This window comes from Heloderma suspectum, chromosome 5, assembly GCF_057233095.1.
Source record: "Heloderma suspectum isolate Gila_16-S chromosome 5, 16-S_ref, whole genome shotgun sequence".
In the NCBI taxonomy this organism is placed as follows: domain Eukaryota; kingdom Metazoa; phylum Chordata; class Lepidosauria; order Squamata; family Helodermatidae; genus Heloderma; species Heloderma suspectum.
In genome coordinates, this window is record NC_139462.1 from 78,821,427 (window position 1) to 78,965,068 (window position 143,642).

The window sequence follows — 143,642 nt, forward strand, 5'->3', positions numbered from 1 at the left end:
AAGGTATGAAGCTGCAAAAATGTGCAAAAGTGTGATTAAATAAATGAAAACACCCCTCTGTGCCTCTGTACCTGCGCAGCTGCAAAGAGATGGGGGCAGTAAACGGGCGTCACAGAGTGATGCAAGGACTACCCATGCCTACAAGACGTCCACTGCAAAATGCGAAGTTGGCTTGGGGAAGGGACAGGCTGCTCACAACCGCAGGGAAATCCGAAGCAAACAAAAAATGTCGCAGCAAAACGCCTCCTTGGGAATCCGCATTTTCCAGGAGAAAACCATGGATGGCTGCAAAGAGGAGGCTGCATCATCTGTCCCGAGGGACCTCGACTCACAGCCACCCTGAAGTAAAAGGCTCGTGTAGATTGGGCCCAAGTTGAGTGTTCTAGATCTTACTGACAATTTAAAAACAAACAAATCACTGGGTCCAGATGGTATCCACCTGAGAGTTCTTAAACTACTCAAATGTGGCATTGCTGATCTTATAACAGAAATATACAACACATCTCTAAGGTTGGCCTCTGTATTGGAAGACGGGCAAGTGCCCAATGTAACACCAATTTTTAAAATGAGATCCAGGTAATTACAGCTTAATGTCTGTTTGGGGTAAAGTGGTTGAAAGCAGATAAAATTATCAACATACCAAAAAGCAAGTCCTGCTGAAAAAGAATCAACATGGCTTCTGCAAATGAAAGTCCTGTCTCACTAACCTTTTAGAAGTCATTGAGAATGTCAATAAACAGGTTAAAAAGCATGATCCTGTAGACATTGTTCACTTTGACTTCCAAAAGGCTTTTGACAAAGTCCTTCATCAAAAACTCCTAAGCAAACATGGGATAAGTGGAAAGGTCCCGTTATGGTTACTGGTTAAAGGATAGAAAACCGAGAATAGGGATAAATGGTCAGTTCTCACAATGGAGGGATGTAAATAGTGGGATCCCCAAGGATCTGTATTAGAACCAGTGCTTTTAAACTTGTTCATAAATTATCTGGATTTAGGGCTGAGCAGTGAGGTAGCCAATATAAGGTGGCTAGAACAGAAAGGGACAGCAAAGATCTTCCAAAAGATCTGTCTAAACTGGGGGAATAGGCATTAAAATAGGCAAATGTGGTTCAATGTGACCAAGCGTAAAGTTATGCATATTGGGCCAAAAAATCCTATGCTGATGGGGTCTGAGCTGGCAGTGACTGGCCAAAGAAGAAATGTCAGTTCAGTGTGCACCAGGCAATTCCATGTTAGGGGTTATTAGGAATCAAACATAAAAGTGCCAATATCATAATTTCTGTATACAAATCTGTGGTGCAACCACATTGGAATCATGTGCTGTTCTGGTCACTGTACCTCAAAAAGCATATTGTGGAGCTAGGAAAGGTGCAGCAAAGGGCAACCAAAATTATTAATAAGCTGAAGCAACTTTTCTATTAGGAAAGGTTACAACTTTTGTAGCTTTTTAGCATAGAAAAAAGACAAGTAAAGGGGACATGATAGAGGTGTAAAAACTTATGTATGGTGTAGATAAAGTGGATAAGGAGAAGTTTTTTTCCTTTATCTCTTATAATACTAGAACCTGGGGTCATCCAATGAAGGTGAATGATGAAAGAGTCAGGACAGACAAAAGGAGGTGTTTCTTCACACAGCACATAATTAAACTATGGAATTTGGTACCATTAGATGTAGTGATAGCCACCCTATGGGATGGCTTTAAAAAGGAACTTCAATTCGTGGAGAATAATGCTATCAATGGCGACTAGTGATGATAGCTATATAATACCTTCTCATCAAAACCAGGTGAGGCCGTGGCTGTTCTGAACCAGTGCCTGGGCACGGTATTGGACTGGATGAGGGCTAATAAACTGAAACTCAATCCAGACAAGACGGAGGTACTGTTAGTGGGTGGTTCGTCTGCCCGGCTAGGTGATATTCAACCTGTTCTGGAGGGGGTTGCACTCCCCCTAAAGGATCAGGTTCGTAGTTTGGGGGTGCTCTTGGATCCAGAACTGTCACTTGAGGCACAGGTGAACTCAGTGGCACAGAGCACTTTTTATCAGCTTAGGCTGGTATACCAACTATATCTGGACAGAGATAGCCTAGCTACAGTTATCCATGCTCTGATAACTTCCCGTCTGGATTACTGCAATGCGTTATACGTGGGGCTGCCTTTGAAAACGGTCCGGAAACTTCAGCTGGTCCAAAATAGGGCAGCAAGATTGTTAACAGGGACTGGCCTGCGAGCTCATATTACGCCAATACTTTTCCAGCTGCACTGGCTGCCAGTCCATTTCCGGGCCCGATTCAAAGTGCTGGTGTTAACATTCAAAGCCCTTAACGGCTTGGGGCCAGGTTACCTGAAGGATCGCCTCCTCCCATATGTGCCTGCCCGGACCTTAAGATCATCATCAGCGGCCCTTCTCCGTGAGCCCCTGCCAAAGGAAGTGAGGCGGGTGGCTATTAGGAGGAGGGCTTTTTCTGTTGTGGCACCCCGGCTCTGAAATGAGCTCCCTGGTGAGGTTCGCCTGGCGCCTACGTTGTACTCCTTTCGGCGCCAGGTGAAGACCTTTTTATTTTCCCAGGCATTTTAGCTTTCTAAATTTTTATCTTTGCTGTTTTAAATCTGTATTTTAAACTCCTGTACTGCTGCTAGGTTTTATTGTGGTTGTATTGTTATATTGTGGTTTTAATGTTCTATATATTTTAAATTGTTTTATTGTGTGTTGTTTGGTTTTAGTTTTTGTGAACCGCCCAGAGAGCTTCGGCTATTGGGCGGTATAGAAATAAATAAATAAATAAATAAATACCTCCAGTATCAGAAGCAGTATACCTCCACATGCCAGTTGTTGGAGAACACAAGCAGGAGGGTGCAATTGCATTCATGTCCTTTCCAGAGGCATTTGGTTGGCCACTGAGTTAATAGAATGCTTAACTAGGTAGGCCTTTGGTCTGATCCAGCCCAGCTCTTCTTAAGTTCTTATGAACTGGAGCACCAAGACCAGGTGAGACTTCCACCTGCAAATGCAATCAATGGGATGCCTTATTTGTTCTGAACCTACCTATGGGTCTAATCCCCTGAGCTGAAAGGCAGGCTGTACAGGGGAGTCCTCGAATCTCTGGTGGGTTCCAAGCCACCTGTGATAGCCTAGCCCAGGCTACGGTGAGTAACAATTACTTCTGGATACTTGCATTTTGCTAGATTCTCCATTACCATTAATTAATTAATTACCATTAGCCAGTGAGGCAGCCCCGTAAGGAGGCAGATGGGGCGGGGTGGGGCACTAGCTAGATGCTGAGGGATGGATCTGTTTGGGTCATGCATGGCTTAAGCTAGCCTGTGTCAAACTAAGATTCAACATTCAGTCTGGTCACCTTCTGTACATAAAAGGGAAGGGGGCACCATCTTGTGCTCTGCCTCAAGCAGCAAAATACCTTGGGCCAGCCCTACCAGCATGGATATTGTTCTGCGACATGGAGGTAACCTTTAGCAGGCTTGTAAAAGTTACTGTGAGTTAATTTTAAGTAAGGCATAACTTCTTCCTTTGTTTGAGGCAGCGGCATTTCCCCCTGCGCCACTCCCCCCCCCCCTTAATAACTCCTTGATCTCCTATGACAGCTTATTCCCAGCCTAGGTATGTTTAGGCATTGCTACTATAGTTCCACGATGCAGTTCCTGATCACGCCTTTGTAATATGGGGATTTTCTCCCGTGCTGCCCAAGCCAAGACAAAGACGAGCAACCGAGAGAGCAAGGCAAAGCCGCGGATCTTCCTTCTTCTCACCTTGCCAGAGCTAGGAGCAGGAGTAGCAGCCTGGTATTTGCATAGCTCCTGAGAGGTTTACTCTTACAAATCCACCTCCGTAAAAGGACGTGTAGAAAAAAAAAAGGGCGGGGGAGAAAAGAAAACAGGCAGCCTGTCGCCTAGTTAATCTGAAACAACCCTTCGGGCTGTAAATCAGCCACGTGGAGCCTTTGGAGGCGATTTCCTGCTTCGTTTTAGCAAACTGGGCTGAAAGATTAGCAAGGGAGGGAAGACCAAAAACGCAAAAACGCAGACACAGAGAGACCAAGAAAAACCAGAATCCCCCCCCCCCGGGCGGGGGGGATATTAAAAAAAAAAGTTTGTGGGTTTGCAGGGAGGGAACAGAGCGAGCAGCAGGCGCCGCGAAAGGAGACGGCAGCGGCAGCTAGCAAAGACTGAGGAAGGAGAAGAAGTGAAGCTACAGGGGAGGGGACTGAGAGCAAGAGCGGGGCTCGGCGCCAGGCGCCTGCTTGAGCGAGCGAGCGAGCGAGAGGGAGGAGAGGCAGCGGCAGCAAAAGGAGGAGGGGAAGGGGGAACCACGCAGAGCTCGGCTCGGCGCAAGTGAGGAGCAACAGCAGCAGTCGCCGGGAGGGGGGCAGTAGCGGGAGCCCGGCGGCGGCGGCGGCGGAGGGGAGCTGGCCGGGCCGGGGCTGAGGATGCGGCTGAAGCTGGGCTTCCTCTTGCGCGCCGTGCTGCTGCTCGGCTCCTTCCTGGGGCTGCTGCTGCTCTGGTCGTCGCTGTCGCCCCGAGCGGAGGAGCCCAGCCCAGGGGAACGGGTTCGGGTGAGTCGCTACCGCGGGGCCGCCGACTGAGGAAGGGGGGGGGGTGCGGGCGCCTCTTCGCGCGTCGGGGAGCGGCGGCGAGGCGTCGCCGCACGGACCACCTGCCCGCCGGCCCTCGCTCCCGCCTGCCTCTCCGGCGCCGGGCCGGAGCCGTGTCCCTCTTCCTCTTCAACCGGGGTCGGGCCGGGAGCGAGCGGCTTCGGCGGCTGTTACAGCCACTGTCCAGGCTGCGGCCTGTGGCGTTGGCAAGGCCTGAGAAAGGGGACGTTGGCGGCTTCGGACGGGGTCCGTCGCGAGCCGGGGGCGCCCCCTTGCCGTCTGGGGTGGGGAAGGAGTTGCTTGGCGGTGAAGGACCCGTAAGGCAGCCTTGGTTCCTTTAGGTGCACTGCCTGCCTCCATGCGACCCCTGACTTGTTCTGGAGGCAGGACGTTGCCCTTAATAACCCCCTAATGGTGGGTCGGGAGGAGGAGCAGCCGCCTCCACCCTCGCTGCAGTTCCTGGTCTCCCCTTCTACTCCACTCCCCTGTAGTAAGAGGAGGTTGCCGGAGGGGTGGGGGTGCATCCAGTGTTTCTGGGTTGCATTCTCTTACAGCGATTCAGGCCCACTTATCACACTGATGTCATCCGCAAACGCACAGTTCTGTATCCATTAATTCAGAATATTTTACTATCCAGAGATATGTACTCCCAATAACGAACATATGTTGGAACCCCACGTCATCCATCTCAGTGCATCGGAAGAAGTGGGAAACTTCTCTCTTTAACTCCTGTGATGTGAGGTCCCATTTAAATGTGACACCAGGCAGAGAAGAAGAACTTAACCACAGGGCTTCGCAGTGGCATCTCAGTTAAACCATGTCATCACCTGCAGGTGTACTCCTAGCACACCAGGAATTGGTAGCACAGCAGGTGCTGCATTGGCATGCTGACGCTATACGCTTTCAGTCCAGTGCTTAGAGTCCAACTGAGTTCAGTGGGATATGTTTTCCCCAAAGTGTGTAGTGCTGTTGGAGGAGCTTTGAGAGTCTGTTTTAAAGGAGAGAGCGGGCTTGTGTAAAGCCTCAGGGGTAAATTCTTGCCTGGTGTCGTGTTTAATTTGGGCTTGAGTAAAACAGGTTGATGGTGTTAAGTAACTTTGAGTATGAATTCTCTGATGCCAACAAGCCTTTGTTAGGGTTGTCTACCTAATATAGACACTATCTTGTGCCTCCCGACACAGAAATTCAGCAGGTGATGCTTTTTACAACACATCTCCAATCCAGGAAAAGCTTCAGTGTTACATTTCTGTGTGTTGGGTTGCTGTTAAAGGCATAGGAGGCGGGCCACTAAAATAGTAGCAACCATACCTCAAGTTGGGGAAGGTTGTAGATGGCTCCTTATATCATAAGTGTGCATGATACAGTTGGAGAAAATGTGGATTGTTTCTTCTTGAACAAAGTAGAATCAGCTGTGCATGCACGCACTTTCTGGACACCCTTAGCTGTGCTTGGCTTTTTGCACATTAGCTGGATTTAGCTTCCTTCACATTAGTTACTAGGTGGCACTGTGTTTTTATTTTTAAACTTAATGGCAAAGCTCTGACTCAAAGCACATGAAGTCAACATAATTAACACAACATTTAACTGCTAATGGTATACACTTTGTTTTGCATCCCATCAGCCTCAGGGTTTCTTTTGGTACAGATCCAGCACCTCTGGAATTCTCTCCCTCTGGAAATACAAATAAGGGCCCAAGTGTAGAGAGTGCTGTAAACAGTTTCTCTTGTCTGAGTGTTTTTTTACTTACTAACTAAATAGATGCTTAAGAAATTGAAAAAGGTTTAAATATTGCCTTGTTTTGAATTAGTCTAGTGTCTCAGTGAAGACTTGTACGTTACTGTATGTTAAAACCAAAGCAGGAACGGGCAAGTTGTTCATTACTGAGAATCACCAAAAACAGCACCATAAGCCAAAATACTATAGCAAATTTTAATAACTTATATGGACATAATAAATACAACATTTATGAGAAAGTAGGAGCCACCAGATTGCAGCTCTCTGATGCTATGTGAGCCTGAATGTGAGGCATTTCATTTTCATAAACAGGTCATCTTGAAATGCCAGGAGTGGCAGGTTCCTTTCCACTAACTGAATATTCCAACTGCTTGGAGCAATAAAGAGGCTTAGTATTGCTGAGTACAAATGTTAATTACCATGAGGCAGATCTGCATAGCAATGAGCTTGGTAATTATGAGATTTGAACACAAAATATCTTAGATCATTTTATTTGTCCTTTGGTTGATAGGCATTTTAAACATTGGGTGCATTTTCATGCTTTGGATTACAGTAATGAGGCCTACAAACGTAACTTTTAAAAAATATGAAAGCTCTGGGTCTTAGATTCTGAGAACTCTGGGTTTCACAGGCTCTGTTCATGTGAGCAGTGGCTTCAGTCATACGACCTCAACGTACTTGTACCCCTGTACTCGCGTATCGTTGACAGATAAGTTAAAGCAAGGAGGTAGCCAAGTATGGATTTCTTACTTGTTCACAAGAATGTTGCTAGAGTATGGGTTGGTTCATACCTTCCTAGAGAGCGTCTGTCCACTATAAGAAACTGCTTCCCCTATGGGAAACAGTAGGGATGAGCTTGAAGACATCTTCACATGACATCCAAGATAGTATTTTTCTTAGGAGGAAAAGGCTGTCCTCCTGTATATAAAGAACAGAGAAACAAAGAACTCTAGGAAGCTGCCTTATACAGAGTCAGACCATTGGTCCATCTAGCAGGATTTTGCACTCCAGGGTTCTGGCAGATGTCATTCCAGTCACCTGGTACCTGATTGTTCTAACTGAAGATACCAGAGGTTGAACTTGAGACCTTCAGGATGCCAAGCATGTGCTCTTCGGTTGAGTGAAGGCCTTTTTCCCAAATCATCCCTAAAGAAGTATTTAGTGTTGTTGGCTTTTCTTAGTATGAGCCCAGTCAGAGACTCTTGTAAGTGACACTCCCTGCAGTACAGCAAAGCACATGTTTTGTAAGCTGTCAGGCCAAAGCACCTATGGAAATCTATTTCTGGAGAAAATTGCATATAAAATGGGCAGTGCCATTGTGTCATCTTCCTTAATGTAGCAATTTAGGCATTAAAAGTAGCTGAATCAGTTGCTGTTTGAAAAGTGCTGTGCCAGAATTTTCAACACAATAAATCAGTGGCATTTAAAAATGGGTATGGGTCATAAAGTAAAACCGCTGTGTATTCTCACTTTTATGAAACTCAATAATAGAATTATAGAAGGGTCTTTGTAGCTATTGCAGAAATGTTTGATGTCTACTGTGCTGTCTTCACTATTGTGGAGAGAAAGTGCTGAATGACCTATCTGGTGGAAAGCAAGACTTGAGTTGCCAGGATGTGGCCTTAGGCTTGTATCTCGCCTACTCCATGCTGAACTGAGCAGGGTGGATTAATCACGATTAAAAAGCCTGATTAATAATTAATGTTCTAAAGTATATAAGATGAAACTTTGGATTTCTCTGGAGAAAACCTTGATTATCCTAGCTGATCATATCTACAATCCCATACAGTAGGATCCAGTTTTGAACACTGGACTGGCCTATCCTGGGTTGTGCTATGTGTCTATAAGCATTCAGTACAACAAGACTATTTTTCTGAAGGGTAATTGTATAACAGAGAACAATCTGCTTTTGGGGCAGTGTGCCATGAAATTAGTTTACAAGTAGTTTGCTGAAGAAATAACATCCTCACCAATGTGTTCTACATATGGGCAGAGCACTGATCATGATAGGCGATAGGTGCAATTCCAGCTTTGTATGGGAAAAATCTCTCTGCTGCCAATATAAGACATGGGAAGGAAAAGCAAACCTCAAACAGAGACATAAATCACAGCTTTGTGACACCTGTATGGCTTGTGAAATCCTGGACAGCTGAGTATTTTGGTTGCAGAATTTCCTCTTAAATTTGTATCGCCAGCAGCTTGTAAAAATGGTACTCTGTGAGACCAGGCCAAGGAAACAAATTTGCAGGTTCAACAACTGTGTGAACTTTTATAGAGAATAGCTGTAGTTTAGAATCTATATCAAACCAAGGCATTGTTTTTTCCAAATGGGAGATGAATTATTTCTCCATTGTGACTGGCCTTCATTCTATAGGCTAGGCTTCAGAGTGAGAAAGGTGGCAGTGACTTCTTCTTCTTCTTTTGCAGGGTTGTTGTGAGAACAAGCAAGAAAAAAAATCATAAAGCAGCTCTCCATTAAGGAGTTGATACAGTATGCTGTTAAAAAGGATTAGGGCTGGGGGGGGGGGGGTAGTGGAAAGCAACTCCAGCATGTTTTGTGCATGTATATCTCCCTTCCCCTCAGTGTGAAGACTTATCCATGTAAACTCATGACATTTCCATTTAAAATAGTTGAAATCTGTTTTTAAAATGGGATATATTAGAAGTGTTAGGGTTGTATAGCCCTGTGTAGAAGAGAGAACTTATGGTCTGTGCCAATGATATTAAATGGGTGTAATGTCTTCTGAGAAGAGAGCATATCTGAAAGCTAGTTTGATGAAGGGTCTAAAGGCAGGGTTGTGACTAATTTTCAGGGCAAAACTAGGTGTTATGTGGGAGTTCTATTTCCAGCATCTTTTTCCTCCTTAAAAACCAGCTGTGGGATGTGTGTGTGTGTGTGTAGTTTTCATTAGGGGGTTAACACACTGATTTCTTCACTGATTTCTTCTCCCTCCCCTTCCTCCAAAGCTGCTATTAACTGTAGATTGATGTGGGGCAGAAGATTAACACCCTTGCTCCCACAGCTGCTACTACTTTCTTTCTTTTTTTTTAGTAAAAGGATTTGAGGAGTTCCAAGCACAGAACCCCCCTACAGAACATCTAGTTTAGCCCTCAACTGCTTGGCTCTGGCTAGCAGCAATTGCTTCCTGGGAACTAGTAAATACGTTTTTTGCAAACTCAAGGGATGGGTTATTGCTTTTTAAGGCAGTTGATATGTCACAAATATGTTAGATATGTGGGTACAGACAGGCTGCTAACCATTTTTGTCTAATTATTGACAAGGATGGAATAAGGTATACTGGAGGTGTGAGAGCTTATGCTAACATCATGCTCATATACTATTTATTATCAAGATGAAAATATAGGATTGATGTATTTGCATAAGCATCATATTCACTGTAATTACATGTAGTATTCATTACAATCTCTCTATAAAAGTGATCTGTCAGCTTTAAAAAATGGAGTGGTGAGGGGTGTTAAACTTTGGGGGATAATAACACTGATGATGAAACATTGAAAACGATTGCAAAGTAAGTCTTAACTTCAGCATCAAGGCTGTAATAAATTTAAATGTCAGGCAAAAGCAACAGGAATACTGATGTGTTTCCTTGAATGCACACTTTTAGCTTCATTTAAGCAGTGAAAGCCATCTTGGGTCATTTGTAAGAAGTCTCACGTCACTGCTCCCAACTGAGATTATTAAAAAAAACACCCAACCACACTCACCCTATAAGAACAGGTCTGAAATGGGAAGCAGTCCTTACACATTCTTTCCCTGATTACTTTCAGGGTGTATACAAAATTACCTGCTTGTCACTTCAGTGGTTATCTATTTAGCCATAGGGTGGGTAACGGCATTCTCTTGCTAGAAAACGTTTAGTGAAGGGTTGTCCACCCCAAATTCTCAAATTTTGTTTGGTTGATATATTTCCAGATAGGCACAAGAGCCAGGGTTGGCAACTAGTTTTGCTGGATATCTATTGGGCTTGGTGAGTCCACTCACCCCCACAACCCATTCGGCCTCTCAGGAAATCAAACTGCCCCTTTGACACATTCTTCTCCCTTTGCCAGCTTTCCTATAGTACTGCCTAAAGTGGATTTGGGGATGAGAGGGAACAAGAAACAATACAGTGCAAGGAAGGGTGATATGTCATGGAATAAATGTGTATAAACTGGGTTTTAGTTAAATGAAATGGAAATAATGGTCAGTCTTGGAATTGGGAGAGCAGACCTTGACTCAAATCTCCATTCCACCATGAAGCTCACTGGCAGACCTTGACCCAGTAGCTGTCTTGCCACATAAGCTACCCCATAGGGTTGTTGTGATGATAGCATTGTAGGAGTAAAGAACCCTGGTTATCCTCCCACCAAAGTACCTTGGAGGAAGGTGGGATACAAGAATAAGAGAACTCAAACTTTATGCTTTCCCCCATCTTTCTGCAATGTCACTACAGTTTGGTAGGTCTCCAATATAACACCTTTGCTGTCTCATGTCCAGGATTCAAAGTTCCAGGCATGGTGTTTTGTTTGTGCATTTGGACTTTTCTGGCTGTCTTTCCCACTGCAGTCCTGGTATCCCATGCCACCCCAACAGCTACTCCTGAAGATTGGACAGCCCTCAAGAGTGATTCAGCATGGCAAAAGGGGATGCAGCTAGACGATAAAATTGGCTGCTTCCATGTGTACATGTGCCAAAGACCTTTCTGCTCAAAGTTCACACAAGATTGTTTGGGATTATGGCTAATTATTATTTCTGTTTGCATTTCATTGGTGCTAACAAAATTATTTATTAGCTATGAAAAATGTTGCAAAATGACATGTTCTTAACAAAGTTGGAGATATCCCAGTCATATCTGGACTCCTGAAAATATGCTAGCACCTGGAAATGTAAAATTGCAATTCAGTGCACACTCTCTTGGGAATCAGCCCCCACTGATCACAGTGGGATTTGCTTCTGAGTGAACATGAAAAGGAATGAGCTGCATGGTTTTTTCCAGGTCAGTATAGGTCTGTTATTTATTTATTAATTTTAAATTATTTTTAGGCCACCTTTAAGGGTAGAACCTTCTCAATACAGCCTACAAGATAAAACAAAGCAAAAGTATACAAAAACAAATGGACAATAAATAAATATAAAATACTATAAAAACGGATAACAGTAAAACTACAGCCCAAAGATTATAAAAAGGCCAGTGAAAACAAGTGGGTCTTCAGAGACTTCCTGAAGACCTGCAAAGAAGGGGAGGGACAGAAGCTGTTTCCAGAAGTACAGGGCTGGGAATTTAAATATTTTTACAGCTAATTAAAAATATATTTAACAGTAATTTGGGAAGGTAGCTTCTTGTTGAGGTGCGCTTTAATTGTTTTAGAAGCAGCTACATATGACTTAATTAAATCAGAGGTGGCCCAAAGAAGTCAGTCATAATTTTACAAATCTTTTAGGAAGCGGCCTTTGAGGTACTTTAATAGTGAATCCAATTCTTACAGCTATTGTTTGTTTATGACTGTATAGTAAAATTTGAATTGTGATCTTCAATGCTGATATACCACTCAAGACTATAAAAGAAATGTCATGCAGCTCTGGAACAGCAATAGGGTTTTCTTTACATATCTAATATATTAGGAACAGACTTACTAAATATGTCCCAATATATTAGCTTTGTAAAGAAAACCGCTAGTTGTTCCAGAGCTATACTATTTATGTAGACTATCAGTCTCTCTAATACTGAACTCTGCTAGTGAGTGCCAACAGGACTGTACGCAAAACAGGACCACTGAGAAACCAGAGGGAGCTATCAGCATGCTCAAGAAGATCCCAGGTTTGCAGAAGGTTTTTTTTTTAACTATTTTTAAAACCTCATCTGAAAAGCTGTCCAATGAGGACAAAACGTGCTCAGCGCTCTCAAGAAACTGGGGAATGTTGAGTGTCAGTTGGAAAAGAAAAGCTGTGGGAATATGGGACTTATTCGACTTCCTTGAATCCTTAATAGCTTAAGCTATCCCTGAACAGGTGAACTCTTGTTAGGGGGTTAAGATATATTGCCACATTTTGTTTCAGGATATACTTGTTTTCTTAGATTACACTGTAGTTCCTTAGATCTGTTGTTGTTCAGTCGTTCAGTCGTGTCCGACTCTTCGTGACCCCATGGACCATAGCACGCCAGGCCTTCCTGTCCTGCGCTCTCTCCTGGAGTGTGCTCAAGTTCATATTCATTGCATCGGTGATGCTATCTAGCCATCTCATCCTCTGCCGTCCCCTTCTCCTTTTGCCTTCAGTCTTTCCCAGCATCAGGGTCTTTTCCAGAGAGTTTTCTCTTCGCATTCGGTGGCCAAAATATTTGAGCTTCAGCTTCAGTATCTGTCCTTCCAATGAGCACTCAGGGTTGATTTCCTTGAGGATGGACTGATTTGACCTCCTTGCAGTCCAGGGGACTCGTAAGAGTCTTCTCCAGCACCACAGTTCGAAAGCATCAATTCTTCGGCGCTCAGCCTTCCTTATAGTCCAGCTGTCACAGCCATACATTACTACTGGGAAAACCATAGCTTTGATTAGATGGACCTTTGTCGGCAAGGTGATGTCTTTGCTTCTGACTATGCTGTCTAGGTTTGCCATAGCTTTCCTCCCAAGGAGCAAGCGTCTTTTAATTTCATGGCTACAGTCACCGTCTGCGGTGATCTTGGAGCCCAAGAAAGTAAAATCTGTCACTGCTTCCATTTCTTCCCCTTCTATATGCCAGGAAGTAATGGGGCCAGATGCCATGATCTTCGTTTTTTTAATGTTGAGTTTCAAACCAGCTTTTGCACTCTCCTCTTTCACCTTCAACAAGAGGTTCTTGAGATCCTCTTCACTTTCTGCCATTAGGGTGGTATCGTCTGCATATCGGAGGTTGTTGATAATTCTCCTAGCAATCTTAATTCCGACCTGTGATTCATCCAACCCGGCATTTCTCATGATGTACTCTGCATATAAGTTAAATAAGCAGGGTGACAATATGCAGCCTTGTCGCACTCCTTTCCCAATTTTGAACCACTCGGTTGTTCCATGTCTGGTTCTTACTGTTGCTTCTTGACCCTCGTACAGGTTTCTCAGGAGACAGGTCAGGTGGTCTGGTACTCCCATCTGTTTCAGAATTTGCCACAGTTTGTTGTGATCCACACAATCAAAGGCTTTAGCGTAGTCAATGAAGCAGAAATAGACGTTTTTCTGGAATTCTCTTGCTTTCTCCATGATGCAGCGAATGTTGGCGATTTGATCTCTAGTTCCTCTGCCTCTTCGAAACCCAGCTTGTACTTCCGGTAGTTCTCGGTTCGCATACTGCTGAAGCCTAGCTTGTAGGATTTTGAGCATCACCTTGCTGGCATGTGAAATGAGCACAATTGTGCGGTAGTTTGAACACTCTTTGGCGTTGCTCTTCTTTGGAATTGGAATGTAAACTGACCTTTTCCAGTCTTGCGGCCATTGCTGAGTGTTCCAAATTTGTTGGCATATTGAATGCAGCACTTTAACAGCATCATCTTTTAGGATTTTAAATAGCTCAGCTGGAATACTGTCATCTCCACTAGCTTTGTTGTTACTAATGCTTCCTAAGGCCCACTTGACTTCACTGTCTAGGATGTCCGGCTCAAGTTCAGTGACCGCACTATCATGGCTATCAGGGACATTCAGATCTTTCCTGTCTAGTTCTTCTGTGTATTCTTTCCACCTCTTCTTAATCTCATCTGCTTCTGTTAGGTCCCTGCCTTCTTTGTCCTTTATCATGCTAGTCTTTGCACAAAACGTTCCCTTGAGATCTCCGATTTTCTTGAAGAGATCTCTAGTCTTTCCCATTCTGTTGTTTTCCTCAATTTCTTTGCACTGTTCATTTAAGAAGGCCTTCTTGTCTCTCCTTGCTATTCAGTTGGGTATATCTTCCCCTTTCTCCCTTGCTTTTCGCTTCCCTTCTTTCCTCAGCTACTTGTAAAGCCTCATCAGACAGCCACTTGGCTTTCTTGCATTTCTTTTTCTTTGGGATGGATTTCGTTGCTGCTTCCTGAACAGTGTTACGGACCTCCGTCCATAGTTCCTCAGGCACTCTGTCTATCAGGTCTAATCCCTGAAATCTATTCCTCACCTCCACTGTATATTCATAAGGGATATGATTTAGGTCATACCTGAACGGTTTAGTGGTTTTCCCGACGTTCTTCAATTTAAGCCGAAATTTTGCAACAAGAAGCTCATGATCTGAGCTACAGTCAGCTCCAGGTCTTGTTTTTACTGACTGTATAGAGCTTCTCCATCTTTGGCTGCAAAGGACATAATCAATCTGATTTCGATATTGACCATCTGGTGATGTCCATGTTCCTTAGATGTCCCCCCCCAAAAAAGGTTATAGTACCTGTTCAGTGAACTGAAGTTTTATGTGACTGGTTTATGTGGCTGCTTTATTTTTAAAAGTAAGAACTTGGAACAGTGCTCACATAATACTTGATCCATTGATACTTGACCCATGTGTAGATGTAAATGTTGTTGTAATAACTTGAGTATGCATAGATAAAGCTTGACCAAGAAGACAGGTAAAATTAACAAAGACGATGTGTTGTGCTTGTTCTGAAGGGGGTAACAAAATCTGGAAAGAAAAGGGGGGTTAATTACTTCACATTGATATAGCACTTTTCCTGAATACTGTGGTATTTTATATTTCCCAATTAATCCTTATGATAATATTGTAAGGTAGGACAGGATGACTATCACCATATTATAGATGGGGTTCTGAAGCTGAGAGAGAGTGCTAGCCTAAGGCCATCCACAAGTTCATGTTTGAGGTCAGGTTTGAACTTTGTCAGACTTGAACATATTGTTAAAATGGTGTCTCTCAGCTCATTTCCAGAAGTTTTCCTTTATCCTATCCGGTTATTTTATGAAAGGTGCTGTTTGCACTTTTATAGACTGACCTTATTAATGTAGCAGAACAGGCTAAACTGGTTCTACTTTAGCGGGCTCCTCAAAACCTTATTTTGAACTTTGTAAAATAGGACACAGATCCTGGCACTTTGCATTCAGAAGTGCTAGCTCAATTCAGTAAATTTGTGAGTCATCAACGTGCAGCAAGAGTTCTCTAATGTTTTCCCCTTTACTATTGTTTTACCATTGAGGTGTGCTGGGCTATCAAGCAAGACATGAGTTTCATGCAACATACCTTCATGCCTGAGAGTAATACAACCCATATGTCAACTGATTGGAAAGAGTGTGATAGGCATACTACAGTATACATTCTTGTGAAGTCTCATTGCATTTAAACAAAGTTAAAGGTAACACTTTCAAAGGACATTGGTAGCATCGGGCATGGGGGAATCCTTTCAGTTGATGCTGAGAAAGGTTAGGGAACTACAGGCATCTGGCTGTTCTTTTGAAGTTGCTACCAAGTGTCCATTTATAAGATCTTTCACGGAATATTTTTAAATGTCAGAGCATAGAATGATGAAATTCTCCTCAGAAAGTTTCTTCTTTGTTTTTGTGAGGTTTGTTTATAAGCCCTATTTCTCATTCAATGAACATTTTGGATTGAACTTAAAAAATGGTTTTAGATATAAAAGGAAAATTGCCTTTAAAGAACAGTTGAATGTCAGATAAGACGGGAAGTTGCTTTTTTACAGTGAGATTGAGTAATACTGTGTGGAATGAAATTTTTGTTTGTAATGTTAGTCTTTTAATACAGACACTGAACATCCTTCCTTTCCATGTTTTATCTGTCTCACTCTGTAGGTAGTGCAGTTAGCTATTGTGTATGACCTCAGGCCCTTAATATCAGACATAAGAGGATTCCATTCTGTTCCTGAAATCCTTGCCTTTTGGGTAGATTGATGAGAGGTGCTTAACAATATTTTTGTGTGAGATAAACAAGGTGGTTCAGTGTATAATGGAGGCAAAACCATGAGGATTTGAGGCTGCAAGCTTAAACACACTTAATGAGGAGCAAGCCTTGTTGAACACAGTGGGACTTAATTCTGACTAAACATGCTGTTAGCGTTCTTTAATATTCAAATAGAATAGTGCAAGGCTATAGGGAGTATCTTCAGAAGCTTCAAAGGATGACCGACAGTGGTATTAAACTGATAATCGAAAAGTGACCATTGTGGAAGACCCTTGTCTTGATTCATTCTTATTCTGTCCTTTAGATGAAATGCAATATTAGTGACATATATTCTTTACATGAAATATATACTAATTCTGGTACAAATAGTTAATCTTTCTTCCATATGCTGCCTATGTAGGTGTGATAGATGTGTAACAAGTTGTACTTGGTATGTGCCTTTTCCACAGGACCTTTCCAAATATGTGAGATGCTTCTCTACTCCTTTTCCACACCCTCCAAATCATGCCTTGGCAGAATATTTATCTCTTGACACGTGTGTGTGTGTGTGTGTGTGTGTACACACACACACACACGCACACACACTTTTTTATTTGTCTGAAGCCCAAGAAAGTTGGGAGCAAGCCTCAAGCTGTGACTAGGTTTAGGCTGAGTTCAGACACACACTCAAGGGTTGAGTATGGGTTGAGTGCAGGTTGTTGTTGAAATGTGGGTTAACACATTGGCTGAACTCAGCTGTGCTAACAAACCATGAAGAGAACCCATGGTTTGTTGTTGGGTTGTGAACTGCGGGTTGTTAGTGTTAACAAACCATGGTTTGTGGCTGGGTTCAGACAATATGATAACTCACATTTCAGTGATAACCCACGGTTCAATGACAACCCACACTCAACCCATACTCGATCTCGGAGCGTGGGTTATCGTGTTTTCTGAACCCAGCCTTAGAGTCAATCTTGTTAAGTGTTTGGGATCTCCACTCATAAGAGAGGGTTGATTTGTGGCTTCATAAAAGAGTATGCTTTGATCGAGAGCTGGATCAATTGCTATATTACTAGGGAGATGAATGTCATTATGATGGGCAGGCCTGTATATTATAGGTCACCTATTGTTCCCTCTGACCAGTTACAGCCCACTTATTAGTCTGAATAGCCTTGTTGTAGATTCTGTTTCTTGCTCTAGAATAGCCTTATTTTAGTCTGAATAGCCTTGTTTTTAGCTTCTTTTAAATGGGTTTTTCTCTGGATGTGTGAATGCTGGCAGAGGACAAAATGAGATTAACAGTGCAGGCCTATACATGTCTACTAAAAGTAAGCCCTACTGAATTAAGTGGGACTTATTCCCAGATAAGTCTGTATAGGATTGTACGTAAGTGTCAGAATTGTAGACCTCTCGACAGTATGGGCCCTCTGCATTTTCGAAGATTGATCACATCCAATTTTAGATGTGTTGCTGTTATAAAAAAGATCATATCCCTGAACCCTCATAAATCTGGCTAGCAAGGACTTCTCTCCATGAAATAACCGTCATACAACAATTTTCAATGTCCATATAGATGCACTGTCTGAAGCATACATATGCACAGCAGTAGGTTGCAAAAAAGCAGCTATTGTCTAGGCTGTCTTATCTTTTCTTGTCCTCAGACTCTCTGTAGGGTCAGTAGAAATGCTCCTTTTCATTGACTCTACCTTGATGGGACAACATAGGGAGTTTAACACTACGGAAGATGCTGTTTGGGGTCAGTATGAAGTGGCCCAGTATTGAAAAAAGTGTTCCTTTTTTGCTCTGGCCATGGCTATAGAGTGATTGAAAATGTCTGTAGCAAAATACTAATATTGAGAGGAAGGACATTTTATATGAGCGTTGTATGTACTTGTAGGTTCCTTGAGCGATTCATTTGGAAAAGTGGGATAAACCATTTAAATGTTGCTGACTATAATGCTTTGGAATGAATACCTGTATGGACATGTTCTAAAGCACATTTGAGGAATAAAAGTCCCTAAACTAGGGATACGGAACAAATTTGTGTGGTTTACATTTTAATGCTAACCTTCCTAATTTACACTTTCTGACCCAATATGTGAACTGAAACAATTATCCTTTGTTATTTGTGCTTCTCCAAATTTTGTGATGCAGTTCTCCAATATGCACATATTACTTAAAATATGCATACAGAAATGCATATATTGAATTAGAAGACATGTGCATGAAAGTGTGCACAAATTAAAAGATTGTAAACTAATGTGGATGTGGGATGGGACAAATTTAAAATTGGAAAAATGAGAAACAGAAAAACTGAAATTGACAGATTTGTCAATTCCTACTCAAAACAGACTGGCTTCTGAAATCGCTGAAGCAACTTTCTTTCTATCCACTTTTACACCATACATAATGTTATATATTTCAGTCATTACGACTGCTGGGTCCCCAAGTCTGAGCATTCTGATTTGCATTATATGAATGATGTGCTTATTGTGCAAGTCCAATACATTAATTGTGCATTTTCTACCAATTATTTTCTTGAAAAGTGCCACAAAAAGTTGGCAAAAGGAGCAGTGGAATGATCTTCTGACCTGACCCCTTACGCATGCCAGGAAAGAGCAACATCTTTCATCTCTCCAGCCTGCATGTTGCAAGGAGATGTGGCAGGCTACTGTATCCTCCTGTCCTTGCTCCTGCTGCTTTACATTTGCCCTTTAGTTTGTGTGTGAAATTCCAAGGATAATGGGAAGCTCCTTGTATTAATTGTAAATCTTCCATGGCAGCTGAGGGCAATCTAATAGAAAATGCTTTGAGTAGAGTTTACTCTTGTTTAGAAGGAAAATAGCATGTCCTCATAATCAGCGAAGGTAAGATTTAGATGAAACCTATGGACGCCTACTTTGAAATAGGTCCCATTGAAAGGACTTAATCTCAAGTAGGTGTTTATAGTATTGTAGTCAACTAACCTGTTTTACTCAAAAGTAAGTCCCAGTAATTTCAGTGGGATTTGCTTCAAAGTAAATATGGTTAGCATTCCACCCTCGGGAATACAGAATCTAGTTTCCAACGTTGTAGAATACTGTGACTGAGATGTTCTATCTGTTAACAGAAATTCAATGCAGATGGACTAACATGTTGCTCAGTAGCACAAGCAGAACTATTATCGCTGCTAAATCTGTCAGCAGATTTAAGCACATTCTGCAATATATGCCTCCAAGTTGCTAAATATACTATTTATTGATGGGGATATTCAGTCAAACCATATGCTGAAGATCAGTAAATGGCAGCTCATCAAAAGAATCATATTGGTACGTCTAAGCCCAGTGCATTATTAAAATGCTACCTCTAACCCCAGCACCCACAGCAGTTTGGGGCAAATAATTATTACAGACTCTGCTCCATACATGTAAAATGGGAATAATTGCACAAGGTTGTGATTATTGCACAAGGCTCTGGTAATGCTGAAACTATTAAAGATGGTGACACCTCATAAAATGTTCATTAAAATCTACATCTTATGATTTCAAATTGAACAGCATACCGTTGTACAGACCGGAATCTGTAGATATTATAATTATACAGAAGGTAGAGCCATGGCATAGAACGGAAACAAACAAAAAAATAGCATGCACTGTAAACAGCCCAGGTCATTAACATATCCAGGGTATGGGATTTGACATTATCTGTGTCCAATAATAGATGGTAAAATAAAATCTATGAACTGCCCTGCTACTGAGATAAATGAGTGTGTCTGTAACCTCAGTGGACACTGTATAATTTCCTGTTCTGATTTGTTAAATATTTTGCACCACCTCCTCTCAGGAACACTTCAACTGAGAATGCTTCTTGCGGTGCATTTGCAGAGGTGCTGGGCCCAATCCCTACCTTTGGTGTCATCAATACAATTTCAGAGATGGGCAACTTATGGTCCTCCAGATGGTTTGGCCTACAACTCCCATGATCCCTCACCATTGGCTATGCTGACTAGGGCTAATGGGAGTTGTAGGCCAAAAGTTGCCCACCCATGAGTAGACTCTACATTGTAGAAGCTTCCTGCCAGTAATGGGACAAAGAAGTATTATACTTTCCTTCATATAAAAACTGGGAAAACTGTTTTTGCCTGCAAGTTAATAAACACCTTTGTGTAAAGGTGTTCAGAATTCACACTATTTTACTACTTTGTATAGAAAGCCTTCATATATAACAGATCTTTTGAAATGTATTTTAAAGAACATTGAACAGTTACTATTTTGAGGCTTGCAGACTCTTATGCACTTACCCAGAGTAATAATCCTTTTTCAGTGCACTACTTTCTTTTAATGAGCATTGTTTAATATAAAACAATATAACTTGCTGTGTATATAAAGCTTTTGGAGAAATGTGAGTATTCACATGCATTAGCTTAGTAAAACTTACGACTCTGCAAAGTAGACCATTCTTATCCCATATTGCTAATGAAAGTGAAGCAGGGGAAGGCTGAGATAGAGTGGCTTGCCAGCTGTGAATTTACCACCTTGCAACTTGGTCTTGGCACTGCATCATGTCAACTCCTGCACTTGTGCTGGTTCTGTCACATGTATAAGAATGGCAGACTTTGAGCCATGTATGCATAAATCTAGGTCAGAGTGCAGATAAAGTGCATTTCAGTAGGAAGTTTGTTCCTTCTGCAAACCTACAAGTCTTAGCCATGACTACAAGCAGCATTCTCAGATGAAGTGTTCTAGTCCCCCTGCTCAAGCTTTCTATGGGGTTAAATAAACTGGATTAATTGAAATCTACTTTCTGTTTCTTAGTTTTCCATTATTGCTCTTATCAGTATTGCTTTAAATAACTGACTCTTTTCCACATAGACACAGCCTCTAAGCCTAGAAGTGCAGAGCTGTCAAAATATATTTTCACATAAGTGGAAGATTATAGTAGGGTGATGTGGAGATTTCAGTTTCCTCCTGAAAATATGAGTAATTCTACCACAAATAGAAGTCTTAAGAACTGAAAACAAGCAGAAAACACATCATTTAAGGTAGTTAATGGTCAGTCAATCTCTCCTTTTCTCATTGTCTTACAACAAAATGCTTACAAACTCCATTAATGACTAACTAAAGAGTGAAATTAAAATTATTATTATTTATTACATTTCTATACTGCCCCATAGCCAAAGCTCTCTGAGCAGTTTACAGAAGTCAAAACCTTAAAATACAATATCAAAAGTTTAAAAGCCATTTACATAAAAGCACACAGACATATTCACAGACAACATATAACTAAAAACAACTTTGGTCAGTCATAACTAAAGACATATCCGGGATCAATTAAAATTCATTATGCGCTGCCAAATGCCTGGGGAAAGAGATAGATCTTAATCTGGTGCTGAAAAGATAACAATGTTGGCGCCAGACGGACCTCATCAGGGCGCTCATTCCACAGATGTATGGGGCACCGCTGAGAAGGCCCTCTCCCTTGTTGCCACCTTCCGAGTTTCCCTTGGAGGAGGCACTTGGAGGAGGACCTTAGATGCTAAACATAGAGTATGGGTAGGTTCATTTTGGGAGAAGTTACCATCAGGTGTTGCGGTCCCAAACCATGTAGGGCTCTATAGGTTAAAACCAGCACCTTGAATTGAGCTTGGAAGCATATAGGCAGCCAGTGCAAGTGGGCCACAGTCAGTCTTATATGCGCGGACCTTTTAGTCCCAGTTGTCAATCTGGCTGCTGCATTTTGCATGAGCTGTAGCTTCCAAACCGTCTTCAAGAGCAGCTCCACGTAGAGCGCATTGCAGTAATCTAACTGGAGGTTTCAGAGCATAGACAACTGAAGCCAGGTTATCCCTGTCCAGATAGGGGCGTAGCTGGGCCACCAACCAAAGTTGATAGAAGGCGCTCCATGCCACTGAGGCCACCTGAGCTTCAAGTGACAAAGATGGTTCTAGGACAACCCCCAAGCTACAGACCTGCTCCTTCAGGGGGAGTGCAACCCCATCCAGAACAGGTTGAACATCCTCCATCCGGTCAGCAAAACCATCTACCAACAGCATCTCAGTCTTGTCTGGATTGAGCTTCAGTTTATTAGCCCTCATCCAGCCTATTGTCACAGCCAGGTACTGATTCAGCACATCCACAGCCTCACCTGAAGAAGATGAAAAGGAGAAATAGAGCTATGTGTCATTGGCATACTGATAACGGCACACTCCAAAACTCCGGATGACCACACTCAACACTTTCATGTTGATGTTGAACAGCATGGGTGACAAAACTGACCCCTGTAGAACCCCATATTGGAGAATCCATGAGGCCAAGCATAAGAACATAGGAAGAGCCATGCTGGATCAGACCAAGGGTCCATCTTGTCCAGCATTCTGTTCACACAGTGGCCACCCAGCAGTCAACCAGAGCATGAGCACAACAGCACCCTCCCACCTATGTTTCCCAAGCACCACCTTCTGGAGCCGACCTTCCAAGTAAGAGCGAAACCACTGCAATGCAGTACCTTCCACTCCCAACTCAAGAGAGCCATCCCAGAAGGATACTACGGTCGATGGTATCGAAAGCTGCCAAGAGATCAAGGAGAATCAACAGGGTCATACTCGCCCGTGTTTCTCCGGACGTAGGTTATTATACAGGTGACTAAGGCTGTTTCTGTGCCAAAACCCAGCTTGAACCCTGACTGAAATGGATCCAGATAATTGGTCTCATCCAAGAGTATCTGGAGCTGGTTGGCAACCACCCGCTCAAGGACTTTGCCCAGGAATGGAACATTTGCAACCGGCCTATCATTATTAAAGTTTTCCAGGTGTAGGGAAAAAAAATCTGGAGTGGTCTCACCACTTCCTCCCTCTTGCAAGGAGGCATTAATCACCTCCCTGGCCCAGCCAGCTGTTCCCTCCCTGCTGGTTTTTATAAGCCAAGGGGGGCAAGGATCCAATATGGAAGTGGTTGCATGAACCTGTCCAAGCACCTTGTCCACGTCCTTGAGCTGTACCAACTGAAACGTATCCAAGAAAATCGGACCACGCTGTGGACACCTCACCTGATTCACCAGCAGTAAAACTGTAGTCTAAGTCCTGGCAGACGCAAGAGATTTTATCTTGGAAGTGCCTAGCCAGTGCATTACGGCAGGCCTTAGATGGTTCCGTAGCGTCCTTAGGGCCAGAAAGTAAAAGTCCCCGAACAAATCTAAAAAGCTCTGATAGGCAGCATATGGACAATTGATTAGAGGCAGTGAATTATTTTTTCCTTTCCGCTCTCACTGCCTTTGAATTTACCTGGCCATAGGCACACACCAGAGTTCAAGTTGATATTTGATAAATATTTACGTAGGCTAAAATGGCGAATCAAAAAGGGACACAAATAGCGCCTGCTACGCTATTTGCGTTCCCCTTTATTTTCGCCATCATAGTCTACGTAAATATTTACGTAGATTCAGACGGCCAAAAATAAGGAACGCAAATGGCGGCGGCCGTAGCAGCCGCCATTTGTGTATGCGGTTGTTTTTTTTAAAAAAACCCAGCCATGATAGGCTACGTAAATCTTTACGTAGCCTATCACGTCGTTTCTTTTTTTTTTTTTAACCCAGCCATGATAGGCTACGTAAATCTTTACGTAGCCTATCACGTCGTTTCTTTTTTTTTTTTTAACCCAGCCATGATAGGCTATGTAAATCTTTACGTAGCCTATCACGTTGTTGTTGTTTTTTTACAAGACAAATGGCAATGGCGGCAGCCGGTCGGAAGACCAGCAGCCGCCCCTGCCGAAGCCGCCGCCGCAGCTGCCGCCGCCCGGAAGATCAGCCCCAGGTAAGTCTCGTCCCGGGGGGGATCCGCGGGGGGGCAGGGGGGTGGCAGGCCGTTCCGCCACAGTTTTCGGGGGGCTGAATGCACTGGCATTTGGCCTCACCGAGATCCGTGGCGGAATTCTCTGACATCCCTACCCAGAGCCCTCTGGAAACCATCTGGATCCATTAGCCTCTGGGGGCAGACAATCTTAATAGGTCCCCTACCTTTGCAGAGGGGAAAAAAACACTAAGTCTAAACCTCAGCAGACAATGATCTGACCATGACAAAGGGACTAATGCAAAGTCCCCCACGTTCAGATCACCATCTCCATGTCCAGTTGAGAAAACCAGGTCTAGCGTATGCCCCACTACAGGTGTTGGGCCGATGACATGTTGGGACAGCCCCATGGCTGTCATGGAGACCATGAAATCTTGAGCCCCACCAGACAAGGTGCTTTCAGCATGAATGTTGACATCCCCCGGAACCAACAGTCTGGGGGATTTCAGCAGCACACTCGACACCACCTCCGTCAGCTCACCTAGGGAGTCTGTTGAGCAGCGGGGTGGGTGGTAGCCCAAAAGAATCTCTAATGGGTGTCCCACTCAAGCAATATAAGGTGCAAACACTCTAGACCAGTAATCACATGGACAGGGAGCTTGCAGAGGGAGATGGAATTCCTATAGACCACAGCAACCCCCTTCCCCAGCCTGAGTGCTTAGGATACAGAAGCACTTGCTGGCTTAAAGTGGAAATGCAGCTTTTACATGAGTAAAATATATTTATATTGGGTATGTCCCTCAGTGGGCTTTTAATTCTGTAGCAAAGAAAACTGCCACTGGTGGTTCATGTAAGATAAGAGTGGCTCTTGTGCATTGCCTGCAGCTGGAACATTGCAAGGTTTTTAGCATTAGCTTTATTTTTTTAAGTGTTTGGATAAAGGTCCCAGGACCCTGGTGTGAACATGGTGCAGCAACCTTGCTAAGCATCTCACAGTCTGCCTCTGGTGAGTTCCTAGATGGGAGACTGCCTGAGAACTGTATGTATGTTGCCTTGAGTTCTGTGTAAGAAAGGCAAGATATAAAATATATGCATAATTATGAATGTTTAAAATAAAGTCATTAGCTGCTGTCAAAAAATATTAATAGAATCATAGAGTTGGAGGGGGTGTTGTAGGCGATTTTATTCAGTGCAGGATACCCAGAGCAAGAACATCCCAATCATTTGCTGTCTAGCCTCTGCTTGAAGACCTTCACCACCACCCAGCCAAGTTAGTCATTAAGATTTGTATGTGGTATGTTTTTAAAATAACAGTGTTAGGATAGGAGAATTTGATACTTATCCAAAGCACCATGCATGTATTTCTGGAAGATAATTTGGGGACTTAGCCTGATTCTCATGTAGCTGCTTTCTACGTAATCTGTTTGTGCCGAGCTGCTCTTTTTCACCCCCTTTTCTGTTCAAGGTTATCTGTAGAAATCAATATGGTGCCTGTGGCTGGTACTGTAAACAGTGCATAGGGTGAGTAGACAGCCTTTATATCACATCGCACTTGAGGTGCTGTGCTACTATTGCTAACTTCGGTTCTTCTTTTATGGTACTAAAATCTAGAAAACAACATTAGATTTGGCAGATGTGCAGAACTAGTGGCTTGCAAATTTATGCCTAAGGTGTATGCTGCTCTGCTCTAAAATCTGCACGAATTAATTCTTTGAAAGATAAGCCTTTTGAACGCATGCAACTTTGAATTTGGCGCAGCTTGCTTCAGTCTTACCATGACAAATGGATTGTTATGGATGGCATTCATTAAAGATGTGTTGTATTGAAACATCACACGGAACATAGTACTGCTGACAGGAAAGCTTAAGGTGCAGATTCTAGCAGCTGTCTTAGGAGTGGGGCTGAAAACGTAACAAAGATACTGTCAGGGCAGCCTTTCAGAGAGAGGAGACCATAGGCTTTGGGAGGTGGACAGGCAGGCACTGAAGAGTTGAGTAATAAATCTTTTCCTTGCAGGCAAATAGATAGTAATAGCAGCAGCAATTATATTTTTGACGTACTGGAGCCAACCAAATCTCCCAAGGGTCTAAAATATGATTCTAGAAAATCAGATAAAGAAAGACTGGGAAAAGAACAATGCTTTAGGCTGCAATCCTAAACACACTTACAAGGGAATATCTGTCAGGGTGGAAACTGAGCCAATAGAGCCCCAGAACAGTTCTGATTCTGAGGAGGAACAGCAATCCGTGGGAGAGGATCTTGCTCATCTCTCACAAGCACAGCAACTGGCAGAGATGCCTCCTGCCAGCGTTCCTGGGAGAGAGAGTGACCCTGGCAGTGAGAGAGCGCTGGAGGGGGGCTTGCTGGACGCTCAGCGCAGACGCAGGGAGCGGCAACAAATGGAGGGCGCAGAAAGGAGGCGTAGCGCTCGTTTGGTGCACAAACACCGGTCGCGTCCCGAGGACCCAAGGGAAAGAGGGAAGATCTCTCCCTAGCCCATAAGTTCAGGGTCTTCCCGTGATTCTCCTTCAAATGGGGACCAACTGCCTTACCTGGAGCTTAGGCTACTCAGCTATCTTTCCCCAGTGCTGTTCCTTGTTTTGGCGCTAGCAACTAGTATCCTGAAAGAGTCATAAAATAATAAAGTAATAAAGTCTTGGAAAGAATTCCTTGTCGTCTGTGTCCTGAGTTGGCTATTGGGGACTGCAAGACGCAGCTAGGGCGCTCCTGACATAAACCTCATTGAATGTAGCAGGGGTTAATTCAAGGAAACATCCATAGGAATGCATTTTTATTGTGGGGGGGACCTTCCCCCCCCAATATGTTTATTAGAAAACTCATTACTTGGAAGTAGTGTGAGTTTATGGTTGGCTTTCTAGCAAAGATGTCTCCCAAGGATTGGGTGAAAAAAACAACCACATAGCCTGTAAACAACAGAGGAAACACATTAAAGGCAACTTTCAACATTTGAAATCGCATATATATGCATACACACACACACACACACACAAATAGAAGTGTGTGGAATTTGTAAATAGGAACTAGAATATGATGGCGAGGGAGGGGCTTGAGAGAAAAGTGAATGAAAGCCTATTAATATGAAAAGAAAAAGGTTTAAACAGATTTTCTTTTTCTTTTCTTTCTTAAAAAGAAAAAAAATAATAGTAATCTTGTCAACTTAGCATGTTGAAAGTGGCTTATACAATTTTGTGGATGAGTATGGCTCATTTTTTAAAAATTCCTGCCAAGTGTCTTGAGGACGCTTAAAGAACGCATCTAACAAAAAGTAAGTACAATTCCATGCAGAATAAGGAGAAATCATAAAAATAGCTGCAGGTGAAAATATACCAAATGGTGCCTTAGCCCCTCCCATATTCTGTGTTCGTGATACAAGTAGCACATGCCTAAAACGTGCTTTACATTACCAGGCCCACTCCATCCAGATCTACTTCTGTATGCCTCGCCCAGTCCATGATCAAGTAGAGCAAAGCTGTGTCTGATGATGCATGACTGACCAGTCTAGGAACTTATCCCTGCCTCTGAGGCAGTATATGAATGAAATGAGACATGCAACACTGGAATGATGGCAGCTAGTTCAGCAGAGTAGCCTGGACTAAGGTTTTTTTTACTCAGAATGCTGGCTGGTTGTTGTGGGGAGAGAGAAACTGCAGGGGGCGGGGGGGGGGTAGAATAGCTAGAAGCTTAAACAGAACATTTTGTTGCAGGGATCCACTTGTAAATAAATCATACCAGAGGCAATTTGCTTAAAATTGCTTTGCCTATATAGCCATAGTAGTTGCTTCCATCCAGTGATATTGTCTGGCAAGTTATGCCTCCCTTGACTGCCTTTACTTTAGAACGCTCTGCGATGGGTGTGCTGTTATGTTTTGTTACATTTTTCTGTGTTAGATTGTAGAAATTCCTTTGCTTATTTTAATTGCTGTATGCTCTGGTATGTTGCTCCCTCTATATCAAACAGCAACCACTCTTACGAAGAAACTTAATACTCAACCATTAAGATTTATGACTATTATTCTTTAGTTTTTCTTTCAAATTGGCACTTCAAAATTCACAGAAAAGCTTCTGAAAAGCACTTTCCTCAGCCAAGATAAGAGTGAAATGTGTTACATGAAGAGAGATTTTATTTCACAAATATGTAGGAGCTCAGTACTTTTATATTAGGAGGTTCTTACTTTGGTAGTCATGAGAATTATCATATGGTAGGGAATCAAAGCAGTCAAGCAATGATTCAGTGATTCAAGTGATTTATGATTCATTGTTCTTTCTGATGAGTGTGCAAATGTTAATGTAAAACTGTCCAAGCCCTGGTAAGTAAATACAATAATTCAGTATCATGTTGAATAAAAATAAAATATTATTTTTATAAATTAAAAATCTAACATGCACATTGAAGGTATGAAAGCTTTCCCTGTGTTCACGGGGAGTGCATAGATTGTCTTCTCTATTTTTTATTCATAGGATCCATTCATCTGTGACCATGATTTCCACAAACATTTTTACTGATATAGCTGTGGGGGGAGGGGGTAGAAAGAATATTGCTCATGTCATCTTTAGTTTGATCTTGTCTACACTGCTGCTTATACCAATTTTATTTTGTCATTTTGCATTCATACATCATTTTACTATTCATAATTAAACCAGTGATCGCCAACTTAAATTATTTATTTATGTAAAATATATTGTGCTTTTCTTTATAAAATCAACTTCAGGTGACTTACAAAAATAATAATAAACTTAAATAGTATTGTTGTTCAGTCATTCAGTCGTGTCCGACTCTTCATGACCCCATGTACCGTGTACCATAGCACGCCAGGCCTTCCTGTCCTGCGCTCTCTCCCGGAGCATGCTCAAGTCCATATTCATTGCATCAGTGAAGCTATCTAGCCATCTCATCCTCTGCCGTCCCCTTCTCCTTTTGCCTTCAGTCTTTCCCAGCATCAGGGTCTTTTCCAGAGAGTTTTCTCTTCGCATTAGGTGGCCAAAATATTTGAGCTTCAGCTTCAATATCTGTCCTTCCAATGAGCACTCAGGGTTGATTTCCTTGAGGATGGACTGATTGGACCTCCTTGCAGTCCAGGGCACTCGTAAGAGTCTTCTCCAGCATAGTATAAGTAGTATAAGCAACAATAAAAAAATCATTTTTAAGCTAAACTAGACAAGGAAATATTGATTGATGGCTATTTTAATGGAGTCATCTCAGCTAAGCAGGTTGCTTTCCAAAATGTTTTATTTAAAATGTGCATCAAAGATTTTTGATAGATGCTTGGTGGGATTATACTTTTTTTTTCAGTACCAAACAACTCTTATTCTAACTTCACCTTATTTGACACAACTCATAAGACAAATAGAACCAGATTCACAAACATATGCAGACCATGGTCCAGTTTATACATTTGGGGCAAATCATTTAATAAAAAAGCAGTGGAGAATGGAGAACACGTTGTTAGAAAATCAAGAGGCAGTACAGGATTTAACATCCAAAACTAAAGAACATTTTCAATTTAATGACTCTCCAGAAATTAGTAATCCTATAATTTTGGAAGCCTCCAAAGCAGTAGGTAGAAGTATTCTGATTTTTTTAAAAAAAACTCAACTATAAAGGCAGAAGAAAAGAAATATAACTGTACTTGAATCATTTCTATTTTGGAGCAGAAACATAAGGAACATGCTCACAGAACTTCTGTAAGTAACCAGAAGTATTAGGGCACTTATGTGTGTTTAGACAGAAAAAAAGCCTGGCTGGGGAATTATGGCAGCTGTAGGGCTTTTTTTCTGTCTAAACATGCATAGAATCGCCCCTTAAGGAGGCAGTTAGACTTACAGTTAGGCTGTGTTCAGATGGAGAAGAATTTACTTTTTTAAAAACAATGACAATCTGAAAGGGGGAATAAACCAAATAATTATTTGGTCTCATTATTAAAAATGAAACAATTTAACAAAAATAGCGTAAACTATAAGCTATCAAAGACTTGCTGAGAAGACTTGCTAGAGAGGGTTCAGAGGAGGGCAACAAAGATGATCAGGGGACTGGAAACAAAGCCCTGTGAGGAGAGACTGAAAGAACTGGGCATGTTTAGCCTTGAGAAGAGAGGACCGGGGGGAGGGGGGGGGAGATAGGATAGTGCTCTTCAAGTACTTGAAAGGCTGTCAGAGAGAGGAAGGCCAGGATCTCTTCTCAATCATCCCAGAGTTCAGGACACGGAATAATGGGCTCAAGTTACAGGAAGCCAGATTCCGGCTGAACATGAGGAAAAACGTCCTGACTGTTAGAGCAATCCGACAATGGAACCCATTACCTAGGGCGATGGTGGGCTCTCCCACACTGAAGGCATTCAAGATGAGGCTGGACAGCCATCTGTCAGGGATGCTTTGACTTAGAATCCTGCATTGAACAGGGGGTTGGACTCAACGGTCTTATAGGCCCCTTCCAACCCTACTATTTTATGATTCTATGCCCACTATCTCAGTTGAACCTGGGCAGGCTCTCTTCTGTGTCTGTTGATTCTAATCAAGTTGTTGTCTGCATTCTTGTCATAGTTTTCTGTCTCTTCTTGTCCCATTTTTGGTTAATATTAAACATGTACCAATGGATCAGTTGAGTGTTATTGCAACCTCTGGAGGTGTCATTCAGTTAGCTACTATGTTATGAATAGTAACATTTTCATATCTTTTTTTTTTCAACCAGTGAAAATTCAGTTCATTAAATAGATAAATATTTTCATATGCAGTCTAGATACCTATGTTACCAGACTGGTTATACCACAGTTAATGCAATTTATAGCAGAAGTAGGTCTACATAGAATCACTAACTGCTGGCCATCAACGATTGAAATGCAGACAGAAAATGTGCTATCTGGATGATTTAAAAAGAGTAAGAACTTGTATAATTTCTTTCAGCATTTGGGTAACTAAACAGGAAGACCAAAATTCCTGAGTAGCAATACATTGTGGTCTGTATTTTACTGTTGTTGGAAATAACTTGTTCAGTAGCTAAGGTCATGCTAACATGTATTGCAAGTTAAAATGTAGTATCTTTTTTGTATATTTTAATCAAAAGCTGGGAAACAAATCCCATGTACCTAAAATGTTGATCCTGGCAACTCCTACCATAGCTGCTGTCTGAGCCAAACTGGAGCCGAGAGTGCATCAAAAGACTGGAGGTGACTTCCATTCTGTGCTTGGAAGGGATATGGTGAGGAACAGTGAGGGGCCTCCCTGTGGCTTTTGAGCTATATGGGAACAGTTACTAATGGTCAGCCACAAGACCAGTTCCCCAAACTTCTGCACAAAGTGAACATACAAAGGTTATAAAGCCTTTTCTCCTGCTCAGATGTAAGGCCTCCCATACCACTCAAGTCCATTTTATTCACAGGCATGCTGTAATGTTTGGGATTCTGCCACAGGGGTGACGTAATAAGCTGCAGAGTGGCACAACAGTTTGTACAGCAATCTCAAGCCTTTTCTGCAATTGCCATATGTGCCTTTGGGCATGTACACAAATTACATTTTAAAATATGTGGTGGACACCCAACTTTGAGATAGAAGTCATTAAATTTTAAAAACCAATGCAAGGGTTTGTTTCTTCACAGCCTTACATTTGTTGTATTGAGCCATCTGCTTATGTAAAGAAAGAAGAGCTTTCAAGGATTGTAATAAGGAGCCCCAGACCACTTCTGGCTTCATGAGCCTTGTTGTCCAGGTGTTTTTCTGTTGTTGTTAGACTCTGTATAGACTGCCTTGTTCAGTGACACATTGTTAAACTTGTGTATGTGTGTGTGCTCATGATTTTAACAGACTTTGGTTATCACAAAACATTGCAGGCAATACTCCTCTAATAGTTAATTTCTGGAATTTGGTGCCGAGTCCTTAAGTGATGCACGCAACCTTTTGTAGTGATCCCTTATTTTTATATGTGACTCAGGAACATCCCCATATGTACCTATACTTTTAATGGAATTTATTGTTTTTCAAACAATGTGTTTTCATATTTTATGAAAACACATTTGTTTTTTCCATAACAAAGGGAATGTTTTTCCTTTGTTTTTGCCATAACAAAAACAAGGTAATGAAAGAGGGGTGGGGAGAAGGGGGTCAGTTCCAGTCCTCGACTATGGTAAGGTCTCTGTGGTTAAGGATGATTTGCTGTTGTCTTTGAAGTCACATACAACACTGTGAAGACTGACAAGATGTCCATATATGGGTGAGGAATGCAACCCTTTCATGTTCACAGCCTTTGAAAGATATGGGTAGTAGGTTGCAAAACGTGGGTGTGATGGTATTTTTAGGTGCTGCACAGGTGGGTTTCAAACCTATTGATATTTTTATCTTACCTTAAATTTATTTATAAATGCACACGCTTGCCTGCAGAGTACATTGATCTGAACAGGCTGCATGTGCATTTGAATTTGTGAACCACCCAGAGAGCTTCGGCTATTGGGCTGTATAGAAATGAAATAAATAATAAATTACTAAATTGGCTTTGAGAAAGACATGGAAAACTGAAGCTGAGTCTGCAATTCTGCTAATTATTTTGCTTTATGATGTTTTGTGCCCCTATTTTGTTTTGTGTAGGATGACAAGGAAGCTGTCAATTTAATGCCAAAAAATGGATACCATGGTTTGGTTCCTGGAAATGACAAATTCAAGCCTGTGTTACCCTGGCCTCACGTTGAAGGTGTGGAAGTAGACTTGGAATCAATTCGGCGAAGGAATAAGGCCAAAAATGAAGGGAATCCTCTTGTTGGTGGCAACAATGATCAGCAAAACATTATGCAGCGACAGTATCTCACATTTAAACCACAGACACTTATCTACCATGATCCTGTATTGCGATCTGGAATTCTTGGTAATTTTGAACCCAAAGAACCTGAACCCCATGGAGTTGTAGGTGGCCCTGGTGAGGAAGCCAAGCCATATGTTTTAGGACCAGAGTATAAAGAATCTGTTCAAGCCAGCATTAAAGAATTTGGGTTTAACATGGTAGCAAGTGATATGATCTCACTAGATCGAAGCATTAATGACTTACGTCAAGAAGAGTAAGTACCTGTTCTGCCTCTTTTTTAAATTTGTTATGGATGGGTTACTTTCATTTTTATGCTTAATTTAACTTCAGTAAGTGTCATTGTGATCGGAATACTCCATTTTCATTCTGTGTTGGTTACAACTAAAATTTTATCTGATCTTTCACTTAATTTACTTCATTTGCCATGATGCATTCCATGTCTAATAACAAATACAACTTTGGTCATATCTTTTGCATCATACCTCTTGTTTCTACTTTCTCCAGATTTTGCTGGAATAATTATTTTTCTTGTGCATTATCAAATTAAGGTAGCTTTCCATTATTATGTACCCCTCTATTTTTTCTCTAAATTGATTTTCTTTTAATTGAAAGAAGAAACTCATTAATATAATTTGTATTTCTCAATGTGCACATACAGCTCCAGCAAAAATGCTTCTATTCCCAGGAGTATGTGGTTGATAGTGGTTTTAAAATTCATGTGATTCATAGTATTGTATAAATAGTGATGGTTAGTGTTTATTGCTTTAGAAGGAAAACAAAGGTACAATCTATCCACAACTCGGTACTTCTAAAAATCCCTTTCATTTTATTATGAGAGATGTAAGCACATGCTTAACTCTTCCATTAAAATCAGTGGCACTTGAAATGCTTAACAATGGCTTGATTATGCCCCAATACTCAAAACTTAATTCCTTTATTTAATATGATATGTATTCTAGCAGGCATTCAGATAATGAGTAATAAGTTATTGAGGCTTAAGCATGAATCACATTTGATATGAAATTATTTTTCTGTGGTGGGATAAGACTTGGCCTGCCATGGAAAAGCCTTATGTAAGTTTTCCTGCCCTTTTGTTCTGTTTGCTCTTTGAGATATGGCTCATGTACCTTCTATAAGGCATGGTGCCAAACTCTAATGACTATACAATCATTGAAACCATTGTCTTAGCTACTGCAGCTCAACTGTGTGTCTAAAAAATGTTTTCCAAGATGTGATATGTGAACAGAATCAACTAGCTACTACCCCAACCTGTATTTGGTTTTCTTTGAATTTACTGTCTACTGCAGGATATGTTCTATATTGAATTCACTGAACAAGAACAGTATAATGGCTTCTTTTAACAGTTATGCAAAACATTCTTTCACATTTCTGTGAGAGCTACTAACATGTAATTGTACTGTGTGGAGATTTTGTTTGTGTGTTTGTGTTTTTCCATATAAAGCATCAGGTTTTCCCTTCTCTTGCATTTATTACATTAAGAACCTTAGAATGTGAGTTATGTGCTTCTCTTCCATCCAACTGCATGAAGCCAAAGACGCATAAAGCTTGAATCCAGAATCCCCCTGGAATTTGATCCAGTAGAGCTTTTTCACTGACAGAATGAGGGAAGAGACAATCTTCACCATTTCCACCCTGCCCCCAGTCTGCTCGAGAGAGTTGGGGGACCTCTGGAACAGTGTGGGAAGTGGCACTAAGGGCTGCAGCAGGAGGGGAAATTGGATTGCTCTTCCCTCTGGCCAGAGTGCCTCGAGTGTCCTGTCCTGAGACTGGAGAGAAGGGCAGCTCATACTAGCCTCATCCATTGGCCAGAAGTTCAAGGGCCACAGGGAGACCCCTCCTCCCAGGAGAAATATCATGGCAAGGCATGATCAGCCTGGCCCCATTATTTTCCAGAGAAGGAGCAGCTGCAGGGAGTTTGATTCATCCTTCCCTTTCAGAAAGAACACCACTTAGAATTCAGAACCAACCTGGTCCCATCCATCAGCCGGAGAAGGAGCTGCTGCTCCAGTTCTTGCTTTCCTCTTCCTTCAGATAACCTTTTTCCTTTTGTCTACAAGATCGTGAGCATGCAGGCAGGAACTGTCTTATTTTTCAATATCTGTACAGTGCTTAGAAAATGTTAGGTGCTTGCTAAGTGTTCAGCCGCAACAACAACTCCACTTAGGGAGCACTCCTGCTGGCAGCGGAAAAGCTGGATCCAATCCATAGGAGCTTTTTGACAAAGAAACCTTCCCCTCCACCACTATCTATAGTTGTAATTTCCATAGAATTTTTTCGGTGCGTGATTTGTTGGTAAGAATTCTGTACTCTGTACATTTCTTTTTTGTTTAGTACTTTGGGAATTATTAGTTTGAATGATCAATACATTTCTGATCAGCTTGTTAGACTACATAAAATTGGAGAGAATTATGGTGTTGGCATTAATGTGATTTGGAAGTGTGAAGATGGTACCAACAAGTTCTATTTGCATAGGTGGCTTTATCTTGGGTCTCCACCACCACCCAAAAATCTAGATGGGTTTAATAAAGCAACCTTTGGCACCTTCTGCTCTTTCTATTTATATATAAGGCATTTGTACTGTGTTCCGAATCTATTTTATTATTAGCAGGCACAATCCTCTTACGGAGTGTTTTGTATGTGTGTGAACACTTGCAGTCCATGTGACAACTACATATCACTTGTATGTCATCAACAAGACCTGCTGAGGTCTGGCCAAGTTCTAGTCATAATAGTGCTGACCCGAAATACATCTGGAGATAAAGTAAGCAAGGCTGTAGCAGCTGTTTTCGAAACTATTTGGCTGTTTCTCAAATATGTGTGTGTCACTGAGGTATCACTGCAAATTGTTTACACAGCACAACTGTGGAGGATTTGCAAATATGAGTGGCTCTGAAACTGTGAGAAACAAATGCCTAAGAGATGTTCCTGGTTTGCTGAAAAATCTTTGGCTTCTTTAATTGGAGAAGAAGCTAGGATCCCTTCCATTTCTTGTAAAGTCAATTTTGGTACATAGTATAAGGAACCGTCTTGTGCTTAGCCAGTGACTGGGTTTGCACAAGACAACCCATCGTGAGCAGCCAGCCATGGTTGGTTGTCATGTCATCCGAATCCGGAGCCCTTTCCATGGGGTGGTTTTTTTCTGACAACAAGCCACATTGAGAATCCATGGCTTGTTTTAGGGTTATTTTTGGCTATGATGGGTTGTGTCATCCAAACCCAGGAGAATGATTTTAGTGTGGATTGTGGTGATTGGGTGGCAAAAAGCCCGTGCCACTCACTCTTCTCGATCTCACCAGTGACTGCCCTTCCACCAATGCTGAAATAGCACTTTCGAAGGGCTGTCACTCGTTCCCTGGCATTTTTTTTTCTGTGCCTCAAAAATGCACAATTTGGCTTGTAATGTTTTTCTTTTATTTTGATTGGAATTTTGCAGGTGTGCAAGTATGCTGTTACAGCAGTCCAATATGTGTAGTCCTGCCTGGTCAATTTCCTTGTCTGTTTCAGCTGTCAGAGGGCTGAAACAGACAAGGAAATTGACCAGGCAAGACCACATATTGGACAGCCATAAGAGTGTACTTGCGCACTTGCAAAAGACCAATTCCCCCCCCCAAAAAAAAGTTATGACCCCAACTCTGCATTTTTGAGGCACTAAAAAAATAAAATAAAATGCCAGGAAATGAAAAGGAGTAGCGATCGGAGTGGGGATGGGGAGACAAGATGGACTTTGCTACGAAGTCCCCTAAGATACGTGATGGAGCTGGCTGGAAGACTGAGGGGGGAAATAACCTGTGGCAAGCCCAATCGTCTGCCAGGCATACCATGGGTTGTTCAGCAGACAACTCACACTGAGTAGCTTATTTGAAGGGGTGGCTTAGCATTATGTGCAAGCCTGCTCCATGAGTCCATTGCTCTGACTAGCCTGGTATTGCCTGCTCTAATTAGGAGCAGGCATTCAAGGTCCCAAGCAGAGATCTTTCATAGTCTTTGCTCTCCAAGATCTTTGAACTGGAAATAACAGGATTGAGCCTATTCCAGAAGGAGATCTCAAGGGAACATTTTGTGCAAAGACGGGCATGATAAAGGACAAAGAAGGCAGGGACCTAACAGAAGCAGATGAGATTAAGAAGAGGTGGAAAGAATACACAGAAGAACTAGACAGGAAAGATCTGAATGTCCCTGATAGCCATGATAGTGCGGTCACTGAACTTGAGCCGGACATCCTAGAGGGTGAAGTCAAGTGGGCCTTAGAAAGCATTACTAACAACAAAGCTAGCGGAGATGACAGTATTCCAGCTGAGCTATTTAAGATCCTAAAAGATAATGCTGTTAAAGTGCTGCACTCAATATGCCAACACATTTGGAACACTCAACAGTGGCCACAAGACTAGAGAAGGTCAGTTTACATTCCAATTCCAAAGAAGGGCAATGTTTGAACCAAAGAGTGTTCAAACTACTGTACAGTTGCGCTCATTTCACATGCCAGCAACGTTATGCTCAAAATCCTACAAGCTAGGCTTCAGCAGTATGCGAACCAAGAACTACCGGAAGTACAAGCTGGGTTTCGAAGAGGCAGAGGAACTAGAGATCAAATCGCCAACTTTCGCTGGATCATGGAGAAAGCGAGAGAATTCCAGAAAAAGTCTATTTCTGCTTCATTGACTACGCTAAAGCCTTTGATTGTGTGGATCACAACAAACTCTGGCAAATTCTGAAAGAGATGGGGGTACCAGACCACCTTACTTACCTGTCTCCTGAGAAACCTGTATGAGGGTCAAGAAGCAACAGTAAGAACCACACATGGAGCAACTGAGTGGTTCAAAATTGGGAAAGGAGTACGACAAGGCTGCATATTGTCGCCCTGCTTATTTAACTTATATGCAGAGTACATCATGAGAAACGCCGGGTTGGATGAATCACAGGTCGGAATTAAGATTGCCGGGAGAATTCTCAACAACCTCAGATACGCAGATGATATCACCCTAATGGCAGAAAGTGAAGAGGATCTCAAGAGCCTCTTGTTGAGAGTGAAAGAGGAGAGTGCAAAAGCTGGTTTGAAACTCAACATTAAAAAAACGAAGATCATGGCATCTGGCCCCATCACTTCCTGGCATACAGAAGGAGAAGAAATGGAAGCAGTGACAGATTTTATTTTCTTGGGCTCCAAGATCACCGCAGATGGTGACTGTAGCCATGAAATTAAAAGATGCTTGCTCCTTGGGAGGAAAGCTATGGCAAACCTAGACAGCATAGTGAGAAGCAGAGACATCACCTTGCCAACAAAGGTCCGTCTAATCAAAGCTATAGTTTTCCCAGTAGTAACGTATGGCTGTGAAAGCTGGACTATAAGGAAGGCTGAGCGCCGAAGAATTGATGCTTTCAAACTGTGGTGCTGGAGAAGACTCTTACGAGTGCCCTGGACTGCAAGGAGGTCAAATCAGTCCCTCCTAAAGGAAATCAACCCTGAGTGCTCATTGGAAGGACAGATACTGAAGCTGAAGCGGAAATATTTTGGCCACCGAATGCGAAGAGAAAACTCTCTGGAAAAGACCCTGATGCTGGGAAAGACTGAAGGCAAAAGGAGAAGGGGACGGCAGAGGATGAGATGGCTAGATAGCATCACTGATGCAATGAATATGGACTTGAGCACTGGAGAGAGCGGAGGACAGGAAGGCCTGGCGTGCTATGGTCCATGGGGTCACGAAGGGTCAGACATGACTGAACAACCACAACAAAGCCGAGTTAGTCTATTGCAGCAAAAAGAACAGAGTCTTGTGGCACTTTTACAAATTTATCATGGCATAAGCTTTCACAGACTAGAGTCCATTTTGTCAGAAGCATGAAGTGCAATCCTAAATTGGTGTGCATGATGGCGGGGGAGTGAGCTTAGAGGCAAATGGAATGCAAAGAGGACAGTCTTAATTCTGTAAAAGCAAATCAGTTAACTGATGGTTAACAAACTAGTGTTGGTGATAACATGGACACCCTGCAATTAATTGGTAAGATAATTAACAGATGTAGTTGGATAAAAACCCATAGTTTCAATTCAAGCCACAGGTGATAGAACTGAATGTCCTGTTCAGTTGTAATTCATTTTCACACTGGAGTGTCCCTTTGAAGATCCTTGGTTCGAGAATAGCTACTTTTAAGAATGGGAGTAGAGTGCTCTGTTAGGCTGAAATGTTCTCCCATTGTTTTCTGAATATTGCCCTTACTGATGTTTGATTTCTATTTAATATTTTGCGTAGACTAGTTTTGTCCTGTGTACAATGCAAAAGGGCATTGTTGGCAGATTATGGCACCTTGGACAATGAGCAGGTGAATGATCCCCTGATGTTGTGACTGAAACTGACACTTTATGCACACAAAGCATATATTCTGTCATGGAGCATTGGCCATCCCCTGGCCCCATCAATATTGAAATAATGGCTTTTCCCCCGGGTGGGTTACTCAAAATGTGTACAGAGGAGCAGGCTCAGGTGTGTAGCTTCATCTGGTTTGGGATTATGTGCAAGGCTGTGGTCTCCCATCTTTCTTTTGGGGCAGGTAGGGCAAAGGTTGGGCCACAGACTGATTTGGGGGAAAGACCATAACTCGGAGGTAGAGCACGTGTTTTGCATGCAGCGTGTCCCAGGCTCAGTCCTAGTGTATTTAGGGTTGAATAAGATTCCTGACTGAAATCCTGGAGAGCCGCTCCCAGTCAGTGCATAGACAGTGCTGAACTAGATAGACCAATGATCTGTCTTGGGATATACATACTTTTGACAGATCAAAATTGGTTTATTAAAATTGTTCTGTTGTATGCACTATTTTGGGAAGTTTTAACCATTGGCAAGCCATGGAACATATTTACTACCCTGATGATCCAGATTAAACTAGCACCTGCTCCTCTTCCAGTATGATAGATGCCATCATTTGCCAGCAATGCCCTACTGCATTCTACATAGGACAAACAGGCCAGTCTCTGTACAAAAGAATAAATGGACACAAATCTGACATCAGGAACAGCAATATTCAAAAACAAGTAGGGGAACATTTCAACTTCCCAGAACAGTCTGTCAATGACCTTAAGGTGGCCATTCTTCAGCATGAGAATTCCAAAGACAGATATTGCAATTTTGCATTGGACAGTTGATCAGAAGATTTGACTCTATTTCCTGTGGTTTGAACAGGGACAAAAGTTTTTCTGTTTGTTTGTTTTTTAAGTCATACTACATATGTTAATCTGCTCACCATTACAATGATGCCTGTGTTACCCAACAAAATTTTGTGAATGGCAAAGATAATTATCACTGTCTGTGCTTTTTGCATTTTAATTCCATCTGACCACACATTTGTATCCCCCATCTCCAGCATGTGTGTATAAATCTGCCAATTGGAGGTTAACACTTCATGCATCTGATGAAGTGGACAGTGTCCATGAAAACTTATGCCAGAATAAATGCATTAGTCTTTAAAGTGCCATAAGACTCTTTGTTTAAACTAGAATAAACTATGATTTGTGCCATTGTATATGTGGTGAGAGTGTGGTGGAAGTTTTACCATAGTACCTATCTCTTAATGTGATCTGTATAACAGAAGAGGAGAGACATAAGGCCATGTAGCGCACACATTTTATTTTTTCAGATTTGCAATACCCCTCCACAATAACCCAGTGCATTTAATGCTGAATGGACACAGGAATCATAATGCTGTTCCCCTGACAGCTATAATAAAAGTTAAAATGCTGCTAAAACAGAAGATTTACAAATATCTAACACTAGGTGGCAGAATGTATCTAGTTTAAAAGCAAAACACGTTAAGTGTTTGCACATGTGCACGTGTATGTGTGAGATAAGTACACACACACTTCTTTGCAACCTTGAAGACTCCTCAGTGCTGTATATAGGGTCTAATTTCACAGCACCAACCAGTAATTTTGGATGTCTCTTTTGAAGCTTGACCCTAACTTGAAACACATGAGGCATGATATAGTTTGAGTCCTTGAAGTCCAGGCAGTTTCTAACAGCAAACAGTATCAGCTTCCTAAAATTTTGTTGTAACGTTGCTTGCAAGTACAGGGGTCCACACATTTTGCCAGAGCTTGGTAGCCCGCTGTTGTTTCCAGTAGCTGCCAGGGTGTTCCACAGAAACAAAAGTTGAGTGCACTCCCTTTGTACCTGCTATCCACAAAGGAAGTTTACCTGCTATCCACAAAGGAAGTTTTACCTGAGCAGACAGACAGAGAGACTGTGATGCAGCCCTAGGAAACATTTTTTTCCTTAGCTTGCTCAGCACCAACAGTGTTCAGCCTGAAACATAATTGAGTTTGGAACATTTGATTTGGCTCTCTTGTCCATATTTAGAATATAAGGTATACTAATGACATTTAAAAATCACATTGAGTCTTTTAATATGTATATTTGTGGGCAAACTTGCTATGTAAAGTATAATAAAATGCTTAGTTAATAGTCTTGTTAATATTTGCTTGCTGGTAGTTTAGCTAACCAGCCACTTGATGTCACTGTTGTTCTGTGCAATAGCAGCTGGTTATGTAGTTTAGAGTCTAGCTGCTTGTGAATCTATTTTGAAATAATAGCGGATCATAGCAATTTGTCCTGGGGACTAGTGTTTTAGGAAAGGCATGCCTACAGTTTGTTTAAAAGAGAATAAAACTTACATAATTTGGCTCATGGAAGATACTAGGCATTTTAAGAAGTCAGACGAATACAGAGGATAGAATATCTATACAGAATTTGCATAATGAGTGGTCATCTTGAACATTCAGGCTTATGACTTTAAAGCTCCAGGTGAGCAGTTGAAAGGAAAGTTGTTGACATTTGTAAAACAGGCAATGTGTGCATACTTCTCTCAATAATAATAATAATAACAACAACAACAACAACTTGTGGTGTTTATCAATAATATACACAGAGTATACTTGGGTTTCCCCAAACTTATCTGCTGATGTTAAACTCAGCTTTGAGAGGCTGGGAAGTGAATGTTCAATCAAGGAGCTGCCTTCCATCTACCCCTATACAATTTGCCAACTCAGTGGCTTTTTTTTCTTCTAAATACAGTGTTTGTGTTCAGTGCTATAAGTTCTTATCTAGTGGTTAATGGGTTTGTTTCTTTCAGTGAATTGGGTTGGAAACTGGGGAAAATATGCTGGTTCAGAGGCTGGGAAAAATATGGTGGTTCAGAGGCTCAACTCACAGGCAGGGATAGCTTTTGGCCAATAAGAACCCAAGTAGGTTCCTAGAAGCAATTGATTTCTGCAAGCAATTGATTACTGCAATGTATTGTACATGGGACAGCCCATGAAAATTTATTCAGAAACGTCAATTGATTCAGAATGTGGCAGCTAGATTAACTAAGAGCGCAATCCTATGCATTTTTAGACAGAAAATGGCCCTACAGTTCCCAGCATTCCCCAGCCAGCATGGTTGGCTAGGTAATGCTGGGAGTTGTAGGACTTTTTTCTGTCTAAACATGCATAGGATTGCACCCTAATACTGGCTGCTTGGAGCATATCTTGCCAGTATGGAAAGATCTTCACTGGCTTCCAGTTGTTCTGGGTACAAGTCAAGGTGCTGATTTTATTTACAAAACCCTATATGGCTTGGGATCTGAAGGACCATCTCTCATGCAAACTATCTATTCATTAAGATCTGGATCAGGCCCAGAACTGAGGTAGGTCATGAACAGATACAGGATCTCCTACTGGTGGCAACCTAGCTGTGGAATGCTCTACCTGGATATGCTTGACTGGTGCTAACTTGTTTGTTCAGTACCAGGTAAGGACATTTTTATTCTCTGAAGCTTTTTAGTGGATCACTTTATTTCTATGTCCTGATTTTATTTCTCCTTTACCCTTCTTATTGTGTTATTGCTGGGTTGTTTGTGTGTGTGTGGGTTGGTTGGTTGGTTTTTTATTATTTTTAATTGCTGTATTTTCTTTTTATTGTTTCACTAATTTTTGTTAGCCACCTTGGATGGAAAGGTGGCCTAAAAATGTTCTAAAATTTGATGCCAGAGTTTATTGTGGAATTGATCCCTTTTGCACTGGGCCTGGCCACATGACTCCTGCATATTAATGTCCATGTGTGAGGTGACTAGGGCAGTTGCCCCCTACCGCCTGTTGTATGAAGCACTTTTGTATGCCTTGACTCACTTGCCTTCTCTTTATTTCTGGATTAGCAGAAAATGCATTAGCAGAATTAGCTCATCTAGGTTATCCAATATAAGCATGGTTATTGCATATGTATTGAGTAGAAATCAGACTTCCTTTTTTCAGTAGTGCTTTTGTTGTGTGTATCTTGGTGAATATACAAGCAACTGTATCTGTTTTGCCTCTCTTTTTCTCATGTGTGTGTTACTTCTGACTATAAATGTTAAAGCCACATATTTACCCCATTGCATCCCTGAGGGATGAATATACAAACAACCTTATCTGTTTTGCCTCTCTTTTTCTCATGTGTGTTACTTCTGACTATAAATGTTAAAAGGTGATGTGTGTGCATAGTTTACAAGTGATAATCTAGCCATATTTTTTGGCATGCAAACAAAAAACTTTACTTAATGTGGATTAGTGATGATAAAGTGCAGAAAGCTGAGGTGAATTGACACAAACCAATGGCAACACAGTCACATGACAAGCTTGGTATGACTGAATCATCTGGAGGGGCTTGCTGGCTGATAATTATAGTTGCCATGGGCTGAAAGAGTCATGAGAATTGGCCCTGATTGTACAGATAGCCTCAGAAAGTAGTTAGGACCAGTGTGGGTATAATAATGTGAGTGGTGTTATAACAGAGAAACACATGACCATTCAGAAGAATGAAGTCCATAGTTCATACTAATGACAAATTATGGTTTTCACACCCTGATGTTAATGGTTTTCACACCCATGTGATGGTCAAAATTATCATGTGATAAGATTGTCTATTGAAACTTCTAATAATATAAATGTACAGAGGCTACATAAAGGAGAAGTCTGCATAGCTTGATGGATGGGTATATAGTGCAAAAGCATTGTAATTGGACCTTGTGACAAAACAATATAATGTTAAAGCAAACAAAAATGTGTTAAACTGCTTCCAACTTCCATGATTGTCCTTGTGTAATTAGGCTTTTTAAAAATGGAACTCCAGACTTGCATTCCTAAAGCTGCTTTGGATTCTTTCTATACGTAAGAAACCATAATCATTACAGTCCAAGCACTTTATCAGTATAAGCTTAGTTTCTATCCTAGCATCATACTTGATGAGAAACCTATGCAATTGTCAAGTTGGATTACTATAATGCATTATATGTGGGGCTGCCCTTTGAAGATGATTTGGAAGCTTCAATTAGTGCAGAATTCAGCTGCCAGAATTGTAACTGGTACAGCCAGGTTTGTTCACATTACTATAATATTAAAAACTAACACTGCTTGCCTATTCATTTCCAGGCTCAATTCAAGGTGCTATTACTTTAAAGCTCTAAAAGACCCGAGGGAGCCCCTCTTCCCCTAGTAACCTGCCCATTTCTTAAGATCTTCTGCAGAGGCCCTACTCCACATGCCTTCCTTAGCAGAATTGTGCTATGTAATTGCAAAGCAGAGGATTTTCTTAGTGGTGGCACCTGACTTTGGAATGCCCTCCCTAAAGTGGCATGCCTGAGACCAATTGTATAATCGTTTTGGCACCAGGTTAAGCCACTTATTTACCCAGTCATTTTAATTTGTAAAATCCTTCAGTCCACCTCGAAGTATTTATTTGCTGTGGGTTTTAAAAAAATTATTATTATGGTTGATGTTAGTATTTTAGTGTTTTATTGAATTGTATGAGGTTTTAAATAATGTATTATTTATATTGTTCTATGCCACCCTGGAATCTCATTTGATGAAGGGCAGTATGTTATAAAATAACTCAGTTCTTGTTGGGAAAAACTGTTTGTTTGACTACTTTAATGAGGAAAAATAGGGCTTTTCACCCATAGTCATGTGCAAGAGATACTATGAGAGAACATTCTCCAAACTGATGTTTTTGTCTTACAGCTTGAACCAGTGTTCTGTTAATAGATATAGTTGATCCTGTTTATTCACTGAAATTAGTTTTGAGACTATCCACATTTTCTTCACAAATATTTGGAAAAAGTTGAAATATAATACAATTATTTATTGCAGATGCAAGTATTGGCAGTATGATGAAAACCTACTCACGTCCAGTGTTGTCATCGTCTTCCATAATGAAGGATGGTCCACACTCATGAGAACAGTTCACAGTGTAATTAAAAGAACTCCAAGAAAATATCTGGCTGAAATTGTTTTAATTGATGATTTTAGCAATAAAGGTAAATGCTTTTACTACAGATATTAAACATAGTAAGAGATGAATCTGTTCTTCTACAGGAAAGTTGAACCAGCAGGTAAAATACTGTGCTGATATGCAGTTGTTTCTGCCCTTGATTAGAGGCCAACTTGCAGTTTTAAGCATATTGGTCCATTAATCTTTGATCTATGAATGGAGTTTGTGGCATGCTTTCATTATAGATCTGCTACTGTGTTATTTTGAATGCTTGAGTGAATTACTGCAGTTTGCTCTTTCCATAGAGATCATTTGGATTTAGTTACTTCTCCAAGGAGGTTATTCTTTTTCTGGCAGAATACTCAAATAATGACACTGTTGAATACAGAAGTGCAAGTGCTATCAAATATTGCAGATGTCTGTCCCTTTGTTTCCTTAAATGGAAACTTTAAATTCAATTCTTCTTCTTCACAAAGATCATGTCTTCATCATGACTTTCTGTGTTCTCAAATCTGAAATGAAGGCTGAGATAACACAAAGGTTCCCTTTATATCAATATCAGTGGAAATACTCCTCCTCCCAATAGTTATTTTAATGCCACAAGGGTTTGCCATATTTCAAGTTTGGCACTTTGTGCAAAGTTAGAAGTGTAAGAAACCTCACCTAATAGTTCATCAGTTGGCCTTGGATTTTCATTGTTTAAATGCTTATTACTATAGCAGAGACTTCTGGATATAGTATAATGAACTAATCCCCCCCCCCCCCATAGAAGCACTATCCCATACTCTTTCATAATTCAGGGTTGTATGGTAAGATGGATGAGTGGGTAAGGATGAACTGTAGTCCTTGAATTGGCAGATGGGTAGGGGGCTGAGTTCCTAACTGACTTCTAGATGAGCCATATAACCTTCACCATGAATATTTAATGCCAAAAGAAAATGTGAAGGATATTTACTTGTACAAGAAGATGTGTTTGTTGTTCACGTGTGGAATTGCACATATTTCATTAGATATTTTAAAGTCTAACGGGGAGGATCTAATGGAACAATAACAACCACACCGTACAGATGCACAAGGAAGAGCAGATGACCAAGACAAATATGCTGTAAGCAGTATGAATCAATCTGCACATATCCTACCCACCCCCAAATATTTCTTCTTGCATTTGGGAGGGCATGCTACTATCCTTTATTTTTTTTATCTCCAATGCATTACTTTCTGAATGCCTGTCTGCAGATTTTCAAGGCAGAACGTTACTGAGTTGTGGGTGAGCATCTTAAACCTTTTATGCACTTTTTTGTATAGTCCTCCAATAGAATAATACTGAGAAAATGCTAATCCACCACAGCCTTTTGCTGCCACAGTATGTTAATAAAGAGTCATCAGTGTTTTCTTGAAGGTATTTCAGCATCTTCTCTGCATCCACATCTGCTTACAAATTCAGACATTACTAAGATTTATTGTGGGGAGTGAATGTTACATCTCCTGCATCACCTCCTGGATTTTGTTGCCTGTAAATGTTGACATTTTACTATGTGAGTTAAAGTCTTGATTATATTTATTTTTGGCGTGTCAAAGAGCAGCTGTTAATTTGTCACTCTCCTGCAATCAGTAAAGACTGGCTTACAGCAATAACGTGCACATAGAAAAGATGGAACACTTACTACATCAGGACAACTTCTGTCATTACATTTCCTTACTCGTATGTTAAAACCATGTGGAGGAAATGGCTGGAAAATTACTGAGGGCTTGTGCCTTTCTATTACCAGAAGGGTCAGAAACAACTATGAGGCTTGTATCTTGCTTCTCTAGAGTCACGCTTCACTTTCTCAAGTCTGACCTTTCCAACATTATAAGGGCACATGTCTTTTCAGCTTCCCTACATGCTTCTTAAAAATCCAAGGAATGTTGGGAATAGTTCTTAAGCGAGCTTGCAGTTATCATCAACAAATATACCAGTTAGGGATGATTTAAGATCCTTAACTTCTGAGGATATAGATATTTAGTCAATTACATGTAGTTTGTTTTTAATATAGGGTTAGTTTGTATTGTGAGCTCAAAGCTAAATATATTATAACATATATGGAAACTTCTTTTTTATTATTTGATAGCACACTTAAAAGAAAGACTAGAGGATTATATTAAGCAGTGGAATGGCCTTGTAAAGATTTTTCGAAATGAAAGGAGAGAAGGTTTAATTCAAGCTAGAAGCATTGGAGCCCAGAAGGCTAAACTTGGACAGGTAGAAAACTGTTTGCTAAATAAAACCCTTCCTTCCCTACAGTCTGAATTTTCTTTTAATGGATCTTAAACCAATTGATTATTTTAACTACAGTTATTAATTGGAAAATGGCATATAGCTTTTTAAAAGATAGTTATAAACTGATGTCATCGTAAAATGAAGAGAAGCTCAAGTAAATCTATGTGTGTTTTGTGTCAGGAAAACTCAACTGAGTTGAAATCTCCTTTCCTCTTTGTTTTTAAAGGTTTTAATTTACCTTGATGCTCACTGTGAGGTAGCAGTAAACTGGTATGCACCACTAATAGCACCTATATCTAAAGACAGGTAATAATGCTCTGCTTATTTCTATACTTCAAAGTCTTTAAAGATAGCCTTACAGTTAGTTGCTCACCTAGGACAAATAACCATTCTTTCTGAGTGAGTAAATTTCTAACTCATTCTCCAAGCTGCTCAAATATGTGTTTGCAGGTTGGCTGATAACACTTTGTTCTCCCCTGCAAGGCTGTTTAGGGAGAATAATAATTACATCAGCAAACATTGTAATTTGTTCTTAGCACTAAATACAGTGTAAACATCTGCCAGATTGGAAGACATTGAATGCATGGTGGATGACATTTATAATGCAAACAGTGTTAGGGGTTTGGCAGATTGGATAAACTGAAAGGAAACAAAGTCCTGGAATATTATACATTTGGGATCCTGTATTATGCCATTAATATGCTGTGGGTTATTAAAGTGCCTGTTTACTCAAACCAAAGATACTTAGAACAGGGTGTAAAATCATAAACATCTTCTTTTGAGGATATCCTCCCAAAAGTGCAAACCAGAACTGTGTTTGAATAGTAAATAATAAAGCATGATGTTTGAATTTACTCTTAGTTCTTTTCCCTTCCTCTGCCCTTTTTAAATAATAAAGAAAAAGTAGGAGAGCTGATTCTGGCTTTGCCACCTTCCAGCCAGAAAACAGTTACTTTTCATTTGCATATGTCAAATACATTCAAAGTTAAAATGGTTTATTGCTTAGCTTCAAATTATACCTAATTTTTAAAAGATGTGATAAGTTTAAAGCCAACCATATCTTCTAATAAGGTGACCGTCCCTCTCTCTTAAAACTAAGGGAGACAAATATATTGTTCTGAAACGGTACAATAATACATTTCCCCAAAATGAAACACATTCCTTTTGTCACTCCCCTTGACAATGCGTTATCAAAAATCGATGAAAGAAGAGGTAGATTGTTGTTCTGCTCCAGCATGAATGTATTGTTACATTGGGTTGAATTCATCCTGCTCATTTATAATCTCCCCCCCTTCCTTCTGTAAGAATTGAAGTGTGTATATATATATATGCTACATTTATTCTAGTTATGTTGGAATAAGGTATAAAAGATAGCAGATGATTTATTGGATTAGACAGCTTAACCTTGTCTCTTCCCCTTCCATAAATGTTTCAGAACTACATGCACTGTGCCACTAATAGATTACATAGATGGGAATGACTATTCCATTGAACCACAGCAAGGTGGGGATGAAGATGGCTTTGCCAGAGGGGCCTGGGACTGGAGCTTGCTATGGAAACGTATTCCATTAAGCCACACGGAAAAGGCAAAAAGAAAATATAAAACTGAGCCATATCGGTAAAGAATGCTGTTTCATTCTGTTGATCTTTATAATTCATGCTTATCTAAATCCTTTCATTTTTTCCCCTTTCTTTTCCATGAACCATGATACGTTTAAATGTGCCATGTACCTGCTCTCATCCTCATCGCCACCATCCATAATCCTGCAGAACCACATGCACAGTACCGCTTATAGATGTCATAGATGGCAACACTTATAACATTGTACCCCAAGGGGGTGGTGACGAAGATGGGTTTGCTAGAGGAGCATGGGATTGGAGTATGCTCTGGAAGAGGGTGCCCTTGACCAAACGTGAGAAGGAATTGAGAAAGACAAAAACTGAGCCGTATCGGTAATCACTAAACCACTTACACATTTCTCCTTTTCTGAAGGATGTACTGAACTATTAAATACTTGCATGAACTCTCTGGATTTTTAAACAATGCTTGCAAAAGCAGATGCTGTGTCAAGAAGCATCATTCTTTCCACTAACTCATGATCAAGCTCTTCTAATGTAGCCTTACTAACTCCTTTTGCACTTTTCAGTGTGTTCTTATATACGCAGTTCTCTAAGCAAAATATAGGGTGGTTGTTAACTGGATTGTTAAACAAAACATGCGATCTACCATTATACCTTCAGGAGCTAGAAATTGCTTAGCATGCTTGTTATAAATTACATACCCTTAAGAATATCAAACACCTCTCCTATTTCAGCGCATGCATTCCATTCTTGTTAACTGGAGGAGCGTGTCAGGAAGGCATGGTGTCAACACATAGCATGGTAGGGCAGGTACTGGAACCCCAGACGGCCCATTGTGGCTAACGCCATGGCGGTTTTTAAAAACTATTTTAAATGTCTGGCATTAAGTGGAGAAACACCAAGACAAGTTGCTGCTGCAACTTTCCTCTCCTTTCCCTCAAATGCCTCTGGGCCCGTGCACCCAATGCAGTTTCCCTTTGCAATGTTACATTGGAGGCAGAAGCCCAGAGGTACAGGAGAGGGAAAGCAGATAGTGATTGCAACAGCTGGCCAGCCTGGTACTTCTCCTCTCAGCACTTGGTCCAACCTTAAAAGAAGAACAGGAATAGGACCAGGTGCATCAGCAGCGCTGTCCCACCATCTGGTAAACTTGGGATGAAGTCCACCTTGGCTATGGCCCCCTCAAACCTTGTGCTGGGCCTGGATTCTGCAAAAGAGGATACCACTTTGTCCTGGCCAGCCAGATGAGCTCACGAATGATAGTACAATTAATGGATATGTGCAGGAAGAAAATGCATAGACAAAGAGCTTGCTATCACCCTAGTCTGTTTGGTGATGAAGGGAGAATGTTATGTTCCTATTGTTTTCTGCAATCTTGTTTTCTTTGCATTCACCACTAAAATGATATGTTCAAAAACTAAATGTGATTGCCTAGAAAGGCATGCGATTTCTAAGATCCCTTCTCCCTGTCCCTGTACTAATGATGCTGTGGTTCTGCTTTGATTCAGATATGCTTCACTAATTTTGCAACCAGAATTACTTTCATTTTTCAAAACTCCTTTTCCTGTAGCTAAAGTATTTGTGTATTATCTGGATCTGTGTTATTGCAGTTTTAAGAATTGATGCTACTGTTCATTTTACTTTCAGTCTATGGTGTCTTTACTAAAGTTCCAAAATATTTCCAAGAAATTATGAAGCTTTGGTCAGTTGAGCACCTGGAAATGCTTCCTCGCAGAAACAAAATGCATACCCCATTGCATATCTTAATACTCAGCCAAGTTATTGCATTACAGACAACTTACAGATGGAAACCTGAACAGTTGAGCATTCTGATTCACATGCCCCAAAACTGGCTTTCTTGTGTTTGCTGCTTTTTTAAGCTTTCAGCTGTCTGAACTTGGTACATTATGAACAATCCCTCCACAACTCTGTAAAGTCTAGGGATGTGCAATAAGACATACTCTACCATTTAAAGTAAAGCAGTTTGTGGGGGGCTGAGTCTATCCCACCACTCTTCCCACTCTGGATCACAGCCTCTGTGGCTGCTTTTGCATTAAAAAAACTCAAACTGTTGGATGAAAGAGTCAAACAACATGTAGTTTGCAGCTTAACTGGGATCCAGTATTCCAAAATTCTAATTGTCATAACTTACAAACAAAAGTTTAGATTCAAACAATTGCTGTAAACCTCTTATTAACCACTGTTAAAGCTTTATAATTTCTGTCCGTCTAACAGTTGCTGGCTGCTTCTTTACATAAAAGGCATTTGTTCTTCAGACACATAGTATACAAACTGTTCTTTACTTTTTCTGTCTCCCAGATCACCTGCAATGGCTGGTGGATTATTTGCCATTGAACGTGACTTCTTTTTTGAGCTGGGTCTCTATGATCCAGGTCTGCAAATCTGGGGTGGTGAAAACTTTGAAATATCATACAAGGTAAACAACAGTACTGGAAGAGTTAAGAACTATCATTCTTCAAGTAAATGTGTGTCCGCCTTTCAGCTCAGTTCTTATGTGGAATTGATTGTCTAGGGACTGCAGTGCCATCCTTCTCTCCATCATCCTGCTCCTAGTTAGTACTACATGTCACGCTGCATTCCTGCTTTCCTTCGTAGTTTTTTTTTAAAGGGTTAGGTTCATATCTTGTTTTCTGTGGGGCTCTTCTTTCCCAAGTGTAACTCTCAATAGGACCATTAAAGATGCTAAATCCTCAGCTGTTCTTCTCTGGACCTAGGGCAAAGAATCAAGACCACTAGATGTCTCATCTGTCTAGTATTTTGAGAGGTTGAAGGAGTTTTCTATTGACTTAGGAAGTATCACTAAGGGACCTAGTAGGGAGTAAGCCCCACTGAATGCAGTGGGACCTGCTTCTGAGTAAACCTGAGTATGTCAAATCTTAGATTTTAAATATGTCAAATCTTAGATTTCTGTCCATTCTATTAAACACTCTCTCCATTCTGTTAAACAATCCAGGATAATATAAAGACCCCATGCAACAAAGTAAAATGTTTGGTCTGATGCTTTCTAATAGGGAAGGAAGGTTTGAGCTCTATAGACCACATCTAAGCTTACTGCAATTTAAGAGATTCACAAAACCTACCAATAAATTCAGAAAACGTGGTTAAAATTCCTAGTATGTTGAAATGAGCAATTATTTAATATTTCAATTTAAAACTTAATGGGCACTCTAAAATGATATGTAAGATTGTTTCCCTCTTGGCTTTATTATTGTATCCTTTTGATTTTATTATAAGAATGTTAAATGAAATGAGTTACTAATATTACCTGCAGACATGACTTCAGAAATTGGCTAAAATCCAGTTAAGAAAATATTTAGTCTTGACTACTTATGAATGCTATGCACTAATTATTGGGCAATTTTTCTTAAAAGTGATGTGTAAGGGCACTTAGCATGTTACTATGGGACCATGTTTTCTTTAGACATCCTGGCAGTGATGCTGAAAGTCTTGAAAAGTAATAATTGGTAACACCAACATAAAGGCCTGGTTCTCATGTAACGACAACCCAGAGTATGACTGAGTTCACACAACATGGTAACCACTCAAGATTGAGTATGGGTTGAGTGGGGGTTGTCCCAACAACCACGGGTTGTTGTGTTGTTTGAACTCAGCCATGATAACAAACTGTGGTTTGTTAACCACGAACAAACCACAGTTCACAACCCAAAACAAACCATGGGTTCTCTTCATGGGTTGTTTGTGGTTAACAAACCATGGTATGTTAGCACAGCTGGGTTCAGACGACACAACAACCCATGGTTCAACTACAACCCACATTCAACCCTGAGTGTGGGTTATCATGTGTGAACCCAGTCAATGGGTTGAGCATGGGTTGTTGTTGAATCATGGGTTGTCATTACATGCGAATCCTGCGCTATGGTTTAACTATGGGTTCTTAACCACGAAGAACCTAGGAGGAGAACCTATGGTTTGTTGTTAGGTTGTAAAGTCTGGGTTGTTCGTGGTTAACAAACCATAGTTAAAACATAGTGTAGGATTCACACATAACAACCCACAATTCAACCCACACTCTGGGTTGTTGTTACGTGCAAACCAGGTTGTAGTGTCTGCAGCTAGATGCAATGTTACCACTGACCTGGTTTGCATGTAACACTAACGCATGGTTTATTTTGCCCTACCCAGCGTTTGTCTGGCAGATGATTGAACAAACCGTGGTTTATTTTCTCAGTCCCTGGATTGTTTCCTCCTTCACCTGCTCCCTCCCTGTATCCCAAATGCCTTGTAGTGCTGTAGTACTGGCATGTACAGCAGCTGGCTTTTGACCACTCTTGCCCACCACCTCTGTAGCCTGGCAGAACAACCCACGGTTCTCAGTTCACATGTAACGTTAACCCATGGTTTAATCAATCCAGAGTTCACAATCCAACAACACACAATGCATTCTTTTTCTGGGTTGTTCGTGGTTAATAAACCATGGTTTGTTAGCATGGCTGGGTTTGCACATCACGACAACCCAGAATTCAACAACCCATGGGTTAAATAAATCATGGATTAGCATTATGTGCAAATCAGGTGTTTTGACATTCCAAAATCTGTTTGTGAATGTTATTCCTTCCTTACCTGTTTGTTTTAATCCCTTTTATTTCAATTTGCAGATTTGGCAATGTGGAGGGAAGTTGCTGTTTGTCCCTTGTTCTCGTGTTGGACACATTTATCGTCTCCAGGGATGGCAAGGGAACCCACCTCCAGCATATGTTGGTTCATCTCCAACTTTGAAGGTGAAGCCTGTGTTTTTAAAACGCTATTAGCATTTGACTGCTGAATTATAAAGCTTAGACAAATTCAATGCTATATCTTCTATTTCTCTTTCACAAGTGATGAACCTTAAAATATTTTAAGGCTTGTGAGTGAACCCTTTAGTCTAAGTGTTACTGACCATTTCACTGAATGGAAACTTTACCCAAAAGAGGTTTTTCAGATAAATTGAAAAAGAGATTATGTATGTCTGCAAAGCCATTCAGTCACCTCCTGAGTTGGTAACTGGATAACCGTGTTGACGGCTGGCCAACGTTCTTCCTCTCCTAAGTGTAACTTTCTCAAAGTTTTATTAGATTTGGGTCATTCACTAACTAGACTTTATTTATACTAATCTTATTCCTGAGAGTGTCTTAGTTTAAAGAACACATATTAATAGTACTGGTATCTTGTTTTAATTTAAGATGATAAAATATAAATGTCACATTTTGATAATACATTTAATAATACATTTTGAGAAATGTTCCTTTCTCCCACAGGTGAAAATGGGGGTGGGGAGAGACACACAAAAGTTATTCAGGTTTGATATGTCCTCCCTGTTTATATAAAGTATGCAATGATTTTGTGTTCTTCATAGAACTATGTCCGAGTTGTGGAGGTCTGGTGGGATGAATACAAAGATTACTTCTATGCTAGTCGTCCTGAGACGAAAGCACTAGCACATGGTGATATCTCTGACCTGAAGAAATTTCGTGAAGATCACAAGTGCAAAAGTTTTAAATGGTTTATGGAAGAAATAGCTTATGATATTACTTCCCACTATCCTTTACCACCTAAAAATGTGGAGTGGGGAGAGGTAAGTGTAACGTTTTGGCAGATCCATTATTGATTTCAAGCCGGTATTTCAGAATGCCTTCAGTTAATTGCAGGCTTGTCCAACCCAGGATTTATTCTAGACCAGGAGAATTAAGGGGAGTTCTCAAAGGAAGAACAGGAGTTTCCTTGTGACTGTATACAGGGAAGGAACCAGAACATTAAACTCTAAATCTGTTAAGCTTAGTACATTCTTACTTACAGGAATTCCAAGCCTTCTGAACATAACAGTAAGCTAGTCTAAAAACAATGCAGTTTTCCATATGGGTATTGGCAAAATACCTAGGATTATAGCTAGCATATCCACATGTAACTCCTACACTTAAAACTTCAGATCAGTTAAGTGTTTTGTAAATGGCACTAGTAGCATGTGTTCCTGTTGCATTGCATTTGTTTGGAGTATATTGCCTGGACTAGAATTAAAGTCTTAGTTCTGTTTGCTCTTTAGCTGTGTGAACAATAGATGCGTTCTATTAATAGACACACATGCACGCACACATAGCAAAAAGATACAGGAATGCTGCATCTGTTCTCTTAGTCTCTTAGTTTTGCATGGTCTTACTTTGAACCACTTTGCACGCCATTAACTCATAGACTGGATTCAGATGACATGATAACTCAGAGAGGGTTAATTAAGCCACACTGGGTTAACTAACCCATCATCAGTTAAATAAGTCTGGCGGGAATTTTTTAATCGACGATGGCCAAAATAACGCACTCCGATAACTCACGGTCTGCAATAGGGGTTATTTAACCCACCATGGGTTATCATGTTGTCTGTCGGGCACCATGGGTTATTTTGCTCACCTACAGAGTCATGTGGCAAGAGTAGTTCAGATTGCTGCTGTTGCTCTGTTTTTCATGGGAGTTCTCTGTGTAATGAAAACTCCCTGACAATTTGCTGAAACGGGGTGAAAAGTGAGCATGTTTTTCCCCTATTCTCCCATTTCCCCCTATTCCGCAGTTGCCTCTGCTCCTCTTTTTTTTTTTTTTAATCCCTTTTACTTTTGTGAATTTGCGCATTTCCACAATTGGAGTATTGGGAATATGTTAAAAGCCTCTATGCCAGTAATTTTTATAGGGAGAAATGCGCAATTCCGCTTTAGTGAGAATGCAGTATAGCACTTTAGCAAATGAATGAAAGAGTGCTACAGCTCTGTATGTGGTTTGGTCCCAATCCTGCAAACCCTCAAGGCTTTATAGCCACCACACCCTTTTTGATGCCCACAGGATTTTCGCTCCTTGGTGAGTGATTGTGCAGGGTTTTGACAGTAGATCGGGTGCCTTCTGACTAGGGGAGTCTGTGTATGAAGTCTGGTCCTGATCCTGCAAACCTCTACGGTTTTATAGCCACCATCCCCTTTTTGGTGCACATGGGATTTTCCCTCCTTGGTGAATGGTCATGCAGGGTTTTGAAGGTGCATCGGGTCCTCCTGACTAGGGGAGGCTCTTTTGATGCACCTGGGATTTTTGCTCCTTTGTCAATAGGCCACTGCTCAGACGGGAGGACTGCAGTGGGACGTGGGGCAGGGATGACTCAGATTATATACAGTAGCTTAATAAGCTACTCAAAATAGTTTATTAGCCCGCTCGTGTGGCAGGGCATCATGGATTATTTAAAAAATAAGCTACTCAGAGTAGCTTATTAAGCCACTGTGGCTTGAAGTGACATCTGAACGTGGCCATAGATTTCTACAGCATTTACTATGCTAATCACTTATATTGGGATGCTTTTGAAGAAAGAAAACATTGCAGCAATTTTCATTGCTTATATTACCAGCTGCACATAAAAGGATATGGCACTGTAAATCTGTTTTTATCTTCCTGTGCATTCTTCCAGCTCAGCAGCTTGGAAGTTATTGAAATGGTTGTCCTTGCCTACCGTCAGAGAATTGCAGATCTCGGGGTGTTAGAAGTCATGTAGCATACACCTTTGCATGAGGCATGATTGTCTATGCCTAGTTACCCTGAAGAAATTAGCTCGTATCATCCAAGTTACAATGTTTGAAAAATAGATACTTGGAGCTAGTAAGAAGCACTATGAGAAGGATGCTTGCTAGGGCAAGTAATATTTTTAGGGAAAAGATGGGATCAAGCGGATGGACCATAAAGGGATACTAATGTATACTAAGAGGGAAAGAGAAAGCATCCTATGCTGCTGACCAATCAAGTGCAACAAAAATTGACTATGAGAATACTTCATTGTAATGGTTGGAAAAAAATGTGACTCAGTGTCACTGACCAATTCATATTGTTCTGCCGCACTTTCTATCTCTTGGTGGTTTTAATTTCTGAGCTGTCCTTCATACACACATTCTTATTGCTTTGGATGTGAAGTCCTTGTGACTGCACATCTTCCCATTTTGAGGGGAGAGTACTGTGATTACTAGGGTATATCTAAGCAAGAAATAAGCCAACAGAAAACAGTGGTTAAAATATGCATGATCCTGATGGAATTGAATTTGGGTGCCAAGGAAATGGAAAAGGAACTATATTCCTTATGGTGGCAGTTGAGAGATCAATAAGATTTGAAGCATAATGAGCATGTGATAATTTGTGCTTCGTTAAGAGAATGGGCCTAGAAAGATCTGAATTTTGAATGAAGACAAGCATAAGCCCATACCTACCTAGAAGCAAAAGAAAAATATGGAAGAACTTAAAATAAAGCTAGCAACTACTTCCAGGTCAATTGTGTTCATCAATACATATAATTGTCCACTAACTTTCGCCAAGTGTACACAATGAATCACATTAAATACAAGCAATCTCCTGAAAAAGGTGCATGGAATTACCCTTTTTTATGTGAAGTGCTACTCTTTCAGTCAATGTAGGAAAATGACTGCCTGGAGATGATTTACTTGGAATAATCACCTCTTTCTTTGCCTGCAAGATACAAGATTATATTGTAGAGTTTGTATATCATGCAGCAAATGCTTTCTATAAAAACGTCTTGGGTTGGGTCATCGTGCTGTGGCATGTTTAATATCTCTCTCTTTAAAACTTATTAGTTTGCTTTATTTCTCTTCTGGCTCTCGCATGTTGCTTGATATAAACCTAGATATATAATCTTGTGAGCGAAGATAGTATGTTGCAAAGATTATTAGGCCAGTTTCATTTTATTGAGGAAAGAGTGGTTTGTTATTGTTTTTAATATAAATGGTACTTAGAAAAGACAGCCCTCTTTGCTGATCTTTGAATCAACTTGTAGGCAAGCTGTGTACACAAAGCATTCCATTTCCTATCTTTCATTCCAGTTTTACTGTATGTTCCTTCAGATTAGAATAAAACAGTGACTACAGCCTTACTATAGCAAAGATTATGATTTTTTTGTTCTTGTATCTTTTAATACTCCTTGATATATCTTGTATATATGGCTCAAGCGCACGAAGCTGATATATTCAGTAAGCTGTTTAGGTTGATTCAGTAATCTATCCACACAATTACATATTACATTCTTCCCATAACCAAGTTCTTATGTTCTATTTTATAGTGAAACATTTAGTTACAATATAAACTATAAATGTGTTTCAGATTAGAGGCTTTGAAACTTCCTATTGCATAGACAGTATGGGGCATACCAATGGAGGCTTTGTGGAACTTGGACCATGCCACAGAATGGGAGGAAATCAAGTAAGTAGTCTCACAGTAAGATGTTTTGAATTATGATGAATGCCAAAAGATCATTAAACATTTGCTTGTTAATTTTGTATTGCTCTAAACAGTGGTAAATTGGTTGAAGCACAACTTTGCCACCCACTATTTGAGGCACTGGGAGTTGCCCCAAATAGGCAACTATTAAACATGAAAATGTTTTGAATTATCTGTTATAGGGAGATTCTATGGATAACAATGTATTGATGTCTTTATATATCTGTTTTGTCATGCTTTGTTGTGAACCTCTTTAAGTATAATATATATACAGATAAAGTGACTAATTTTAGGATCAAGAAGTTTTCAGTTTATGAAAAAAGTTAAGGTACTTACAGATTAATTCATACATCTGTAAGCTTGGAAATTGTAAGTTAAGGCACCCATCTTCCACAACATGTAAGCAGTAATCATATTCTCTGATAATTTAAAATTTTGCCTCCATTCCCTTGCCCTTGGTCTTTCAACCCAATCTGCTTCTTCTGCAAGTTTTCAGAATTAGGCTGCAAGAGGCAGTATCGGATGTTTACTTGACCAAAGTGGTTGACCAATTTTCTTGACCAGCAAATTTCAAAGCTTTTTTTCTGAATGATATTAATAAAACAGTTACCCATGAAGTAGCCTTATTTCCAGTGTATGCAGCTAAGATTTGATTACAAATTGTGAATAACAAACTGTAGCCTGTATGGGTGGCAGTTATTACTGCTTGTTTTTATATATTTTGATATATTTGACACATTTTTGGTGTGCACTAAAGATATATTGAATTGTTTTGGAAATAGCCGGTGAGTGCTACAGATGGAGACCAGTAGCCCTGACCTCTATAGTTTATTCAACTGGTGCAGGCCAGTGATTAAAGTGCTGCTGTTTAAATCGGGAGACATACATCAAAATCCTATTCCTGGCAAATTGTGCGTTGTTGTTTTTTTCCTTTTGGCTCTAACACCTTTCCAGAGTGGATGTGTTCCGTACACATGGTTATTGACGCTCAGTAAACATCCATTTAGTAATGAATCAAAAACTGCAGCAGCAGTAAGAGAAATGGCAGCGGGCAGTATAACTAGAAGCCCAGTCTTCCAGTCAAGAGAGCAATACTGGATCCACTCACAAGGCATGCATACAGCGCACTTGTAGCAATGCCACTTGCAATTTCCAATAAACTTGGTTGCGTGACAGGATATCTTCATGGGCCTTCCATTTCCTTGGGACCATGCTGTACTTGTTGCCGTATTAACCTGGTGAAAAGGATCACTTCCTTCTGCTGATTTCGAGAGTTGTTAGGCTCCCAGCCCCTGTTCCTCGTGCTGTGGAAGGTTCCTTTACCGATGTGGACTGCTTTAGCCTTGAACTACTGTTGCAGCTCTTGAGTTGAGATAAGAACATAAGAAGAGCTGGATCAGACCAAGGGTCCATCTAGTCCAGCATTCTTTTCACACAGTGGCCAACCAGCTGCCCACAAGCAGGACGTGAGTGCAATAGCACCCTCCCTCCCATGTTCCCCAACAAATGATGTACATAGACATACTGCCTCTGATACTGGAGGTAGCATTTAGCCATCAGGACTAGTAGCCATTGATAGCCTTATCCTCCATGAATTTGTCCAATCTCCTTTTTGTTGTTGTTGTTGTTCAGTCGTCAAGTCGTGTCCGACTCTTCGTGACCCCATGGAACATCGCACGCAAGGCCTTCCTGTCCTCCGCTCTCTCCCAGAGTGTGCTCAAGTTCATATTCATTGCACTGGTGATGCTATCTAGCCATCTCATCCTCTGCTGTCCCCTTCTCCTTTTGCCTTCAATCTTTCCCAGCATCAGGGTCTTTTCCAGGGAGTTTTCTCTTTGCATTAGGTGGCCAAAATATTTGAGCTTCAGCTTCAGTATCTGTCCTTCCAATGAGCAGTCAGGTGTCAGGGTGGAAACTGAGCCCATAGAGCCCCAGAGCAGTTCAGAACAGCAATCCATGGGAGAGGAGCTCGCTCATCTCTCACAAGCACAGCAGCTGGCAGAGATTCCTCCTGCCAGCATTCCTGGGAGAGATAGTGACCCTGGCAGTGAGAGAGCGCTGGAGGGGGGCTTGCTGGACGCTCGGCGCAGACGCAGGGAGCAACGACAGATGGAGGGAGCGGAACGGAGGCATTGCGCTCGTTTGGCGCTCAAACCACGGTCGCGTCCCAAGGACCCAAGGGAAAGAGGGAGGATCTCTCCCTAGCCCATATGTTCAGAGTCCTCTTGTGGTTCCCCTCCAAATGGGGACCAACTGCCTTACCTGGAGCTTAGGCTACTCTGCTGTCTTTCCCCAATGCTGTTCCTTGCTTAGTCGCTAGTGATTAGTATCTGAAAGAGTCATAAAGTAATAAAGGAAAAAAGCCTTGGAAAGAATCCTCGTCATCTGAGTCCTGAGTTGGCTATTGGAGGGGACTGCAAGAGGCAGCTAGGGCGCTTCTGACATCAGGGTTGATTTCCTTTAGGATTGACTGATTTGACCTCCTTGCAGTCCAGGGGACTCGTAAGAGTCTTCTCCAGCACCACAGTTCGAAAGCATCAATTCTTCAGCGCTCAGCCTTCCTTATAGTCCAGCTTTCACAGCCATACGTTACTACTGGGAAAACTTTGATTAGACGGACCTTTGTCGGCAAGGTGATGTCTCTGCTTCTTACTATGCTGTCTAGGTTTGCCATAGCTTTCCTCCCAAGGAGCAAGTGTCTTTTAATTTCATGGCTATAGTCACCATCTGCAGTGATCTTGGAACCCAAGAAAATAAAATCTGTCACTGCTTCCATTTCTTCCCCTTCTGTATGCCAGGAAGTGATGAGGCCAGATGCCATGATCTTCGTTTTTTTAATGTTGAGTTTCATACCAGCTTTTGCACTCTCCACTTTCACTCTCAACAAGAGGCTCTTTAGATCCTCTTCACTTTCTGCCATTAGGGTGGTATCGTCTGCCTATCTGAGGTTGTTGAGAATTCTCCTGGCAATCTTAATTCCGACCTGTGATTCATCCAACCCGGCGTTTCTCATGATGTACTCTGCATATAAATTAAATAAGCAGGGTGACAATATACAGCCTTGTCGTACTCCTTTCCCAATTTTGAACCACTCGGTTGTTCCATGTCCAGTTCTTACTGTTGCTTCTTGACCCTCGTACAGGTTTCTCAGGAGACAGGTAAGGTGGTCTGGTACTCCCATCTGTTTCAGAATTTGCCACAGTTTGTTGTGATCCACACAATCAAAGGCTTTAGCGTAGTCAGTGAAGCAGAAATAGACGTTTTTCTGGAATTCTCTTGCTTTCTCCATGATCCAGCGAATGTTGGCGATTTGATCTCTAGTTCCTCTGCCTCTTCGAAACCCCGCTTGTACTTCCGGTAGTTCTTGGTTCGCATACTGCTGAAGCCTAGCTTGTAGGATTTTGAGCATAACGTTGCTGGCATGTGAAGTGAGCACAATTGTATGGTAGTTTGAACACTCTTTGGCGTTGCTCTTCTTTGAAATTGGAATGTAAACTGACCTTTTCCAGTCTTGTGGCCACTGTGGAGTGTTCCAAATGTGTTGGCATATTGAGTGCAGCACTTTAACAGCATCATTTTTTAGGATTTTAAATAGCTCGGCTGGAATACTGTCATCCCCGCTAGCTTTCTTGTTAGTAATGCTTCCTTAGGCCCACTAGACTTCACTCTCGAGGATGTCCGGCTCAAGTTCAGTGACCGCACTATCATGGCTATCAGGGACATTCAGATCTTTCCTGTATAGTTCTTCTGTGTATTCTTGCCACCTCTTCTTCATCTCATCTGCTTCTGTTAGGTCCCTGCCTTCTTTGTCCTTTATCATGCCAGTCTTTGCAAAACGTTCCCTTGAGATCTCCGATTTTCTTGAAGAGATCTCTAGTCTTTCCCATTCTGTTGTTTTCCTCGATTTCTTTGCATTGTTCATTTAAGAAGGCCTTCTTGTCTCTCCTTGCTATTCCCTGGAACTCTGCATTCAGTTGGATATATCTTCCCCTTTCTCCCTTGCTTTTCGCTTCCCTTCTTTCCTCAGCTACTTGTAAAGCCTCATCAGACAGCCACTTTGCTTTCTTGCATTTCTTTTTCTTTGGGATGGATTTCGTTGCTGCCTCCTGAACAATGTTACGGACCTCCGTCCATAGTTCCTCAGGCACTCTGTCTATCAGGTCTAATCCCTTAAATCTATTCCTCACCTCCACTGTATATTCATCAGGGATATGATTTAGGTCATACCTGAATGGTTTAGTTGTTTTCCCTACGTTCTTCACTTTAAGCCGAAATTTTGCAACAAGCAGCTCATGATCTGAGCCACAGTCAGCTCCAGGTCTTGTTTTTACTGACTGTATAGAGCTTCTCCATCTTTGGCTGGAAAGTACATAATCAATCTGATTTCGACATTGACCATCTGGCGATGTCCATGTGTAGAGTTGCCTAAAACCATCCAAATTGGTGGAAGTGAATTCCATAGTTTAACTATGTGTTATGTGAAGAAGTACTTCTTTTTATCTGTCCTGAATCTCCCACCAGTCAGCTTCATGGGATGACCCTGGGTTCTAGTATTATGTGAGAGGAAGAAAAATGTCTCCCTATTCACTTTCTTCATACCATTCATAATTTTTGTACACCTCTATCATGTCTCCCCTTACTAGGGGAGTTAATTGTTACTAGGTAATTGTTAGGCCTCTGTTTCCAGAAGTGGTATACTTTTGCAAGGCTTCTTGCGAGTAATCCTGTCCAGTTCACACTGTCCATTTCCCATATTACATGAGATAATAAAGGGACCAAACTTTTGTAAAATGGAAAGAGCATCTGACAAACCAGACTGAGAAACCCAAAAATGTTGAAATAACTATATAGTGTATGTATACTTAATTACCTTGATTTTAGCTAACTGGATACATCAATGGGGAAATTAATGTAAAAAGTATATTTTCATCATAATAGAATTTTAATTATTTATGAACTTTTACTGTGCTGATCAATTAATGCTTTGTGGGATTGGCTAGACTCACATTGCAGTATAGAATTAAGTCTGCTGGCCATTGTGCAACTGTTCAGTATTTACGTTCATTACTTTTTAGTGTACAACTCACCCAAATTTTATACTTTGACCCAGTTCTTAAGAATTATTATTGCCATTAAATATCCATAAAAATCCCTTACTTTCATTATCTTACTTAATTCTTACAGCAAAAACCAAATATATTAAGTAACGTAAATATTATTTAAAAGCAGTAGCATTTTTAACATGTCAACTATTACTTTAGCATTTTTTCTGTTGTTGGTATAAAATGTGGTTTTAATGTGATTTTTTTTATTAGCTGTTCAGAATTAATGAAGCTAACCAACTCATGCAATATGACCAATGCTTAACTAAAGGACCCGATGGATCAAAAGTTATGATTACACATTGCAATCTAAATGAATACAAGGAATGGCAGTACTTCAAGGTATCTAATGGGTGTCCAGTGATCAGAATACGCATGTTCTCTTTGGGGGTGGGATCTGTATATGTACCCCAACCAGTCCCAGCGCAAGCTATTCCGCTGCCTGAGGCGTGACAGCACATGTTCTACCATGTCGCACCCCTTTCCTTTATTGTGTCATGGCCCCATCCCCTTATTCCTGCTGCATTGCAATCACCCTCCATTGTATCTGTGTCGCATCCCCACCCCTTCACTGTGTGACAACTCCCCACCTCTTCCCCCTTACCTTGTTGTCCCCCCTTGCCCTTCCCTCATCATGACCCCCCCCCCTTTGGAGCCAGTTTGGAAGACAGGACAGAAAAGATGGAAATCTGAGTGCTCAGATTAAAGGAAAAATCTGCCTATTTGCTGGCACACTCTGGTCTTCTCTTCTGTCAACCCCACCCACCCACCCACCCAATACTTTGGACAGACTAGCCAGGGAGCCCATGCAGGGCTTATTGGAGCTCATGTACTTTATGAACAGAATAAAGAATTCTACTGAGCACATGTAGGTGAATTTCTTTCCCCACTGAATGAAAACAGCATGCTCCCCACCCACCCAGGATTAAGAATCGAGGTTTACACACATACGCACATACGGCTGTGATTTCCAGACAGGCTTGAGCCTTCGCATATAGAAGTATGGAAGTAAAGGGGAAGATGCCAAGAGGATCTGGGCGTGTAGGTAGGGTATGAGAGAAGAAAAGAGGGGCATGAAAGGAAAAAAAGGGAACAAAAAGAGGGAGAGGGGAAAATAGGATGACCTTTAGAGAAGTAAGAGGTTGTGGTCTGAGATGCATGGTGTGGGGAGGGAAGTGGAAGCTAGGAAAGGACACTATAGTGACTGGTGGCCTAGAGTGCATAGGAAGAAAGGATACCAGGAAAAGACAGCAGCATATTTTTTGTGCTAGGATATGTGGCTGAAGGAGCGGGGGGGGGGGGCATCTTCTGGAGTGTCGATGGCCTGGTTTTGACCTGAACTGGCTACTGTGGGGAGGGTGAGATGGAAGGAAAAGAGAAGGGGCAAATCCCTTACCAGCAAAACTTGATGCTTCATCTCTGGCTGAATACTTCTTGCACACTCCATATATGAAGGAGGACCTGCACTGCTTTCTGTCTTCCCAAAGGACCTAGGTCGAAAAAGAAGATTGCCTTGCTTTCCTTGCTTCTTTTCCTTTTGGAATATTCAGCCACTTTCTTACTTTGTACACTTGAAGCTGGGAAGGGAAGGAGGAAGTGGCAGGCAGCCCAGAGGAAAACCAGCTGCAGCTCTTCATCTACGCAGAAGCCACTCACCAGGCCGGGAGTCTGCTGCCAGCTGCAGAGGGGCTCCTGGAATTTTACACGTGTGTGTTAAGGGCAGGTGCTTCTGATAAGAGCAGTTGCCTTTATATTTCTTCTTAAATAAGATTTGGATAATCCTTCAGGCTGTACTCTTACAGGTTTCAAAAGTTCAGTATAGGTATTTTTGAAACTCAGGTATTTAAAGCTTTAACCTTCTGTGGAAGAAATTTCTCTTAAATTAAGCAAGCAGCTTGACACTTAGAAGTCCATTTGAAAATACTTTACAAACCATTGTTCCGGCATACATTCTAGAGCTCTAGCTAGGATGCTGGCGCTGGTACTCCCTCGCTTTGAAAAGTCAGCCTTGAGGCACATGCCTCAAGAGATGAGCAGAACACTTTCCCGATCAGTTGTCTTTGGACTGCTAAGTTAGCAGCAGCTCAGGATCAGCCTACAATGTCCCACGGCCCCTCCCACTCATGGCAACAATAACATGCGTGGTTCACTGTATCCACCTTGAGATGTATCTCATACAGCTATGATTCCTGTGAGTTTTCAGTCCTCTTTGGGATACCCCCGTCTACAATTCTCAGCATGCCAACTAATCCCGGTGTTCTGTTCTCATCAGTGGTGGCAGGACCAGGAGACTATCCTCCAGGCAAACCATTCCGTGTGCCTGCACCAGAAACTGACAATCACCATATGTGCCTCCCTTTGGTTAAAAGATGATGAGCTCCTTCAGAGAAGATTATGCACATAAACTGGCTGATGATGTTGGTGTGCCAAGGGTTTTGGCTTCTTTCTTCCCACTCCTTAGAAGGAGGATTGCTTAGGTTGCCACCGATAACAACAGGCCCACGAAATTTTACGTCAACGAACAAGGAAGCCCAGCTGCCAGGATGCTTTTTTCACTGACCATCAATCAACCAGTGGCCTTTTGCTTCCCTCTTGCTGGTCTTCACAACCACATTGCAGATTCAATAAGTAGGATGAGCAAAGTAGTATGTGAGTGATTTTCTGAATCCTTACTACTCATATCACATTTTCAGGTCCTTGGACTACCCTTGTATCAATCTATTTGCAACTTCAGCCAGTACAAATTGTCACCTTTTCTGCAGTGTAGGAGATCGCAGTATTTGCAAGAAGCATTCATGAGGTCATGGAGGGGGACCCTTAAATGCTTTCCCCTTACTCCTCTAAATTCTAAGAGTGTTGCACAGGTTATCCAGGGGCCACCTACATGTCTTTCATTAACCCCATGGTGGTCTTGCTAGCCTTGGCTTGCCATATTCTCCCAGTTAGAAAATAACAAGTTCTTCTATCTTCTGCTGGAAGTATACCTGATTTCCCAATGCTGTGGCAAGTTTGTAAGCACTTGGAAGAGTGAGTTCTCCTAATCACTCATGGACCAGCAACATTGTTTTTATCTGCTTCTGAGTACATTTTACCATGTTTTGGATTATACTCTGTTTGTGAAAAATTCAGGTCTGGCTGCTTCATAGTTACGGTTTTACATGGAAGTGATTTCTGCTTTTCAGCATGCTATTGAAGGTTAGCCGATGTATTTTCACCATTTGGTGAAGAAAAATCTGCATCTTTCTGTCAAGCCTTCAACCCCAGCATATATTCCTTCTCTAGTGGTATCTCAATGTGCAAACAATTTGAGCCTGTGGCATCCTATGATTTAAGTCTGTTATCCTTCAAGATAGCCTTCTTAGTGGCTGTTCCTCTGCCGGACATGTCAGTGATTATGTGTATTGTATCACAGTGCCCCCTTCCTCTGTGTGCATAAGGATAGAGTTGTTTTGCTCAGACCTTAGCTTTCCTTTCTAACTTCCATTTGACCCAGAATATCCTCCTTTGTGCTTTCTTTTATAATCTGTAATAAAGAATAGGCCCTGCATGCTTTGGTCACATATGGGGCACGTTTACTTGGACAAGACAGCTTCTTTAAGGAAGGATAGCAATACTGTACCTTTTTTACAATTACATCTCTGCATTTGGTGTGATATGTAGCCTGAATACCACTTAGCCTCACTGAATCATGAGACCTAATTTTACTTCATTGCTCACATGGGAACAATCTTCTGTTTTGTCTGCTGGGTTGGTTATTTTTTAGAGAAAACATAGATTTTCTGATTCCTCCACTTTGGGTGCAGTCAGAGTCTAGTTGTCACAACAGGAGTTTAACAATAATGTCAGTGGAATGTGAATTTTGAACGTTTGCCTATTATAATATATCAGCCTTCCCCAACGTGGTGCCCTCCAGATATTTTGGACTACAACACCCATCAACCCCAGCCATCAGGGCAAATGGTCAGGAATTAGGCAAGTTGTAGTTCCAAACATCTGGAGGGTGCCAGCCAAGTTGGGGAAGGCTGCAGTATACAAAAGAAAGGGTTAATTGAATCTACCACCCAGTTTCCCTGTTTTCTTGCTGCGTTATGCCTACAATATTTGTGAATTCCTTAGTGTCAGTGTTCTTTTTCCCCCCTTGTAAATATGTTTCATAGAAACTAATAGATGTCAGTCAAAAACTCTGTCCAAGATTCGAAATGCTGTTTAGGCTTGGGCAAGGAGTTTGCACTAGCACAATGGAATTCCTTATTCCCCCACCCTCACCTTTGAACAGCTGACTGCCATACCGTATCACAAACTACTTTTGGCAGTCCACTCAGTAACAAAAGCAGATTGCTGTGTGACATGGAGGACTATTCCCCCCCCACCAAGAAACCTCTTAGGTTCACAGAAATAATTCCATATTTATTTGGATGCAGGCCTAGTTATAGATGAGCAACGTTACCATGGATCTCTAATGCATTGTTGTAAGCATTCTCCTAACCTCTTATCCAGAACTTAAAAGTATATAGCAACAGATGAGAACAACAGTTTCAATAGGACTGAGTTGACTAAATAAAATTGACTTTTTGCCATTGGGAAGTAATAGCGTTTTGTTTGGCTTTTATTTTCCAGAATCTACATAGATTTACTCACATCCCTTCAGGGAAATGTTTGGACCGTTCAGAGGTTCTTCACCAAGTGTTTATTTCAGAGTGCGACTCGAATAAAGCAACACAAAAATGGGAAATGAACAATATCCTTAGTGTATAAACAAAATAGCCTGAATCTACCTACTGACACATTTAATTCACATAGGACTGAAGATAGCCTGAAAACTGCTGCAACTATTAACTTTGTACAGCTGCAAGCCTGGAACTTCCTGATCTGGATGAAGGATATAGGTGGACTGTGATAGATTTATCATCTGCAGTTAATGTTTACAAAAACTGCTCTTACCTTAAACTTTAATAGATGTTTACATCTCTTTTTGTTTGTTGTTTCGTTTTAGGATATTCTTGTTTTAAGATGTTTTAGTTGATAATTTAATGCACTTTTGACTCTGTTTCTGTTTTACTGGAACAAAGTTAAAAGTGCTGGCTTGGATCTGAAGTAGCATGAGGTTGCTTCCACTCATGTAAGAGGGCTTTTCTGTTTCCTCTTCTGGCAGCAGCCCCCACCCCAAAAAGTTCCTCCTAAAGGATCTTCTGGGATGGCTTTTAGAGTGGTGTCAAGGGCTGGGAATTGGCAACTTCCCATGTGTGTAAGTGCCTTCCACTTGTGCACAAGCAGGGGAACTGGATCCAAGCATTTGTCGTCTTTGGGATTACACTCAGGGGTCTGCAGGCAGTTTTTTTTTTTTTTCCAACACTCACACTTGAAAAAGGTTGGCGTAACCAGACTTTGCTATAACATGGTGATTATCAACCTGTTGTACATTGTTTTGATTTTACATCATACTAAGCACTGCCACAGGTTTTTAGCCAGGGTGGCCTTCTTTCACAGTCATGCTGCTTTTTTGAAAGGTGAATTTACAGCGTATTTAGTGCCTCCTTAATTTTTCCTCTTTAGTTCACAAGAAAAGCATTGCTCATAGTGTCATATGTTGAGGTGTCTCCTTTTTAATAGGGGTGAGTTGGTAATGCCTTCATAATGGATTAAAGAAAAATATATTGCCAACTTGACTATTATAACCCTTAGTCCATACCATTAAGGTAATCAACTGAGGCACACCAGGAAAGCTGAAATAGTGAGGCTGAAATGTCATTGGAACCTTTTAAAGACAGTTGGTATACTAGATAGCACTTAAATCCATGAACCACTTGTGTGAAATAACATTAAAGCAGCTTACGTTTTCTATTCTGCAATATCAAGCTGAAACCGAAATTGAGCACTATGTGATGCATTCAGTGGAAGTGAGCACTCCAAATTACAACTAAAAAGATACAAGCACTAACTTCCCTGCTGTATCATGCCTTACAAAACCTGTATACATTTGAATTGACATAGGTCTACAACTGCACAATATAGAAAAGTAAGGGTGATCCAATTCTTCACTTTTCTTTTGACAAATAGAAGTTAGTTGAAAATGAACTGATGAAATGTTTCAAAAATTTCAGAATTACTTTTCAAGCACTCAGCATGTATTCCTTTACATGCTGAATGCTTGAAAAGTAATTCTGAAATAAAGGAATATTGTCAACTAGTTAGAAATCCATATATTGATTAGAAATGGGCAGATGGGGCAAAATATATTTTTATTTTGTACGGAAGTGGCTTCAAAATAATGCAAGTAGCTTCCAAATATGAAGAGGATGTTTGAATTCTGGGATTTGTCTTAACACCTCTGTTGTTGTGATCCCAGTTACATAACTGTGCCATAGCATGAACAGAAAACCAATGATAAAGATACCAAGACATCAAAAACGAGGGGACAGTTTCTTAAAATATTTGCGTTGAATATTACCCTAAAAGTAAATCTTCAACATGGGGAGGGTTGGGGTGGGATCTTAAAAACAAAGATCTACTTCAGTACTTAAACATAAATTAAAAGGGAGTGAACCTGGCCACAGACGAACAGATTTCAGTATGCTTACTGTTATATTGTGGTCCCAGTGTGCAGTAATACACACATAAATCAGTTAGATTTATAAGCTTATGACTCTGTGCAGAGTTTCAACTCAAAATTAAATGATGTTATTGAAATTTCCAGTGTAAAAGTCTACCTTGGGTTCAATAGTAAAATTCTTTGACCTTCATTTTATTAACTCCTAAAAGTAAGTAATGGAGATAGTTCAGTTGTAAGGCCAACTTTTAATCTTAAGACTAGATCCATGTCAGGAATGAATGAGGGGGAATATGTGTGTGTGTGTGTATTTACACACACACAGACACACATTCCTGACATCTGTCTTTTTAAGCTTCCTTTAAAAGATGTGAATAATTACATTAGAAAATAGAGGAGGAAGAAACTGGAAGAAGGATAACAAGGATGTTGGGTACATTTATTAAATGTGTGTACGAAAACCAATTTTCATTTTTTGTGTTGGGCAGAAGTTAATTTAATCACATTACTATGCATAAGTGAAAGAGATTGCACATAGATTGTGCAGGTGTGTATGTGTTAAAATGGGTATTGTGTGCAATTCCATTAAAATCCAATACTGTATGTGAATATGAATCTGTATTTTTAAACTCCAAATCTTACAAAACAACATAAAACAACTGTTACTCCTAATGACTTTTCCTACTGTAACCTGCTTTTAAAAAAGTAGATCCCATACCCTTGCTTTGTAAGTTGATCACTATGCATTTCTACACATTTTATAAATTTGATTTATGCAGATTTTGATACACTGTATGTTTCTGTAAAGATTGTATAAATCTTCAAAGGTTTTACTAACGGTAAATCTGGGGGTCTTATGTATATTTTAATTCTGGGTTGCTTCTTTTTTAGGTGAGGAAAATAAATTTTAACTTGTGGATTTATTATATATTTGTAACAAAACCTGATTTTTTTTCCTAGTCATGTTCCTATTGAAGAGTTCAAACATTGAGAGTGTCTACATTTTAATGCGTATATGAATGCTAAAGTAAAATGGAATTGTTTTACTTTTTCTTGCTCATGATCTTATGACTAAGCCTAAGACTTTAAAAAAAGGCTGTAGATATGCACTTAGAAGCAGGTTTCTGTGGGCAATATCCAATCTTGCCTGCATGCTGGTTGGGCCCACCGCTAGCACAATGGGAAGGTAGTGGATCATGCAGCAATCTAAAACAAGTGAAACACTTGTTTCTGGAACAGGGCTGCTCTGCTGACCTATCCCATTCCAGAAATAAGTGTTTCCACTTGTTTCTGGGATTACTGGGAAAAGCTCTAGTTCCTGTTGTGCAAGTGGTGGGTCCCACTAGCACAACAGAAACAGCAGGAGCACAGCAACAGTATTGGATACTGCCCTGTGTGTGCATCCAGAGGTGCATGTCGTAACTCAGAACACAAGAAGTGTTGTTCTGAATCAGACCAAGTTCCAGCATTCTGTTCACAAAGGGGCCAACCAGCTGCCCACAGGGAACCCACAAGTAGGACATGAGTGCAACAGCACCCTCCCGCCCATGTTCCCCAGAAACTGGTGGACGTAGGCATACTGCCTCTGATACTGGAGGCAGCATATAGCTATCAGGGCTAGTAGCCATTGATAGCTTTATCCTCCATGAATTTGTCCAATCCCCTTTTAAAGCCATCCAAAGTGGTGGCCCTCACTACACCTTGTGGAAGTGAATTTCATAGTTTATGTGCTGTGTGAAGAAGTACTTCCTTTTATCTATCTTGAATTTCTGACCAATCAGCTTCATGGGATGACCTGGGGTTCTAGTATTATGGGAGGGAGAAGAATGTCTCCTTAACCACTTCTTCCATAGTGTGCATAATTTTACACACCTCTATCATCTCTCCCTTACTTGCCTTTTTTTCTAAGCTAAGCAGCCCCAGATGTTGTAACCTTTTCTCGTAGGGGAATGTTGTAACCTTTTCTTGTAGGCTCCAGTTGCTGTTTTCTGCATTTTTTCCAACTCTACAATATCCTTTTTTAGGTGTAGTAACCAGAACTGCACACAATATTCAAAGTGTGAATACTTTGAAAATCTGTAGTTGCACCATGGATTTGTCTAAGAGGAGTATAATACTGGCAATTTTGTTTTTTATTCCTTTCCTAATTATGCCTAACATGGGATTTGCCTTTTTCACAGCAGCTGCACATTAGGTTGATATTTTCATGGAGCTGTCCACTACAAGCCCAAGATCTCTTTCTTGGTCAGTCACTACTACCTCAGATTCCATCAGTGAATAAGTGCATTTGGGAGTTTTTGCCCCAATGTACATCACTTTACACTTGCCTACATTGAACTGCGTTTGCCATTTTGCTGCCCATTCTCCCACTTTTGGAGCGCTTCACAAACCTTTTTTGTTTTAACCACCCTAAATAATTTAGTGTCATCGAAGAACTTGGCTACCTCACTGCTCCTAATTCTAGATCATTTAAACCATAGGTTTCAATAGACATCCCTGTGGAACCCCACTGTTTACATCCCTCCATTAGGATGATTTAGCATTTATTCATACCCTCTGCTTCCTGTTTGTTAACCATTTACTGATCCATAAGAGGACCTTTCCTCTTATTCCATAACTGCTAAGATTGCTCAGGAGTCTTTGATGAGGGACTTTGTCAAAAGCCTTTTGGAGGTCCAAGTAAACAGTGTCTACTGGATCACCCCCTTGTCCCATGTTTATTGATATTCTCAAAGAACTCTAAAAGGTTAATGAGATGCCCTACTTTTGGAGAAGCGATGTTGATTCTTTTTCAGCAAGGCTTGTCCTTCTATGTGCTTACTAATTTTATCTTTAATACTTTCAACAAATTTACCCAGAACAGACATTAAGCTAACCGACCTATAATTTCCAAGATCCCCCCTGGATTCCTTTTTAAAAATTGATGTTACATTGGTTGTTCTCCATTCCTCTGGTACAGGGTGTGATCTTAGGCACATGTTACATATTTGTGTTAGAAGATCAGCAATTTCACATTTGAGTTCTTCAGGAACACTACGGTGGCTGTCATCTGGGCCCAGTGATTTATTAACTTTCAATTTGTCAGTAAGGCTGAGAACTTCATTTTTTGTCATCACTGTTTGCCTCAATTCCTCAGACTCCCTTCCTGAAAATATCAATTTATTTATTTAAAACATTTCTATCCCGCCCTATATCATTAAGTTCTCAGGGTGGCGTACAGATAAAATCAATTTAAACAGTATAAAACAAATAATTTAAACACCTAAAAACATATTAAACCATTAAACAAGCTAATACCAGTTAAAATCTAAAACAATAAAACAGTTAAAACAATGTGTTAGGGAATGCATTTAGCCCTCACAGGCTTTTGTAAAAAGCCATGTTTTTACTTGGTGCTGAAACAAGACCAATGTCTGCACCAATTGGGCTTCCAAGGGGAGGGCATTCCACAATCGGAGTGCCACAGAAGAGAAGGCCCTCTCCCATGTCCCACCATAGTGTATGCCTCACACTGGTGGGACGCAGAGGAGGGCCCCTCCAACAGATCTCAGTTCTCAGGCAGGCATATACAGGGAGAGGTGCTCCCTCATATGCAACATGGTCCTTCCGGACACTTTTCTTGGCACCCACCAAGGTGCTCGACTTCTCCCATTTTTAAAAAACAACTTTTCTTACCGACAGCTGGGATTGCTGTGAAATAGGTTTTGGTTGGTACTGAAAACTGTGGGTTCAAAGAAGTGGTTCGGTGCACTGGGGCTCAGACCCCACTTCTGCATTGTACTCAGTCTTTGGGGAAGGTTCCTTTGTGACTAAGCCACGCCTCCCATGGCAGCCATTCTGTGGTGGTGCCCAGGACGGTTTCTCAAATTGCCAGATGTACCCATGGCCCAGAAAGATTGCCTACCCCTGGGCTAAGCATTACATCTGTTCCAGTCCCCCTCTCCTATCCCTTCCCACCACCACCACACACCGATAACCAGAGCCAGACCAAGATATTTTGCTCCCTGAGGCAAAGAATAAGATGGTGCTCACTCCTGTTCCATGTACAAAAGCCAACTTAACTAGCAGATGAATCTTACTTTGATACATCTTCCTCCAGTGGATCTGAAGGCAGTTGGCTAGCCTAAGGGGCAGAAGGCAAGCCACTGAGCCCACAACTCTCTCCTCTGACACTTTCCTGCCACCTCCCAGCATCTGCCACCTGAAGCAACTGCTTCACTCTGCCTAATGGTACGGCCAGCCCTGCCAAGAACATAGCTATGGCCAATGCTAACATTTGACCCTCTTCCTTCCCCAAAGCGCTTACAAACTATGCTGGAGGGATAAGATGGAGAGGAGAGAGAGACTGAGAGAGAGATTGGGAGTCAGTGTGAGTGGGATAAGGGAGATACACACAATGGGTCCGTGAAGGCCCCAAGACCTGTCCTGGTTTACATGCGCAGCAGAAGCTTCCTTGGGTGTTCAAACGCTCTCCCCCCGGCACATGCTTTGCATGACACACTCAATGTCCTGGCAGCGGCACAGATATCTGTCCGATATCTTCTGCAATAGAGACAGAAGTAAAGAATTCATTTGGTTTCTCCACAGTCTCCTTATCCTCCTTTAGTACTCTTTTAACTCTATTGTCATCCAATAGTCTAACTGCCTCTTTAGCTGGTTTTTTGCTTCTTGCACATTTAAATAATTCTTTTTGTTGGTGAAATGTTCCTCAAAATTCTTTTTTTTTTTTTTTGTATCTCTTATTGTCTGCTTGCATCCCCTTTGTGTTCTCCTTGTTTTCATTTGTGCAAGACTTCCATTTTCTGAAGGAAGCCTTCTTATCTCAAATAGCTTCCTTGGCTATTAACCATACTGGTGACTTCTTGGACTTGATGCTACCTTTCCTAACCTGTAGTACACATTCCAGCTGAGCTTCTATTATTGTGGTTTTGAGTAACCTCTTGGCTCCCCCTTTCAACTTCCTATTTACCAGTTCTCTCATTTTAGAGAAGTTTCTTCTTTTGAAGTCAAATGTGACTGTGTTGGACTTCCTTGGCAATTTTCCACTTAAATATATATTAAATCTGAAAGCACCGTGGTCACTGTTTCCAACTGGTTCAACAACACTCACATCTCATACTAGGTCCCAGGTGACACCACTTAGGATTAGATCCAGGGTAACCTCCCCTCTGGTTGTTTCCGTGACAAAGTGTCCTAGGGCATAGTTGTTTAGAGCATCAAGAAACTTAACCTCTTTGTCATGACTGGAACATACATTTATCCAGTCAATGTGAAGGTAATTGAAGTCATCCATTATTACAACACTTTAGATGCCTCCCTGATTTCATTTTCCAGCTCAAGGTCACCCTGAACATTCTGGTCTGGAAGACCATATCTTCCTAGTACTAAATTACTTTAGCCCAGTATTGTCACCTATACCACTTCTGCAGAGGAGTCTGCCCCTTTTAGTTTTTGTAGTCTGCTTGACACTCTGCCCTCTTTGACATACAGAGCAATACCTTCTCCAGTATGCCCTTCCTATAGAGTTTGGGCAGTATAGAAATGTAATAAATAATGATATCCAGAGATTACTGTATCCCACTGGTTCTCTCCATTCCACCAGCTTTCTATTATGCCCACTATATCTAAGTTCTCCTTTAAAACCAGGCACTCCAACTAGGGATGTATGGATTGTGTAAAATCCATTCCATCTGTGTTTCACAGATTGTCAGGTGCCTTTCGTTCCGTTGTCCACCCATCAACGGAATCGGATTTTTTTTAATTTGCATAAATTCATACATGTGAAAATGCACAAATTCCCCCCCCCCCAGTGCATTTTCACAATTTAGCCTATGGCAGAAGTGTGCATTTTTGGCCATTTTTAATTTTGCATATTTTTCTACAATGAAATTTGCGCAAAATTTGGGAAACTGGTCCTCAAGTCTATGGAATCCACCCAACAGGGGAAAAGCCAGTCTGCTACAGAATCTGCAGGTCAGATTCATGAAAATCCATTGGTTCCACTGTGTAGTTCTCCGACATCCCTATCTCCAGCTCTCCCTTTTGACTGGGAGCCTTCTAACATTAGCATAGAACACCTACACATGGTGTGCATCTTCTGCTATGCTTCCCAGCAACTGTCGACTTTCCCCCAGGGTTCAGTTTAAAAGCTGCTCTGCCATGATTTTGATCTTAAGTGCCAGCAGTCTGGTTCCGTTCTGGTTCAAGTGGAGCCTGTCCCTCTTGTACAGGCCTAGCTAGTCCCAAAATGTTCTCCAGTGCCTCACAAATCTGAACTCCTCCTCTCTACACCACCATCTCATCCACGCATTAGGACTCCAAAGCTTCACCTGTCTAGCTGGCCCTGTACCCGGAACAGGTAGTATTTCAGAGAAAGCCACCTTTGTGATCCTGGATTTCAACCTCCTACCTAGCAACCTAAATTTGGCTTCCAGAACCTCACAACTACATTTCCCCTCTTCATCGGTACCATGACTACAGACTCCACCCCAGCACTATCTACAAAGCTATCTAGACAGTGCGTGATATCTGCAGTCTTCGCACCAAGCAGGTAATTTACCATGCCTTCTGCACACCAATCACAAACCAAGCTGTCTATGTGTCTAATGATTAAATCTCCCATTTCAACAAGCCCCCCCCCCCCCCCGAGGCACATCCTTGGCATGAGAGGATATTAGTTCTTCTTCCAAAGAATGGGTCCCTTCTAAGGGATTATTTCCCTGTTCCTCAGAAGGACACCCTCATTCCCCGACACACCCATTCTCTGTGTCAGCAGAGGAGCGGTCACCCAGGGATTGCGACACCACTATTTGGTCCCTGAAAGTCTCATCCACCAACCTCTCTGCTTCTCTCTGCTTCTCCAGGTCACCAACCTTGTCTTCAAGGGAACATACTTGTTCCCTGAGAGCCAGGAGCTCCTTATACTGAGCACACACCCACAACTTCTGTCCAGCTGACAGATAATTATATATGTGGCGCTCAGTGCAATACACTGGTTAGCCCCCACATGTTCAAAGGGAAGATCCTTGCCTTGCTTTCAAATGGATGTTATGGTACAAGATCAACCTCAAGAGGCTACATGGGGTTAAATAGCACATCACACTATTATTCAAATAGTGTGTCAAGGCTTGCTACACTGACATTGGAGCATTTGATGGGCATGTTAAAGCCTTGAGGATTCCACTTCCAAGTCCAGCTTTTTTAAGATCAATTAAAGGTAAAACGTCATTTGCTCCAAGGAAGAAAAAGCATGCTCTGCTAATGTTTTCTTCTTAATTTTTATATTTTATACTCTTATTTGTCTCTATGATTTGGGGGTGGGAGGATGTGGGGTGATAAGCTATCTAACAATCTGGAAGCAGAACATTTTGGCCAACAGATGCTTCCATTGATTCAGCAGCCAATATTTACCTCATTGGCACAGTATATAGACAATTTGTGGACATTTAGGATGTGCACACATCTTCCCAGATTTAAAGTATGAGGGTACAGAAACAGCCTAGTCAGGACCAGAAATATTGGAACAAGGATAACTGTTTTGGCAGTTGGCCTCTGTACACCACCACATTGAAGTTGAAAGGAAACACACCCAGATGGGAGTGAAGTCAGGACTTTCAACTGTAATTCAAGGGGTTGGACAAAAGTGGGGCACTAACCATTCAGGAAGGACAGCCAGTGGCATACACACACACCCATCGTTGGGGGCTCATAAGTAATGGAATGAATGGCTGACAAGCAGCTGCATGGCCAGGTGTGGCCTGTTTCCTGGGTCCCCCATGACCAATCAAGCAGATAAAAGGTCTGGGGTGGTAAGAGTGTTACATTTGCATTTGGTAGCTGTTCACTGGAACTCCCAACATGAGGTCCAAAGAGGTGTCCATGCAAGTGAAGGAGGCCATCACTGGTGGAGGAAACAACATAAACCCATCCAAGAGATAGAAAAAACAGTGGGAGTGGCCAACACAACAGTTTAGAACATCCTGAAAAAGAAATAAGTAACTGGCAAGCTCAGCAACAGCAAAAGGCCTGGAAGACCACAGAAGACAACTAAAGTGGATGACCGCAGAATTCTGCTCATGGTGAAGAGGAACCCTTTCACAACATCTAGCCAGGAGATGTCAAGAACGCTCTTGTGGAGGTAGGCATGTCATTGTCAACATCTACAGTCAAGAGGCGGCTTTATGAATGTAAATACTGAGGCTTCACAACAAGGTGCAAACCACTGGTAACACTCAAGAACAGACAGGCCAGATTAGCCTTTGCCAGCAAACACCTAAAAAAGCCTGCCCAGTTCTGGAATAAGATTCTTTCGACTGATGAAACCAAGATTAACTTGTACCAGAATGATGGGAAGAGAAAAGTATGGAGAAGGAAAGGAACAGCTCATGATCCAAGCATACCACATCATCTGTCAAACATGGTGGAGGCAGTGTTATGGCATGGGCATGTATGGCTGCCAATGGAACCGGGTCACTGGTGTTTATTGATGACCTGACTGCTGATAAAAGCAGCAGGATGAATTCTGAAGTGTATAGGGCTGTACTTTCTGCTCAGATTCAGCCGAATGCCGCCAAACTGATAGGATACCGCTTCATATTGCTGATGGATAATGACCCAAAACATACAGCAAAAGCTACCCCAGAGCTTCTGAAGGCAAAGAAGTGGGATGTTCTTCAATGGCCAAGTCAGTCACCTGATCTCAACCCAATACAGCATGCTTCTCACTTACTGAAGACAGGACTGAAGGCAGAAAGACCCACAAACAAGCAGCAGCTGAAGGCAGCTGCAGTGAAGGCCTGGCAAAGCATCTCGAGGGAGGAAACTCAGCATTTGGTCATGTCCATGGGTTCCAGACTTCAGGCAGTCATTGCCTGCAAAGGATTTTCATCTAGGTATTAAAGGCGATCCTTAAGTTTGAAATGATGTTGGTTTGTCCCATTACTTATGAGCCCCCAATGATGGGTGTGTGTGTGTGTGCCACTGGCTGTCCTTCCTGAATGGTTAGTGCCCCACTTTTGTCAAACCCCTTGAATGACAGCGGAAAGTCCTGACTTCGCACCCATCTGGGTGTGTTTCCTTTCAACTTCGATATGGTGGTGTACAGAAGCCAACTGCCAAAACAGTTATCCTTGTTCCAATATTCCTGGCCCTGAGTGTGTGTGTGTGTGTGTGTGTGTGTGTAGGTGCACATCTAATATGTGTGTGTGTGGTGTGTGCATGCAGTGTGTTTGCATGTGTGTATAGATTACATACATACATAAGAAGTGTGCACTGACCCCCCACCCCACTCCAACTCAGACCCCGATTCAGCATTTTGGAATACATCCAGCTCTGGCCAATTTGTAGTTGGACCACTTCAGCTCAGCACCAAACCTGAGTCAAGGCTTGGAAAAATGAGTGTTTATGCTTCCTGTTGACCACCACAGGAAATTAGAAAAAAAACTAACTTTTTTCTCTTGATCAGAACTGGATGATAATTTCAGGCACAGTAGCCCCCTAGAAGGGGATTACACCTGCCCAATGTCAGAAAAATAGGTGCAGCGTTTATATTTTCATTTTCTTTTAAAGGGAACTGCCAATAACATTTTAATTCCTTGGAAGAATTGGATACAAATTTCAGGATTCATTGCCCCATCAGAGGAGATCATGTCTGCCAAATTTCATTATGATAACCACAAGGTTTTTTGTGCAAGGGTGGCCTTGACATTTTGAGGTCTCCAAAAGGGAACATACTTAGCTCCCTATGTTCCTTGTAGACCATTGTTCTGAAAATTACAGACAGCCTAGAGTTGTCCCTAAGTAAGAAACCAGCAAAGTTTCAGAAAGATAGGTGAGGCAGTTCATGTGGAAGGGGCATTCTCCAATTTGGGGGAGGGAGTGATTTGCTTTCTCTTCCCTTCACCCCTTCCCTGATAGTTTTTGGATAAATTTGTATGAAAATGCACAAGTCATTAGAGGTGTCCCCCAGGCAAGAAACCTGCAAAGTTTCTGAAGGATATACATGCATGCACATTTAGAATTACTAGAATTTATTTACATTTCACCAATGTTAGCAGCTGGGGGACATGGGTGGGAAGGTTCTATTGCACTCATGTCCTACTTGTGGGTTTCCTGGCCTAGATGGACCTTGGTCTGATGCAGCGTAGCTCTTCTTATGTTCTTAAATATAGAGTGCCTCTGAGCATGTGCAGAATGTTTTTCTTTCACCACTGAACACTTGCCATTCTCCCCCTACCAATTCTATTCCCCTCCATGCAACCATCCCTCCTCATCCTACCATCCTCCAGCAACTCTTCATCAAAACAGATGTCTTGATTTGTGCAACTCCTCTCTACCTCCTCCTTGTTATGCACAAGCTGTCATTGTATCTTCCTCCCCATAACTTCATTTGTGCCAAGACTTCACCAGCATTCAGCCAATGAGTCTGTTTTCAAAACTAGGGCTAAATTATGGAGAAACTGTGAGCATGTACTAAGTGCCTTTCCCTCAACGTTGAAGCTAGAGTTCATGCAAAAACCCCTCCCCAAACTCACAAATGACAAAACATGTATAGGACTGAGCTGAAAGGGTAGTCAATTCATTAGAAGGAATTGGGTAAGCGCTGTATTAAGCTTGCAGTACCATGCTCACAACTCAGGACTTATTTCTGAGTAAACATGCAGAACATCAAGGTGCAAACCTCCCTGCAAAAGTAAGTTGTGCTAGAATCCTATGCACACTTTCCTGAGGGTAAGCCTCATTAAACATAATGGGACTTCTCAGCAGGCATACATAAGATTGCATAAATTAGCAATATGTATCTTCCCTCCACTTGAAAAACAAACCAAAGACTCTTTAAAAAAAAATTAAAGCTTTCTGTTCATAGGAACATAGGAAGCTGCCTTATACTGCCTGTCTTTAACGATGCCCCTGGCTGTAGTAAACATTAATACCGAGTAACTTCCAATCTGCTCTGTGACCGGCTACTTAAATATAGATCCTACCCCAATGTACGCAAGAACTTGTATATTTAATTTTGGAATGTATATATATACAATCATATATCCATTGAGAACCTTTCAAAATAGATCTACTACCCCTTTGATTCAAAAGGTATTTTAAATATAGTAAATGAATTCAAAAGCCTGTAACATCCATGTCTGCTTCCTCCTCCTCCCCCGCCCTCCTTTAACAGAATGTGGAATTCAGTTATCAAAGGGTACAAAGGGAGTTACTCCCAACGTACACAAATAATTAAAGGACAATCTTGCAAAGAGTCAAGAAAGGAAGAAAGAGGCATGAAGTAACCTCCTGTGAATAGTTAATTAAATTATTCTTATAAAATGACTTAAAACCAATTTCTCATTGAAATACAAGGTGGCAATTCCATCTAATGTGAATATCCAGGACAATTCTCTCTGTAAGAATAAATCTAAGTCCACCTTATTACAATCTTGTTAATCTACCTATGCAGTAACAAAGACACTTAAATCATACTTGTTCTGCCCCTGCTCCTACAAATGCTGTACCAAAGATGCTTCCAGAAGCCCCTGCTTAATCTTGTATTCAGTTGTCAAAGTCTTCAATGATTCTATATGCATACAAGATTACATACACAAAACTCACATTACTTCTACAGTTACAATATATTTCTGCAATTAGTATATTGATTGATTATACTCATTTACAAAAATTAATGAATTATTTATTTTATTGGTACACATTTATATACCTCTGAATATAAAAAATAACAGTGGTCTTCAATGTCAAAATCAACAATAAAAATACAACAGCAAAAAAGGATAAAGATAAAAACACACACATAATAAAACGAATATACATAGCTGGGTCAGGCTATATGGAAAACCTAAATAGAGGGTCAAAGGTAACTAAGGTAATCTGGTCCCAAGTTGTTTAGGGCTTTATATAGCAATAACACATCTTTGAACTTGCCCTGGCAGCATATTCGTAGCCAGTGCTGTTCTTTCAGCATGTTACATGCTGTTGAACAGATGCTTTAGTCAACAGTCTGGCAGCTGCATTCTGTACCAGCTGGAACTTCCAAGCCAAACCCAAGGGAAGCCCCCCACCCGCATAGAGTGCTTTGGAGTAGCACAGTCTTGAGAATATCAGTGCCTGGACATGCTATCCCAGTCCATGAACGGTTATAGCTGTCATACCAGCAGAAGCTGATAAAAAGTGCTCCTAGCCAATGAGGTCATCTGGGCCTCAAGTGACAAAGATGGATCCAGGAGCATCCTTCAGACTAAGTGCCTTCTTCTTCAGAAACAGCATAACCCCATCCAGAAGAGGCAATTAACTATATACCAGACCCAGGAATCACTCATCCAAAAAGCCTCCGTCTTGCCAGGATTCAAGCTCTGTTTATTGGCCCTTATCCAGCCTATTACTTAACCTGTAATAACTCGTTAGCAACAAAAACAATTGCCACAATGCCTGTTGGACTAGTTCCATCCATTGGCATTGTCCACCCTTTTACCTTGGTTTTATTTGCGTTTGCTCTTCTGACTACACAACAGGAGCCATGTACTTGGATATTACCACTAGTCTGTACAAACATGAGATTTTGAGGTCACCTTCCTTAAGCAGTTTCTAGAAAGGTATCCATTTAGTCTGTTGCAGCAGGTCCCTGTAGCTCCTGCTGTTACGCTTCTAAAAGTGTTTCTATAAGAATTTGCTTCTAATTTTTCCCCACTGTCATATAACAAATCTCTTTATATTTTAACTGTTTTGTAAAGTTATGAAAGAGATCAGCTAGCAAATAATGGTTTCTCTTAAATTGTATCAGCATAAATAATCTTAAAGTCAGATTTCTCTTTCTGCTCTCCACATCATAAGGGACCCTTGTATTCCGATCAGCACTGGAGATAGTTCTGAGTAATTTTTAGGTTTCATACGTTCAAAATATGGTGGAACAGCCTGGGGGCAGTAGCTGTTGGTCCACCCTGAAATTAGGCTTAATACCTCCTGAACTCCATTTTAACATTAACACACTTTTGAGCTCCAGCATTATGCCCATCTTTCTCTCTCTCTTTCTCCTCCCCACCTCTTTGCCCATTGCATATTTTGCTTAACGTCATCCCAGAAAAGTTCCGGATCATTTGAAAGCTATCTCACCATTTTACGATATTTTATTTGGCTCTAGTAAAGATGTTTATCCTACTGTGGCATCTGATTTTTTTTTTTAATGGACAAACATGGCAACCCATATCTTTTGTTTTGAAGATTACTACTATACCTTGGAATTTAACTCATACTTTCACCATGTACAAATCACAACTGTAAGGCATCATGAAGGTAATTTCCAATACATTAAATAGAAGTGTTAGTCCTTAAAGGAAGTAGTCCACCTGAAGTTTCATGTTGGAAAGTGAAATTGCCCTCCACACCCCGAAATATCAAAAAATAACCTTGAAAATCTGTCATCGTCCCGTCCCCCCCGCCGTGGCTACCACTTCACAACAGATTCATCCTAGTGAAATTTCAGGTGGAATTGTCAATGAGACATACTATACTACCTGCCTCAACTAATCATGTTTAAAATGTTTATTTCACCTTAAACTGGCTCATTCTTTAGCAGGCATACCTCACCCATATAGATAGTTTAGGAAACATCCCTGAGACTAGTTCCATGAGTCCAAGAAAGCCTTATATTCACTTTTTTGTAACAATGCTCACCCCTGCGCCAAAAGGGTTCCTTCTCATAGCAAATTCTTTTTGAAATAAGTCGTACATATTAAAGTCAACCATCATGCCATATCCCTCAAAGAGGGGGAAGGGCATAATTATGTGCAGTTCCAAACCTAAAGGATATATTTCTACATATATACAGATGTCTGCGACTGTTCAGAAATTGATAGGCAAAAGTGTTTAATGCTAGCTGCTTGTGTCAGACTTGCTGACACTGAGGACTGATCTAGATATATGGCGTGAGGTGGTAAAGTGCTATAGTAGAATGGTTTAATCACTTACGTGTGGATCATACCTTTGAATCACTTACCATGTAAAGACAACAATCCCTGTAAGTAGAAGTTAGCACAGCAAGAAGCTGATTTGCTGCCAATGAGAGGGGGTTGGTTGGTAAGGAATCGTTAAAAAATGAGTCACCTGCAATGTCTCGCCACCTTATTTGGCTGCACGCTCAGGTCAGTATTTGTGCAAGATTGTATTCTGGTTATCCCTTAACCAAGATTACCTTTGGGGTCCCCAAGTGGTGCCTGCATAGTCTCCCTCAATGGTTTTTAAAGTTAAAAATCTTTTTTTTACCTGCAGAGGCTGTCAATGCCACCAGCTTCTGGCACTATATTTCCAAGAATGACTCTGGGCCACACATGTACCCAGCGGCATTCTTCAAAAATGGCGTCTCCAGCCACCACATTTTAAAGTATCTCCAGCTGCCCAGAAAGAACAGTAAACTGGGGAGGGAGGGAGCATCCTGGGGGACTAAAGGGGGTGGAACTGCAGATGTTTTGCCAGACTGCATGTATTTGAATGTTTGGGGCAGGGGTGGGGAGAGGCTTGGTGTGTGTGCACTTTGCCCAGTTTTAAACTGTATTTTGGGCCAGTGTATTTTCCTTTGGGGGAGGTGGTGTATGGTGTATATTCTGCATGAGTGAAAGGTTTCAGGGTGATTGTCTTACCTGCAAGTGTTTCTTTCAGCATCACCAATTTGCCTTCTGTGAAATGGGTGCAGGAGCAAAAGACTGGGTTCAGAAGTGGCTTGTTCTGGGATCTCAAGACCCTATTTCTGCCTTGTTCTCAGTTACTTTTCTCTTATTCTTCTGGGAAATAGGTATTTTGTGGCAGGCTTGCCACCATTTTGTGAATGGGCAACTCCATGGCAGCCATTTTGAGCACCATACCATAACTTCAAATTAACCCACCGGGCCCAAAAAGCTGGGGATGCTGGCATCATGCTATTAAGAGCCTGAAGATGCATTTCTTTTCCAACTTTAAGCTAATGTATGTATGTTTGGGCCTTACTGTATGGGTACTTCAACAGATTGCGTGCTTATCATGGTACTTGAAGCCAACATGCAGTTTTCTCAGAATCTGAACATTTTTGCATCTGTTGTGTCAATGCCAGTAAGTATGGATTGGATCCAGATTTAGGCATGTGCAACTGAGTGAGCAGAAGCAACTTCCTCACCACCTCCACCTTGAAAATGCTTGAGTGGGTCCCCCAAAGTTTTGAATTAAGTAAATGTTTTACTGAATGTGCAGGGGTTCCCCCAAAGTTTGGTAGAGGCACCTTCTCTGAGCACCACCCTTTTGTCAGCACAAGCCAGAACTTGGGTCCAACCCACTAAATTTAGAAACAGGACTGCAATCAATGCCTACTCACTGGTAAGAGTGTAGTCACAACCCCCTTCTTAAAGCAGAGCCAGAATTCCTAGTAACAGTATTGATGCTTCCAAAATGCAAGATTGAGTTAAATGTAGCAGTTAACAGGTGCATTTTGCTTTCCTGTTTTAAGTCCAAGGCACGACTGAGTGTTTTTATATTAGCAACCCAGAAAATATATTCATTAAAAAAAAACAAGTTAGTCTATTGCATAGCTAATGAAGCTGCCAACCCACACTCAAATACCTATTCTTCTATTTCAGAGTTTTACTTTACACTTCAGCATGTGACTAACCATTCAGTACCAACTCAGACCATCTAATATTTTCACAATTCTTCATGTAGCTGCTACAGAAGTGCACACTATACAAGGTTCCCCATGTACCTTGAAGCAAAGTTAGGATCTCCCATTCTAGCCACACATTTCCTCCTGCACAAAAATAGCTGTAGCAGTCACCATAATTCCACCCACCCACCAACAACTAAAAGCTTCACACTCCTGTATTTAGGGATTTTTTTTAAAAAAGAAAACATGACAGACAGTAACTGAGATGAAAACTAGCAGGGCTGTTTAAACACCTACTCTTCAAAGCAAGTGCAATCTATTGCTTTCCCTGCCATCTGCTTTTATAATTGGAGCACTTTAGAGCAGAGGTCCCCAACCCCTGGGCTGCGGACTGGTACCAGTCTGTGGCCTGTCAGCAACCGGGCCACAGGGGTGTGCGAAACCCCCTCACCTGAGGTCCGCAGGGGGGGAGGCAATCCAACCCCCCCCCCCCCCGGAATCCTTGCCAGCCCCGGCCGGCTCCGCAGCGCTGGGACACAAATGGCGTCCGCTATGCAGACACTACTTCCATCCCAGCGGCCGTAAGTCCACCAGCAGAAAGCTCCCCCCCGGTTCATGGAAAAATTCGGCTGGTCACTGGTACCAAAAGGTTGGGGACCACTGCTTTAGAGAACAGAGCATCATCTCCCAGAGTGGAATCACAAGGCTGTTCATACCAAAATAGCTATATAAACTTGACACACGCAGCTCCCTTAAACAACATCCGTAACACTGAAAGCCAAGAACGTTTTATATCAGCTATTGGGTAGTTTAAAGGTGAAATAAGTAGAACTAGTCACAAGAGAGACCTTCTGTGAAATGGGGGGGGGGGGTGAGAGAAGACACACTACCTGGGGAGAGAGATGGCTGTCAACGCAAGTAACCTCTAGTACGCCACGGACAAGTAGTATCTGGCTTCTGAAGTAGAACCGGAAACCCTAGGCCATGTCTATAGCTTTGATGCACTACAATAAAGCAACCTCTAGAAAGGTACATTAGCAGGATTTTTGTTTCTCCTACAGACTTACGCCTAAAGTTACATAAGACTTCTCATACTGCAAACCCCACTTTGCAAGATAACCACATAAAGGCTTACAGGACACAGCTGATGTAGAGGCATATTCACAATGCTATAGAATGAATGGGAGTATCAATGAGAAATTAAGAACTAACTTGCTTGTAGTAATTCCCCAATCCCAGAAATGGGAATATATATCAGATGTTTAAGTTGTGAACACCCATAATTACACCATCTCTGCTATATGCTAGAATGTCCAAATTAGCCATTTCAACCCTGAGTAATTACACTACAGTATAGTAACGAGGATAATGTACATCATTTTATTACAAAATTGTTAAAAAAAGTAATACAATGCAATAGTATGCAAGACAAGGTTGACTATTTTCCTACCAAGGGTTTACTTTGCTCTAAATCAAGCAGTCACTGAATTTCAAAGAACCATTAAATATGCCAGAACATTTGACAATATCAGATTTTAAAATCTAACAGTAGTGGCCTTTTGCTACTACTTACATTAGAATACAGGTCTCCCTACAGAGAATCACATTACCTATACACAATTCTGTACAGTTTTTATACTGAAGCTAACAATGAGCTGCACTTGACTTCACATTCTTAGCAAAATCATCGACTTCTGAGCACAAATCTTTACAGCAGGTTGTAACTTTACTCTTCGTCTTCTTCCTCCTCTTCTTCCTCTTCTTCTTCCTCCTCCTCCTCCTCCTCTTCTTCTTCCTCATCCTCCTCTTCAGGTTCTGCCTTCTTCTTGGAGGCTGCTGGCCTACCTGGACCCTTCTTTCCTGCATCACTCTTACCCTTGGCACGGTATGCTGCAACATCCTGCAAAAGCAAGACAGAAGTAACCTGTAAACAAGGTTCACATTAATAAACATCCCTTAGGAACTGTTAAACTGCCATTTTTTTCCAGTTGGCTCTTGAGGTTCTCCCACACATTCTTCTGAGACATATGCACAAGCCTCTTGTCTCAGAGCCCCTTGTTTCTCCACACTGATTGGCAATTGCTCTTGCTTGCCTTCCTCTCCAGCACCTAAGAGCAGGAAACATGAACTGCAGCAACTTTACTGGAAGATCTTTGCTTTGTTCGACCTTATACTGCTCCTTCCTCCAAAGACCTGAACTGAACAGTTTCTCAGGTGGTCTCCCAATACAGGCAGTGCTCAGGGTCAGCCTCATTTAGGCTCATTAGTAGAAGTGATATCCTGTGCCCAGAGACAATTTTCTGGATCATTACTGTACAAAAATTAACTTTTACTAAGTAATCTACTCACTGGATACTACAACAACATGCAATACAAAATAGCAGGTCCCACATGATATAGCCATAAAGAATGTCAGTATCTGAAAAATAAATCAGAATGGCTTTTACTTTACCTTCTCATATTTTTCCTTTAGCTTTGCTGCCTTCTGCTCAAAGGGTTGTTTGTCTTTAGCCGTTTGCTCAGACCACATTTCACCTAATTTCTTCGCTGTATCCCCAATAGACAAACCTGGATGATCAGTTTTTATCTTTGGACGATGTTCAGAACAAAATAGGAAGAAAGCTGATCTAGAGGGCAAACAACAAAACAAAGGGTCACAGGCAACTTCTCCACCCAATGGTCCCAGCTCATGGAGGTAACAGAAGTGTTGTTAGTTGAGTTTTACTGCTTTTGTTACCTATTAATGCAGAGGTATCAGCATGAAAACTGTTCGGAATCACAGATCACTGAAATATTTTTGCCCATGACCAGGCTTCCCTATCCTGCTGCTCGCCATGCTGGCTGGGGACAAATCTGGAGGGCAACCAGGTTAGGGAAGCTACCCATGGCTATCAAAGATCAACTTACGGTGGCCTTTTGGGGGCATTTGGGTCCTTTTTCTTTTTCTTCTCTCCCTTAGGAGGAATATAGTTTTTCATCTCTCTGTCATAACGAGCTTTGTCACCCTTTGCCAAATCTTCAAACTTGGACTTTTCTTTTGCAGACATTGTCTGTGGGGAGAAGAAACTGAGTACCATATAAATGTATCAGAAATTACTATGTTTATATTAAAAATATAAACATATCAAAGGAGTTCTGGCAAGGTTAGTAGCTTCCACTAAGTGCTGGAAGCAGCATCAAAATATGCCCTAAGCACCTATTTTAATCCTTAAGAGAAGCTCAACAGAGAAAGTGTTGGAAATAAACCAAAAAGCAGACATCAAATCCAAACAGACCAACTTATAGTTTTATTACTTCTTGAAAATAAAGCCTGTATTAGCTCCAGTGTGCTCAATTTAGTGATAATGAGCAGTATCCAGTGCTTCTGTTTATTCTGTTGAGCCAGTGGGACCCACTGCTAGCACAACAGCTAGCACTTCCTGAAACAACCCTGGATACAAGTGTTCTAACTTGTTTCTGGTTGCTTTAGGAAGCGCTAGATGTGGGCAGTGATGGATACTGCCCATCATTTATGAACTACTATCCCCTTCTTTCCAAAATACAGTAACATTAAGTCAGAAAATGTTCCTTGTTTGCTTTGGGCACCCTGAAGTGTGACACCCAGCAAATACGCTGATTTGGTGAAAAGCAAATCTATACACTATCCCAGCCCTTCCCTCCCAAGGTGAAGTGTAAAATTGTTCAAAACAATTTTAGCGCTATTAGCCAGTTGGAATTACTTTCCTGACCACAGGAACCAGATGGTCACTAAAAAGCAGCAATTCTTTCCTAGCAGCCATAAGTACGAGTTGGGACTCTCTGAATTCTTGTAAAGCCATTTGCCACAAACCCTCAAGGAAGAGACATGTATTAAAAGTCAAGGGATGGCTAGAATAATGCTTTGCTGCTTATATTACAATTCCTGTTTTCTGTAGGAGGCATTTTTCAAAATGCCACAGAAATTGCCTGGCAAAGTGTTATGCATTCACACAGTATTTTTTATCTAGACATCTGTTCCTTTCCAGGAAAGGGGGGGGGGGGAGCCTGAGGAAGAGCAACACTGTCAGAAGTACAGCAGTGGGCTTTCCCAAAATACATCCAGATTTCCATTTGTAGTAGTTTAATGGGAATGGGAGGCCAGCGCAATGAGATATAAACAGGAGACACCCCAATACTGACTGCTGTTGTACAGGTCTTTCATACTGTGGTTTGCAATTTTAAAATTTTAGTGAGCTGCCCTAGTAAAATGCTTAAGTGTGGGATACAAATCCCTTAGGGTGCAATCCTATGCATGTTTAAACAAAAAAAAAAGTGCTGGCTGGGGAATGCTGGGAATTGTAGGACTTTTTTTCTGTCTAAACATACATAGGATTGCACCCTTAATGAAGCATTACAGACACACGGCAATTTCAAGAGCTACTCAAAACTTTGAAAGATTGACCTGTGCGACAATTCCCAATCCTTTTCTGTAGGAATAGAAAAGAATGCGTTTTAATGATGGGAGCAAGAGGTCCTATTTTTTAAGTTCCCAATTCTGAAGAAATCAGTCATTTTCTATCACACTACGTCAATTTGGCACCTCCCCACCCGCTCCCATCCACAGAGAACCCTGAACTAGTGCTACTAGCCTGAGCCTTACTATTCAACATGGCTGCCAGAATGGCAAGGATACGTTTGTGGCAAACCTAGTTCTCAAAAGGTTACGGCTTAAAATACTTGGCATTTATTTATACAACCCTATGCATGCCTACTCAGAATTAAGTCCCTTCAAGTTCAATCGGACTTATTCCCCGGTAAGTCGGTATAGGACTGCCTCCTTATTCCGTTTTCTACAGCCTTGAGGCAAACCCTCCCTTCCACCCTGCTCTTAAAAATACGTCTAAAGCCATATTCTTGGACCAGGTTTCAACAACTGTGGGCCCACTGCATTACTTGCAGCCCTGGCCACTAGGTTCATCGTTTCCGATCCGAGCGCTTCCAGAAGCGCGGCCTAAGAGAGAAGCTGTGGAAAAAAACCAAACGCATGAAACACTGTCTCGAGGGCGGGCTCGCGGGAAGGCCCAGCTCCAGCTCCGTTCCCGCCGTTTAAGCGCTTGGGCGGGCGCTTGCAACGGCATCGCGCGCCAACCCCGCCGGGAGGGAGGGAGGAGCCGGAGGCGGGGCTTCCGCGAGCAACGCCAGGCGAGCCCGGGCTGGGCCTGGCCGAGTTCGCCTCTTCTTACCCGCCATCGCTCGGAGCATTTCTTGGAGAACTCGGCAAAGTTGACCGAAGAGCCCGGGTGTTTTTTCTTGTGCTCTTCGCGGCACGTTTGAACGAAATACGCGTATGAGGACATTTTGCCCCGGGGCTTATTGGGGTCGCCTTTGCCCATAGCTGCGGCAACGGTCCCTGGAGAGGGAGAAGGAACAAGCGGGGGGGGGGGGGGGAGAGGAGGAAAAAACCCAAGGGAATAAATAGCAACCGCTTACAACGCCTTCCCGCCCAGCCCCACCGCCGTTCTCCGGCTCACGTCCCCCCGGCCTCGAATCTGCAGCGACAACTTTCCCGCCCAAGCTGTGTCGCTTCCCTCAAGCCAGCGGCAGCCGCACTTTCCCGCCTCTGAATACTTCTCAGAGCCCCCCACCCCGAACTCCGAATTCGCTCTCCTCGGGCCGCCTCCATTTAAACTCTCGCTCCTCACAAAAAATCAGGAAACTTCGTCCCTCAGCCGCCACTCCGTCCGCCGCTGCGCCGTCCACCCCAACCGCGCCGTCACCATTGCCCAGCCGCACCCCAGAGCTCCAGCCACCCAAACGCCGCTGCTTCAAGGAGAAGAAAATACACGTGTATTGTACTTAGCCCCTTGCCTGGTGGAGACGAAGAGAAGAGGCCGCTGGCGACGGGCGGATATCAGCTAAAGCGCTCGGATCACCTTCGTTCGCCACAGCCAAATGGGTCGCTTCCAATGTACTTGATAGCCTCTTGTTTTCCCCAGCCCTACCCGCCACAGCAGCTTGACCCCCAGAGCTCTGCGTAAGGCCCACCCTCTAGGCCTTCTGGTTGGCTGCAAGGTTGATTTGAACCTCGCAGAGCCACACCCCCGTGTCTTTCGAAGTACGCGACTGGCTAACAGTTTAAGCGACGTCACTAACAGAACTTGCTGGGTTCGGTCGAGAAAGGGGCGGGGAGAAGGGGGGTGGGATTGCTTGCGCTTCATACCCGTTGAAACCGGTTAGGGAGTGTGGAGAGAGTGGGATTAAGAGCACGCTTCTGATTGGAGGGCTAATAGGGTTAAAAAAAATGTCTCAGAGGTAACTGCTATTGGCCAAGGGGAAAATTCGGAGTTACCATTGGTCCGAGGTAGGTGAAATTGCGTTGTTTAAAAATACAAAGGGGGAAGAACTGAGAAAAACAAAAAGAGCCCCGGAGGGGAGGGGAGAAGAGAGAGAAAATCGTTGCGGGTGGCAACAATTTACAGCGTTCGGGAGCAAAAGGTAGTAAAAGAAAACAGCTCGGGCGGGGGCCTTTCATGAAGGCTTCTGCAGGCGAGTTGTATAACTTTTTCCACCACCCTTTACAGGGGGGAAAAGATTTGTTCTTAGCCTCCGTACAGTCATAGTTCATTGGAGACTTATTCCCAAGCAAGCGTGTATAAGATTACGGCCTGGGGGCGAAAGCAGGCATTATTTTAAATCCGTATCTTGTCGCACCCTCTTTCATTTTTACTCTAAAGTACAGGAGCCTCGATCTAACGAGGTCCCCCGGGGTCTCGATCCTGTAGTGTAATCTCATACACGTTTTCTCCAGAGTGCGTTCCAATGCGTTCAGTGGGGTCTACTCCCAGGTAAGTGTGCGCAGGATTGCAGCCCGGTCCCGAAAGGGATCTCGGCTGGCTGGCTTAGTTTTCAAACGCTTTCTGTCCGTTCTGTGGACTCGAAAACGAGCTCCGCTCTGACTGAACTGGGGAAACATGCTGTCTTGCGTCATCATAATGTCAGCGAGGAAGTACCACAGCAGCTCTTGCGGCAACGGGCTTAGCGCGGCTGCCCCGTCGGGAATCTGCCTTGCCGCTTTCCTGCGTTTCTGTCGTACCTTCCTTGCTGCTAGAGACCACTTTTAAACGGAGTTTTTCATATGGCGGTTGCCACCTGTTGTTGCTTCTCTGCCTCTTTCCAGTCCCTACCCCCGCCCCAGGGTCTGCCTCATGGCCGGTTGGCCAGCTGTCGCTCGCTCCCCTAGCTCCGTTGTCTGAAAACACTGAAAGATGTTGGCAGGGTAGTGGTGAGAACTGGGGGGAGGGGGTAGAGAGAAGGGGAGACCGGGCCTAAGCACCTCCAAACAGAGCCACCCCTCATGGCGTTCTAATAACAAGCTGTTTTTCTAGACACGGGCTTGGATCCAGTTTTAGGCACATAAACTGGGCTGGTGCAAGTCGACTTCCCCGCCCCTTCTTTCCCATCACAATCCCTCCAGCCCCCTCCCCTGAGATACTACACAGAGTCGGGGATCCTGCTGAATGGGGTGGGCTATGGCACAGAAGAAAAGGGGAATCACCAAAGTTAGGCCAGACCCTTCCCTGAGCATAGTTCCATTCAAGGAAGGTCCTTCCCCTGATTTGGGGGGATGGTCCTTCCCCTGATTTGGGGGGATGGTCCTTCCCCTGATTTGGGGGGATGGTCCTTCCCCTGATTTGGGGGGATTTCCCCTCCCCCTCCCCCTCCCCATGACGCAGGCTACACTGCTCAGCAGGGCTGCCCAACTCTAGCATTTGAGGGGGGGATTGGTGGAGGGGGGGGCACCTGCCAGCCCAGTTACACATACCCACATCTGGATGCAACCCAGTGACAACATAAAGCTGATTTCATTAAACGCAAAGAAGGACATTAAAAGACCACGGCTGCAATCCTATATGCACTTACCTGGGAATTAAGCCTCCCTGAATTCAGTGGGACTTTAAGTAGACTTTGCATAGAATTGTTATGTAACAAATTTATTGTAGCATAAGCTTTTATGTGTATTGTAACATGAACACAGCTATCCCTCTGGAATTTGACAGCATAAAGTTTGTAGGTGAGAGCTTGGCTGAATTAATACTTCAGGTCGGCCTTTGCCTCTGATAATTCATGTGAGCATGTGTACAATAAATGCATCGCGCATCTTCCTTCAGACTGTATTACTGCAGTGAAGTATCAGGTTATTTGAAAAACAGTTTTGGGGGAAGGACCATATCTAACTCATTTATAGTTGTGTTTGTTGTGTGAAATATGGTTGCAGGTGTGTTGCGTGCACCTGTAGAATATTTCCTATTAGTCATGAGCAACACTTGACAGTCCTCCAGCATTTTTAGAACATTGTTGTTGTTCAGTCGTGTCCGACTCTTCGTGACCCCATGGATCAGAGCACGCCAGGCCTTCCTGTCCTGCGCTCTCTCCCGGAGCGTGCTCAAGTTCATATTCATTGCATCGGTGATGCTATCTAGCCATCTCATCCTCCGCCGTCCCCTTCTCCTTTTGCCTTCAGTCTTTCCCAGCATCAGGGTCTTTTCCAGGGAGTTTTCTCTTCGCATTAGGTGGCCAAAATATTGGAGCTTCAGCTTCATTATCTGTCCTTCCAATGAGCACTCAGGGTTGATTTCCTTTAGGATGGACTGATTTGACCTCTTTGCAATCCAGGGGACTCGTAAGAGTCTTCTCCAGCACCACAGTTCGAAAGCATCAATTCTTCGGCGCTCAGCCTTCCTTATAGTCCAGCTCTCACAGCCATACATTACTACTGGGAAAAACATAATGTTTAGAACATTACCCCCACATTATTCTCTTTGTTGTATGATCCCCCCCCCCCCGTGTGTGTTTGTGCATAATGTGACTAAATTTTGGCATTGGGACAAATCAGTAAGGCAATACACATGCTGTGCCTTTAAGAGCAACCAGAAATCCAGAAATTAAGCAGGTTTGATTTCTGCATTTTAACAAGGCCAGGACAGTAAGGTTGCAACAGTCCTTTAGCCTTGCTAAAATGCAGAAATCAAGCCCACTTAATTTCTGGCTGCTCTTCAAGGCACAACAACAGGGCTGCCGAATTGTGGAATGACCAGTAGCAATCCCCCCTATTGCTCATTTAACTACTATTTTGTAAATGTTTGGTTTTATTTTTGAAATTGAAGTACACATCTAGGTATCTTTTAAGGGCCGTCGGGGGAAAGGTTAGCCAAGCAATTCATCCCATCCATTTCATACGAATTGGATATCATACTATTGTCATAGGATTGGCACTTGTCTCAATATTATATACAAGATGAACCACTGTTGTTTTATCTGGTGATACAGAAAGGCCTTACTGGGATGCATAAGGTGGGAAAGAGGTCTTACTAGGCTGTCATCTAGTTTGGTATTGTTAACACTGCCTAGCAGCAGCTTTCCAGGGTAATGGCAGGGATTGAACCTGGGCATTTTTGCATGCATAGCATGTGTTCCAACACTGAGCTACTATGGCCCTTCCCCCAAACTAAATTTGCCTTAGTTTTACAGTAGCGTGGAACCGTGTGCACTAGAGATAGATTCTTAGGGAATTATTATTATTATTATTATCTTTAGGACATTGATTGGCAGTAGATGATTCAGGACAGGCAGAAGGTCCTTCTTCATAGAACACTTCATTGGTTTATGGGATTTGCTGCTACAAGCTATGGTTATGCCTGGAGACCCAAAATGGGATTAAAGGTGTCCCCAGCCAGTTGTGTCCGACTCTAGGGTGTGGTGCTCATCTCCATTTCTAAGCCAAAGAGCCAGCGCTGTCCGAAGACGCTTCCGTGGTCATGTGGCTGGCATGACTGAACACCGAGGTGCACAGAACGCTGTTACCTTTCCCACTGAAGCGGTACCTATTTATCTACTTGCAATTTCTTGCTTTCGAACTGCTAGGTTGGCAGGAACTGGGACTGAAGACGGGAGCTCACTCCGTCACGCAGCACTCAGGTCTCGAACTGCTGTCCTGCCGACCTTCTGGTCTGCAGTTCAGTGTCTTAAATGTAAAGACCACATGTGTATCGACAGGTATCAGTCATAATAGCTATATGAAACCTCCAAGTTCAGAGGTAGCATGCTTCTGAATACTGCTTGCTAGGAAGCAAACAAATGTCTTCATGCCTGCTCTGGGCTTCTGAGAAGCATTTGGTTGGCCACTACTGGAAACAGAATACTAGACTGGATGGACCCTTTGTCTAATCTATTAGGACTTTTACATTTTTATGTTAACCAGTATGCTTCTAGATGTCTTGATGCTGACAGAAGTGCAATCCTACCCGCTCTTCCTCAAGAGGAAAATCCTGTGTCACCAACATCAGTTAGATTTTCCCATGGGTAAATGCACACAGTCAATTACATTTGGGTGACCCAGAGTTCCAGAATTATAGAGGAGCAGGAAAAATAGCTACTCTCTTAACATCATGCATAATTTTATTAATCTCTACCATATCCTCCTCCAGTCTTTTTTCCTAAGCTAAATAGACCCAGACACTTAAGCCTTGGAATGCTCCAACCTGGTGATCACTTTGTTTGCCCTTTGGTACACCTTTCCCAACATCTCTGATGATCAATGCGAGTTCTGTGTTTTCTAAGCAATCAAGTGAAACTGCAAAATATGCTTTCTCTCTTAAGAATTGTATGGCCTGGTTCAGGCATGCATTTCTTGGATTAGTAAACTATAGTTTAGCAGCTGGAAAACAAGCATCAGGACATGCACGTTCCTTTGTCACCTTGTTTTCTCTGCCCGCTGAGCCTAGTTAGCTAGTTACATCCAAATTGGGGAGCTGTGATTTAATGCCAGCTTACTAGTCAGGATCTTGAACCATGTATATGGTTAGTAAACTGAACCACGGTTCCCCATTTCAGATGTTGGAAGGGCCCAAAGCTCAGTGGTAAGAGTACATGCTGTCATGCAGAAGGTCCCAGGTTCAGTTCCCAGCATCTCCAAGTCAGGCTGGAAAAATTCCTGCCTGAAACCCTGGACAGCGGCTGCCAGTCAGTGTTGACAGTACTGGGTTATATGGACCAATGGTTTGACTCAGTATAAGGCATGTGCCTATGTAACAGGGAACTGTAGTTCATGTTAACCAGGATCAGTGGGAAGAGAAAAGGGGAAAGACGGTCCTGTTGCTCTTTCCCAGCTGCTAATTATGGTTTAGCAAGCTAAGAAATGTACGTCCGAAACCAGCCACCTATGTGATTGTATATCTGTTATTAGGATTAAGGGGAAAGGACAGGGGCATGTTCTTCTGGTCTCTATACAGTTTATTTCGTGTGTGTGTACACACAGTTTGCACTTGATGATAGGAAGTATGTATTTATGATATAAATGGAGTGGAAAGCTCCATATAAATGGAGTGGAAATCCACAATTATGGCTTTCCATCCTACAATTTCATAGTTTACTGTAGAGTTTACTTTCATTGTCATCTACTAAATTTCACCACAGAAAAATACTGGAACGGAACCATGTTTCTCTCCTCAATCCCTGGGATAATGGTTCATTCTGAAGTGGAATTCATAGGAGCTGGGAGATTAGACCATATGTGGGCTTGCTGACAGAGAAGGGGGCATACATATCATATAAAATCTTATTGCAATTATGAGCAAAGACATCAAGGCCTACAAACCTTTTTGTTTACTCTTAAATTTTAGATTACGTTTGCATCAAATTGTAATTAATCATATACTGCTCTATCTTACTGTTCCTTGTTTTGCTTTATTACTGTACTTGAAATTGTTTTTCATAATGTATTTTAAATGTGATTTTTTGTATTTATATGTAAACCACTTTGAGATGTTATTATATTAAGAGGATTATAAGTATTAATAAATAAATGAATTTCTACTCCCATCCATGTTAATTTTCATATTCATTATATTACCATTCTGGATTCCCCCTTTGCTCCTACGTGGATGTTATAAAAAGATATTTTGCAAAAGTTAATGCAAGGATGCTTTTCCAGTATAGCAAAAGTCTTTCCATGGAGATGGATGTTATTATGCTACTTGCCACACAAAAGTTTGCACAGGCATTTTGCATAGATTCAAATAAGAAACAGACTATCATACTTGATATCAAGCTTAACTGGATTGGTTTTGCTGAGATAGTTACCACTGATGTGCAGTGCTTTGTAGACATACCTAAAAGTAAGCCCAATTGAACACAACGGGACTACTGAGTCAACATGCATAGTATTTTTTTAATTACTTTGCATTTATTGTACTGCATTTTATTGGATGTCACTTTGAGAGGCTCTTTATCATTAAAGGCAGCCCCAAAATATTTTAAATAAATACATACTATGCAGTGATGCACACTGATCCCAAATGAGTTTGGGGACTTTAAAGGTGTTTTTTCTAGCGGTAAATTTTAAAATATTTAATAGATCTTTCTCTTGGGAGTGCCAGTAATTTTACAGGTTATATAGGAAGAAAGATTGTGAAGTCCCACTAAATCTTTTTGTCTGAGAATTTCTACTTTAACCGCCCCGGTTCATACTAGCAGCCCTGGAGCTGTGATTAAAGAAACAAGTTTACCCGTTATTCCTGTCACTGGGATTAAACCAGATTGTTTCGTAAAGGAAGGAGTTTAATTCTGTCTTTATATTGTGGTTTCCTTCCCTGCAGAGTTGAAGCTAACTGAAAGCCTTGGGGAACAATAAGTCAGTAAACTATTCAGTGAGTGAACCTGCCTTTTGCAGGACAAAGTGCTAGCTAAGATGTGGCTTATGAAAGGAGAATGTTATATGGGAAACATAGAAATTGCTAACGGAATATTTGAAATGACCATTTTTAGGATCATTTCCAAATAATCATCAGCTAGTTTCAGATCTACTCCTAGGTTTCAGAAATTACTGGCATTTTCATCAATTTCTTTGTGTAGCCAGAGTAATATGTTTCAGGAAACAAGCTGATAAAGAATTATTCCTTTTTCACATAGTGTATCCAAAGTAAGAAGTTAATAAAGGGTGCTTTTTTGTTTGTTTATTGAAAACATTGTTACACTGCCCTTCATCATATCAGGATTTCAGAGTGGTGTACAATCAATTACATCACAAAACAATAAAACAGCAAACTCCCTAATTAAAAACTAAAAAGCCTGAGTGAATAAGAATGTTTCTGCTTGGCACTGCCAAGAAACCCATTCCTTTTGTTTTTACATAACATACCTCTAATGCAGGAGGGACTTCAAGAAAAACTTTGGCAGAAGATCTTAAAGCATAGGCAGATTGATACAGGAGGAGGTGTTGCATCAGGTATTTGGCTCCCAAAACCATTTAGGGTGCAATCCTATGGCCACTACCCAGCGGCTAGACAGCCCTAGGATAGGTCGGTTTCTGGAGAACCGACCCCCTCACGTGCCACCTCATAGGCAGTGCAGAGTGACGAAAACGGGGCATTCCCAGGTGCAGGCCGGGGTGGGGAAGGTGGAAATCCGGCATGACACATCCTATGTGTCATCTAGCTGCTGCTTCCCACACTCCCAAATCGGCTGTCTAGCCATGAGAAACAGGGCTGGGGGAGCGAGGAGATCTGCTCCTCACCACTCCTCCTGCCCTGCACTGGATAGGTGGTTGCCCCTGGGGTTGGAGGCGGCCATCGCTCTTGATAGGATTGCTCCCTTAGGGAATTAAAGGTTAGCAGCGACACCTTGAATTGGGCCCTGAAGTGAATACGCAGCCAATGAAGTTCTTTCAGAGTTGCAGTAATATTAAGCTTGGCCCAGCTACAATTCTGATGGCTGTATTCACTGATTGAAGCTTCTGAGTCTTCTTGTTCTTACACAGTAGTTTGCAGAATAATGTAAATAAAAAGTTGACTGTCTACATTTAGACAGGACAGGGAAGGTGACAGGAAGGGAGAGGCAAGGGATGAATAGAAGCAAATACAGTTACACATACCTAAGCTTTGCTTCAATTGGAGATGAGGTCATAAACCCTTATTGGTTTTATCATAAAAGTCTGAATTTTACTTCCAGTTTGGCATGCCGATCCAAGGTGACTTTGGAAAAGTTTAATTTGTGTCAATGGAATCTATTTCCAAATTTATTTCTTATTTTCAAGCTTAAAGTTAGATCCAACTTTTCATGTATAGAGAATTTGCAGCTAGGATTTGTAGAATCTAAAGTAAAGTAAAGCTAGTGCCCTTAATGTGTAACATATGAATATCCAACAAGGTTTATTCCCATTGATGTATTACACTGCTCACATACCTTTAAGACAAACTATTCAGAGATTAAAGCTGTTTGAGAACCTATTAGCATTCCTCTTGACAACAGTAAACTCTTGGAAGCATGTGCTCCAAGAGTTCTAGGATCTCTACTGTCTCCTTAATTGCTTTTCAGAACAAATGTAGATGGTTTGCCATTTCCATGGCAACGTCTGTGTTGGTTCTGAAAGACATTCAGGAATAAGTAAGTCCCGACTACTGCTCTATGCCTTAAACGTGGCCTGCTTGACCTACAGCCAGGCAGCATGGATGTGGCAGGCAGGGAAAGAGCACTCAGTCTCAACCCTCGGCATAGATCTGCCATTGCTCTCTCCCCTTGCTTTACTTGGAGGAGAGTTGGGCTCACAAGCCTGCTTCCATTCCATATCAAACAGGAATGATTCATACTCAGCCAGGCTACAGGTTCAATCTCCAGGTAGGGCTAGGAAAAACTCATGCTTGAATCCTGGGAGAACCAACACTGGGCTAGATGGACTCAGTATAAGGCAGCTTCTTATGTTCCTAGGCTACAAAATAACCAAGTGGAGCACAGGCCTTATTCCCACCCTCTCCTTCTACTCAGAATAGAGGTGGGGTAGTGGCATCGTCTGACCAGCTCTGCTTTAAGGTTCTTCCAGGCAGAGGGACCTAGCCCCACCATTTAAAAGGCATTGTGCAGATATTCCATCTTTTCCTCCTTAACAGATTTTCCTGTGGAAAGAAAAAAAGTCTGACAAAGTCATGAAGAAACATGGGAGGGTTAGAAATGGAATATGATGGCACAAAGACCCCCAGTAAAATTCTGTGAATGAGGCAGGACAATAGCACAGTAACAGCCCTTGTCTGAAAGCACTGTTAGATTCAGAGAAAGGTAGTTTGGTAGGAGGAGGATTGGTAGACTGAAGAAAAATAAGTCCATGAATGGGCTATATGCTACAGTCAAATGAAAATGGGGAGGTACGTATTCTCAGTGGTTGCTCCCTAGGTTTTGAACTTGTTCCCCATAGAGGCCTCTTGACACAGTCATTTCCTGGAATTTGTTTTCAGCAGGCTTTAAGTGGCTGGACTTTGATATAAAGATGGTTTCTGTGGCTGCAGTCCTATGAACACTTACCTCTGCAGTAAGTCCCATAGAACAAAGCAGGACTGACTTCTGAGTAAACATTCACAGGATTGCACTATGTTGTTGTTCACACTATCAACAGAGTACTCTTAAGCACTGGTCTGATTGGCCTGATAGTGAACTAGCCTGTTTTCAGATTTTCTGTGTCTTTTACAGCAAGACAGTCAACTGTACATTCTATGTACAGCAAATGCAGAGCAGAGAGTAAAAACAAATAATAAGCAGTACATAAGGACAATAAATATTTTAATGCTTGCAGAATATTAGGCTGCAGCTGCTGCTCAGGCCTTATATATTGCTTTTCCCATATTTAGCTGAACATTCTGTTTTTGACATGATGGAGATTATATGCATTTGCTGTTTGCTATATGTTGTTTTTTTGCATCTCCCCCCACTCCCAGTTTTCTTCCATGCCTATCACTTTCCTCTACACCCTTTTTTGAGTGCCTTCAGGCAACTGTCTCTGTAAAAAGTTCTACTTCTACACTGGACAGCGCAAGGAAGACTTATTTCAGTCAAATAAAGCACACTCTGCCAAAGACTGTTTTCAATTTTTTTTTTTTTTTTTTTACGTAAGGTGCAGCAAAAAGATTATCAGGGATGACCATCTTCAACAATGTAATTCCAGTCATAGACTTGCCAAAGTTCTAAATTAGCAATTTAATTTTCTTGAGATAGGACATCCTGCCTACTTTTGATGCCATTTTTTTTCTTGCCTGGGACTAAACATAGCTGCCAACAAGAAACAATGGAGAAATCCAGGATTTTAGAATTACTATGATTGGGCAAAGTGTCCCCCCCCCCCCGCCCCAAGATAGAAACAAAGGCAAGTACTAAGTCCCATTTTGTGTGAAAAAAAATGTGATTTAGGGTTTTTCTTAGTTTTAAACTAAAAATAATTTTGAAATTATGTTGCAGATTCAAATATAACCCAGTTATTAATGCCAAAGTACAGGGAGGCAGGGTTATGGCTTACAACGAGCCTTTAATACTTTGTCACAACCCTTTTGTACAACAATCAGATGTTTAATAGTACTTTAAAACACTGCAGCAGATATTGCACCTGTAATTTCCTGTTACCAGTTTTTGTGACCAGCTGGAAAAATTTATCACTGTACCAGCTTTTGGTGGAATAGCTCTTTGCTGAACAGTTCTTGCAACTCCTGAAAGCACTTAAGGTGATTGTTTCCTATATGGAGATAATATCCCCAATTCCGGATCCTCCTTTTTCTCCAACAAGGTTACCCTAACTGCTACTAAGCCCCAATGGTCTACTTTTGCTGGCTAGAAAGAAAGCAGGAAAAAGCATCCTTCATTCACCTGGCAAAGTTGGTCCATTTGCCATGGCAGCTGGGGTATGTTATTTGGGAATATTCCACTGCTATGGCCATCAGACAGAAGTGCCACAGCATGGAAGCATTCCCAGCAATTCCTACATCTGGGTGGGCAACGGGGTGGCCTACAGCTCCCATCAGTCCTAGCTAGCATAGACAATGGGGAGGGATCATGGGAGTTATAGGCCAAAACATCTGGAGAGCCACAAGTTGCCTACCCCTGTTCCACATGGTCGGCTGAAGTTTTAGATTAGCTGATAGTTTATATGCTGCTTTTTCTGTCAAGACAACAGCAGACACTTTCTAAAGTAATTTGGTCCTAAGCTGTTAATGCTGTCCTAAGCATGACACTAAAGGTTAGCACTTTAAATCCAGTCTGAAAACAAATAGGGAACCTATATAGATGGAATGAGATCAATTATATGTGATCAGCACCTAATTGGTAGGAGAATGAAGAAGACTTCTAATGGAGAACAAGGGAAAGAAAATTACATTCTAGTGTGCATAGACAGCATGCATCTTTTTTTTCAGGTTGGGGCATCAAGAACTAAAAGCAAGGCTGTTTTGAATATGCAGAGATCATTCTTTAGAAGTCACAGGTTGAAACACCCCCCCCCCCATATGTCCCACTGAAGCAGGTTCACTGGGTTGCAACCCATCAGTCTTACTGTCCCCAGCAGCTGATAATTAGTATATGGCTACTGAAAATAGCAGTTTAGGTATTGTAACTGATACCCGTTGACAGACATTATAGGTAGAAGGAATTTTAAGTATAATATCATAAATAAAGAATGTGAATATTAAATGTTTTTCACTGCAGGGCTGATAGATATCACAGTGCATTAGTACAAGGGCAAAAACTCATTTTGCCAATTAACTTCACTGTTTTGTACATTTGTATGTTGTAAAATAGGAAAGTGGTTCTTAACCTATTTGAGCACTGGGATGATTAACAACTGAACAACAACAAATGATTAAACTGTAGGTAGTATGTCCCATATGTTCATTAACTTTTCTCTCCTTGGATTGACTATATTAAAATCAAAATACTTATATACAAATAGCCCATTTCTAACTGTAATTTTGTTGGACTCAAAGGCTGCAGTGTTACATACACTTACCTGTGAGTAAACCCCACTGAGGGTAGGACTTACTTCCAGTTCCAAGTAAACTTCTGTAGGGTCAAACTGCACATATTGCAACATTGTCTGAACTATAACAAAGGAATGTACCCTATGTTTTTCCCATTTTTTCTTCAGGAGATAGTATAAAGCACTGCAAGGCTGAGTGATTTGATTTGACCAGGTGTTGTTAAAGGCACAGGGAAGAGCCAGAAAAGCAGAGGAGAAGGTGGCAGCTGTATTACAAATTGAAAATGCTACAATGAGGCATTTTAACATGATTGTAACTTGAGCACATTTTGGGACCTTTATTCTTAATTCTGTAATACTGGAGAAGTACTGATGTGCCTTCAAGTCATGGTGAAGTCGACAGGACTTCCTCTTCTTTTCCAGTTCCATGTTTGTATTTTGAACAAGCATTCAACTTCTGTAAAATATCCTTCAGTATATGTTTGTTTGCAATCTAATGCCAGTTCCTGATTTGTGGCCCCTTAATTGATGTTATGGCAACAGGCTAGCTTGCTATAAATACTTGGGGGGGGGGGTGTTAGAGGAGTGTGTAACCTGTAGAAGCAGAAAATAGATAATTAAGAGAAAAGCTACTATTCTGGCAGAAATATTCAAAAATAAAAGCAGGAAGAATGCAGAACATTTTAGGGCAAACTCACTTTTAAAGTGAAACATTAAACTAAGTGTTTGAAATGATACTACTCCCATGTAGTATATTCCAAAGCTATTTTGTAAGCTAAAATAACAAGTTTAAGTCTATGGATAACTGGGCCAAACCAAAATAGGTGGATTTTAGAGCAACCAATTTGGTCTGATTTGAAAGTTGCTGTAGAAAACACTTTATTTCATCTCTTATCTGCTTTCCGAAACAGGACCGCTGTTCCAGCCTTTATCCCAAACATGGAAATAAGACATAGAAAAGGAGTGGGAGGTTTAAAGGCCATTACATTAAAGTTTTTAAAGACTTTCCTGTGTAGTGTTTTTTCCAAAGCGGCCTTGCCTCAAAATAAAGACTGCATCAAGGGAAAATGGAAAGGGGGGGAGGACCTCCTTTGTCATGTGGTGCCCTGATGTTATCAGGACCTCTGAAGATCTTTAGAGTGGCCCCATTGATTGACGCAGTAAATATAGTGTGTACGGAAGTGAGTCTTGGGCTTTTCATTTTAAATTACGACATAGTTAGGCACCAATGCGGTTGTCACCTGAGTCACCCTCCCTTTTTTCTTTCTATTTTCAGTCTCTTCAGTCATTCAACCTGAATATTTTTCTTAAAAAGAAAAAGGGGTTAATACCATCGCATAAAGAACTACCTTGCATTCAAGGGTAACATTCTTTCCTCTTTGATCACATGCATTCTTGTTTCTCTTTTCCCACATTAAAACCCCTAAGCTACTTTAGACATTTTTTCTTACCGGGAGATAATTAGCCCGATTTTGGTATTTCGCTCTTGCACCCCGCTTAATGACACAAAAAGATTTTTCTCTGTAGCGAGGAACGTCACAGATTAGCCTGCCTCAAATGAGGTCTACTGGAGGGGGAAATGATCTCCTAAAACAGCCTGAGCCCCTTCTTCCCCCCGCCCAAGGCCCCCCGAGTTATGAATGTGCTTCCGCAATATGCAGCGTGCCCAAAGTAGCGGCTGGTGGCGACGATTATAAATGCCGGGGGTTTACCCCGCTTTGCACTGTCATAGAAGGCAGCCGCTGCACACTCCGCAGCGCTGGCTGCGCTGGGCTTCCCTGGACACAAGCGGAGCGGTTACTGCGGCGAAGGCAGCTTGGAATAGCAGACTGCAGCAACAGAGCGAGGCAGCTGCTCCATTTTCAACTTTCCCCAAGCATGCATTATTTGCCTTTTTCCCCAAACGCCAACGGCTGCACGGAGCCGCCTCCTGAGGGGCGGCGGAGACTGAAGCACCGCCTCTTGTGCAACTATGTTTCCCTCTCCTTGCTCACCAACTACAGAGAGAACGTGCTGGTGCGCGTAGAAGGTATTTTTTTGGCATCCGTGCTAACATAAGGCGAACGAGCATCTTCAGCCACTGCTTTCTGCGCCGCCCCTTTGACCTGAGCGGGAGCGGAGAGCCGCTCCTCAGCCGTGTTTGCAAGAGTCGCCCATCCCCGCGGCCAGTAACATGGCCTGCGCTTTCAGGCGAAGGGCTGCAAAGCAACCGCCGCGTTCTCTCGCTCGCTTTGTAAATAAGACTTAACACCGGGGCTTTGGGAGGTGGTGCATTTCGGGATTTGTAGTCTCCGCTCCCGCGGGCTCCCTGAGCGAAGGTGGCACGGGAAAACTACCGTTCCCGTGAACGCCCATGGACGGAGGGAGAAAAGGGAAGGGAGAAACGGAGCTCGCACACTGGGGCAGGTTGTTGCTACTGCAATAGGGAAACAGCTGAAAAGTCTGCCGCGCGTGACGAGAGGGGGAAAGAGGAAGCGCAGTTGACCTGTCCGTAGCTTCCACGGGAGGCAGCCCGGAGGTTTAATTACCGGGGGGGGGGGGGCTTCCGCTCGAAGGGCCAGGCTCGTCCTCGCTTCTTTACACAGACGGGGAGGAGGGAGCGTTTTGTTTTTCTCCCCCCCCGCCGTGTCAAACTGAGGGGGAAGCGGAGCGGGCATTTCCTGCCGCGGCCGCCGCCTGCCGTGGCCATTCACTCCACGCCGTGGCTTCCAAGCCCCTTGCCCCCTCCTGAGCGCCCGAGAGAGCTTGGCGCCGGAGGAGACCTGGGCGGCCCTCGCTCCTTCCGTCCCTCGCTCCTTCCTGCCTTCTTTCCCTCCTCCGCTCCCCTTCTGGTGCCTGACAAAAGGAGACGGAGGCGGCGTCTCGGAGTGTGGCGGGCGGGAGCAGCAGCAGGAGCAACGCCGCCCAGTTGAGTTACTTTACTTTCGAGGCAGCGGCTGCGTGCCGGAGAAAGCCCGCCGCAGCCCGGGCAGGCGATGAACGGCTTCGTCCCCGAAGAAGTGACCCGCGGCGGGGGAGAAGCCGCCGCCGTCCCTGCGGTGGTCGCCAACGCCGCCGCCGCGGTGGAAGTCCTGCCGCCGCCGCCGCCGCTGCCGCAGCCGCCGGCCGGGCTCGGGGCTGCCTCGTCGGCTGCCGCGGCGACAGCAGCCGGCTCGGCTGGCCCCCCTGGGGCGGCCGGCCCCGGCGCGGGGCAGCTGTGCTGCCTGCGGGAGGAAGGCGAGAGGTGCAGCCGAGCTGCGGGCAACGCCAGCTTCAGCAAGCGGATCCAGAAGAGCATCTCGCAGAAGAAGGTGAAGATCGAGCTGGACAAGAGTGTAAGTGCCGGGCTGCGGGGCTGAAGCCAGCTGGGGATGCCCGGCTGCGGCTTGCCGGGATGGGATTGGCCCTTGATCCCGCGCGGAAGCATCGCCGTTTAAGAAGCGCCGGTGCTTTCTCTCTTCCCGGCCCCACATCGCCAGACCTAGATCTCTCCCTCCGATTGCTAGGAGAGAGTTGGGGGTGGGGGGTGGCGGAGAAGGAAACAAAAGCGAGCCGAGGACAAGGAATGAATGGGTGAGATGCTTTCCTTGAGAAGCCAGACCTTGCAGGGGCTTCGTTGTTATGTCTGTTTCCAGCCTTAATTCTGGGCCAGTCCTGCTGGCGTTCAGTTCCTGAATGGAAGGGGAGCCCAACCGGTAGCCAACCATCCTGTTGTCCCTTTCCTCTCAGCCGATTCTCTCTCTCTCTCTCTCTCTCTCACTCTCTCCCCCCCCCCGGGGGGGGAGTTACGTGTCTTCCTTGTTAGAGACATATATCAATGAAAGGTGTCTTTGTGTAGGGAGCGGGTTATAGGATTCTACACTTATGGAGACAGCAGGGTTTGGGGGTCCCTCCGGTCATCATGAATGGGGGCTTTCTTGCTTGCTTGCTTGCTTGCTTGCTTGCTTTCTTTCCTTCCTTCCTTCCTTCTTTCTTTCTTGTTTGCCCTTGGTGTACAGTTGGCTGCCTGGCTGACGTTGCAAAAGCTCAGCTGCTTCGTCTACTGGTCTTTGTGAGCGCGGGTGGAAGTGGCTGCTCTCGTCTCTCCCCCCCCATTCTCTTTTTATTGCTATTGCTCCCCGCCCCGCACCCCAAATCATGGTGATTTTTAGAAGAGTGATAGTGTGAGCGTCTCCGCGTAAGAAATCTGTTTTGCTTTCTTTCTCGGGACCGGTGTGTGTGTGTGTGTGTGTGTGTGTGTCTGTGTTTCATGGAGTGTTTCTGTTTCTCTGGAGAGGGCAGTACTTGGCTGCTCCGCCTCGTGCTGCAGTGTTGCACGTCCCACTTTGCCACTGTGTCGTCTTCCCCGTGGCAGCCATCAGGCGCTTAGAACCCTTTCTCTTTAAAAGCCAGAATCACCGAGGCTGGTCAAGTCATCCATGTATCCCCCCCCTCCCCGCCCCCTTTCATATTAAAGGAAAGGGGCGGGGGGAGAAAGCCATTTAGTGCAACAGACATTCCGAAAGTCAGCGCACGTTAACCTGCGGAGTAAATGTCTGCTGGCTTATGGCTCCCTAATGCAGACTGAATACTTGTGCTTTTTAACCGGAACGAACAAGTATTTGGAATGTCTCGCTTTATTGTACTGACGCAGTTAAAGTGCCTTGTTTAATGCCGGCAGCAAATGGAGGTTGCTAATAACAGTCAGCAAATGCAACCGCTTTATCGAAAGATCATGGGAAGGAATGGGTTTTTGTTGTTGTGGGGGAGATGTATAGTTTTATTGCTCGTCTAGCATGCTTCTTGTGATTGCTCTCACTGGATTCTGCCTTACGAAAGACTCTTTTTCGAAGTAGTCCCTGGAAGATTTACAGCCTGATCCTATATATTTTTACTCAAAAACCTGTCAGTTTCATGACACTTGCTTCCTGGCAAGTGGGGTTAGGACTGCAGCTTTAGCCTGCAGTGCTAAGCACACTTTCTGGGCAGTAAAACCCTATTGGACGCTGTGGAGCAAGTCAATAAGTTTAGATTTGTGCTGTTAATGTGTTCTGATTGGGACTTGCTTCTCTGTAGCTAAAAGATAATAATTCTAGTATTTTTGCATGCAAGTAAAAAATCATCCCCAAATCCTTGAATTTTGACAAAAAGGGAAATGCTTGCTCATACTATCTTCATTGGATTTTTAATCCCCCGGCCCCCACAAAACTGGTCTGCATAGAATATGCTCCCAGAAGTTGGAAATACTATTCCTGTCTTTTAACATGTTAAATCATATTAGAAGTAACATAAAGTTGCTGAGCTACGAGACAACTGAAGTCTTCTTTGACAAAAATGAAGAGTGTTGCTGTTGTTTTTAAATCTATATCCTTCAATCTTGCCTCCCTGTGTAAAAAGGCATTACGTGGTTTCTGTTGTACTCTTTACTTGGCTAATCGCCCACAGTGGCTGGATGACCAGCCAGATGGGCGATTAATAAATTTAATAAATTTAATAAATAAATAAATAAATAATAACGGGAGTAAGGCAATGGTAAAATGCATTTCCTGAGCCAAGCTGGCTACACTGCAGTAACGTGTTAACACACCAAATTTTCTCTGGCAGGCCTTGTTGCAATCAAATGTGTTTGTGGTTACTGTCATCGTAACTCTCTTGCTGTGCAGCACTGATGTCCTTTAGTATCGCATGTGAATTATGAAGTTTGGAAATTTTGTGGTTCCACATTGTTAACCTGTCTCTTAAACTTTTAGGCAAGGCATCTTTATATTTGTGATTTCCACAAAAACCTAATTCAAAGTGTTCGAAACAGAAGAAAGAGAAAAGGCAGCGATGATGACGGTGACTCGCCAGTGCAAGATGTTGACACTCCAGAGGTACATTAATTAATTTTTAAAATTAATCTCAACATATACCAAAAAACTGTATACAGGATTTATGAAAATGATGTTTTGTTCAAAAACTAGGTGACCTGAGCATTATTTTAATACTGAATCTCACATACTGTTTTTATTTATTTATTGTTTTAGATTTTATTTATATTATGTATAGTGTTTATCGCGTAGGGTGGTTATCGTGATGTGCTTATACTTGGGTCTATAAAAAGAAGTGATGGGGGCATGAAGGTGTAAGCCGCAATAGTTTATAGAAAACACCTGTTGAAGAGTTATATATTTGAGGTTTTGCTCTCAATATGTGTATTTTGCTGTAAAACTCATCACTTAGGGTATGGCTGGGCTACACATTAATTTCATTATGTAGGGCCCACTTGAAACTGTCTTCATGTGGTGTTTTCTTCCACTGCCATAATATGTATGCATATGAAGCCGCCATATACCAAGTTATAATTATTGATCCATCTAGCCCAGTATTGTCTACCCTGGAAGTAGCTTTCCAAGGTCTGAGGCAGGTTTTTCCAAGCTCCTACTAGCTGAGGTACTTTAAATGGAGTTGCTGGGATTGAAACTGGCGTTACGTATGCAAAACATATGATCTACTCCAGTTAATTTGGAGGGTTCTAACTGCCTGGTTCTGGTGGTAGCTGATACTAGGATAGAAACTCCATACAATGCAACAAAACTGTGTGCTGCCCATTGTAGTGAAGAGAAAAGAGTGCATCACACAAAGTTTCATAAAGCATCTGCATGATAAAATACCTTGTAGGCTGGCCCTCAGGTTAAGAATCATGTTGTTTCCTTTCCAGGTTGATCTGTTTCAGTTGCAAGTAAACACACTAAGAAGATACAAAAGGCACTTCAAGTTACAGACCAGACCTGGACTTAACAAAGCACAGCTTGTTGAAGTATGTGCAACTTTACTGACTTTTACTTCGTAAAAAAATAATAATGTGCTACATTATGGTTGTTCTGAACTGTAGTTCTCAAACCCTGGCCTACTGAGGGCACCCTTTTTGTCTGATGACTATAGCTTCCTTCTTCTTCCAGTTCATGACCTCATCCCTAGCTCAATGCCTTGCTACTCTTTCTCATTGATGGTTATGCAGCTTTCTGATAAGTTTGGGCTGCAATCCTGTGTACATTTACATGGGAATAAATCCTATTGAACACAGTGGGACTTACTGCTGAGTAAACATGTACAGGATTGTGCTGTGTGAGAAATAGCCATGATTGCAGATGAAACTGAACTTGGGTTGGGATACTAAATCCTAGGCAGACTGTGAAGAACTTCTAGAGAATATCTCCAGATTGAGTGACTGAGCAACAAAATGACATGATATTCAGGGCAACTATAAAGTGATGGATATTCAGACAAACCATGCTAACTTCACATAAATGCAGATGAGGTCTAAATTGACTTTAACTAACTGGGCAAGAGATCTTCAAGACGTAGCGCAAAACTCCTTGAAATTGTCAGCTCAGTATGTTGCAGCAGCGGAAAAGCAAACCCAGTGTTAGGATTATTAGGGAAGAGAATGGAAAATAAAACTGCAGGTATCATAATGGTGCACTTGCATTTGGAACCTGTTTCGTTGGTTGTCTCATCACAGATATTATAAAGCTGTAGGAAGTATGGGAAAAAGCAAGTAAAATGGGCATCATTGTGTCCAGGGAGAAGAGAGGGTTATATGAGAGGCTTATCAAGCTTATTTATAATGGTGAATAGAAATTATATTTTCTTTCTCAAATACTCCCTTGTGTGTCATCTAGTGAAACTGGAAGGTTAAGACAAAGAGGATCTGATTCTTTATGCAGTAGAACTACTAGAATTCACTGCCACAATATGATTATCAGATGCTGGGAACAAGTGACAAAGGGTGGTTATTGAGTCAAGCTCTGCTTTTGAACATCCTAGGAACATTTTAGAAGTTTGGAGAGCCCTTTGGAGTTCCTTAGTACATGTTAGGCATGACACTGTCCTCAGAATGTTGGTGTAATCTGCAAATTTGTCTTCCTCACTTTCTATCTTGATTACAGGCCATGTATGAATAAATAACTACTCTGAGTCCAAGTTCATGTCCTTGGGGTCTCTAGTGCATATATTTCTACTGTGGAAAAAAGATCGGTATTTCTACCCCTCCTTAACCAGTTACTGGTCCATAAAAGAACCTAGCACTCCATGACTGCTAACCATTCTGAGAACTCTCTGGTCAAAGACTTTGCCAAAAGCTTTTTGTAAACTCAAAAGTATACATCTGCCCTGACCTACAAAAGCTTAATGAGGCGATACTTCCATCTTCAGTATTTTCATCTGTAATACTTCCATTACGATTTTTTCTTCTGCCTAGCTTGTACTTCTGTATGCCTGGTAATTCTAGTTTTAATAATGCTTTGCACCAGCTGACTTGGGACAGAGCGCAGCCTGATGGGTCTCTGGCTTCCTGAATACTCCCACATGCTTCCAAAATAGCAGTTACCAGCTGATTTTAATGCTGAATATTTCTTTTCAAAAGATCCACAGCTTAAAACTTTTGTTTAAGAATGCTTGGATGAATAGCATTGAGTCCTAATGACTTATTAGTTCTTATTTTTGTCAACTTAGTCCTAAAAGTTAATGGCATATTACATAAATTATAACTATGGAAAGTATACAGAATGTCAAGGATGTTACTCTTTCAAGAGTGGGTGAACTAAAAAAAAAAGAGAAGAGAGGAAAGCAACCCTGCTACTTTTTGTAGCCTGTTGTACTTCCACATTGGTTCAGAATGTTTAGTTTCTAAATAAGCTTTTGATAACAGATATATACAGACTTCTCTTGCTTGGCAGAAGACATTGCTCTCTTTTAGAGACCAGGAAGTACTGAATTAAGTGAATCAGAGCTATGCCCTTTTCAATTGCTGTTTCAAATAAAATGGACAAATGGAAATAATTCCCAGTTACACCATTTTCATCTTCTCTATATTTGGGCAGTTTAGAATAACTCTTGGTTTGGTCTAGTTTAGCCCCTGTATGATATTTTGCTATTGGACAAGTTGTGGAAGTGGAAGCCCTGTATTCTTTGGAGCAAAAGTACAATGCAAATATGCTAAATACATAAAAGAAGAAGAAAGAATGTTAGGTAAGCTTACATTTTGTTCCCTATGTGCCAGAGGTCAACGGAAAATAAATTCTGATGTTTCTGAAGCAAGACTAGATTCAACTCTGTGAGAATTAAGTATATGTTTTCTTCATAAATAGTGACTAATAACAGCTGATGTTCAAGCAAGCTTAACTTTTTCTTACAGATAATTGGATGTCATTTTCGGACTATTCCAGTGAATGAAAAGGATACCTTAACCTATTTCATCTACTCTGTGAAGAATGACAAGAACAAATCTGATCTAAAAATGGATAGTGGTGTTCACTAAATAAGCAAACCTGAGACTTGCAGACCTAAAGACTGTTTTGGATGTGCTGAAGCTTTCTTTGTAACTGCTATCCAGATGGAGAATTCTGATGTTATTTTTCTTGGGGAAAAATACTCATAAATGAGATTTCCATGGTAAAAAATATTTTAAATAAATATTATTGATGTTTCTGTGCCTGCATGTGTATGGTGTCTGGCACATATGTGTAAGGCTATTAATGTTCAATCTACTTTTCAATTTACAGAAATAAGTTGAAATGTGGAATGTTCTCCAAAAGTATTTTCTTTAAATCTATCCTGGATTCTCTGAGGGAAAAGCAGCTAATGATGTCAAGGGCATATTTCATAATAGAACTAACTTGTACTTCAGTTGCAAATACGAGTGACTGCATTTGAATAAGTTTTTCAAGATGCCACAGCATAGCAGAGCTTTTAATACACCTTCTGAGTCTTTTAGGGCACGATTGTACTGGGGTAGGCGGCCACCTCTGAACTTGGAGGTGACTGCCTATCCAATGCAGGGCAGGAGAAGCACGGAGGGGATCATCCCCTCCACGCTTCAGCCGCCCTGCATTTGTGGCTAGACAGACGATTTCGGCTATTGAGCTGCGGGAAGGCGGAGCGGGGGAAGCGGCTGCCGGACGACACATTGGATGTGTTATACAGCATTTCTGCCTTCCTCGCCCTGGAATGCCCCTTTTTCACTGCTCTGTGCTCATCTTCCAAGTGCGGGGCCTTTCCGAGCATGTGAGGCAGCATGGGATGTGGGGAAGGTCGGTTCTCAGGGAACCAATCTCGGAGCGCGGGCTCCGAGGTCAATTCCTGGAAACCGATGTATCCTATGGCCATCTAGCCGCTGACTAGCAGCCATAGGATTGCTCCCCCCATCCTTAGTAACTTCTTTGGTTCATTTCAACCATCATGGCTAGCCATGGCTAAGAAAGCTTTCCTGGAGATCGGCCTGATGTCTGAATTGACAAACTGTTTGTGATAGGTTGACAAATCAGACATGGAAATTATGGTTTGCAAACAATAGGCTTTGCATGATGTCTGAATTAACAAACTGTAGTTGTGGTCATTGCTCTATCTCCAGAGGCTGTTACATCATGGAGAGGGGTGTGGATTTATGAGAAAACAGGAAATGAAAGCAAAAAAGTAGCTCTAACCGTAGTTGGCCTATTTTTATGTCTGGAAACTCAAAGCATAGTTTGGCTTCTAAGTCATGGCTAGCACACAAACCATGTCCAAACTGATGTCCAAATTGAGCCTTAATGTTCACTTGTGAGCATCCCCTTCTTCCAAGTAATAAGATTTGTTTACAGTTTCTTATTACTTCCACAGTTATATACAAGCTTGTGATTTATTGTATAGTATTTCTGGTATTGCAAGCTCTACCCCAGAAACCCCTGATACTGTAGTACTCCCATATACCTAAGCAACTTTAAAACAGATTCATTGTAGCCAGTAAGATAGTCACACTGGAGAATGTTTTGTGTTGCTGTCCTAAGTACTGTATTTTGCACAGCTAATTTCTGCACTTCAGTAGGTAAGAAAAAATATTGTTCCTTTTGCCTTACTAAATACGACCGCTAAGATGTGAAAAGTGTTATCTGCCTTTATAATAAGCGACTCAAGGTGGTCCAACCTTTTCCAGTGCTATAGGCAAAAAGGTATTAGCAAGAACAATTTGCAAGTCACCCTGCCTTATTTACAGGGAGGGGAGAGGCCCATGTGCCAATCACCAGTTGTAGTTGGGGTGAAGTTGATTCTGGATAGAGCCCTGGCAAATGACTGGAGCTTTTGGAGTTAACAGTAAAAATTGTATCTACAGGTGGATCTTTGTAAATGTAACCACAGGTGTATTGCCTACTATACCCCTTTGTGATGGATTGGGACCCTGATGTGTAGGATATCCCTGTCCTGTCCTGAAGTGTACATGTTCTACCAAATGGTACCATGCCAACTACATGCTAGCTTCAAATCATGACTCTCCTCAACCCTTTCTGACTCCACACACCTTCTCATCCTGTGTTGAAAGTCACCCTGAAATTTTGTCATTCCAGTACAGATAAGATGTAGCCAGTGGAAGGTGAGTGTGATTTAAATACACTGGTTTAATGCAAATCTCAGCAGTGAGTGGCTAGTTGAGGGGTTAGGTTTGAATTTGTGGCTTAAAGCATAGAAATTATATTTCAAATGTGCAGCACAATCCTATGCATGCTTACTCAGAAGTATGTCCCACTGTTCTCTGGGGCTTAGTCCCACGTAACTGTCCATAAGATTTTATCCGTATGTTACAATCCTATACCCACTTACTAGGGAGTAAATCCCATTGAATTCAATGGGACTTAACTTTTGAGTAGACATGTATAGGATTGCACTGTTAATCTGATACTTGAGTTAGATGAGGAAAGCTGCCCTAGTGAGGTGTTGAGCTTTTACATTGCCATCTTCTAACAGCAATACTCTTCTAACATCAAGAGTATAAATGACTTGCAATTATGTTCTAAGTAAAAGCCAGGAGTTAATAGTCGAGCTTCTCTAAAGCTCCACTCTTCCATCCATTTACTTAGGCGATTTGAGTTCGATCCCAGCGGAAGCTGGGTCTCGGGTAGCCGGCTCGGGTCGACTCAGCCTTCCATCCTTCCAAGGTTGGTAAAATGAGTACCCAGCTTGCTGGGGGGAAGGTAGTCACAACTGGGGAAGGCAATGGCAAACCACCCGGCGTAGTCTGCCATGAAAACGCCAGCGCAAGCGGTCCCTCTAGGGTTTCAGTAATGACCCGGTGCTTGCACAGGAGGAACCTTTCCTAAGTCCTGCTGAAATAAATGGGCCAGAAAATGGTAGAAGTTCAAAGCCTCTGGTGAATTAGATGATCAGTTCTGTGGCTGATCAATTTTCTGATTTGGAACTTGGAATCAGTACTTTTTTATTTTCTTGTTGTAATAAAGCTGTTCTGTGGTGTTTGCCAACATGTGGCATCTTTGCCTTACAGCTGAATACAAATTTCAAAGATCCAAATGGAATACCTGAAAGGTAAAACCCATATAGGTCTGTGCTCACCATTTGAATGCTTTTGAAGCAGAGGTAGAAGAGAGTTAAAGAATTACCAGAATTAATATTTATTTATTAGCCGCCCATCTGGCCAGCTACCCGGCCACTCACTACCAAACTTAAGCAGCAATCCTCTATCCATATACTTGGCAGTAGGTTTCATTGAACTCAGTGAGACTAAGCATGCATAGAATTGAACTGTAACTTTATTTTTTACAAGAGTGGGTGCCTACGATAGCCTTCAAACCCCTTATTATTAAAAACCTTAATATGGCTGATAGTTTTAACTAAGCAGCCTGTTTGCATGCACTATTACTGCTGGCTAAATAAACCTAAACTATTTAATAAGAGCTGCTTGATTCAGCTGCCCTCCTCACCAAAGAAAGGGAATATGATGAATAAGATTTAGAAGGGTGCTTTGTATGCATGCACCCTTCTAAATACTACCATTCTCAACCTCCAGTGTGGCAGGTTCTGGAATTCTGGCAGTTGTAGAACTTTTTTCTGATTAAATGTTCATAGGATGGCACCCTTTATCTTATAGATATTCATACCAATCCTGTAATATAGGCTTGTATTAACTCTATATTAAAAATAGGGAACCGAAGATGGAAGTTCGTCTTATGCCACCCAGTGGGTTCATGGCTCAGTTTGAACTGATAACTTCCCTACCTTTGTGCTCTTAGTCACTACTATTCCACAGATTGTGCTATGAAGTATTACAAGCAGGGAACCAGTATATGAATAGAATGAAATAATTACTACATAGGCAGTAGTCTTACTGTGAAATATTTAGATGTTCTAGTGGATGAATCCTGAACAAGTGTCAATGTGATGCAGAGGTCCAAAAACACCAGTGCTCTTTCTGTTTTATTGACAGAAGCATGCAATCTAACATTTTGGAAGAAACACTGTTCTGTTGAACACTGGTAAGACCTTGGTAGGAATACTTTGACCAGATCTTGATATTAAGAGGCATGTAGGTGAATTCAAAGCAAGAGAGTCAGACTAAGGAGAAAACTGAGCTAGGTAGACATTACTGGAGCCTTACCCAACCTGGTGGTCTCCAGATGTGTTGGACTGCAACTCACCTAATCCCCTATGTCTCATTCAAAACTAAGGCAGGGATGGGGAATGTGTGGCCCTCTAGATGTTGGACTGCCATCATCCCTCATCATTGGCTATGTTGGCTAGGGCTGATTGGAGTTGCATTCCAAGGACATCTGGAGGACCACACATTCCCCACCACTGCTGTAAAGGAACTAGTATCTGCATGAGCCACAGGCAGCTTATTTCTTTGCTTCCGTTCAAGTTGAGATAGTTTCCTAATTTTCACAACATTTTCTGGTAGCTGAAACTTCTTTCTTGCTCCAGCCTCAGGATTGGGGTTGAGCAATTGTTCTATGCAAGAGCCTTTTAAATATTTGAAGATAGTTAATGAATTTTTCAACCCAAGCTTCCTTTCTCCTAACTAAACATACCCATTTATCTGGCCTTCCTTCTGAGGAGCAGGATTACCAAGACCCTGTTGGATCACAAGTTATGGCTGATGCTAGTGAACTATGATCTGCTTGAACTATGATCTGCTTGAACAGTCACAACTTCTGTACACCTGTACTACTGATATTTATGACACAATCCTATGCATGCCTACTCAATAAGTAAATCCCACTGTATTTAACGGGGCTCGTTCCCAAGTAAGTGTGTGTAGGAGTGCAGCCTTAAGCACAATCGGACCTGTTGGATTGTCTCTGGTGTATTCAGGATGCATGCATGTATTTACCAAAACTTTGACCACTGATAGGGTACTCAATAACTAGCACAATTAAAACCAAATATTTAACAGTTGAAGATTTTAAGAGAGACTTCTTCCAATCTTTTTTTCTGTCAAGTTGTCAAGCAAGAATAAAATGTATAGCAGCAGCATGTAAATACCTTAATCCAACCTTCTGTATCCTTGTGCCTTCCAATATGTTGGACTGCAATTCTCATCATCCCCAGTGGGCATGACCATTGGAGGATACCAGAATGGGGAAGCCTGCCTTGTAGTAGAAATAATGCTAGAGTAACTACTTAAGTGCCTTCAAAAGGGGCAATGCAAATTAGCCTTCTTAGGCTGCAATCCTATACATGTTTAGACAGAAAAAAACGTCCTACAATGGTGGCTGAGGAATGCTGGGAGTTGTAGGATGTTTTTTCTGTCTAAACATCTGTAGGATTGCACCCTTAATATGCTAGCAGCTATCGTTTATGTTGTGTTTCTGTGCAGTTATTTTGGCTGAAGTGCAACTTTACATTTGGAATTTTTAGCAGTTTCCACTGATCAGGAAAGAACTCTTGTACGTTTCCTATTCAAATGAATTCCCATCCCCCTTTTGTCTCCCACCCCAGTTGTTGTTGTTGTTGTTTACTCCAAGCAGGTTTTATTGGCATCTTCTTATTTCCACAGTGAAGGCTTCATGCTTGCTAAGTGTTTCTAGGGTTGAACTGAAGGTCTTCTCTTTTTGCCCTGTATTTGGAATGGGAATTGCTGACAAGCCAAAAGAATCTGCAACGTCCTGTTCTGCAGACGCAGATACTTCCGTGTGACTGGCTGGAAGTTCATGTCTAGGGTCTCCAGAAAAATACATCCTGCAAGGGGTTATGAGCTGAAGTGGCTAACTTATCATAGGTTACATGCAAATTCATGTAGCAGAGCATTTATACCACTTTCTTAGAAAAGAGAAGCAGCTGCAGTAGGGGAACATTTGGAGTGGCAGAGAGGAATGCTTAACTCTTATCGCACAGCACACTTCCAAATTGCCCCCTGCCACTCCCCCCCCCATGCTTTTCCAAACATGTTAAGCACCCTAACATTTTAGTGAACATCACCCCATCATAAGGCTACTTTTCTTTACAAAAAGCAGCCATCAGGGCTTTGTTGCATGCATTTCCATGTAGCATTCACTTTGTCCCTGTTTTGCATCCGTGATTTATCTATCCTAGTGTGATTGATAGGCAGTGACCTTCCAGTGTTCAGGCAGGGATCTTTCCCAACTTGCTACCTGAGATTACTTTAACAGGAGATAGCAGGAACTGAACCTGTTCCCAGGTTCATCATGCCTGTAAGACTATATTGAAAGCAGCACTGAAGTCGTCAGTATTGAATTAAATATTTAGTTAAAGTAAATAAGTAGCTAGCATACCTAGTTATATGTGCATTCATATAGTGTTTCACTTTGCTTAAGAAATGGAATTCCATAATTCTACTCTCATCAGCCCTAGTCAGCATAGCCAATAGAGAGGGATCGTGGGAGTTGTAGGCCAAAACATCTGGCCACAATTTGTCCACCCCTGTTAAAGAAGCATAATAAGGATGTGACTCATTTAAAGTTACTGATGCCATGTATTTTTCAGATGAGGCCTGACATAAGCCAATAGAAGTCAATGGCTATCTTTTATTATGTTCATGGAGCTTTGATTTCAAGCCTACACATGATCAGCTGGCGCTCTATTGCAAGTCTGCTTTTGCTAGCATTTCTAACCACATAAAAGGGCATGGATGTATTTAGAATTTTATAACTTTTATATATGAAGTAGAAGCTTGTAAAGTCACTCTAGCCACTAGAGACCCATTTTTCTATCTATCTGAAATACCACTGTATACCTATAGACTCCTATACTTTTTCATTTGAGATGGATGCTGTTGAACTAAACTTCAGGTTATAAGTAAGGCAAATAAAGCCAAATTTTCAGTAGTGTTCAGTATTTGTGATAGCTTTTGACCGTCACATCTTGTAAATGTAATCATTGCTGCATACCAAGATGCATATGATGTCGTTCCTTATTGATCGGTGAAACAGCCCTGACTTGCAAGATGAGGGTATTTAATCCTAAACAGTGATGGTGTGGGCGCTCTTGGCATCTTTGCACTGGCTTTTGTTTTATTTTGGGGGGATTGGGGTTGGGTATGGTATATAATTGAACATATTGTCTTGGAACCTAACGTTCTTCCATGAATAGGACAGAGCTCACATTCACAGAACAAGGCTTTCCCATTCTCTCTCCCCCATGCAACCTCCTGGGGTATCCTTGGGAACGGTATGAGTTATGGTGCAGGCCGCTGCCAATCAAGGGGGAAGTTGGTGGAAATTGCCCTCCCCTTTACATGAATAGAAGAGGAACATGGGATCCAAGCCACTGTAAATGATTGAAGCAGACTTCATAAAGGTATCGGTATACTGAGTGCTCAGTTTCTAGTTCTCTCTCTCCTTCAGTAACAAGTACCAGCTTTCTGGGATGTCCTTCCTGTTTGTTTGGACAAACATCTCAGAACGTCCCTCATTTGGCTATTATCCTACTACCTGCCATTATAAGACCTTTATTCCTTTACTAAGGGGTTGCCCACCAAATCAGAGAATATATTGAAATGTGGCTATGAACATGGGATTGAATCCAACTCAACTTGGTCTCATGTAGGTCCTATTGAAATAAATGGGACTTACTAGTCATTCATCACATTGATTTCTGTGAGGCTGAAATGCAGTGAACTTCGTTGGATTTTAATCAATGGATTAGTTGAATGAGTGGGTCAGTTTTCCTTGCCTTTCATTCCCTTGGTATGAAAATATCCTTGGCCACTCTCTATCACCAACTGTTTTGGACTCTTGCCTGTGTCCTTATCTGGATCCTTACTTCAAGCCTGTGCTGCAACCACCCTCTTCCCCTCAGCCCTAATCAGCTGCATCCCAGCCTGTGGCTGTGTTTGTGAGATCTGCATTGCTCCATCCTGAGTTTTGTTCCTCGGATGTTGCCTCATCAGTTACACAGGAAAGTGCCAAGGGAGAAGATGTATTGGCTACTGTCTAAATAAAACAACTAGAGTAGAAGGAGCTGATTGGATTACTGGTAGCACTATCTCACGTGCCATTCACTGTACAAAGAGCCTGTAGGTTTTTACTACTCATTGGGGCATTTGAAGGTTTCTTTCCTTGGCTGAAGGTTCTCCAACCTCTGTAGATTCCTTCTGATTCCTCTTGGGTAGTTTATAGTAAGTTCTGTCCATGCTTGTGAAGCAGATAAGGAGGACAGACAGACTTGTGTGAGCAGACATGTGGGACATTGCGAGAGGGTTTTTGTGCGGGGGATATTCTGATTGAGTGAAGCACTTACATAGCAGACTTCATAAAGATATGTCCCTTTTGTCTTTGACTTCGATGAAATATGGCTCTTTCTGTGTTCTACGAAGATGTGTCAAAATCCTTCCTTTCTAGTTTTGAATTGTTTTCAGTTGTTTTGCACCACCCCCAGCAACATTGTCTACATGGTTGTTTGTGCATAGTTTAGTATTGTTTGGGGTTTATTTAATTAGAAGAGCAGCCTGTGATCTCAAGAGGATGAAGCATCTATGTACAGGTGAAAATGCAAAGAGCAATAATGGGACATCAGGGGACAAACTGAAGGGTAAAGAACTGCCAACAAGAGGCTGCTACACATGAAGGCTAAGAGTCCTAGCGTTGTATCCAATGTTATAGTAGACCGATTGCAATTAATGGGACTTATTCTCCTCAGTGGCTATTTCAGTGAAACTACAACAATGTATATTACCATTGAATGCTCCTTTAAAAGGTACACTGATATATTGGTTATTTTCAGAGTCTATTTTTTAGTTTACTAAGGGAGCAATCCTGTTCAGATAGGTGGCTGCCTCTGAACTCAGAGATGACCGCCTATCCAAAGCAGCGCAGGAGAAGCATGGAGGGGGTCATTCCCTCCACGCTTCTTCTGCCCAGCATTTTTGCCTAGACAGCCGATTGTGGCTGTCTAGCCGTGGGAGGGCTGAGCAGGGGAGGAGGCTGCTGTAGTACACATTGGATGTGTTGTACAGGCATTTCCGCCCTCCCCGCCCCAGTACGCCCTCCTAAATGCCCCTTTTCGGCCACTCTGCTCTCCTCTTGTGAGCGTGGATGGGGTTGTTCTGCGCTGCCTCGGAGGCAGCGCAGAAGTGGGGGGAGGTTGGTTCTCCGGGAACTGATCTCGGATTGTGAGGTCCAAGGTTGGTTCCCAGAAACCGAAATATCCTATGGCCGTCTAGCCACTGTCTAGCTGCCACAGGATTGCTCCCTAAGACAATCCCGCTTTAGTATTTTGGAAATAAACATCCAGTAACACCAATAATAATGATCGTGTTAACAACAAATGGCAGTCACATGAAAGAAATTAACTAAGGGCGCAATCCTATGGCCACTAGTCAGCGGCTAGATGGTCATAGGATACATCGGTTTCCGGGAACTGACCTCGGAACCTGCGCTCCAAGGTCAGTTCCCTGAGAACCGACCTTCCCCCTCTCCCATGCTGCCTCATAGGTAGCGCAGAATGGCCCCACATTCTGAAGAGCGTGGAGTGGTGAAAACAGGGTGTTCCAGGGCCGCTAATGGAAATGCCGGTATGACACATCCAGAGTGTCGTCCAGCAGCTGCTTCCCCCACTCCACCTTCCTGTGGCTAGACAGCCGAAATCAGCTGTCTAGCTGCAAATGTAGGGTGGCTGAAGTGCGGAGGGGACGATCCCCTCCGCACTTCTCCTGCCCTGCATTGGATAGGCGATTGCCTCGGCTTTCAGAAGCGGCCGCCTATCCCGGTATGATTGCTCCCTCCATCCACTGTACATGGGCAGCCTTAAGAAAAAATCACATTCTTCTGTGCTGCCTTCTGGTCAATGAATATTGATATAGCTACGCTATTAGATTGGAGAGCTCAAGCTATATCTGGGATTTTATTTTTAGGCTGCAATTTTTAAAGTCCATACTTACTTGGAAGTAATACCATTCACACAAAAGGTATTTACTGGTTTGTATTGGGCTGTTAGACTTGCTTTAAAGAAAATGACAGCACATGCATAAAAATAGTGGCCGCAGTATACTTTTTGGGGGGAAGAAGTGCTGCATGGCATACAAAGTATGCGTTTTATTCCAGTCTTCCTCAACAAGGTCCCTCTTGTCTTCCTTTCTCAAACTTGATGTATTATTTAGGGGCTGTTGCAGGGAATCACGAATGATATCTTTGGCCCAAAGAAGATACCTCTGAAAGAAATTGGTAGAAGTTTAAATTAGAAAGTGTGGGTTGAGGATTATTTGATATGTCTATCGTTGTTAGATATCTAAAGTAGCTTACAGGAATGATAAAAACAGACAAAATAAAACAAGATACAGAACACAAAACAATAAAAGTAGACAGTTTATAACACCAAATATAAAAGCAAGAAACAGCAACAGGGAATGAAGATCAAATACTACAAGGAACTTTCTTTTTTTTAATAGCAACTGCCTAAAGACTAAGAAGGGACTAGGTGAGTTTATACAATAACCTGGCTGTAAGCCATGCTGAGATTTAGGGTGCTTCCAGATGAGGCTTTTATTGTACAATTGCCCTGCCTCAAACACAAAATTTTAGGCTTGGTGGTGATTTTCAGATGATGTCATCTATTTGTAACCCTCCAATGTTTTCCTACTGCTTCTGTCTTTTTTCTTACCACATATAATCCTTTAAGCAGGGAAAGAGCTGCCCATTGCCTTTTGATTAGCGTAGCCTTCCCCAAACTAGTGCCCTCCAGATGTTTTGGACTTCTATCATCCCCAGTCAGCTTGAGCAATGGTCAGGAATGCTGGGAGTTGTCATTCAAAACATTGTTAGGGTACCAGTTCTGGGAAGGATGAATTAGTAGCTCTAGGAGATGTCTATTGGAAAGCTTCCTCAAGAAGCATCTTACACTGGGCCAGTAAATGAGTAGGCAACAATGCAGACCTTTTAAGCTTGAGGTGATACAGTCCAATATATGGGCCCTGGATAGCAAGCTGGTAGCTGCATTTGGGGCTGATAGATGCTTCCAGGCTGTTTTTAAATGTCTACAATGAAACTGGAGGGATATCTTGTCATTATAAAGCCTGCAAACATACCAGGCTTCTGGGGTTTAAAAAATTTCAGTCTTAATTATGCATAGCCATATACTAGATTCTGACTGTGGGTGCTTCCAAACGAGGCTTTCATTGTGCAATTGCCCTGCCCCATTCATGGAATTTTGGGAAGACGTCATCATGTTCCATTTGTAATCCTCCCATGTTTCTCCACCACTTGGACTATCATGTTTCTCACCGCAAACAAATTTTGAGAAGGGAAAGATAGAATAGGTAAACAATGCCTTTGCTGGTAGCTCAAAGAGCCATACGTCTGGAAGAACCCCTTGTTTTACCCCCCCACCCCAATTAAAGACTTACTTTGGGCAGCAGAGTAATTCATTAAAATTGCAGTAACACACCATCTCACACCCTTTTCCCTCCCAGAAGTGATCTTGAAGATGTCCATCAATTGGCCGAAAACTGGCCACTCCCTCTGGGATGTTGTGGCAGTTGTGGTCTTTCAGTATTTTCCTGTAACAGGAGACACGTCCGGATGGTGTCTGGTTGGCCCCAAACAGCATGTTCAGGAAAAGAAGAGTGGAGAGCATCTTCATTTTTGCAAGACTTTGGAAAGAAAGCTGGAGAGGAAAGATTAACTAACTAGGTGACTGGATGAAATCTGCCATTATATAAGATTTATTCCTCCATGGGTGGACAATCTGCAGCCCTCTGCAAGCAATCAGTTCAGACCTCTGGCAAGAGTGACCTGTCCCTCTTTAGGCAGTCCCTAGGCAAGGAGGAAGAGGGGAAGAGAGAGGAAAAGAGACAAGGAATATCAGAGAGAGAAGGGGTGGCAGAAAGAGAGAGAAGGGGTAGCCCCCTGAAAAAATCCCAGAATGCAGCCCTCAACTAAAAAAGTTTTCCCACCCTTGCTTTAGTTCAGTGGTTCCTTTAAGTACTTGAGCAATTCCGTGATTTTGTAAAGGTCTCTATTTAAAAACAACTATAGATTAAGATTGGGAAGAAACTAGTGAATTAATGTGAACAGTTAGAGAAACTGTTACAGCTTGTCATACCAGCAAATGTTTGGTGACCGGAGCAAAGAGGCTGTTTAACTGGAAGATGGGCTGCTTGCTAAGCCATGAATCATGGCTCAAGCAGAGTTTTCAGATCCTAGTTCTGCCACAAATGGTTACATCTGTTAGAAGCAGAAGGGATTTGAAACTCTCTCTTTAAAACTCTATCTCATCTCAGTGGTTAAGACAGCAGAGTTTTGCAAGACATTTGAGAGAAATCCTGGCAATTTTCAGGTTTCTGCCATCCTTGCCTCCTCTTCAGCCAGCACTGTCAATCTAAAGCGGGCTAACTGTCACCGTTTCCCCTCTGAGGACTTTGTGGTGGCAGTCTTGTGAGACTATGCGGAGTATTTTTTTTTTTGTGCTGGGGTGATCCTACGGGCACCGGCCCAGGACAGCTTTTGCTCCAGCAAAAAGTGGGTGCAAGCGAGTCAGCATCCCACGCCTGTTCGGCAACCGGTAGCCTATGCCGATACTATGCTTGCTGTGCGGGCTCTTAGTTCAGTGTGCCTTCTCTCTGTTCATTACCTAGTCAACATGGTGGTTGACAGTGGGATGGGATCTGCGGCCATGGCCAACTGCCTGCAAGTGCATGGCATGTGTGGTGTGTGGCAGCGCACTGTCGCTCGTATATCCAGTTATGCTCTCGGACGCTTCGAGAATAGCCACACTGGGTCAGACCAAAGGCCAGCTTAATCCAGCATCCTGTTTCCCACAGTGGTCAACCAGTTGTCTCTGGGAAACCCGCAGGCAGGATACGAGGGCAATAGCACCGTCTCGCTCGTGTTCCCCAGCAACTGGTTTTCCGAGGCACACTGCCTCGGATACCTGAGGTAATACGCAGCCGCCAGGACTAGCCTTATCCTCCATTAATCTGTCTCATCCCCTTTTAAGGCCGTCCAAGTTGGAGGCCATCACTACACCTTGTGGCAGCAAATTCCCTAGCTTCGCTCTGCACTGTGTGAAGAAGGGCTTCCTTTTATCTGTCCTGAGCCTCCCACCTTTCAGCTTAATGAGCGAGAGGGAAGTTGCCCCTGTCCTTCCAACTACAACACACAGACAGCTGTGTGTTTGGCAGCTTTGCAAAGGGCTTTGGGGGCTCTGCATCTCAGTAGTAAATCGTCTGATTTTTGCTTGTTTGTTCCATTTTCTGACCTATTTGTTTTTAATGCAACACTTTAGATGGGGGATGCAGAACATTAGGCCCAGAGGAAAAATCAGGCCCTCCTGAGTTCCTGAGGTGGCTATTCCCCTGACCGTGACTGATCACTTAGTGGTTTCCTGGCTTCTGTGCAGTCCCCCCCCCCCACAATTCTAAATGGTTGAGGTGCCTCTCCTAAGGCTCAGTTACTGGCAGTGAGAGCTTTAAACTAAACTGCTGGTTTTGGCCCCAGCCCCTTTTGCCTTTGCTCCTGCCCACTACTGGATTGTGCCCCTGATGGAATTTGGCCCTCCGCCTGAAAAACATTTGACACCCCTGACCACATTCAACCTTTTTTTATGTCCTTTTGGATGGCCTAATAAAAGTATTGCACTAATAGGGATTTGGGATTTTTTCTTAGGCCAACATGGCTACCTTGCTTCTTGCTATACTAATTTGGACTTTTGCCCAGCCCGCTGGGGATCAGATAGAGCAGCACTGCCTCTTTAAAAGGTTCTTATGGGAGCTTTCCATGAAGGCTAACATGACGTAGGGGGTCACTTTCAATGTGCAGTGGGTTATAGAATACAGCCAAAGACAAGAATCCAAAAGAAAGTTAAGCACAATTAAACCCATTGGAATCAACGGACTCAAACACACTTAGATTTCTGTTGTATTGTGCCCAAAGTCAATAAGAGGGTTAACATTTAAAATAATAATTATAATAATGTTACCAAAAATGCCTTCCTGACACTATAGAATATACTAAATTATTTATTTTACTCTCCTTTAAACAAACAAAACCAATGCCACATACTCTCCAGATATCTTAGCCATCGTTTGTCAATCTTCTGAAATTATTTTAAAGAATCTTTTAACCTCTAAAACAAGAATGGGAAACTTGTGGCTCTCTCGAATGCTTTGGCCTAAAACTCCCATCAGCCCTAGCCAGCATAGCCAACAGTGACCAATGATGGAAGTTATAGGCCAAAACATCTGGAGGGCCACAAGTTACCCATCCCTGCTCGAACAACATAAAAACATAATGGGGTGGATCACATCACGGTATGGACTTTCTCAGTCAACACAATGGGTTGGATGCAGACTTAGTGATGCCTAGACTCATTGACATCAATGGTATTTAAGGTAGTGATTTATTTCAATGGGTTTACTTGAAGTACCATTAAGCCCGCATTCAACCCAATAGGTATAACTGTTCTATATTCTGTGTGCATTAGAGCTGTTAAATATCACTTGTAATACTTAGGATGGTGATTGCATGGTGTTAGGTTTTTTGTTTTAAAAACCCTGTGAAACCTAAGATGTATGTCCAGCTATGTCATGCATTAGAACTCAGGAGGCTTTGTGAGGTCCCAAATAAAATTTTGAAGTCCTTGCTGCTGATCTCACCTCCTAGTAACCCTGCTGAGATGGAAGTGTGTTGGGAGAGTATCTATTTTTTTAAGGAGCTTTACTTTAATTACTGCTTTAAATGACTGTATATGGACAAGAATATACTACCCAGATGATGTCTTCAAAACACACAATGTTTTTACAACTCTTTGCTCTTATCAGTGAAAGGAAATATCCTTAGGGATGCCTGAAGAATTTGATCTGTGCAAATTCACCTATTGGACTAATGCGCAAATTGGAATTCAGCAATCCACTGCATTATATATTTCTCCAAATGTTCTCAACAATTTACATGTATCAAAATACATCTTTAGATATATATTTTGAGAAAATATGAATTTAAATATCTATTTTGAGATCAAACACACATGCCAATATGTATTTAAATATGTCTTTTGAGAGGTTATTTTTTAATTGCAGAGATGAATGCGGAATGCAATGAGTAAAAGCATGCCAAAATGACACGGACCAGAAATAGGCAGATTTGGCCATCCCTAATCCACTTTTATGGATTTTTGGAATGATGCTTACTAGAGATGAGCCCTATGACTACAAAGTAACAACTCAAATATCCCAGAGCTTTAGAAGGAGAACTCCACTTTAACTCTAAATTCTGTAACTGAGGGAACTGGACAGTGGAGAACCATCCATGTAATTTTTTCATTGTAATCTAGGTCTCATTGTCTAAACTCCTTTCCTCTGTTTTGGGGTACATTTCATGTCCTGAGTTTGACGTATATGTCCAAAGATCCCATCTGCAGGTTCTCCTAGTAAGAGTGTCTTGGACTGTACACACCAAACTCTACCTTTTGAGCTAGTGCAAAAGTAACTTTGCAATTCTGAGGTTCGTATCCTGTCCATTTCAAGGGATGTCCCATTTTCAGACATTTCTAGTAATCAGGGTGACTTAGGCTGCATGTGTACTTGATTTTAGCTTCCTTTCTAGCTACAGGTATTCTAATAATTTTGATACAATATGTATATAGCGCGTGTGTATATATACGCACAAATATATTGATGTACATGTATTTTGATATATTTAATACTGCTCTGTGTGAATATGTTCAACAATAAATTCATTGAACTCTAATTTTTAAAAATCGAATGTGTCAACCTCCCCTTTAATTTGCCAAGACAGCCAGTACATTATGTGTGATGGCGAGGGCAGCAGCTAATCCACTAAGGACTGGGACTCCATGAATCGCTTCTTTGTGAAGACCATCAATACCGCAATTCTTTACAAGAGCTAGATTTAAAAAATATTAAACGCCATTTAACTTCTTTAAAGAAGCCGGAATATACATATATCTTTAAATCCTTCATACTCCTCTTTTGTTCCACAATAATGCACTGCACAGAATTCTGTGGTGTCACATTTACTGGACTTAAAGTTCTATTTCTACATTTCGTACCTTTCCTTGGCTATTTAGTCAAGGCTATTAAGCAAATTATTTTTCTCCTTCTACATCCACCACCTTATGAAATGTAAGGCATCACCAGATCATCTGAGTGCTTTTGGTTGTGTCTATTTAGCATGTGGCTGTAGTGTTAGCTCCTACAATCATTCAGAGAGAACTAATTAGTTAGGATAATTTGAAAGCGGAGGGGGTGAGACATACCTTGTTTCCTCCTGTTTCTTGCCTCCTTGGCAGTGGTGTGTTTTCAAATGTTCAAGCAAGCAGAGAGTTGAGCTAAAGGGAGATGAGGAAAGGGTAGCCTACGAGGACGTTCTGGAGAAATACTCCTTTGTTTGTCCTGGCTCCTATTTCTCAGTGGCAGACTGTCTCCTCTGTCCAGCCAGGGGCTGAGCTGTGAAAAATGCTTAAGTTCACATCCTGCATTGACAAGAGAGAAAAGAAGAATCCCTTTTCCAATAGAAAACAACCAGTCTGCACATAATTTCAAGAATAATGTAAAGGCGGCGGGGGGGGGGGGGAACCCCATGTGTAATGTGGTAGCAAATGAATTGAAAAGCTGTGTGTAGGTGGGTGGGCAAGAGCGTAGAGGACATTAAGTTCACACTTAACGTTTGACTTGTGCAGCATGAAGATCTTATGCATATTTATTCAGGAGTAAGTCCTACTGCGTTCCATGAGGCAATACTGCCAAGATGATCAGGGGACTGGAAAACAAAGCCCTATGAAGAGAGACTGAAAGAACTGGGCATGTTTAGCCTTGAGAAGAGAAGACTGAGGGGAGATATGATAGCGCCCTTCAAGGACTTGGAAGGTTGTCACAGAGAGGAAGGCCAGGATCTCTTCTCGATCATCCCAGAGTGCAGGACACGGAATAATGGGCTCGTTAACAGGAAGCCAGATTCTGGCTGAACATCAGGAGAAACTTCCTGACTGTTAGAGCAATACGACAATGGAACCGATTACCTAGGGAGGTGGTGGGCTCTCCCACACTGGAGGCACTCAAGATGAGGCTGGACAGCCATCTGTTGGGGATGCTCTGACTTGGATTCCTGCATTGAGCAGGGGATTGGACTCGATGGCCTTGTAGGCCCCTTCCAACCCTACTATTCTATGATTCTAAGTAAGTGTGCATAAGATTGTATTCTTCAGTTGCTTCATGAAATTGTCTTTGTCAACATGAGCAGTCTGTGTTTGTATCTATATCTATGGATCCCACAATTCCTTACACACGTGCGCACGCACATGATTACATGTGCCACATGGGCAAATAGGATACATGGATGTAGTCAGCAGGAACTGGCCTGGTTGTGGCAGCTGGTTTGTGAGTCATCTTGATTGTTGGCATTTCTGCGGATTCATTTATTTTTCTTTATTCACTTTCCTTCAGCGTTGATTCCAGGGGTTGATTACATGGGGCAAAGAGGGGGGAGAGACATCAAATCAGAAACAAACAAAATGAGTTGGCAGATAAGAGAGCTTAAAAGCATGTGAAAAGCACTTTAAAAGCAAATAGAAAGGTTTCTGCATGGTCCCTGCAAAAAAAGTGATACTGACAACTACCAAGCCTCCCAGGAAAGGCTAACAATGCCTCCTTACCTAGTTACTACTTGCCTCACTTCTGATAGGGAAGGCTCCAGAGAAAGGCAGTGGCAGAGAACCTTACAGCATGGGCAGGGTTCAATTCTAATCCCCTTGTAGCATGCTGGAGGGATAGAGTGAAAACTCCCTGCCCGGCACATCATGATGGGGATGAAAATTGGGCCTTTCTGCTCCTCATGTGATCCATGCAGAGCAGCGCCGGCCCAGTTTTCAGCCCTATTGTGGCATGCTGCCCAGGAAGACTTAAAACATGGGGTAATAGCAACTATAGCCTGCTGCTTGTGACCACTATTCCACACAACACAGTTTGTGGGCAGTTGCTCACCTGGTGGATCTGATGATTTTCTCCTCATCAGGGCATGGAAGGAATTGTGGGATCCGTGTGGTGAGCACAGACATTTTACTTTAGTACTTTTGATACCATCTTTCAGCACAAGGGCAATCAAGGTGTCTTCCAAATCCAAAGGTTCTCCCCAACACTTTTATTCTCATAACACCCCTGCGAGGTAGATTAATCTGAGAGAATGACCGGCACAAGGTCACCCGGTGAACTTCATGGCTGAGTCAGGATTTGAACCTGGTTCTCCCTGATCCTAGTCTGACACTCGGAACCACAGCACCGCATTTGCCTTGCCATGTAGAGCAGATGCCACAGGGAACAAGTTCAAAATGGGCTCCATATGGCTCCTTCGTGCTTATCAACCCCTTGGTTCAGTCTTCCTGACTTAGTGCCCTCCAGATGTTTTGGGCTACAAGTTCCATCACCCCTAACAATTGGTCGTGCTGGCTGGGGACTGATGGGAGTTGCAATCCAGGCTGGGGAAGGCTGCCTTAGTGAGATTGCAGAAGACAGGTAGGCATGCCACATCTTTAACCTTCAAGACTGGATTGAGACATGGGCTCCTAAAAACACGTCACAACAATCAACAGAGTAAAGAGCTGGATTTGGGTTCATTTTGGCTTTTGGTAGGATGGACCTGAGTCACTTGTTTACCATTCAATCACCAGTACCGCCCTGGTTCCGCTGGATACCTTTAAGGCAGGGGTGGGGATCCTCTTGCAGCCAGAGGACCACAGTACATTTCAGAGACGCTCTCAGGTGCTGCCTTCCAGTGGTGGGCAAGGCCAAAGGCAAAGGGGGTGGGGGCAAAATACCAACAATACCAGCACATCTTAGCTTAAAGCTAAGAGAGCCAGTGTGGTGTAGCGGCTAGAGTAATGGACTGGGAATCGGGAGATCCGGGTTCTAGTCCCCACACAGCCACGGGAGCTCACTGGGTGACTTTGGGCCAGTCACAGACCCTCAGCCCAACATACCTCACAAGGTTGTTGTTGTGAGGATAAAACGGAGAGGAGGAGGAGGATGTATGCTGCTCTGGGTTGCATAAGGAGGAAAAAGGGTGGGATATAAAAGTAATAACTAAGTAAATCAATAAAATAATAAAGCTCCTACTGCCAGTAGCTGAGCCTTAGAGGTTCTCAGCCTTTGAGAATACAGGGGAAACTGCACAAGAGCCAGGAAACCACCACATGATTGGTGGCTGGGGGAAAGGGGATGCAGCCAAAGGAAGGAGGTGTGGCCATCTGGAGAACCCAGGAGGGCTGGGTTTAGGCCCCAGGCCTGGGCTTACCCTGCTGTAAGGAGTTTCTTCACCTCCGGTGTTGCTAGTATCTCAAGAAGCCTGTAAAGAGGAAAGGCGAATAAGTTTGATCTGCTATCCGAAAGTATGACTGTAGAAGTTTCAAACTAGACTGTAGACGTTTTTCAAGTGCTTTAATAATTTCTTAGAAGGGTCAGAGTACCAAAGCACCCTCTGCGGAGTGTGCAATGCCATGGCCTCTTGCCATCTCACAGGCAATATTGGGGTGTACCTTTAGTATTTAAATGTTGAATACCTTGAGCAGGCAAACGCAAAGGTGGGATATAGATTAGCTGAACAAACGAGTGAAGATATGAGCCAAGAATGATGTCCCAGCATTGTCTGCAATGTTGTAAAAGTTCCTGGGGCGCACTTCTTAGATCCCACGCTAGAGTCACTTAGAGCTGCAGAAAATCTGAGGTCAGTCCTGGCACCGGCAGAAAGGCCGAGGAATTGTGCTGGAGCCCTCATTGTGGCGCAGTTTGAAAACCCCTTAATTTAAGGTTGTGTGGCTCCACCTGGTGGTACAAGGGAGCAGATTTTTTTAAAATTATTTTTTTTACACAGCTCCATCACGAATTATTGCTTGCGTGAAATGGCTAACTGCTGCAGTAGGCAGAATCTTTGTGCCAATGGAAAGAGAAAAGTGCCATTTGCTACAGGGATTTATTAACACATTTTTATTTTATTTTAATTTAGTTATGCACAACAAGTCTGTGCCAATGGGAGGGTGGCTACTATATCTAATTCAGCCTTCCCCAGCTTGGTGCTCTCCAGATGTATTGGACTACAACACATTTGGAAGATGCTCGGTTGCGGGAGGCTTGTCTAATCCGTGTTATGTCAACCCTAAGTCTGGATGACTAGTGAAGCAATAGCCTTGGATGTGGGGAACTGATCCAGGCTCAAGCCTCTAATTTGCAATGAATCTCATTTGGAAAGTCAATGGGTTGGATCCAGATTTAAGCTGGATCAGCAGCACTGATGGAAGTGGACTTCCCTGTTCCTATCTCCTCATGGCTGCTCTGGCTCCCTGAAAATGCTACACAGAGGGTCAGGGGACCCTGCTGAATGTGTGTGTGTGTGTGTTGCGGGGAGGAAGATCTGCCCAAATCAGGCGGAGACACCTTTCAGGAGTGGAGCCCTTCCATCCCATGGAAGAGAGATCCTGGATCCAATCCCCTGTTGAGAGATAATGAGATGCCCGACTTGTTTTGCAGTGCTGTCGTGAGGATAAAACGAGCTCTATCACAACATAAGAAAGCTGTGCTGGATCAGACCACGGGTCCATCTAGTCCAGCATTCTGTTCACACAGTGGCCAAACAGCTGTCAACCAGGAAACCACAAGCAGGACACGAGTGCAAGAGCACCATCCTGGCCATGTTCCCCAGCAACTGGTGCACATAGGCATACTGCCTCTGATATTGGAGGTAGCATATAGCCATCAGGACCGGTAGAGATTGATAGTCTACAGGAATTTGTCCAATCTCTCCTTAAAGCCATCCACATTGGTGGCCGTCACTACATCTTGTGGAAGTGAATTCTGTAATTTAACTATAAACTGCATGAAGAAGTATTTCCTGTTATCTGCCCTGAAGGTCCCACCAATCAGCTTCATGGGATGATGACTCCAGGTTCTAGTATTATGAGAGAGTGAGGAAAATGTCTCTCTATCCACTTTGTCCACACCATGAATAATTTTGCACATTTCTATCATGTCTCCCTTTACTGGCTTTTTTTCCCCTAAAAGAAATAGTCTCTTTCTTCATAGGGGAGTTGCTCCAGCCGCTTGATCATTCCAGTTGCCCCTTTCTGAAATTTTCTGCATATCAGCCTTCCCCTGCCTGGTGCCCTCTGGATGTTTTGGATTACAATTCCAGTCAGTCCTTGCCAGCCTGGCCAATGATTAGAGATTATGGGAGTTGTAGTCCAAAACATCTGCAGGGGGGGGGTCAACAGATTGGGCAAGACTGCTGTATATACTGTCCTAACAGAATACCTTGATGGATGCACATGAGAAAATGTGAATGGAAAATAAATCTCTGGCAGTGCCCAGCTAAGATGCCTGTTGTAGAGACCTGCCAGCAGCAGCAGCTGCCTTGAATCAAAGAAGAGGATAAGAGGCTTAGAAAATGTCCTGGACAGTATATTTGCCAAGTTAATTACTAACAGGTCACATTTATAGAACATAGCATATCAGGGATGTATTCACGTTAAAGCATCAGCTTTCATCAGACCAAACGCTGCTGAAAGAAGCTTATCATGGACAGATCTGCATAGCTTGTAACTCTGCACTGCTCCTGTCTCCACAGAGGCTGATCCAGTAAAAGGAAACGGCTCCATTTTGCTTTGCATCTCGTGTTTTCTGAGGCTAATGCAACTGAACAGCCATCAGGAACGGCAGCAGATTCACTGCTGGCAGTCTAGATTCTCGCAGCTTTCTAAATTCTTAGCCAGGCATGATCTGAATGTGTTTCGAAGCAGCCACACAAGACTTGGAGTGGTTACATTTTTCCAAGAAGAGTGCAAGAAGCTAGTCTTTAGTGGCAAGGAATTGGTTGTGTGACCCCATTCTAATGGCTCTGTCTCCCGTGGGTGGTTCCAGGGGAAACTTTTATGGTGCCGTTGCCTTGCCTCATTCACAATGTCTTCCACTCGTAACCCTCCCGCATCTTCCCATCGCTTCATCCATCCTTTTCTGTACTGCAGAGAATCCATTAAGGAGGAAAGTATGGAGTAGCGGCACATTCATCCCCTTCAGACTGGTAGTGCCAAGAACTGTCTCTCTGAAAGGGAGTGAGGCAAGGGGAGGCAAAGTCTCCTCTCAACCCATCATGTGGCGTCTGATGCTGCTTTTCTGGACAGTGGTGCAATGGTTACAGCAGACTTCCCCAACTATGTTAGACTAAAACTCCCAGCATCCTCCAGCCAGCCATGCTGGCTGGGGGATGCTGGGAGTTGAAGTCCAACACATCTGGAGGTCACCAGGTTGAGGAATGCTGGGTCAGAGTGTTGGATTAGGACTGGGAAGACCCAGGTTCAAATCCCCCCTAAGCCATGAAGCTCACTGGTCAATATGTCTCAGCTTCACCTACCTTACGGTGTTGTGAGGCAAAAATCAGGAGAAGAACCCATATACATCACCTTGAGCTCCTTGAAGGAAAAGTGAGGTGTGACTGTAAATAACAAATGTTGGTCCTTTAGAGCTGCATTGGCCAGCATATATCTGTACAGGTCACAATGTATAGGAAGAGGGTGGAGGCATTCTTGTTTCCTAGCACTTGGGGCAGAGGCATTTGGGGTCACACTTATGCTGCAACAGGTGCTACTGGTGCCAATGTAGTTTAAGCTAATCTCTAAGATCAGGGAGTTAAGCTACGAAAGAGTCACACCGGATAAATCTTGATTTTTAAAAAAACAAAACCCCTTGTCATTCACCCACATAACCAGCAGAGGTCAGGAATGAACTCTCCAAATTCCGCTCTAATAGACTAATTGCCCCCAAACTAAAGGTATTAACTTGGAAGACCCATTGATTTCCGTGTCATTTTAAAATAAGACTTAAAATTGCTGCAGTGCCAGCCGGTGTAACTATTTACACCATTTTTCTCACTTAGGACACAAATGTTCACCTCCTCCAGTTCTGTCCTATTCTGTGTGGTCAATGTTTTTATACAGAGTGCCCATTGCACAATATTTCCTCCTCCTCTATTATTATTATTATTATTATTATTATTATTATTTCCCAGCCTTTCTTCAAGGAGGTCAAGGCAAGTAATGGGGGTGGGGGTTAGTTAACATACTTTAGAATAGTTGGAAAATCCACAACAGTACAGATTTCACACCCTTTTTTTTTTTTACTATAGGGGTCAAAATATTGTATAGGTTTGCTGCATACTGTGGGTTGGATGCAAATGAAGCTGTACCAGTTAGCAGTCCTAACGCTCTCCAAAGCCTAGTTTAGGAAAATGGTTTAGGTGGGCAGAATTATATTTAATTATTATTTTAAAAAGTATACTGCTTTTCAGTAAAATTCATAAAGCACTGTACAGAACCAAAACATTATTTGAGCATGAAAATATTCATTAACTAATAAAAATAAACAAAATTAAAGTATTAGCCAGTAGAAGAGCAGCGAGGTAACAACAGCCACGACATCGACAACAATGACAACGAGAGCCAGTGTGGTGTAGTAATTAGAGTTTTGGACTGGGACTTGGGAGATCCAGGTTCTAGTCCCCACTCAGCCATGAAGCTCACTGGGTTAAGTTGGGCCAGTTACTGCCTTTTAGCCTAACCTACCTCACAGGGTTGTTGTGAGGATAAAATAGAGAGAAGGAGAACCATATAAGCTGCCTTGAGTTCCTTGCCAGAGGAAAAAAAAGTGGGATATAAATGTAATAATATATAAAGAAATAACTACATCAAATAAATAAACACCAACAAAGGCAACACTCTGGGGCTGCAGCAGAAAAGGACCTTCTTCTCCTGGAGGCCAGTTTCACATCAATGTGCAATGGATCTGCAAAGCAGGATCCCATTGGTAGAACTCATCTGTTGGGGAGATAATTGAGACTCGGGTCACTTAATGTTCCACACCAGCACCTTAAGTTGAGCCCAGAAATGAACTGGTAGCCGATGCAGATGTTTAAAAAAGGTAAAGGTGTCCCCAACCAGTCGTGTCCGACTCTAGGGTGCGGTGCTCATCCCTGTTTCTAAGCCGAAGAGCCAGCGCTGTCCGAAGACGCTTCCGTGGTCATGTGGCCGGCATGACTGAACACCGAGGTGCACGGAACGCTGTTACCTTTCCCACCGAGGCGGTACCTATTTATCTACTTGCAATTTCTTGCTTTCGAACTGCTAGGTTGGCAGGAGCTGGGACTGAAGACAGGAGCTCACTCCATCACGCAGCACTCGGGTATCGAACTGCTGACCTGCCGACCTTCCAGTCTGCAGTTCAGCGTCTTAACCACTAAGCCACAAGAATGGTAATATATGGGAATGTCTACTTAAAGGCATCAGTAATCAAGCAGCATCAAGCAGGTCCTAGAAACGTCAGTAGCTGAAGTTTCTAGGACCAGGTTGGGGAAACATTTTTCAGCCTGAGGGGTGAATTCCAATCTGGGAAAGGTCCTGGCAGCTGCATTTCACCTGTAGGTGGGGCTGGAGGCAGTGCAGGCAGGTGGCTCTGATTTCAGTGGGGTGATGAACCCATTTTGGGGGCTAGGGCTCAGCACCTTGGGTTGATCCTTTAGAGTTCTGGCTGGTTCTGACTGAAACCCAGAATGGAATCACAACCCCACCGAAATCAGAGCCACCAGGCTCCACTGGCTGAGGACAAAGCGAGTTTGGCCACAGGCAGAGTGGGTGAGCCCAAAATGTCTTTATTACCCATTTGAAGCCTGCTCAGAAGGAAGCAGGACTGGATCTAGACAATCATCAACGGCAGCTCCATGTAAGCGGCATCTGTAGGTGACCAAGGCAAGGGTGACAATGGCCAGGTCTCTCTCTTCCAGCAGTGTGCACTGTTGGCGTATGAGCTGATGCTGATAAAGGTATGTAACCCCATGTAGAGCAGGTATGATTTCTCAGGTAACTGGTGCACTGAGTTTTGCACCAATATCGACTCTGATGTCAATGAGCTTACGTTTATTGAGCATCATCCTGCCCATTAGGGAACAGAGAGATGCATTCGAGGATGGCACTGCTTCACCTGGGTCCAACGAAAATGGGGAGAAGAGTTGGATGTCAACAGCAGCCTGATGACAAAAAACAAACTCTACACTTCTAAGCACCCTCTCCCAATAATTCCATGTAGCTATTGAATAGCATAGGGGACAAAATCAAAACCCGAAGAACCCAACAGGATAACTTCCCTGGAAAGGAACAATTCCCCCTGGACCACCTTTTGGAACCTGAGGGCAGAATTACCACAATTTATTTATTACATTTATTACCTGCTTTTCATTATAAGATAATCCCAAAGGAGGCTACAAAACCAACAGAACACAGTAGAATCATCTAACTTCAATGAATAAAATAGCAAAACAAGAGAACAGTATCAGAGATAAATAACAGTTTACAGTAATCCCTGTAGGACTGAATCTTAAAATAATTTCCCGAACACTTCCACTGTGGTGAGAACCAGTGTGGAGATCCCAGCTTCCAGCCCAAAAAGTGGTCCAGAAGGGTACCATTGTTGATGGTATCAAAAGCCTCTGAGAGGTCTGGGAGAATCAACAGGGTCATATTCCCCTGTCTCTCTCATGGGCCTTTTTGCCAGCCCTACCTAGAGGTTCTGGGGATTGAACCTGGGACCTTCTTTATACAGAACATGTCCTCTGTCACTCAGGTACAGCCCCTTCCTACAGACCCTAGGGGTTCGAGTAAAAAATAGACGTAGGCCACACAAGACTGAACATTAATCCACCTGTGGTTTAGGAACTGTCTACAACTATTTCATAAAACTGTGACACATATTAAGCATAAAGTGAAACGTATTATATTCTATAAATGTTCACCACGCATACACACACACACACACACACACTCTCTTTTTTACCTAGCAATGTAGAGACTGTCAAGTTTCTCTTTACTTCTGCTCTCTGCCTTCCCAGGAACCTGTGTGTTTTGCTTCCAGTATAAGAGACAGATCTGAGTTACAGTCTGCGTTTATGTTTTCAGAAATGGGGCGGGGGGCGGGGCGGGGACAGGCATTGCTTCTTTGCTAAGTGTAATCTGATACTTGCAACACCTACCAGGGACTAATTCATTCAGTCTGCAATCTCCATCTTGAGTGAGTCTAAACTGTAAATCTCACGGCCACAACATCTGGCTGAATCTTTGTGTTTTTCTGTCTTTCCCTCTCCTGATTTTTGTACCATCCTTGCTTGATGATGAATAGTTCTGGAGTTCAAGTTCTGAACTTGAAATATTGCACACTCTTTTGTGGCATTTTGCCACAAAAATAATGATCCTAATAAAGGTATTGGCCAACTGTGGATTTTGGATCTCTCTCTCTCTCTCTCTCTCTCTCACCTGGGTTTTTTATAGGACATCAAGAGTTGCCAGGTGGAGAGATGGAGAGAGTTGAGAGTTAGCAAATTCTCGTTGAGAATTCTGAACAGGTAGACTTCACAGTACTGCTGAATAATGAAGGGGCAGCTTTACAAATTAATTTGAATACAGGCTCCTCCTTGCAAACATGGCTGGGCTGTTTGTGGAAAGGAGGAATGGTAAGGGGCAAGCATGCGGGGTGGTGTGGGGAGACACAAGCAGTAGAAGGCAGGATAGGTGAGCAGAGCACAGGATGTGCATCAGAGTGTCCTAAACCCTCTGATTTTAAATGTAAGATGCATCGTTCTTATCAGTAGAACTAGGAGATCTATTTTTGTGCTGCCATGTTTTTAATGGGGCATTAAAAGCTGCAATGCAGAAATGCATCATCTGGAGCTTTCCCCATTTCTGTTCCTGACAAAGCTGGCAACCTGGTTACTGAATCCCCACTTAGGGCCAAATTAGGTTTGGATCAAGGCCACAGCATAGGATGGGGATAGGAGGAGAAAGTAGACCCCTCTTCTCCCCTTACACTACAGTCCTGATCCAAATCCCCCCAACTTATTTTAAAAGGAAATGATGCAAGGGAGATCCAGTCACAGAAGTCCCACATAATATCTTGTTTGGTCCTCAGTTTTGGAATAGCCTGAAATAGTTCAGTGCACAGAAATAGCTGCTGGCAAAGCTTAGGTGGTGTGGAGCAGTGGCTATAACATTAGGCTGAGTGCCATTTTTGGTAGAAAGGTGGGATATACATTTATTCAACAAATAAATAGGCAGGGAATTTAGATTCAAATCTCTACTCAGCTATTGGGTTCCTTGGACAAATCTCTCATTCAAACTACTTTGCAGAGTTGTTTTGAAGCTAAAATGTTGTTCTGAACTCCTCAGAGGGAAGAGGGAAATAAAAATGTAATGAAGAAATAATAGCCCCTGTGCCAAACCAGCTTTTTCTGTACTAAGGTCATAGTACAAGACCCTGCTCTGGTTGCCCTCACCTTTGCTGGACGCTCTTCCCAGACAGGGCCTTATCGGTCCTGGTACTCATCTCGTGGAAGAATCTACCTAGAGGTATTTGCTTGGCATTAAGCTAAAACAGCTGCATTTGAAAGCACTTTTAATGTGAGGGAGATCGTGGGTCCTTTTGCTGCTATTTCTGTTTGTTAGCTGCTACTGCTATTTACATGGATTTTGCTGCTTTTCATATATTTTCATATACTTTAGTATACTGAAGGCACAATCCTATGCATGTTTAGACAGGAAAAAAGCCCTACAACTCTCACATGCCCCAGATTGTGCCCTTAGTATATTTCCTTTCTCCTCCCACCTCTGAATTGTATGTTACATATTTATGTTACCTGCCTTATCGACCATACTGTGGAAAGGAGAGATATAGATATTTTTAAAATCAAGAATATGCCATCATGTGCTGAATCTGACCTTTGGCATGGCAACCCTTGGCAGTTTGCAATGGCATATTGACAACCCAATCCCTCTTATGTGTTATTCTACCGAGGCATATAATAACGCTTAACATTATAAAGTACATTTCCAGAGTTTGAAGCTTGTTGTATGCCTCATTTTGGTAATCCCTACAAGAAACCTGTGAGTATGTCAGTCTTAGGTTAAGTACATAATTTGCTTCGCTTTTATTTACTAACCAGCAGCCACAGGGGCCCACACAGGGACATGGCAGGAGCAAAGGGTTGAACTGCCTCCCATTCCTCCCCATGCCAAGGCCCCAATCCAGATTCTGTTTAGCCAAACACAAACTCAACCTCACATCTTGTTTGAGCCATATTATCTCCTTACCGTACATCGGGGGCTAAGGGCTAAACTAGATGTGACACCATTCACCCAATCTGACACTGAGGCATGGCTTTTAAAAAGTAAATTGCAGGAGAGGGGTCCCTGGTCCAGACGGGGACCCTTGTGTGTCTGTTGGTAGTAGGCTTTAATTATTTGCTCCCCACAGTGGTCTTGATCCAAATTGGGGGGGGGGGATGCCTGCTATTTGCATGGCAGTGGGGGAGCTTCTATTGATGCAAATAAGAGTTTTTTCCCTAATGCAAATGGCAGGTGTAGGACACGCGCACACGCTCCGGATCAGATCCCACAAAGGGAGACAAAGGGTTAAAGTACCTGTACCCAATAATGCCAGGCTCCCAATCTGGATTGGGGTGCCGTGCTTGCAGACTCTTGCTAATTGCATGAATGGTGTGCCTTGTTGGACCCTCAGATGGAGAGAATAGCAGTTTGCTTGTCCGTCTACTGAGTTTTGCAGCTGAATGATGATTTGGATCAGGGACCTTTTGGATCCTATCTCATAGTCTCAGCAACTATGGTACAACCTGACATTAAGGAGTTCAGAGTGGCATTCCAGTCTACAACCCTGTTTGGTAGGTTTGACTCAAAGCAACTTACTCAAGTCCTCCCCCCCCCCCCGGGAGGGGGAGCAAAGGTTGGAATCTAGTTTTTCCATAGACAAACTTGTACCTTTACCACACTGCCTGGGCTTTTCCTGTGACTTCCATGCACTGGACTCATTGTGTGAACTGATGTTCAATATATTGTTCATGCATTACTGGGGAGAATGGGAGAGAATAGCTGCTCTTAAAGCCCCTTGCTTGCAGCAGGGCAGGGCTCTTACAACAGAGGCTTTCACCTCAGCTGCTGTTCCTGAATTAGTGCTGTGCCAAAAAAAAATCCCATTTTTTTATTTATTTACCATTCTCATGCAATTTGATAGAAGAGAAATTGCTTCTGAAAAGAAATTCAGAAGAGGAGAAATTTGGGAGAAATTCTCATGGGTTGGGTTTGGGGTTCTTTGGCTCACCTTACTTAGGAGGTGGCTGATGAGTGAGCACAAGTGTCCTGTTTTTCATTCTGCAATAACCTCTCTGGCTTCCTGTAGCCTCCTCAGCTTCCTACACTTCAAGTAAAGCCTAGTTTAAGGCACCATGAGGTAATTCCTCCCACAGAACTTTTTTCAGATCAGGAGGTGCAGGCAGCGTGGGAGCCTAGCTGTGATTAGGTAAGCTCAAAAACACCACAAAAATAAACCACAAAACACCCTGAATGAGGCAGAACAATGGAAGCCTCTTTCATGGGAGGGAGAAAACTTTCTGGAAATTGGAGGACAGATTTTGGCAGAGCACTAAATTCACCCATCCCTGGGGCTAGACACACCACAGCCCCCAGCTGCACTGCAGTGGATCCAGATTGGGGCCGGCCTGCCATGACAGTTGATACTGATGCAGCACGACCCCCACCTCTTACCAACAAAGAAAGCAGCTGTGCTACAAGCCCTGCCAGTGGGGAGCCCTACCTGGGAGAAACTGTTGGGAATTTCTCCTCCTCCTAGAGAAATTCAGTGAAATTGTCTTCCAGATTTCTCTGCCCACAAGTAAGGTGGAGAATTTCAAGAGGCCATTTGCACACAGCTCTGTCCTGAATGCTCAGGAGACCGTGTACCATCATGTAGTCTCCTGGGCATTCTAGGAAGCATTGCCAGACTAAAGGTTTCTCTGTCAAGAGCCTCGCAATGCTGCAATGGTGCACCGGGCATTTTGAGAGTTAGGAAGTGGTCTGAAAGAAGACCACTTGGCCACCACCTACACTTACAAGGTAAATGGAACCCCTGCCCCCCTCCCTGATGAGAGATTTCATTGACATTCTTGCCCTCCCTGCAAAAGAGGCAGAAAAAAACAATGCCCCTTTTGCAGGGAGGTAAGAATTTCATGGAAGTACAGAGCACAGCATTAGACAGCATCCTCCATGACACCTGGTAGGGCAGCAGGGTAGCTTAGGGGTCACAGGGCAGGCTGCATGGCACACACAGCTCTGCTCCCCACCACCTTGCTGCTGCTTCCCAGCATCTGCCGCCTGAGGTAGCTGCCTCACTCTGCCTTATGGTAGATCCAGCCCAGTGCAGCGGCTAGACTGCCAGGCTAGGAAGCTTCCTGAGTGACCTTGGGCCCTTCACACTGTGTTGGCCTAATCTATGCCACAGGGGTTTTGTGAGGGGGGAAATGTGGGAGGGGGAAAAGAATAATGTCTGTGGAGCATCTGAGCATCTGTGGGGCAGAGCAGGATATAAATTAAAAACCAATAAACAAATGACATATGGGACGTCTTGTGGGGAAAAGGCAAGTGCGTTTTAGGGAGGGGGCATAGTTTAGTGGCAAAAGCACATGCTTTGCCTGGAGAAAGTCCCGGGCTCAATTCTCAGCACTTCCGGCTAAGGCCAAGAAAGAATCCTCCCTGAAACCCCGGAGAACCATTGCTGCCAGTCAGTGGTCCATCTAACGCAGACCATACTGCGTTAGATGGACCAACGGTCTGACTCAGTATGAGGCAGCTTTCTTTGTTCCCCACTGACACCCTCTGATGCTAACCCTTGGAAGAGTGTCACACACATCTCTCTCCTACGCGATCCCTCAGCCACGCGGATGGATGGGGGATGGGTGCAGGCTGAAGTCCTAGCATGCGTAGAATTCATAAGAACATAAGAAGAGCCATGCTGGATCAGACCAAGGTCCATCTAGTCCAGTACTGGAGGTAGCACATAGCCATCAGGGCTGGTAGCCATTGATATCCTTCTCCAGGAATGTGCCTAACCCCCTTTTAAAGCCATCCAAATTGGTGGCCATCCCTACATCTTGTGGTAGTGAATTCCATAGTTTGACTATGCGATGAGTGAAGAAGTCCTTCCCTTTACCTGCCCCGAATCTCCTGCCAATCAGCTTCATGGGATGACCTCGAGTTCTAGTATTACGAGAGACTAATTCCTTATTTTAACTTAAGAGAAAAATTCCTTGCATATGCGCATCTGCTTCTTGAAATCAGCATTCAAGGTGTGCGTGTGTGGGTGCCCTGTTACCATGCTTCTCTTGACTGCCTTCCTATCTCTTTCCAAGCCATGAATCTCATATCTGCCATGGCCACTCCTAGATAAAATGGAAGAGGT

General features: G+C 42.5%; 4 protein-coding genes across 12 annotated transcripts; 2 read left to right on the forward strand and 2 right to left on the reverse strand.

Moving 5' to 3' along the window:
- The first annotated feature begins 3,442 nt into the window (after positions 1-3,442).
- On the forward strand, positions 3,443-70,704 carry GALNT7 (polypeptide N-acetylgalactosaminyltransferase 7). Of its 6 annotated transcripts, none has more exons than XR_014792128.1 (13): positions 4,126-4,570; positions 32,531-32,994; positions 44,908-45,074; positions 47,140-47,270; positions 47,515-47,594; positions 49,059-49,241; positions 51,189-51,306; positions 53,507-53,629; positions 54,244-54,462; positions 58,011-58,109; positions 63,443-63,571; positions 67,847-69,314; positions 69,386-70,704. XR_014792128.1 is itself a non-coding variant. In XM_084856460.1 (12 exons), exons 1-12 carry the CDS (start codon positions 3,458-3,460, stop codon positions 67,982-67,984), a joined length of 1,857 nt encoding a protein of 618 aa, XP_084712586.1. In that variant the 5' UTR covers positions 3,443-3,457; the 3' UTR covers positions 67,985-70,704. The 6 variants fall into 6 exon arrangements, 4 of the variants coding, with proteins under 4 accessions (XP_084712586.1, XP_084712584.1, XP_084712585.1 ...); XR_014792129.1 differs by adding an exon at positions 65,502-65,878 and having other exon boundaries at positions 4,346-4,570; positions 67,847-70,704; XM_084856460.1 differs by lacking the exon at positions 4,126-4,570 and adding an exon at positions 3,443-3,463 and having other exon boundaries at positions 67,847-70,704.
- A 16,066-nt stretch (positions 70,705-86,770) lies between these two features.
- Positions 86,771-91,321, reverse strand: HMGB2 (high mobility group box 2). Of its 2 annotated transcripts, XM_084856463.1 has the most exons (5): positions 91,231-91,321; positions 90,606-90,772; positions 88,312-88,454; positions 87,857-88,031; positions 86,771-87,304 (listed from the first exon to the last, which is right to left on the reverse strand). In XM_084856463.1, exons 2-5 carry the CDS (start codon positions 90,753-90,755, stop codon positions 87,131-87,133), a joined length of 642 nt encoding a protein of 213 aa, XP_084712589.1. In that variant the 5' UTR covers positions 90,756-90,772; positions 91,231-91,321; the 3' UTR covers positions 86,771-87,130. The 2 variants fall into 2 exon arrangements, with proteins under 2 accessions (XP_084712589.1, XP_084712590.1); XM_084856464.1 differs by having other exon boundaries at positions 90,606-91,321.
- Positions 91,322-106,054: 14,733 nt separating this feature from the next.
- SAP30 (Sin3A associated protein 30) lies at positions 106,055-125,607 on the forward strand. 2 transcript variants are annotated; one of them, XR_014792130.1, is made up of 5 exons: positions 106,055-106,458; positions 108,853-108,975; positions 109,803-109,901; positions 112,281-112,537; positions 114,234-125,607. XR_014792130.1 is itself a non-coding variant. In XM_084856462.1 (4 exons), the coding sequence occupies exons 1-4, from the start codon at positions 106,120-106,122 to the stop codon at positions 112,401-112,403; spliced, it is 684 nt and encodes a 227-aa protein (XP_084712588.1). In that variant the 5' UTR covers positions 106,055-106,119; the 3' UTR covers positions 112,404-112,571. The 2 variants fall into 2 exon arrangements, 1 of the variants encoding a protein (XP_084712588.1); XM_084856462.1 differs by lacking the exon at positions 114,234-125,607 and having other exon boundaries at positions 112,281-112,571.
- SCRG1 (stimulator of chondrogenesis 1) lies at positions 121,999-132,071 on the reverse strand. Of its 2 annotated transcripts, XM_084856466.1 has the most exons (6): positions 131,873-132,071; positions 131,608-131,658; positions 129,620-129,758; positions 128,579-128,794; positions 123,708-123,967; positions 121,999-122,516 (listed from the first exon to the last, which is right to left on the reverse strand). In XM_084856466.1, exons 5-6 carry the CDS (start codon positions 123,941-123,943, stop codon positions 122,462-122,464), a joined length of 291 nt encoding a protein of 96 aa, XP_084712592.1. In that variant the 5' UTR covers positions 123,944-123,967; positions 128,579-128,794; positions 129,620-129,758; positions 131,608-131,658; positions 131,873-132,071; the 3' UTR covers positions 121,999-122,461. The 2 variants fall into 2 exon arrangements, with proteins under 2 accessions (XP_084712592.1, XP_084712591.1); XM_084856465.1 differs by lacking the exon at positions 129,620-129,758.
- Positions 132,072-143,642: the final 11,571 nt, after the last annotated feature.

What these genes read in the sequence shown, in the direction of transcription:
- GALNT7 (XM_084856458.1), top strand. Translation starts at nt 4,445, where the DNA reads ATGCGGCTGAAGCTGGGCTTCCTCTTGCGCGCCGTGCTGCTGCTCGGC. An exon ending in TGATGATTTTAGCAATAAAG is followed by an intron (nt 45,075 to 47,139) that starts GTAAATGCTTTT and finishes ATTATTTGATAG; the next exon opens with CACACTTAAAAGAAAGACTA. An exon ending in AAAATGTGGAGTGGGGAGAG is followed by an intron (nt 54,463 to 58,010) that starts GTAAGTGTAACG and finishes AATGTGTTTCAG; the next exon opens with ATTAGAGGCTTTGAAACTTC.
- HMGB2 (XM_084856463.1), bottom strand. Translation starts at nt 90,755, where the DNA reads ATGGGCAAAGGCGACCCCAATAAGCCCCGGGGCAAAATGTCCTCATAC. An exon ending in AATGCTCCGAGCGATGGCGG is followed by an intron (nt 88,455 to 90,605) that starts GTAAGAAGAGGC and finishes TTCTCCCCACAG; the next exon opens with ACAATGTCTGCAAAAGAAAA. An exon ending in AATGCCCCCAAAAGGCCACC is followed by an intron (nt 88,032 to 88,311) that starts GTAAGTTGATCT and finishes TTTGCCCTCTAG; the next exon opens with ATCAGCTTTCTTCCTATTTT.
- SAP30 (XM_084856462.1), top strand. Translation starts at nt 106,120, where the DNA reads ATGAACGGCTTCGTCCCCGAAGAAGTGACCCGCGGCGGGGGAGAAGCC. An exon ending in AAGATGTTGACACTCCAGAG is followed by an intron (nt 108,976 to 109,802) that starts GTACATTAATTA and finishes TTTCCTTTCCAG; the next exon opens with GTTGATCTGTTTCAGTTGCA. An exon ending in ACAAAGCACAGCTTGTTGAA is followed by an intron (nt 109,902 to 112,280) that starts GTATGTGCAACT and finishes TTTTTCTTACAG; the next exon opens with ATAATTGGATGTCATTTTCG.
- SCRG1 (XM_084856465.1), bottom strand. Translation starts at nt 123,943, where the DNA reads ATGAAGATGCTCTCCACTCTTCTTTTCCTGAACATGCTGTTTGGGGCC. An exon ending in GAATTACTCTGCTGCCCAAA is followed by an intron (nt 122,517 to 123,707) that starts GTAAGTCTTTAA and finishes AATTTCTTTCAG; the next exon opens with AGGTATCTTCTTTGGGCCAA.